The sequence below is a fragment of the Prorops nasuta genome, unplaced genomic scaffold (assembly GCF_024137725.1).
Source record: "Prorops nasuta isolate Cenicafe-Biocafe unplaced genomic scaffold, Cenicafe_Pnas_1.2 PNAS00032, whole genome shotgun sequence".
Classification (NCBI taxonomy): Eukaryota; Metazoa; Arthropoda; class Insecta; order Hymenoptera; family Bethylidae; genus Prorops; species Prorops nasuta.
The window spans coordinates 2,088,601-2,222,794 of record NW_027116829.1 but is presented as its reverse complement, the minus strand read 5'-3'; the positions used below and the strand labels follow the sequence as shown (position 1 = coordinate 2,222,794).

Sequence of the window (134,194 nt, the reverse complement as noted above, 5' to 3'; positions counted from 1 at the left end):
TGGTTAGGAGCTTTGGTAATTTCGTTTTTGAAGTTTAGCTATGGCAAGAAGGTGTCAAGAGCTCATTAGGGGTGCTATTAGGTGCACTGTTTAATCGAGTCTCGACGCATGAGCGGATTTACTACCCCACGTGGTTTGGGTCCTATGGGGATGGATATCCCTTTGCCACGTGCTCCTTCGTACACACGACACTATATGTGTGTACTCTGCTTACGAGTTATACTCATTCTCGCTGCTTAGCCCGATCGATCAAATCATCCCTTCAATTTCTCCCCTATCACTGTTGATGGTTTCACGAAGAAAGAAATTTTACTGACCTCGATAACGAACAACGATGCGCTCGTTTTCAAGCTTCTGTAGAGATTCTTTAATTAAATTTAATTGCACAGCAATTTACAAAATCGATGTTACTTTCACCCTGAGTCAATAGATATATATATATATATTTATTTAATTATGTCTCGCCATTCTCGTGAATTTGGTTATTTGGGAATGTAGGGGTTAAATTGAGTACACGTGGCCACGCGTTACATTACAGGAGTATCCCAACGGGTTCGATCAATCAGCTGTTTCCACATTAGTGTTTCCCGCCACGTAATCCATATATCTCTGCCTCTGGTAACACTAGTCTTACCCGTATTTGACAACACGTGTGCCAAGATTGAAAAGTTAACTGATTACCAGGGATTCCATTTTGAGGATTCTCCCTGTGGCTATTACGAATTTTTCTAATCCATTTTAGATAATGAATCCAGAACGCGCGCCGGAAATTTCTAATACGAAATAAACCTGTTTAACTTTATATAGCCATTGACGGATTGATTAATTATCGCTTAAACCGATGCTTTATTCATCGATCAAGTATATACTACTACTTTAAAAAAAAGAGAAATAAATATAAAGGCGAGAGACACGCAGTGTCTTATTAATGTAAAAGTGTAAAATGACGTAATTTAACAAACACGCATAAATAACGCGTGGCAGCACGACGTAACACGAATATATATGCGAATAATAATAATAATTACAGCGAGTGCCGAAAATAAAAATAAGAGTAACCAGGGTACTAATTATTATGGTTGGAGCGCATTGTCGGTGAAAAATGACGGAATAAGTCAAACTTGCAGTAACTAACGAAAGTATAACGATGAAATATATGTCGGTATCGAGATCAGTTGAATAATAGAAGCGTGTATGGTACTCCATGCTGGCTTTTTCGATTTATCGACTCTATTACAATTTTTTGCTGCTAGACCACCCCCCCTCCCCTCTTCCCATTATACTTAATATCGCTTTATTCACTCATTTCTTCCAGCAATTATTGATATATCCAGGTAACATTATGATCGGTATTAAAGTCTCTTCGTTAATTATAAAATTCCCGATAAGTCTAACTAGCTGTGGATAGAGGAATCGATAAAAATACAAAAAAAGTGCTTTGAAAAAACAGCGATGGCGAATGGGAGAGTACGAACGTCGAATATAACTACACCGTATTTACTGTATATATATATAGATATATATATATACATCTAGGTATGTAAAGGATAGTCTCTCTGGCGCGGTAGCTGGAGAAGGTACATACGTATCCGGTATCGTTTTTCTGACGCTCGAGTGGGGATTTCTCGCGCGGTAATTCTTTTAAATCAAGCAGCGATTTGCTTCGGTACCACCCACGAACTTCAAGTCGATCGATTTTTCCGTATCCGGGAGGAGGTTGGAATAAGAGTGAATGAATGAAGAGGGGAAGAGAGAGAGAGAGAGAGAGAGAGAGAGTGAAAGAGTAGGGGGGAGGGGGTGGGGGTGGATGAAAAAAAAAGATAAAAATGGAGAAAAAGGGGAGAGAGATGGAAAAAAGAATCGGTCTTGCGGAAACGAGATCGCGAGGTAAAAGGGTTTTCAGGGGGTTGGGGAGGGAGTGGAAGGGGGTGGAAGGTGCTTGAAAGGGGTGGTTGAAGTAGAAAAAGGATGGTAGCAAAGAGACGCAGACGCATTGTGGCTGGTTTTCAACTACCTATCTGTGGCGAAAAGCTTACCTCTCGTCGCTACCCTTTGCTACCCCTTACCTCCCTCTCTCCATTTCCTCTCTTCGCCCCTGCACAATCTCCGCCTTCCCTGTCGTCCCCAGTCCCCCTTTCGCAGCACACTTTTTTCCCATTCGGGTTCTTTTGGTCTGCGCACGGCGCGGAATACAAATTTCAGTGCGCCGGCCGCCATCAGCGAGCGCTTTGAATGTAACTAATTAGCAACTACGTTCAGCGTGACGTAATAAGCAGACGTTCTCTGGAATCGAGCTTTGCGCTCTCCTCTCGTTATCGTTTTATTTCGAGCTCTCTCCTAGCTCCCCTGTACCGAAAACGAGCATCCCTCCACCCGACGCAACGCCTACTTCGGCCATGCAAAAAGAATTTGATATCGCGCGCAGCCAGCGCTATAGAAAAGACCCCTATAGAAAAACCGAATGAAAGTCGTCCTTCCGGTTTTTTCCACCAATGGAAATTTTGGCAATTTTCCTACAAATATTTCCCTCTGCACATATACATCTGTTTTCCTAAAAATTTCATCTTTTCATATAGAACTGTACCTCGCCATTTTTTATTCTATATATTATACCATATCTATATATATAAAGTGGAGTGATTATATATCGTTTGATTTATGGCGAAATTTTTACCATTCTTTCGCACTATATTTTACAAATCTCCGCGGAAGATCCGTAGTGGCGTTTATTCGTACTTTAAGACGATGGAGGAGAGACTATATTTGATTACAGTTGTTCTAAGAGGGTTTAAAAAGTGCAGTAGGGCGTTTTACTGAAATTCCAGGAGAAGATGGGAAATCTCGAAAAAGAGATGTAATAGAAAAGGGTCTCCCTATATATATATATATATATATATATATATATATATATATAGGAAAAGAGTGCATAGTAGGGAACGATGAGATAGAGAAGCGAGCGTCCTCCCTCTAATTAAAATCCACTGCGATCCGCTTACCCTGTCTCTCCACGGATGACTATCTACCTTCAGGGATTAACAACAATCTCACGACCATTACGAGGCGCCGGTTTTAAGCCAACGACGCCGACGCCATCTCCAACACACTGACCATGCAACCACCACCCTCCCTTCGCACAGTCCCCAGCGTAGTAATTGCGTTGCATATTTTCCTTAATTCTATGCAAATTTCCATCGGCCTTAAGCGACATGCTTCGACAAATTTAACAACACCGATCAATCCAGATTTAATAGCCGCTTCTTCTTTCTTTCTCCGTAATTTTATTCGACCGTCTATATACGACACGGAATTTCACGCTCATTCGATCGCAATGTCGAGCATTAAAAAGTTAAATTCAAATCTTCGCTGTAACATTAGCAGATATTACAGTGTAGTTGAGTTTCAGTCTCGTTGATTACATGATTGGCCTTTGAGGTTCGGGCAGAAATAATTAATTTCTTGGAATAAAAAATTGCTTCGATAACGTAACGTTGGTTGTACATGTAAAGATGAAGAATATAAAGTACTCGATCGAAAGCATACAAAGAACTAGAGTTTGACGCAGGAACATGAACTTTCCCTGGAAATATCTCTAGTTCGCGATATACGAATGATATTTATGAAGAATTTCCTGCAAGTGATCTAACGAATTACTGTATGCTGAGGAATCAGTATGGTGGATTAAAGGTAAATCGAGTCTTTGTTAATAAAGAGATAGAAACGAGTCTCCCCGATTACCTGCATGTGTTGACGCTTGTAGATGGAGAGGGAGATGCAAGGGGGGGGGGGGGTGTTTACGCAATAAGTAGAAAAGGCGGACAGTGGTCAGCCCGGTATTTTGTTTACCATTCTTCTTCCAAAGTTACCGAGCTTCCTCACCTTATCCGACTGTCGCGAGTCTTGCCAAGTTATAACTCGGCGACTCGCGCTCTGCAAGAAAGCGTTCGAATTATAGTTACGCGATCGCCTTTTACGATCGTCTCGGCGGCGCACTTAAAAGATTCCACACCGGAGCAGTAATCGATGCCATAACTGAGGCTCCGCTGCATTCGAACAGGCTTTCCCAGCCGGAAGAGCATTCGCCAATGTAAAACACGCTTCAAGGACCCAGTTCTTGTGTCAACCAGTCAAGGAATTTCCCTCGCTTAACTAGCTTAATTAACATTAAATATTCCCCCTCATATCATTAAACATTCCTAGAAATTTTAATGTCGAAATATACTGCAATTAGCTTCCTTTAATAAAACAGAGGCATTCTTCTTGGTTAAATAAAGGGGTATTCGCTAATTATACACAGAGCTCCCGTAGACGGCAGAAATTAGTTTGAAAAATGCAATTATTAGTTTGCGAGAATATCAAAAGTGTTTTGTGTGACGCAATATATGTAAATAAAGGCTGAAAACAGATTTTTGCGAATTTTTACTAAAATCTGTGCAAAAAGTTGTTGGAATCTCACATGGGGGAGAAGAGTGAGGAGCCAATATGGTGGATCGATACAACCAAGTTTTTCGAGCCTAAAAAAATAGGTAATCCAACAATCCTCTATTAATTTAATTGCTCGTTTTTCTGATTCTTTAGAGTCGAATACTCATTTGGTCGATAATACTTTTTTTTTTACATATTTCGATATATTTTTCCCTCGAATAAATTTCCATCAAAATTTCTCATTAAACTTGCATGTTTTACTTTTACTATTAAAAAAAAAAAAAAAAAAAAAAAAAAAGAAAATGGAATGGCTCTCCATTTCCCACCGAGAATTTTGCAAATGTATCGACCATATTGGTCCTCTCCCCTCTACCATGTGAGATACCGATAGAGAAAGAGAGAGGTGGCGCGAATGTTCTTGGTGTTGAAAAGATTGGATTTTAAAAAGGCTGTTAAAAAGAAACGAGTCTGTTACTGCCGGACGTTATTACTACTGGGGCTGAGTGGACCAAGTTAAGTATTGGAAACTCGTTACGGAATATGATGATCCGAATGTCCCGGGGCCATGTATTCCGTGGATATAAAACCTTGGGACATTTTCGATTTTATCGTCACGTGTGTGATACCCGAAGCAGTGGGGTGTGTAACGAGGACCACTGTTTTGCGAGCCGCCCTCAAGAAGGACCCGCGAATGCTACTCCAGCTTTAATACTCTTGAATCGTTTATGATGCAGCGGCGGCACTACTACGGAAAATTTTATGGAAAAAAAAGGACAATCGCGTGGCATACTGGGTAATCCGGGTGGAGCGGGAAAAGGCGTGCGAGAGGAGGGACGGGGCGAGAAAGAATTAAGCAGCCAGCGCGCATAGCTCTAATAATTAATCGAGCGTCCTGCCATTTATTAATAATGCGAAATCACAATTTAATCCTGATGCGAAACAGCCTTCTAGAATCAGGAGCTTCGGCTGCTTCAACTTTTTATGCGCTGCTCGTGTAAGATTTATCGGTAAAACTTGCATGCGCGACGTTTTTAATTAGATTTTCATGCGGGGTTTTCGGATGATTAACTTATTTTGTCGCGATATAATTATGACAAACGCAAAAGTGCACAATGGCTTAATTTGGCCAAGTTCGTTTCGTAAACTTTGCGGTGGAGGTCCTCGAACGACGTCATAAATTTCGTACGAAATAAATTTAAAGTGGTGAGTAAAGCGACAAAAGTGTTCTCTCAAGTTAAAATGCTCCTTTCGAGCGAACTTACAAGTTTTCGCGAAACTACTTATAACAGCCGTTTGTATAGTTCTGAATGCTGAAAAGTTGACTTTCGCGATAACTATCAAATAACGCGGGTATTGCAATATTATACAAGCGTTCGTTAAACTTTCATTTTATTAACAACATCAAAGCCGTAATACAGTTCTCTACATTGTTCGTGTTTCGTTTTTCTTCCTTTGAAAGCTAAATTATTTTGCAAGCCAACCATTCTCAACCATCCTATTTAACGATGGTTATAGATAATTGAATTGAATGGAAGATCTCTCGATCGAGTTATATAAGAGCATCAATCCGCAAGTATATATATATATACGCGCGATGCACGGCAAAGGTGGACTCTCCGTGTATTTAACATTCGATCTCGTTGGCTCTGAAAATTGATAAAAATTGCTCGCGAAGAATTCTGGCAAATTGCACACTCTAAACTTATATTTCCCAAGTTTATAAAGAGGTCGTGTAATTAAAGTATAATTAGTTGGGAGAAAATCGAGAGAGCTAAGCGATCGAAAGTTCCTTGTTTAATATTAATAAAATTCTTCCTGGCCTCCATTGCGTTACGTCTCTATATCGAAATATCAAAGTATCGATCAGCGAAAGCTGTTTATAATTAGTTTGCTGAAAATTAAACGAAAATTCCTAGCTCGCGAACAGCTCCATGTTTTTCCGCGAGATAGCGCACAATATCGCTTTAAGATTACGCGCAGCAATAAATATCAATGGCTGCTAATAAACAATAATTATTGGACGTAGTGAAATTAAATTGGGATATTAATTTGAAACGATAAGGTACGCAGTATATACTGTAATAATATGCTGTAATCGATATTTCACTCGCTCGGTGCTAGATAAAATTAATTGACTCTCCCCCGTCGGTACGATCTTGAAGGGAATCGCACATAATGAGCTCTTTAAAAATCAGATCGATTAAAGGTGAAAGGGGGGAAAGATACCGAACGATTCGAGCCACTCCAAGAGGGATCCAAAAAAGAAAGAAGAACAAAAAAATTCCATGTGTTGTGTACCGGAACAAAAGACCTTAAAGACTAAAAGATAAGATTCAAAAGGGAGGAAACGAGGGTGAAACGCAAAGGGAACACGAGGGGGAAGAAGAAATAATTTCCAGAGTGGCAAAACGTAAGGGAAACTTTGGGTGAAAAGAGACACGAATGAAAATCAGGAAGACGAGATGCTTGGTGGCTGGAAAATAGTAGAGAAAGAGTATCAAGAGAGCGAGGGGTGAGTAGTAAGGGGGAGGGGGAAAAGGAGAAGGAAGGGTTGGACAGGAGGAAGGTGTGCAGTAAGGTGAAACTCGTGAAAGAGGAGAGAGGGGAGGGGTTGAAAAAAAAAAAAAAAAAAAAAAAGGAGGAATAGGAGATTTCTGATGGTAGGAAAGAGAGTAAGGGGTTACAAGGGGGTGGAATGAGCTGGAAGGGGGGTTGAAAAGTTGCGTCGGCTTCTTCGGGCTCGTTCCCATTAAGAGCACGAGTAACGCGCTCCTTTATGCGTTAACGAGACCCTCCTTGGCACCGAGCTCGCGCAAGCGCGCGCGAGCTCGGCAAAAAACGGGGATAGCCACCCCATTCGTGTCCCTCTCCATGCCATCCCCTATCGCCATCAGTGAGAAAAAAGAAATATCCACGCGGTCGCTCGCTCGGTGCTTCGGATCGTACCACGCAAATCCCCCTCCCCCTGCTCACCTGCCACCGCATGCACGCACATACACACACCTTTATCTCCACTACAGCTTTTATGCGTGCGTACCAGTACGCAACGTTCCGATATTGTTTCTCCCAAGTATTGTCTCCCGTTCCACCCTTCGAAGTTCACGCGTCCATTCCCCGCGAGCACCACATTCGCACCAAAGCTCCGCACTACCACCAACAGCCACTTTTATCCATTGGCAAGTGCGTACATTTTTGCGCGCGTACAAAGCTGCACCGATCCACATTGTTCGTCGGCTCATCGCAACCCTGACTCCTCCGACCGTGTCCCGACTGATCGGAAGAGGCCTTTCACCTCTCTCTCTCTCTCTCTCACGCGCGGTATATACGCGGATACAACTTTCGCTCTTCGACGACGATTTTCCAAACCAAGATTAAGAGTATCGTAAAGTGGCTTGTTCTATATGCTTCACCATAGTTTTTACCGTATTCAGAAACCATTAATTCCACCTCCTCTCGCACTCTTATTTGTCTCCGTAGCCCTTTCCCCTTTGCCAAACGAGACACAGTTTTTACAGAAATATTTCCTTGGGAAAATTCTGATTCACTCGGGAAATGGAGCAGGAAAATTTTCACCCATGACTTTTAAAACATCCGAGTGGCGAGTGGATGAAATTTAATTTGATGACGGTGTTCGGTGGGAGTTTGAAACAGCAATATGCAATAAGAGAGAGAGAGAGAGAGAGAGAGAGTGAGAGAGGGGGAATGGAGGGACGGGGTGAGTAAGTGGGGCTGTAGAAACTCATCACGGTCAATTTGGTAGATCGATCGGGCGCCCCGACACCGATGTAACCGTCGTTCTCTCCAGTGGAAATACGGCGTGACATCCTCGGCAGTTTTGGTCCGGATCAAAGTCTGTCGTGGCTGAGTTATGGCGATCAATGTCGCAAGCAACTGACAGAGTTGTGGAGCGTTAAATATCGGAGGGCGGTAATCAGTGGGAAATGTCGTTCCGTTTATCGCATCCCCGGAATTACTTTGACCCGTAGCCAGTCGAAAATCGATGTAACCGACAGTAATCGACTCTCCTGACACCTTGACAAACGCGAGAGTTTGCTTCTCCTTGAAAGATTCTTCGGCCCACTCGATAAAACCTATTCAATATACTGCAACGATCGGCACTTAAGGTCTCCACAGCAATATTTGCTCTTTCTCCATTTTACTCCGATATACTTTTGAACCTGCCTGTACGCGCGATAAGCACCACTTTGATTTTCCCTCAAATCTCTGTCTCGTTTACGCAAGCGTTATTTATTTCAGAAATTATTTAACTCTTCGGGGCGATATAAAAAGAGTGATTTGTAAATTATTTTAAAGCGATTTTAGCTATATAGAGCGCAATAAATGTAACGAAACGATCGATGTACTTTTGAGCTCCAGCGCAGAACGATAATCAACGTTCGACTGTTCGCTCCACCACGTTCACTTTGACTTTCGGTCAACCGAAAATTGATTTAAGCTGGACTCGACACTCTCCAATCTCTTGACATAAATTTCTCTCTTATGTTTCTCTGCCTCGCATGTCGAATGTCCAATACCAAACGATTTGTCGCAAACAGAGTCGAATGTCGAAAATTTTTCATGAAAAGGAAAACGGCAACGAGTTTTGAGGATCGATATATATATAGAATTATTCAATTGTGGATGATAATTAATCATGAAATTGCGTGACTCGCATCGCCGTGGGAAGTGAAAAATAATAAATCGTGAAATTAGTTGCTTTGAACTTTCCGCAATCACATCGAGTTTGACGGATTAAAGGTGGGAGAATGGGGTAGGGGGAAATTTTTTGAAAATATTCTTGAAGAAAATTACAAGATAATTTGGCAGGAAATTAATTACGTTGTCAGTTTGCGTATAATACAGGAAGGTTATTTCGCATTAAAGGGGTACGGAAAAAGAGGTGAAATAGCTTTGATCAGGAGTTGGCAGGGCTGAAGATTTAAGAAAAATGAACGACCCTTAAAGAGCCCTGAGATTAAGCTCTTTTATATAGCCAACTCGTTTGCACTTAAAAATTTGGTCGTCTTCCTTAATTCACCGGATGAAATCCACCATGAAATTTGCATGCATTGCTCGTTAATAGCATTAAGTGGAGCATTTAAAAGAAGCTGGGTGAGCTTATGGAAATAAGGCCAGGAGGTGTTAAGCAATGGCGATAAGGCTAAAAAGGATAAATTAGTTGATTCGCGGAGGATGGATATCTGCTTAATAAAGCTAATTGTCGGCAACACACCCCATCGTCTCTTGTTTCGTACAGGGAGCTCGTGCAGTCACCCGGGTTTTGTAATCTGCCAGGAAGGTGGGGTCGGTGGGGACCTAATTTACAAGCTCGCTAAAACCCTACGTGACGGCTCGAAATTTGAGAGCTTGGCTTCCGGGACGAGTCGTCTAACTGACCCACCACCACCCTTCCATACCGTGTACACACACATATATATATATATATATATATATATATATATACGTATATGGGTGGATTGCTCCCCTTCACGCAGCGAAACACTACACTATTAAAATGGGCTATTTGTCGAAAAAGAGCGATACACCAATCGAATGTCTTCTTCCCATTGCCTATATTTAAAAAATTTCAAGATATCTATATAAAGTCTCCATAGATATAATTCAACGTTGATTTTCTCTCGACCAGCTTTTGTCGAGGGAATATTAATTCGTTTGAAAATGGAAAATAATTGGCGGAAAATCTATTAAGCAATTTAAACTTTCCATCGAAGCGTCAATTTTAATCGAAGAAGCTGGGATGATTATTTTCCAAACTGCTGCGACTAAATTAAACGAGCGCAAAAATGGGCGTGGTCCTCGGGAAAATAAGCGTGAACAAGCTTTATTTGACCGAGGAAAATTACGATGAAACGAATTAATTATGCTTGTTTGCAAAAAGCCCTTTCTCATGCAGGTAGACTATCCAAGAATCTCAGATGCTCGAAATCCCCATCAATCATTGCCTCTTTTGTCCGTGGAAGTAATATTTGCCTCGTCATCCAACAAGTACTTTTCGTAGCTCGACTAATGTTAGCTCGGTGCAATAGATACCGTATAATTATAATTTGCACAATATCCAATACCATCATTATTCTCGTTCGTCTCAACAAATATTAATCACTCTCAAGGTGTGCTAGGTTATCTCTCTCTTTCTCTCTCTCTCTCTCTCTCTCTCTCTCTCTTTAATTAATTTATAATAATTAAGGGGAAATTTTTTATTTCTCGCATATATATATATATATAGTTATATAATTCAGGAGACAAGCATATGGCAGACTGCAGTACGGTATACACGACCTGTACGTGCAGGCTCTCTTTGCACAAAACTGAAGCAATTCTATATGTGCAGAGGCGTGTGTGGTACTTGGCCCATCATCTCTGATATTTATCTCCGTGATACAAAGTGTGGGATAAGATTCTCTCGGAGCACACAGCTGAGATCTCCTCTTACACTTCTCCTTGGACTTTAGCGATAATTAGAAACCGCTGAAGCAACTAACCTGTGCCAGGCTTCAGCAACAAACGATAATAAATACATCAAAGTTAACAGCGTTAACAAGCATTAACGTCACTCACTGACTTCATCTTTATTAATTGCCATTCGCGCCAGAACACTTGGAAATAAAGTACGCGCAATGGATTCATAACCCATCGTGGGAAACTCCTAAAAGTATTTAAATCAACATTTCTTCCACATTATTCATATCTATATTAAAACGCTCGTGCGAACGAGAGAAATATTTTTCAAACGTTGTTAACGTAGAATGTATTTAGTTTGTTTCAATAAAAATACTTTTTTTCCACCGTTCCACGAGGAAGAGTGAAATTACAGCACGCGGGCTGTACAAAAATAACTAAATACGACTAAATATATATACCGTACAAGTTGTACCGCGATAATTGCATTAGTATTTATAACTTATAAAATTGCTAAGCTGTAACTCTGCGCGACGTTCTATTTACCGAATAACTATATATATATATATATATATATACATGCCAATAAAAACAGCAATATTTGCGACAACTAATTCAATCATATAGGAGAGAATGCAAATGGCTAAACAAATGGAGTACAAACAATTTTAAAGGGATTAGTACTTTACAAAATGTTTTCAATGGATTTCGGTGAAGCTATTAGCACGGGCAAATTGAAAAAAGTTTCCGTGAACGGCTGGTTCGGTGGGTGGAGAGCTGAAAAAATGGCAACGTTCACGCAGCACATCGTTTTTGCCTGGGGAATTTTATCCGCACGTGATGTTTGAATATCGAACGAGCGCGCGCGCGTTATCCTTTCATTCTTGCAGGCTGGCAACTATTACGCGTGGTTTGCGACATCCTTGCGACACATCCTGTCCTCTCATTGGCTAACTCATCGCGTTCGATGGACGCCACACGCTAAAGGCTAAAAGTTCACTTCGTGCTTGCAATTATTTCTTTATTTCCAATCTGCCATTCTTTCATTCTCGCATGATCCTCTTGCGAGGTCCCGTGACTTATCTCTATCGCGAGAAATGTCCGATCATACAACTTCGTCGTACATTTCCAGCTCGAGTCTACGTACCCATGCTCTGCACTTTCTTTCAGAGGCCTTGCACCCATAATGAATTTTCTCTCCTATAAGAACCTTTTAAGCGCACCGCGGAAAAATCAACCTTGATCCGAACTCTTACATCACGACCGAACAACTTTCTTTGTTACCTTATTATTACCAATCAAGACGAAATATTTCACGCTCGTTTCCTATATCGTTAAAAAGCAATATGTATCTATATTATCAGTGATTTATTAACGAATAACCCTTGCTCGAAACCATAGATCGTTCAATTTGTTTGCTTTTTATAAATAACGATTTGTCAAAAAAAAAAAGCAGCATTTTTGTTTAACTTTTTTACCAAGCAATCAATAAATGTTGGGTATATAAATGATTAATTGAAAGCTTTAAAAGTTTTTAGCGTGTCGTTTCACTCGTAAAAATAAAGTGTTACAAAATAAATCTTTTTTTATGCTTTATAGGTATTAACATTGCACACGTTTTACGTGCTTTTTATGGAAGAGTATCTCAGATGTCGTAGTGATTGAAACTGATTAAATTGGCAATGATCGATAAAAATCTGTCTTAGCCTATTAATGAGATCGTACAAAAGCGGATAATGGGGTACGTATCGATGATGAATCGTGTTTCAGCAATATCTGCACTTGTCCATGACTGTTGTCCTTCAGGCCCGAAGAGCCTTTAACGCACGAGAGCTCGGAGATTTTAATCTCCGAGCCACTCGTCGAGTTCAAGAGCCGCTAATTAAACCGGACTGAGTATAAAAAAGTCTCTCGATAACCAACCGGCAAAAAGCTCGATTCCGGCGTACCACGGGAGAATTCGTGCGAGCTCATGAAAATTTTTACACTATCTGAACTGCGGAGATATCCGAGCTATGGCTCCTACGGCTAGAAACTTCACAGATAGGAAGTAATTACCCCGAGAAAAGTTGTTCCTCTTACACAAGAATGAATAATTCATCGCCAAATTATAATCGAACCACTTGGAAATTTAACGTTCCTGCAACTGGCCTCGGTAGATCATGGATCGACTCACTCTCCCTCTTCTTCTTTCATCCAACGTACGCACGGTGCGATTCAACGTTCTCCCGCGATTTCAATAACGCGATTATATTTCGCTGACGTCTCTAACGAGAGTCGCGAAAACAAATGAAGACACGCGTTCGAGGAAAAAGACAACGAAAAGCTGCGGATTATACTCTAGGGCACTCTCGTCACCTTCGAAATGAATTGGATAAGTCGAGTCTCTGCAGAATCACCCCATTCATTCTCTTCGTCTTGCGGTTGGGACATATTCTACGTGATTCATTTGTTTGCTGCAATGTCGTCGGTCGGACTTGTTAAATGGGCCGACTTTAGGATTTCTTTTTCTCATAAGTGTTTGAAACGCGTCCAAGGAATATGCGAGGAAAATTGGTGCCTTTGGCCCGCGATAGCCTTGACACGATGCACTCGAGATCCTACAGGCTGGAGAATACATTACGGCCCGCCCCACGTGACACACACACACACACACACGCGCGCGCGCTACCAGCTGAATATCTTCTACTTTAAAGACCAGTAACAACTTGTCGCGTTATCTCGTTCATCGTTACACGTATACGAGAACGCGAAAAAAGAAAATAGAGGAAAAGGGATTTTTCATAATTTAGACTCTCTCAGCCTTTAATACTTTAACAATTGAGCGACGTGGTGATTAATGGAGTTTGGAGGTTCGCTCGAGAGTGTGCGTATCCGTACAGTTGATGCGAGGAGAATCACGAGGCAAATAAGGTAGACGCCAAGGGGGGAGAATTGCAGTTGCATCCTCGAGAAGCCAGATATCTTGCGCAATAGCCGAGCTCTCTGGCTTGACCGTTACGAACATCGCACTACGAGAGTTACGAGTACTTTCTCCATGTACCACCAGCCGACCAACGACCACTACTTAACAGCCTGGATGATCTCAACGAGTCAAGGTAGAATTGTTACCTCCGTTGTGTACCGCTCTGCAATTCTCTCCACTGTAACGTTGTACCTTTTCTACCCCCCCCCCCCCCACGCCCCACCCACCCCCTCCCCCAATGCGCGCGAAGGCCCCTTATCTCTCTGCTCCCTCTCTTTCCTCTCTGATTTATATTTTTTGCTCCGACCATAATTCGATACGCTCATCGTCGTCGCGATTACTCGTTTATGCATCGTTATTATCTTATAATAATTATTGGCCCTATTATATCTTTATCACAATAATTAAGCCCAGCTTCGAGTATCATTATTACGCGACAGAGAGCGAATAAACTTTGCCAATTACGCATTATAATTTACCATATACTACTGTACAATTTGACAAATTAACGCGATGAATTATTATCGTCGGTCATTATTGCTAAATCAACGGAATATTACGAGACTGTCAATTTGTACGTATCAAGCGACAAGTGTACATTTGACAATTATTCCGAGCTGGGGAAGGAAGGTTGCAAAAATGTAGAGAAATAACGCAGCGCGCGGTGAGCCGAGATTCGTAGAAATTGTTGAGCATTCGCAGGTAGCTTTGACCTTAATTAGGATGTAAACTCTTGAATATGCACATTATGTTTATTACGTGACATTCAGGTGGACCAATTTTCAGCAACTTTCACGGCTGGCGAAGGAAGGACGCAAAGCGCGCGCGTTTGTGTGATTTTGCTGCAAAGGGGGGATAAAGGAAGTGGAGAAGGTGTACGAGAGTGGAGCAAAGGGAGGTGGAGTGGGGGAGGAAAACGTGGCACCTGTGTCTGTAACACAGTTCATCCGCTTTAATTCCTAATTACCGCTGGTTGCCCCCTGATTCGAACGCGAGTCAATTGCACGCAACTCCGTTGTACGACGAACCACTAATTGCAACCGGGTTTCGCTCTCTCTCTCTCTCTCTCTCTGCGCCCCCAAGTAAGTAACTTCCAAATTCAAAACGATCCCCCCCCCCTACCCCCTCCACCAACCCTTCTCCCGCAATTCATCCGTCGAGAGAAATATTTCCATTTTACACCGGCAAATTAATATATATATATAGATATATAATACCGTTTGTGCTTGTAGGAATTTCATGGAAAAAAGTTGTAGTACCTCGTGCAAGAGCAAAGTTAATTAATAATTATTGTTACCGAATTTTTCAACTCTTGCGAAAAGTTATTAAAATATTTGAGTAACAACACCCCGACGCTTTATAGTCTTCTTTTAATTTACGACAATGCAATTTAAAAGATATTTTTCAAAAGTTAACGCATGGCTTCGATTTAGGGAATATTAACGAGATTGCCGCAAATATTAATATTCAACGTTAGCCGAGTGCTTTCTCCAAATTAAACAGTTGTGTATCGACTTTATGAAAATTTATTGAAAGATAAATGTGTGCAGTGGGTTTTTTGGAACTCGTGTGGAAAGAAATACACGTCCAAGGAAAGTATATCAGTTAACGTTCGGGTATAACAACCAGTTACATAAATTTTTATCATATCGTTAAACCGAAGCGTTGTTTTATACTTTTGTCGGGTTGCTTAATTAAGGCGCATAATATTATTTATAGACGAAAAAACAATTGTTGCGTAACACAATGGGACAAGCGTATACTCGTGCATGCATTACGTATTCGTAAAAAAAGAGAAGAAGAGAAAAGCAGTGTATAAGATAAAAAAGAACATTGAAATCAGTGTGGTGCGAAAGTAAACCGGAAGTTTGCTCACGCGACGATCTTCCGATTCAAGGACAAACCTTTCGATTTTATTTCAGCCTACGATAATGTTGGAGGGCAGCATCCTCGGGGCCGAGAGACCTTCTCCCTTTTCCTTTTAAACTGTTTATACGCGCGCGCGCGCGCGTGTGTGTGTGTTGACGCTCGACACCCGGTTTTATTACCGAGTAATTTTTAGCGAAGATCGTAAAGAATATAATTAGCGAAAGGATGGATGGCAATCGGAAAGATATTAAGAACAGGAAGTACCAAGGACAAAGATCTTTCGCAGTCACGATAATAAATCGATTCTTAATTATAAATAGACGCTAATTGCATTAGCAATGAGCGTATCGATTTATATTCTTTATCGCGAGCGAGTACCCATACCTCTACTACCCTTTATTCCAAGAGCTCTCCTCGCGTTCTTATATATTCCTTTCTTCTTTTTTCTTCGCAGACTTTGGGTTGTTTCCGAAGAAGGATGCTCGCAGGTGCTTAAACTATGCAAGAAAGTAAAGTGCATTTAACGATTAACCGTTTAATGAGCGACGCGCGCCAAGGCACGGATCGTGTATTTACAGAGTGTGTGAGGAATGGGGCCGCTGCAGCTAGTATGCCATCTATATGAACGTGGCACATACATCTGTGGCAACTCCTCCGAACAGTCATTAATTATGAACGGTTGTTCACATTCCCTAGACATATTGGGCAAAACACCCGCCAACAACCCACCAACTTTTCCGCAACTTTTATCCTATATATTTTTCAGCTGAAAAATAACTCATCGTTACCGAAAAACCCCCTTGGAAACTTTAAGAACAGCCAACATACATATTTAACAAAAAATCCCTCGAGTACTCCAAAACGTCGAGTTTTGTTCTTAATTTGAAATCACTCGAGCGTACTAATATCGAAATTGGTAGGAACGAGCATGGCTCGGGAGAAGTTTGAGCAATTTCAGTGTGTACAATTAGTGAAAGATAAAAATGGTTGAAAAAACGTTTGGCTTTTCCAGTAAGTTTTCTCGCGCATTTTCAATTTACGCGCTGTGCTATTGGAAATGGAAAAGTGGGCGGATATACGTGTAGGGTGTGGAAAATTTTGTGGGAAATATTCCGAGGGCTTCCAGGCAAATCGATCTCCCCTCTCTCTCTCTCTCTCTCTCTCTCTCTCTCTCTCTCTTCCCCTCTAGAAATATATACAAATCTATTCGCAGCGTCTCGTACGCGGGTTTCGAGGAATCGCCCGGAGCAGCAGCAGCAGCAACGACGAGGACGAGGACGACGGGACGATATGAAAAACGAGACTACTTGGAAAGATCGATTGAAACGCCAATAACCACTAGAGCTCGCCAGGAAATCGAATTCTCCGCCAAGTTTTGACCAGCGACCTCTCTAATCAGATTTTTCCCTACCGGAAAATATCTCTCTCCGCACACTCGGAACTTTCAGTCTAGTCAGCCTTAATTATCCGGCCTATTAAGAAAAACCCACTACTCCGATATATAATTACCACCCTCGCGAGCTATATATATCGTGTATATATGTATATGGAGCTTGACGCTTGTCAAAGTAGATTTTCGAAAATTGTCACCGCACAACTGTTTGAGGGAATAAAATAAAAGGGAAAGTCAGGAGGATTGGATGAGATGCGAGGAGACAGTTGGTCAAGCGGAATTTCGACACACCTGATTGGCAGGCATGCTGCATGTAGTCGGTTGTTCGACTATGTACAAACCTGTCACGTGTACAATGCGCAACAGCAGCAGCAGGGCAATAACGTCGTTCCGGGGAAAAAAAGGAAAAAGGGAAAAATTGCCCGTTTGCACCGCTTTTTTTCAATTATGAATGCGAGAGAGTGCGAGACAAAGAGCATGCGAGAGGGATAGACATGCAGAGAAATCATAAAAAGCCGCTAAATTGCTTCCTTTTTCCTTCTATTTTACATTAATGAGAGCCACGTACATCCCACGGAAAGAAGAAAAAAGATAAATTGCATTCGAAGCGTACTTTGCCTATAGCAAGGATTCTCATAAATAAAATAGCGCTCTATGACGGAGAGCCTGGGAGAGCAAATAAAAGTGTCGAAATGAATAAAAGGGTAGATAAAAGTAAGCGGGTGCAGACAAGTAAATAAAGTGAGATAAGAGTGAGAGAGCGGTAGTGGTGTGCTGGGGGACCGACCGTACGTACATGGGTCCAGGAGAATAAATGCACTCGCGCGCACCTGCAGTTTCCAATGGAAGGGAACGTAGCCTAGGAGTGCTTGGGCAAGGGAAGGGGGGGGGGCAGACTCCTCGCAGCAATCGAGAAAGACACTGGAGGAGAAGTTTGCCTGTCTCGGGACAGTCTTCTCCGACGAAAAAACTTCGGGGATAACGCGACAAGAGAAATAGTGCCTCTTGGCAAAGTCGATTTTTATGCTATCAGCACCGAGGATATGATTTTCAACCTTTTTATTTGCCATTTTCTCGCTCATAGACGAAAACACATACACTGCTGGATCATTTCTATATTGAAATAATTATGATAAAGAAGTCTTACGAAGGAAAGAAACTACTGTCTATCAAGAGAGACGTTAGTGTCTCGACGGTACAAGTACATAGATCGACTAGTACAATTAATATAGTAAAATAAAATATTTCAATTAAAATAATTAATCAAATCCAAATGTTTGACAAGTGTATATTTTTACTTCGGCAAAAGTTAAAATGTCGAAAAAAACAAAAAAATAAGCAACATAAAAGTTACTTGCCGAAGACTCATTGTATAGAATCATATTAAATAGCTATATTTTTAACTTTACACAATAACAATACGTCACACGCACTACGTACTAACGACAATCACGATTTTTTAAATTATTACATTGTATTTTTGTAGATACTTTAATTATAAATCGAAAAAGTTAAAATTTACAGCACAAGTGCACACTGTACGCACCAAGCACTAACATTTGAATTACTATTTATTTGTTTTTTTTTTCGACATTTTAACTGTTGCCGAAGTAAAAATATATACTCGCCTAACATTTGGTTTTCATTAATTCTTTAATTGAAATATTCTATTTTACTATATTAATTATGTGCGAGACGATCTACGTACTTGTTATTTTAATTTACAAGCGAAGCTTGTTTTTGTGTGATATATACAAATACCAAGAGTCGACGTACCCGATGAAAATTCAGTATAATTTCGCAATGGTTAAATATAAGCTTTGGAAAATTGGGACCTCGTAAAGTCAACTATTTTTAAGATTGAATATATTTGAAACGGTCAAGCGTAAAAAGATTTTTCAAACGCGGACCACGTGTGCTGTATTAAAATTCTTTTGGTAGAACGAAATATCTACGTAAATATACATCACGTAAATGTGACTTGCACGGGGTTGGTTTGATATTCTAACCCCCTACTTTTTGCATAAAAGTGTAGTAAAAATTCAACATGAATTTTCGAGAGCTTAGAAATTATGGCACATCCACATTTTATCGAGAGATTCTACAATTTTTCAGTTTGAACGCAACGAACGAAGGATAAAATAGTTTGCAAGGAGTATTGTGCACTGTGAAAAAAGAATGGAAAATTTGTATGAAAATTGAAAAAAACAAAAACGCTTCGAGCAATAGTATGCATATAACGTATTTACATTGATAGCAAGATATTACATTACGTACAATGATAAATTTAGAAAATGGTAGCAGTATCGTAATTCTCAGTATCGAGTGAATTCAATACGAAGAAAGAGTACGTACGATGGAGAGGAAATGGAAATTTATTGTGGACGAGGGGTGCTGGAAATAAGAAAAAAAGAAAGAAAATGTTGGGCCAAGGTTGAAAATTTTGGGTAGAATTTTTTGAGTTTGGTGGCGAGCAATGGAGCGAAGGAATAGGTTTGGAAAAGGTTACAAGTGGGAGGGGGAAGGGGTGAAAATCAATTGGCGAGAGTCTGAACGATAATTCCCGCGAGCAGCAACGATGCTTACAGCTCGTTTGACAGGAGCGAGGGTCTTCCTTAGACGTCGCTCTCGACGATAGACCGAAGCCTGCCGGGTACTTCCGGTGCAATCGATACAACCCTCTTCCTTCGGCCAACCCCCCCCCCCCCCACCCTTGATCACCACTTACCATCCCCGATACTATATACTACCAACGTTTGCAGTTTCTTGCCCGATGTTAGGCGTGAATGATTATCGAACGTTAATTATTGATGCCGTAACATCTGGCGTCTTCCTGCTAACAGCGCGTTAAATGCACCGTTTAATCTCGTCGCTCGTACACTCTTAATGCAATTATATGCTACATATATATATTCACGCTCGTTATGCCGCTTCGTTAATTTAGCTAATTAAATCCTTTTTCCGAATTATCGTAGACCACTATTTCACGAATCATTATTCGTTATTAATATGGAGATTCACCGGTCGTGCATGTCCGACCACTCGAGAAATTATTGCGACTGCGTCGTGCGTCGCGTTTCGGGACGTTCTATACAAAAAAAATGGCTACATAAAACAATGGATTGTACAATCTCCACCGCTCGACTCGAACGGAGCAAGCAAATTTGTTAAAGTTAAAAACTTTACGACGTTCGCGCTAATTAATTCACGATGGGAAAGTAGCGGCCGACGGCGAGGCGTTGAAAAAAGGGCCAGGATGAGGCGGGGAGGGGGGGGGGGGGTTGGAGAAGAGAGAATTCTAGCGCGAAACTTAGCGGAGGTTACAAGCCGGGCAGAGTCGTGTTCGCGGGGAGTTAAGTCACGGATAAGAGGAGCTTAAAGTTCCTCGATGATGAAAACGTGGTTCACCGAGTGCTCGAAGCCACCCAAGTGGATTCGATCTCCCCGATGGATGTGGGCGAGTACAGGGCGCAACTTATTCTCGCTCCACTCATGGTAATCCTTCCAAACACACCCTTTCTGCGCATCACGCCTGAATTATTTCCTCCGGAAGTGAAATAACTTTTTCTCTCGGGATACAAAGATATACAGGAAATAAACAATGAGATGAACGATTGAAAAAATCCGACGAAAAATATATGGCACATATATATATATATAGAGAGAGAGAGAGAGAGAGAGAAGTCATTTCGGTTGAACTATTTGGATCTTCTGGAGAGTACGGTAGAAATCGTAGCGTGTGGCAGAGCGAAGGCTGGCCAGGCGAGTGGTGCTGTGTGGCTGTCGCCATAAATCGACGGCCAATTTGTCCGGAACCGGTCACGCTCTTCCGTCCCCGGTGCCTCGTAATCGTTCACGGCTGGTCGGCTTTCATTTACCTCTTCTATTCCTATACCTACCTATGGTCCACCCCCCCCCCCCTCCACTCCCACTCTCGTCTCATACAACACCGGCATCCTTTGAAATCGCGCGGCTATAATTCTCGACTGCTAAGGGTCGCTGCTTGCGCGCTCTCCTCCGACCAACCAACCAACCCCTTTCTCCCATATGGCGGCCAGGCTACCGCACGCCTCTCTTACCCTCCAACCACCGACTCTTTTATCCTCCACAATGAATCTCCTATGAGGCTAATTACTCGCGTAAAAGATCAGTCCTTCCACGACGAGACGCGTTTCCTCTCGTTTTTTTTTCCTTCATTCCGCTTTCACGAGACAAGCCATTTCCCAAACTACATTCTTCATAGTGCATAATGTCGATTAAAGCAAAATCTCACTCATCTCGATATTTTATCATCGATTTAGAACGAAATTTGTGTAATATTTTTGATTTAATAGTTAAAAAATGCGAGTCTCGATAATGATCTTTGGCAAGTTAGCTGTTGGTAGCAGATTCGCTAAAAGATCGATAATTAATCATCGAGCTGAAAGTTGAAAGAGCCTTAACGCACACTGTACACTTTATTCCTCGTTTTATGAATCGAGCTAAGATAGGGATGACCCGGAGTTTAAATTGAAAATTTATCGATTGCACGGTGTTTTTCGACTATCATGGATTTCGGTTTATCGTGTTGGTCGATGCAATTTTCTTATAATAGTTATGGGCAAGGCAAGCTGTTGTTTCTGTTTATTTTGATCGGAGCGATGAATTTGCGTGAAAAGTGAGGGGATCGACAGGGTAGCATTAATCAAAGCGTTGCACTACGTTTTCACGCTAGATCGACGTTTGTAAATACGATATTTTTTAAAAATGGCGTACTTTGTCAAAGCGACGTGAAAATCGGAATATGAATAAGAGCCGTCGGTTTTGATTTACGATCGAGATGCAGTTAGAAGCTGGCAGGATTTTTCATGACGCGTCTCTCCTTCGACTATTTCGAGGGCGTCGTCATCGTTGTCGTCGATGCAGCAGCAGCAGCAGCACTGGATGCATGCATGCATGCACACATGCATGCCATGTACGTTTGTCGGCGATACTCCACGCGTCTTTTTACGGAAGCCCGTCTTCCACGTCGATTACTCATCCCCTCCAACACTCCCTCTCCCCTCCCCCCTCCTACACGAGCAGCTTAATGTTCCAGTACTGCATTTTTGCATACGTTCTCTTTATCCCCTCCCCTGCTAACACTCTCCTCATCTCGTTCAATCCGTCTCAAGTTATTACTTTCTTGAGAGCTATATATATATATATATATATATATACACACACGGCAATTATGACGAGGCTTTTATCATAGATATATCGCATAAACGAACACATCCCATGCTGATTCTTCGCAGTCGCTTGCATTAGAAAATTATATGCACTTCTCTAATCACGTTTGGCGCATCCAGCGAACAATCGTATCTCAAGGCCCTCTCTCTCTCTCTCTCTCTCTCTCGCGCTGCACAGAAAAATTTATTTATTCATAACTCACAGTCCAACACAATTTCATATCCCTGCATTATATTCCAAGATTGATCAGACTCTAATTATACAACGCAATGTTTCTCTACAGCCATTACCTTTTTCTATTTGATAAATTTCATTTTATCCATATATATACATGCAATCATAAACGAATATGATTTAAAGACTATTTCTACCATTGCATAAAAGATTGTTGCAGTTCAGACGTTTTCTATTTATATAAATAATAATGCATCAGCTTAGCTGCAGGGTACTTTTCGAATACTCGCAAAGTTTTTCGTATATGGTTTTTATTATCAGCCAAACAAGTTTTATGGGTTTCGGATGGTTTCGCATAAATCGTGGGCGATGAAAGAAATCGATGTAGAATTTCACGAGAGCGAATTTCCGCCTGCTACATGCGCAATTTCGTGGCACAAATATCTACAATCTCAAGAGCAGAGAAGCTGTGCATATAGCGTATTCTCGACTAACGAGTATTACGCACAGCCAAACCTTTTCCGTTCAACTCTGTCATGTTTTTTTGACTCTTACGAATGAATGGGGCGAATGTATAACTCGGTGATGAAAAATCCAACAGTCTCTATACGTTCTTCTCTCTCTTTGTCAAAAGGACCAAACTGTTTAAAACCAGATTACATGTATAGGTATAGGGAACAATGAAATTTATTTGCAGTAAAAGAGCTGCTGTTGGAATGAAAGGAGGGACGAGACGAAGGTGTTGGTGAGTATCGGCTAACCAACAAACAATGCCTCTCATTATCGTTTACGTCCAAGTGCCTCGAGCACATGGTGATTTTCAGGCCGATAACCTAATAACCATACGACGACAATAGCCCATGCACTGCCAAGATTAAATGTTTAATTCAAATTTCAACCATAGCCTTCTCGTGGAATCATCCGGATTCGAGGGAATTATCGTTACGGCCATTGCACGCGAGGTCAATTGTTTCTTATCTCTGTAAACGATGCTAATTAATAATAATACCTCGACCGAGCAATTAATTACGAGACTCGGTAATTAATTGTCGAGATTGTAGAATTGTAGAAAAATAGCGTGATAATGAGTTTTGATCTTGCCAATCTATTTTATCATACTTTACAGGGAGAGAGAGAGAGAGAGAGAGAGAGAGAGAGAGAGAAATAAATTGATTTGCGTGTGGCAAATGAATATTTCTTGGAGGATATTCTTATACCAAAGGGATCGACCGATCGATTAATTTTTCCAATGGTCGAGTGGCAAAGCAGCAGTTTACGCTCGATGCATATGCTGCTAGTTGAAAAACTTTTCGAACATTTTTGAGAGCCGTGGGGGTTTTATACGACTTTTTTAGTCGTGTTTCATAGTTTCGACGGCGTTGTAAGTTAGCTTTATCAGCTGCGTTCGACGTAGCACGTTTGCTGGGAGTCCAAGTTGGGGCAAAAAAGGTAAAACCGATTAATCCCAGTAAACCCGAGGCATCGTTTCAGTTTCCTCGACAAAGAAAAGCCACGAGGCCTCCCGTAAAAGTTTTCGCCTCTTGACCGTGTAGCTCGAATCACGCGTTACGTCAGCTCGGTGAATGCAATCAAGATTTACCCTTGCCCTTTCACAAATTGCTCCCGACATTAATTCACGGGTATAATTTCGCATTTATTTAACTCTCGCCTTTTAACTATATGTATATACATATATACCGTATACAGCTGCCCGAGCAATTTTCTCAAATCTTCGAATTACTCCGGGATACTCGATGAGCTATTATACACCGTATAGAGTCACCGACGGATAGCGAAACATAATAATTTTCTAAATCGACATCGATGAAATTTCCCATCGAGACAATTCACACACCGGCTCTTGGCTGCCGTGCGTTTGTACACTCGATATTGAGAGAACTGCAACGCGGGATTAATAAGCTATATTATGCGGGTTAGGAATTTTTCTTCGCCTCGACTTTAGTTTCGCTAATGACAGGTATAGGGGTTAGGTTGGGTCATTGGAGCAAATGCCAAAATTTACTGGACAATTTGACGATAGATGGGGCAAAGGGTGCATATCGAGAGGAAAATCTGGCTTAATGGGCTGGTATTCGACCCTTGGGCATCCACGCCCGAGCCACAATGATGCTCGCTGCATTTATCCTCTCGCGACACGTACTATACTCCAACTTTCACCATTCACAACTGCACCGATTCAGTCAAGCAGCTATAGCCAGAGATAGCGATCGCTCCAGCCAGCAGCGTTTATGATCAATTTACCTCTGCCACCTGTAACACTCGCATCAGCGACCGGTGACCTTTCACCGTGTGCAGAGGCTCGTGTCAAAGTCTCGCGTAAACCTTAACTCGAACGTTGCGCAACATATGTCCATATCATCCAATGTAATAAATATAGCACGAGCTGCTTCTCGCATACGCGTCGTTTTCTTTATTTTCTATCGATTCGTCATCGACTGTACGACGAGACCTTTGCTGCTTCGACGAATAACACTAGAGACGATCCGTCGATCGCAAGTTTGAAAGAAACTAGCAATTTCCGAGGATAGAAGTGTCTGCCAAGAATCCGAGTTATCCATCCGAGACTGGCATTAGCGTGATCTTATTTGGCCGAAGAACTCGATTGGCATTCGCGAAGCGTGTAAAGACTTTCACCAATCGTCCCGATCATGCGTCTATTTTATTGGCCGCTAATAATAGTGCGCGTTGGGACAGCTGGATTATTCGTCAGAGTTTCGCAGTGCTATTTTTGCAAAGGTGTCCGAGAGTCGATTATGAATTTGGCCGATGGTTGCGCGGGCTCGTATATCTGTCGATCTGCTTGAACCGTGAATGCGGGAAACGTTGCTAAGACAATAAGCGAGCAATTTGCGAAAGTTTTGCACGACCTCCGAATCGATGCTAGTTGTAAATAAATGGAGAGATTCCTATCGGTATTTTGTCCACAATTTAGATTCGCAAGGAATGCTCGTTGGCTGCTCGGTAGCGTGTCAAGGAGATTCTACAGCAAATTTCCAAAGAATTCTCCCTGTGTGCATTGGGTGCAGTATTGTTAAAAGAGTTTTGCGCGATACGCGATCGTGAGATGAGATCCAGATACAAACCTTTTCCGTTTTGTCTTCTTTTCAACGCTTTGGGCTTTCCCACGAAACACGCGCGCAAAGTCAAAGTGGATGGAGGTATATGGAGCTATATCTCTCCTGACATTCCCCCCAACTCGTCCGCGGATCGTAAACTTCCATTCTTATTCGGATATATATCGGCTTTATATCGTAACTTTCACTGACCAAGTGCATCGAGAGTTTGATTCGAGGTTAAAAATTATTAGAGCGGTCCTGTTCCGGGTCATTATTATTATTAACCCTACGGGAGAATGCATGAATTATTTATGACGTCATACTATACTATACTTATTACATTATTCCTGCAGTATACACCGCGAACGCGATACTTCCCGCTCGTTTGCCCCTGGCTCGGATTCTTCAAATTAATAGTGTGAAATCCATTCTGCCTCTACCTTATATATATATATTTCTTCCAAGTGTATGTTTGCAGAATTTATAATAGAAGCGTTGCGTTTCGCAAATCAACGTTTATTAATCAATGATATTTTACTGAGCACAATTTCTCTCTCTCTCTCTCTCTCTCTATCCCTGTAAATATCCCGAGTTCACAAATTCACGAGAAGAATGAAATGAACGACGATACGGAATTATATATCTTAAGACAAACATAGTATCAGTGTATTGGTCGAGATGTCGATATAAATTAAGCTGCTCTATCATGTTATAGGTTTATATGTATAGTGTTATTAATTGTACAATCAGTAAGATAGCATTTTGTATCAATTAGGGGTCCATGCATCTTACTCAATTCTGCCAATCTCCAGCATCGATCTCTGATAAAAAGTAATAAGCTATTGAAAAAATTTCACAAATTCTATAGAGCAACTTTCACTGTTATAAAACCGAGTGAAATACATATTACGGTACATCGTATGAAATTTTGGACGAGATCCTTGATCTATGCGATCGCGGGTTATTGAGCGAGCGTTAATTAAATTGATTGGCTTACGTTTAGCGTGATTGGCACTTTTCAGCTCGTCCATTTACTATACAAACCGGCGAGGTTAGTCGGAGGATCGAAGATCGGACGACGACGACGACGACGACGACGATGAGTCGCCGAGGTAACTCGAGTTACGCCGAAAGCGAAGGCAATCGCGAGAAGACCAGTTTACTCGATCGCACCGGTGAAAGGCCCAGAACAGTCCTATCTCTCCCGATATACAGGATTCTTTTCGTCCAAACGAATTTACCCACGAGCGGAAATTGGTGAAATTCGACTGCTACGGACAAGCGATCATTACCAAGGACATTGACTGCTTTGGGCTACTGTACAATCTTTTTCTTTGTAAAATCGACGCTTAATTCCTCTTCCTATTTCGCCCCATGCATTTTTCTCCTTATCATTGAATTATCATCATTTGGTTGTATCGTTAAGCTGTACCAATGACGTCACTGGAGAACCTCGCGATTCTATATATATATATATATACACATACACCGATCAGCATCCGAAAAAGGGAGGATTCCCAGTTCGAATTTTCACGTAAATTTGAGTTAATCGTCAGGCTCGTTCTTATATCGATTGGATAATACCCAGACTCGCGTACAAACGACGCAGATGGATCTGCGAGCGTAGATTGCAAAAACAACACGCGAACAATTTTTACGATTTCAACAGCGCAGTTGCAAGGCGCGGCTATCTATGTGCAAAAGTAATTAGCGTGACACGAGTTCCTCGCGAATCACTCGGTTGCGCTGCTGTTTAATGCGCGCGATGGAACGATTCCGAGAAAAGGGGTAGCGCCTGATTGTATCGGTCCAATTTCTCTGGCGGAGAGTGTCGAGACACGGAGGGAAAAAATTTCCCTTGAATTTTCAAGTAATTCCAAGCCGTGGCGAATCGTCGTTTCAGTTTCGAGAGAAACACCGCGCGCGCCGTTGTTGTTGGCTCTCGCGATTAATTAAGTCCTGCCTCCGTGGCCTTCTAATTTAAAGCGCCAGCAGTCTCGCTCGAGAGGAACGAATTCCTCCTCGGCAACTTTGGCCCCGGCACCTTCGCGCGCGATATCAGAAACAATGTAGTTGTTTCTCACAGCAGAGCCTTGTGAAATTTGATGCCTTCGCAATTCTCTCGGAGCCAATCAAGATTACCGGAACTCCACGCTCGATTTTCTCAACCGTCTTTTCTTTATTTTTTTCTTTTTGGAAAAACTCTCTCGTTATCCGATCTCCGCCGCGCGGAGGAGCTTTCCAACGCAAAATAAGTAAATTTATATACTTCTTTCGCGTTGCTCGTTTCACCTTGCGAAATATATGGTATAATATAAATTTCTACCAAGGTTTTTGTAAAACATTCGCTCGAATGGAATTGTAAGGGGAAAAGTTTGAAAAATATCGAGTTTGGTTGGGAAGGTCTCGCGAGAAGTTGGGAGAGCTGAGGAGCTGCGGTGTAAAGATATAGAGAAGGGAAGGGGAGAGGGGGAAAAAGTTTGAGAGAGCGTTAGAGTTTTGGTCGTGCGGCGAGCGCGAGCGCGAGACGCGAGTGTCGTTTGTTTATGCGCGGAGAGATGATCTCAAGTTGGTATATGGAGAGTGAGTCACGGTGATCTTGATGAAGCCGCGTGCCGAGTTTCCTCACGTTTGCCCCCCTTTTGGGCCCGGTGGGGTCCCAGAGATTACGTGTATGCTGCAGTAATGGGTTACGTCTTTAGGTTGTACGGTGCGTGGTAGGGGTTTTTCGTCCCCGGCAGCAAACTTTCATGAAGCCGAGAAGACGAAGTTGGACGAAGTTAAAGAGTGTTTCTGAAGGGGGGAGGGAGCTGGGGGGCTGAGGCCTGCAAGGAAAGGGGCCGTTGCTATAAAAGACAGGCCGATCTCCTCGTGGAGCATCAAACACCTCAAACATGAAGGTACGTACACTTTCTTCGCTCGATTTTTATCATTCCCTCATTTTATTTTTCTCCGAGTGCTCTCAAAGTACACCAATCGTCTCTCCACTTTAAACGCTCGACACACTCGTCACTTACCATCGCCCATAAATCCCTTCTGTGAATTTACTCTTTTCCCATAAACTATATATTTACCTGCTGCATCGTGCAGTCCATTCCTCTCTTATCGCAATTTAATCCCACCTTATTTTTTACTCCAAAGTTTCTCAAATCAAACAACGCGTATCTCGAGTCGAAAACAACATATTTCCATGCATTTTAACATTTTGTAAAAAACGCTTTTACGATCCTTAACGACTCGCATTATCCTGGAATCTACCAAGATTCGCTTTTGTTTTTTTGCAAAAAGAATACAGTCGACTAGGATTTCTTCTAATTAGCGTATAATGGTTCCTCGCAGTGATAACAGTTTATATTTTCACACACAGGTGTTCATTGTAGCGGCTGTGCTGGCCCTGGTCGCCAATGCTTATGGTAAGTAGATTTCAATATGCTCGCACGTACACGAATAGTTTCTTTTTAGATAAATCAGTATAGATACGAAGCTAATATCATAAAGATATGGGACAGAGTCAAATTGGTGGATTGGAAAGCGAGAATTTTGGGACCCAATTAACGAAACGGGGGGGGGGGGGGGGGGGGGTAAACTGTACAGAGATTTAAGGGAAGGGGATTCATAAGGAAAGAGTGTTTTTGAGAGTGAGTGCAGTTTTTTGTTGTTGTGAAATTGCAGGAGGTTACATAAGCAGCGGATGGTCGAGTGGCGGTGGTGGGGGAGGTTGGAGCAGTGGGGGTGGATGGCCTAGCAGCGGGTGGTCCAGCGGGGGTGGATGGCCCAGCAGTGGATGGTCCAGCGGGGGTGGTGGCTGGAGCGGTGGCGGAGGAAAAATCATCAAAGTGATCACGGTCAGTGGGGGTGGTGGAGGTGGTTGGCCCAGCAGTGGATGGAAGTCTGGTGGAGGAGGCGGATGGTCCAGCGGAGGATGGCCCAGCAGTGGATGGAAATCCAGCGGAGGAGGATGGAGCGGTGGTGGAGGAGGCGGAGGATGGAAACCTAGCGGTGGATGGTCCAGTGGCGGAGGTATGTATATATCTATATCTGCACGCTCTTCATTTAAATCTTCTTTTCCGTTAAATATATAACTTTATATAAAGCCTTGACTAAGCGAACACTGAAAGCGTTAAACGCTAAACAAACTTAACTTTGCACGACTGAAAAGTGGCAATTACCATGGTAACGTTATAAAACTATAGTTGGCATTGACAGAGAAGTAGCTTTGATCAAGGCTGAAAGATTTTGTTAGTTCGGCAGAACCAATTTGACGCGGGATGTTGGCCCTGTGCAAACCATGTTTTCACCAATTGCAATATCGTTTTCAGGTGGTGGTGGTGGATGGTGGTAGAGCAAGAATGATCGGTAGCTGATCTCGCATGGCGAAATTTTGGCTGTTACGACCAACCGTCGGTAATAATGGTACCTGCCCATCCCCTCCCCCCCGCTCGTCCCCGCATATCATCTCTTCCGGAAAGCCAGGATGCGTCCTATGGGAGAATCGCTAGCAGAAAAAAATCAACCAAACTCATCCAACGCAGTTAAAGTGCTCCAGCCCCGGCAAGACCGGTGTAAAAATTCCCGCCGAAGGAAAATATTTCAGTATTTCTTGTCAAAAGAACATTTCCGTATGCAAAAACAGGATTGTGGTCCATTTGTGTTGTTTAAACGACGATATTGAAATTGTAAGCATCCAATCCGAGCACGGGTAATTTATGTGATAACACGCGCGGAAAACCATACCAACAGAAAACCCGCCCACCCACCCATTCACACACACACACACACTCGCAACAAGTTTCACGGAATTCTTCTACACGTCAATCCCGCTCCACGTTTTTATACAAACGTTTGTACCATTTCTATGAATGTAAAATAACAAAATTCTAATGAGATAACGAAATAAAGAATATATATATAAATACTAAGCACGCATATATGTTTTACCATCAAAATGGAGCATTTCGATTTCATTTCGGAGCATAAAATCAATGGCAAAACTAACAAGATATTAAACGAACGTTTATTCAATCAGCAATTTCCTTTGGATTTATTGTTCCCGCGGTTACGTCGAAGCCAGCGAGAAAATTAAAATCGCAAACGCTGGCTAAGCGGGCGTGGCCCTGCCGATATTGCAATAACAAATGGGATTTTCTATCGATGAGTTCAGCTATAGCAATTGCGCGTTACGGTATTAGCGGAACTCCAATATTACACGAGTATTTAGACCAGACTCTGATACAATAAATCAACCGTATCATATGCCGGCCTAATTATAACATTCTTTAAACGAGCATCGACCAAAATCCTTCTGCTGCAAAACCAACAGTGTCCTTATTGATATAAAAAAAGCCTTTTAACAAATAAATTGCTCTCCTCGTTAAAACGTGAAATTTTATTTATAAAGACACAAAATTCTTATCGCTCTATCTCCCGATTGATCTTACCTCGCGTTGCAACGAACTAGTAAAAATCATGTTTCCATATATACTTGTATGTATATACTGCTAACTGATCAAAGCGATGATTTCCATATCACTGATCGATCGAGCGATCGGCGAAAAGCGAGTCTATATATGATATAACCGGCTAGAAGGTATACGTGGGAAAATTCTTCGATCCGCGATAGTAAAATTTCGAATTGAAAAGGTGGTAGAGGATGGGCAGGAGGAGGAGGGATGATTTATCGAGGCATTGGCAAAGTAAATCGCGCGTAAATAAAAGGGATTAACCAACAACGCATATACTGGCTGCACATAAATGCAAGATATCTCGCGTATCAGTGTCGCAATATAAATTTCTATATTATAAATGCTTGCGAGAGATATAAATCTGCAATCGCCCAGATTCATCCTGGATGCGCGGGGCTTGCCGTTCGATATACGAGAGTGCTTTAAAAAAAAAGGAAGAAAAAACATAGACTCGCCTTCGTTACGACTGCCGTGAAATGCTCCGGTCCCTTTGCAAAAATATTATCAGGAGAGTGTACCTTGGTACTCGTGACGTCATCGTCCGATTCACGCGTTCGTTATTGATTTCTCACGCGAGGGTTCATTATAAATCTGCCGCATTTATTTCGGTGTCACGCACTCGAGTGTTGCGCGAGTGCGCGTTTCACCCAAGCGACGCAACGATTGCGCAATACCAGCCGATCTCTCGCAATGGAGGATAATTAACGAGGAATCCGTTGCACCGGGACGTTCCTTAAACCACAATTTTGCAGATACACCACACACCTGGACAACGTTATGAATGATCCAACGACGACGACGACGACGCTGAAAAAGCACTCGCGCCACGGTCCACTGTATAAATCATCGCTCCGATCAATGAAAATGGCGCGCCATTAATTTTTTCCACCGAGGAACGCTGGACCGGTTTTTCCCTTCGGCTTAGCCATATCCGAGCACGACTTGCCGTAATGTTATCTCCGTACCCGTGCATCATGCATGAGAAACCTCTGCGCGAATTATTGATTAACGCTTCGTTATACAGATTTATTCATTAATACTCTCGGCAAGTTTCTAACTTGGTCCCTCGATCGACGATTGTCTCCGATATTGCTGGCGCGTGTAAACCACATTCGAATAGTCCATCGTTGCACCTTTGTCCTTGCGTACGTGTATCGGGAAAAATCATTGGAAATGCTATTTATATAGCAACGAGCGGTACATCCGTCGAGAGCACTTATATAGTACGAATTATCGCTCTCTCGTCAAGCGTGAATCAGCTCTTACACGAGAGACGCGAATTATAAAAAGATTGTAGAGAAATACGGAATATTCCGTTGTTATAGTTACTGCAATAATGCATTTGGCATTTATTTAATTCGATAGGCAGTTATTTTGACACTCCAAGATTCTCAACTAGAGCATAAATTGTCGCATTAATGTATTGGACAGTAATGGCTTTACACTTGGTCGGACAGCGAATTATAAACCCGATGATGACGATAATTCGTTGCCGTTAAAATCAAACAAATATTCCCCGACACTGGCTCATTTTAATTGATCCGGATTTTCACTCGATCCCACTGTTGGTCTACAGCGATATTAGTTGAATTCGTCAAATAGCTCGGAGAACTCTAGAAATTCTTTCGTTCGAATGTTATAAAGGCGAGCTGGGAGCAAAAATCATTTTAGAGAGAGAGAGAGAGAGAGAGAATTAACGACGTTTGCGCGGTGGAAATGACAGACGGTGGCTACACAATTTCATTGAATGGTTAAATGATATTGATGACGATGCGCAATTAAATTAGCAGGAATTACGAGGTGCGCGCAAGCGTGCGCGAGGAATGGTAGAGATGCGGATGTTGCGGAAGCATTAGGGGATGTCGAGAGACTTTAAGGGTGAAAGGGCTCAGGGTGTACGTAGATTAAGAGGAGAGAGAATGGAGCGATTGACTGAGCTAAAGGCACACGCGTTACCGAGATGTTTCAAAAACATCTGCGTCACGTCCGTTCTGAATCAACCCAGAGCAAACTGTTCGCGATATACCTCTACTACACTTTCCTGAAAATCTTATATATATATATATACCTGCTTGAATAACATTGTTTCAATTTATTCCGCGATGTAACAAAACGCAACTCGCGAGATAAGAGAGTGTACGATTGAACATTTTTCACTGCAACGGATGCTTGAATTGCATTAAATGGGGAATTATTTAGCAGAGGGCTTGTGCTCTACGAGAGAGAGAGAGAGAGTGCAGTTCATTTGGGAAGCATCCCGATGGGGTGAGACTTATCTTATAGTTTACTCCTCGAACGAGCACGCGTATTCTCCACTCCCCCCCCCCCCCCCCGCCCCGCTTTTTTAAAACAGAAAGGAAGGAAATGGACACTCGAGTAACGATTACAAGCACGCGATCGAGAAACGGCGCAACGCGGAATAGAAGAGAGACTATTTCGAATTCAGAACAGGCTGAAAACAAGTATTTTTTTCTCCTGAGAGAATCCGCACCCTGCATTCGAACTCCCGTAAGATTTTTACGATCCTTTTTATTGCTGCATGAATGCGAATTAAACCCCCGCGCTACGTACACGTTCGCTCGTATTACATTACGTATATAAATGTGTATGTGCTAGTGTATGTGCAGACACGTATTTATAAGTCGATAAATTTCTTCCATTATTGAATCCGATGAAAGAGGCAACAATTTCATTACCGAATAACGAGGATTGAAATAGTTTTTCAATCAAATTCAGGCGAGTCTGATTCGCATAAAAATTATTGCGTTTGTGCGAAGATGATGGGTGAGGGAGGGGGAGGGAAGTTTGTGCTCTGCACGCGTACGTGTGGCTGGAGTTTAAAGGGCGGGTAAGAATAAGAATAAAGGGTGAGTGTTTGTGCAAGTTTTGAGAAATTGAGGGAGACGATGATAGATCGTTGCGCGGAGAGGAATTTCGGTGGAGAGTTATGCGAAACGCGTCTAATTCGAGTCTCGAAGGAAGGAACGAAGCAAGTCCAGAGGTGCGGAGAGGAGAGTCAAGTCCGAGAAAAAGTTGCGAGGGAGGCAGGGGGGAAGCAGGCCTGAATCCACGAGCGATTCACGAGACGCGGAGCCACTCGAGATCTTTCTCCTTTTTATTCCCTGCCTTGTGGATTGATGCTATCGCTGCAAGATGGAAATGCTTGTAATTTTTATAACGCCTCGCGATCGTCCCGAAGCGCGGTGAAAAGCTTCGCGTTAATGGAATACGAGTCTCTCGCTCTTTCAATGGAGCTGGCGCGCGCTTCCACTGTTATAACACACTGCCTTCCTCTCTTTCTCTTTATTGTTCGCTCTCGCTTTGTTAATAGCCCCGTTCTCACGAAAACCGTACTTATCACTCTGATATCCCGATCGCGTGATTAAAATACTCCGCGCGCGAGGCTCAATTATCCTTTTCGACAATGGACAGACCGGAATGCACGATTATTATAACGGAAAGTGAAAAAATACAATTTTTTCAAACTCCAGCAAGAAATATATATATATATATATATCTGACCTTTCTTTTTGTCCGCGTGAAAATGCATGGAGAGCGGGAGCTCGTTAAACAAAAAACTGCAGGGAGAAATAGAAATCGGTGAAAATAGATGATTTCTGAAAATAACTGCGCGTGTGAGAGTTTGATTTGGTTAATAAACTAAGACGACCGAAAATTCGGATGAACGGCTAAAAGTTGGATTAAAGTGTTTTAAAGGGAGGATATGGACACACGGGCCGATGGCGAGTGAATTTTTGCAAAATTTCTGCAATATTTTCTTGCCCCTTTCAGGCTCGCCGGTCGATCAAACGGACCAACGCGGTGGCGGCAACGGCGTTCCTATACATCTGTCGGTCAATACGACAAATCCACCGGCAATAAAACACCGACACTCGCACGCTGTTATCTTTTTTTTTGTCACTTTTGTTCGCCTTTGTCCCTATCGTACGGCGCGGTCACTCCAGTTTTTCCCTGCCTCCATCTCGCTCCCTTCCGCACCCGCTGTCTTTCCTGCTTTTGTTTTTTATTTCAAAGGGACACACGATATAGTGCACGGGGGTTCTGCACGGATCGCCCACGGGTCAATGCCGAATAATAAATTATTGCCAGTAGCGTGGACTAAAATTTTCCGGGCGTACCTCCTAGCAGAAAACGTCAGCGAGCGCGGCCGGCTGACCGGTGCATCGCAGTTTCGAAAAAATATTCCCTCTACGCTCGATATCTCATTCTACTCTCCTCTCTTCTTTACCCGCCTTTCTCTCCTCTCTAAATTTCTATCTACAATTTCTCTATCGTTCCACTTTTTTTTTTTTTGCAAAAATTTATATATAGGTATACCTACAACCGTTTATTACCACGAGACATTTTTTATTCGCCAAAAATCCTGGCACAATTTATTTTTTAACGGTCGCCGGATAATTCTTGCTAATTATTTACTCGTTGCTGATATTACTCGGTGATTACAGTCGATGCATATTGCAAAATATGTGCGAACCACGCTATTGTATACTAAATATTATTTTATTCAGAATTTCATAGAGCTAATTCTATTTCGTTGAGCAGACGTGTTTGGATGAATACCGGAAAGCTTAATAAACCTTTGACCTATATAACTCTCATAGTAGGGGCAATCGCGATCAACGAACTATGCTTGATTGACAACCAGCGGGATAAACGAAACTACTTCCCCATCAAATTTTTGTTGTATATTATATATATGCTCTTGTATGTTTATTCATTGCTGCTGGAATTTAAAGGGGAAGCGAGCGAGAGAAATCCAATGCAGGAAACCATCGACCGCAGGACCCTCCGATTAGTCTAATTGGACCGTTTAAAGTCACAAATTTTAATGGATTCCTGAGAAAAAAAAAAAAAAAATACCCCCGATCGCGCATACATTTAGCCGTTTTACGATGAGTGGGACACAAAAGCTACTAGAAAAAATTCGCTATTCGACGAATAATTGAGTAGAGTTTTATCATAATAAAATTGTTGCGCACTTTATCTCGAAAAGAAAATGAGAGCCAAGGCCCTTGATGATTATTCGTCGATCAGGGCCTGAATCGGAAAATATGAAAAGTTGAGAAATTTGTTTGGAATCCGATTTGGGGAATGGTGAAATGGAGTGAGCGTTGAAATTTGACGTTGGTAGAGCCGCTAATTGCAGCTGCGACGAACAATTAATGTCGACGCACGGTCGGCTGGTTAAAATCGAGTTGCGCGCCTGCGGCAGAGCCAGACAAGGAGAAGAAGAGGAGACGGGGTGGGGGGGGGGGGGGTGGATAGGGCTGAGCGAATACGGTGCGAGGGTTGAAGCAGGAATTGAAAGGGTGGAAAGGGGTTGAAGAGGGAGGTGCGATTAGACGGCCAAGGCGGCAGCGTGGGCGCCAATTCGAATTCGCGCAAGCTGCGCCTAATTGGCCAGATTTGTAATCGCCGTTCACCGTTGATTTTGGCCCCGACTGGACTCGACTGCACTTCCAGATATTGCAGCCCTCTATACTCCATCTCCCTCTATCCCCAACCCCCTCCCCAACCACCTCCCACGACTGACAGGGACAGAGTTGTCTCTACGAAGATCAGTTTTCCTCACTATCGTGGCTAATAAAAAAGAAACCTATCTCCTTCCGGAATCCAAATATCAAAAAGTCTTTAATCCTGATGCTGACGTTGATAAATTACTATCGTTAAAACTTATATGTTATCCAGCTATTGCAAGATGCATCTATGAAATTCATTTATCAAAATCTTGATAGTTATCAAAAACGATAAATTACCGTTATTGATATCAATGTTAAACTCGAGTGTTTTCGACAAGAATCGGACAAGTTCGAAGCTTTATTCTCTTTCCGTCGTAATGATCCTTGTATCGGTTTCTCGCAAATTAAAGAATTCCCACGGTCTCGTATTCGCAAGAAAAAGCTCCATTTTGCATTTTCGATGAATAAATACAGGCTCTAATGTATGGCGAGAGCGTATTCGCTTTTATATAAAAAGTAATAGTGCTTTCAATTAACTTAATTTGAACGAATAGCAAAAGTCGAATGATTTTTGGCACTGTTCGATACGAAACTATCCTACTTTATAGGCAAACGGCGCGATAAATGTTTAATTCCTCCCTCCTGGGAGTCGTCATAAATAAAATATCACTTTTGTGTAAAATTGCATCGCCTGCATAACTGGCGAGAAACAAATAACAACTCGAAATCTTTCGTCGTATAATCCAACTACCGATTACTGGACAGATCGGTGTCACCGGTATCTAGAATCTTTCGCAATATTAAACGAGCAATCGACATAGAGTGATATTTCGGTTAGGCGAAAGGGTTTAATAAGAGACGAACATGCGCAAGACCAAAACGAATCGACTTACTACTTCGGAAAATGCTTATACTATCGACTGGCATAATTCCACTAGGCATTCTTCTCAATTTAGTTGACAAAAGACCCTACACAGTCGCAGTGTCTTTGTCGAGCACAAAGTTTTATAACCGCGCGCGTACTAAAATCTACACTTTTACATACACTACCGTTTTATTCCATCACTCGATGAATATAGCGAACAAATAAGCTAATCGACAACCAGGAAAACGATATTCAGTGAAATTACTCGATAAAGTAGGAATTCACCTTATGGCGTGATTTTTAATAGTCGACTGACATTTTAAACTATCGAGAAAAAAAATAAACAAAACCCAATGACAAACGTAGCACGTGGAATAAACGCCGCAAGAATTATCCCATATCCTATCGCGGCGATGTCAATTGTAAACTGAGCGATCCTTTGTTCGCTAGGTCAACGCGTCCTTGCTGAATGACGCAGTTGCGAATAAAACATACTAGTTCGAACCGCGCTCTTGTTTACCAAAACACAAAGTCTCTCTCTCTCTCTCTCTATAGCCCACCGAATGAACTCCAACCTTTAAACGTCGTCAACTGGAGCATCCGATGCTGGAAGAATGTTGTTATTTTTTCAGAGTGCTCGCGGGTCAAAGGAGAACGGAATAGAAACTCGTGAAATCCAAGCATTTTGAGAAACTGAAATTCCTTTAGCCGGAAAATGATTGCATTACGCGTGCATTATACAAGTGTATGGATGACGAGCTTTTAACAATTGGAACTAATTAATCGAGAATTGCCGTTTAATGCGCAGCAAATAATAATTGCCATGTTGCGCGTGATCAAAGTCATCCGGTACATCTATTAGACGAGATTTGGTGTGTGTGTGTGTGTGTGTGTGTGTGTGAATTAAAGCCAATTGGCTATTCAGTATTATTACCGATATTAATCTATCGAAGCGCGGATGGATGGACGGACAGAGCGAGAAGATATCGGAGAAGAAAAAATGGTGGTTGGCGCGATTATTTACGCTCGGCGAGCGGAAATGAAGAAATGGTCGGGCTATCCGGGCCTTCTCTCGCCGCCACTACCGACCAATCGAATCTTGATTCAATTAGCAGACCGGCGACCGAAGACTGTCACTCGTTCGATTCGCCTTTCCTTTTTCTATGCATTTTCAGCCTGAAGGGGTCGGTGGGGTTCTCCGTTCCACGTCTTTTCTTGCTGAAATCTGAATTTAATTATGACCCTTCACGTAACCGTTTTTCCTCTGTCCGTGGCCTATCTCGCTCTCGCATCTTCCTATAGACGCAAAGCAAACTCTCCCTACAGCTCCCATTATCCAAACCCTTCGCCTCCCAAACGTCTTATCTCGTCGCACTTTTAGACAATTTTTTAATACATTTTTATATCGATTTCACACAGTTATAAACGTTAAACATTTTCCCCAGCTTATAATTTTCCGATAATAATAGAGACGAACAATGTTGGACAGTATTTATATAGTTTCGTCCGGGGGAATATTTCCGAATGACCATTTGCAGAGAGTCGGTAGTCGATTTATACATATATATATATATATATATATATATATACTGCAGATATAAGCGTTTTAACAAGCGCGTAGCTTACATTTGGCGTGTGGATTTTCCCGTGCTTATTCAATTCGCTTAACTGCACGTCAGTAGTTAAGAATAACAGGGTCTGCATATTACCGAGGTATATATGGTAGTTGGAGCCTCGTGTATCCGGAAGCGAGCAGTGAGCAGCATCTCGCTCGAAGGCAGCTGCAGCCACGTGCATTGCGCCTGACAACTCCTATTATCGGTTTTATTTTGCACAGGTATGACGCGCCGCTTTTCCACGTGTCCTGCGCGCCTCCCTAGAAATCAGCTGCCATTTCTATCGATCATCCGGATCGAACCAACCGTAAACACGCTGGAAATTGGCCCGCGAGGTCCCGCGAGCCCGTTCCGATCGTCCTCCACCTCCACTCTTTCCTCGACGATGTTTACCTTTATGAAAAGCACAACTTTTGCCCGACGAGCCGAACAACCGGGAAAGTCCTGTCCATTCGGTGTACATATATAGCTTACGCGAAAAGTTGTCGAATGGATACGCGTTGCAGAGGAAAGTAGCTTTCTTTCGGGCACATTGAGCGAGGAACGTCAGTTTTCGAGGTTTTTAGAGTTTATCGATCGCTCGGAACACCTTAAAATAGGTGGAAAATTGCTAATAGCTCTAAATAAGAAAAGCGTTAAACATTCCGGTAGTTTGGTCTTTAGGAATTCCGTGGAGTAAAAACTCTGCTGAAGCTCCCATAATATTTATGTGATTTTTTACAGCTGTAATAAAATTGCTTTACACAAGTCTTTGGATGAGTTTTACTTTTTTACTCGTGTCAGCTTTATTTTAGCGGCTATTTTTGTCGAAGGCTCTCCCTATCCGCAGCCAGGGCTTGTTTACTCGACACTCCGTCTTCCCTTCGCACAACTATCGATTGCGCCATCTCATTTGGGGTAATTAAACTAATACCAATTAAACGAACCGATGACCGTTAATTAATGGCCTCTATCCCATTTCGCGCTCTTCCTATCCCATCCCACGTTCGCCTCATGATCCTCCGCTGAGATTTCCGAGTGTATACGTGTGTGAGCGCTCACCGTTCGATAACCGTCGATGACCGCCGATGGTTCGTCGCTCCCTGTCAACGTTAGATAACGATTTCGCTGCATGCATGCACTTTGAAATTAGTGCATTTTTTACACCTCGATTGACCAAACATTACAGCGTCACACACACACACACACACACACACACAAAAACGCGCGCGCGTCTGTTTTACATAGCGTCAAACTTTGTACACCATCGACGTCGAATTTTAATTTATTACACCAAAGCTCGTTTCTATCCCTCTGCGAACGGTCGAAAAATCACCAAAGCAGGATTTTCCAAGTTTATCTTCCGGTTTGCGTATTTTTCAAGGCTGATCAAGACAATAAATCCCACGCAGGCAGATTCATCGAATCGAAAGGTACATAATGGGTACGCGCGCACTTAAACGTGAGCGATGTCCGATCTGGGGTTGGAATCCCAAGACCGGCATCGATTACCGAAGCAATTTGCGAGGAGCCAGCTCGACCTGCGCGAGATTTCCTGCAGGCATCGCGGAAATTCCTCGAGAGCGTCAAGAACGGTGAGCCGGTCGAGTGTACGGCAGGCGGGACCCGCGTGGTTTTCCTCGTTAGTACAGAGTTTTCCCCGAGTGAGTTTTCGGGCGAGAAAAAATATTGTCTCCGCGTGGGGGCGAGGGACGCGACACGTCTGAATTATTTGGAGAAATCGAGCAAGCAAATATTTGCTTGAAAAATGCATCAAAGTGCTCGCTCTCGGCCATTATACTGAGAGAAAGCACATCGCAGGGATTGCAGTGGACGAGACAAACGAGCGGCGAGACGAGCGCAGGGCAAACGAGAAACCGGCAGCGAACCGCGCGTAAATAACTCTGCAGGATTTACAATCCTTTATTGCCGCACTATATGAACCGTAAACCATTCCGCGCGCTCCTATATCGATCCGAAACCAAACGTCCGGTCTGAAACCGGCCCTCTTAAGCCCCAAACACAGGGGGATTTTTGCCTCGATGAAAAACTTGTCGAGCAAAGGACGACACTGAGCGAAGCGTGAAAAATATTAGGAAATAAGAGAATCGAATCGGAAATCTTTATAGCGATAAAACGCGCGGAGGGTTCTTATCGCGAAGGCTGGTATTAAAACGTAGTTTAAAGGGAGGAGCGTATAAAACAGAGCAGTAAAAAGTGTATATAACAGGACACGGTAGCTCCAGGGTCCAGGAACGTTAATCCCTCCAGGAGAAAGCAGCAGAGCAGGTACTTAAGGGCTAATCCTTAAAACTTACATAAGTTAAACTTTCGGTGAGTTTTGTAGCTTGATAAAGAGGGCATCTCGCGAGAGGAGTAGGTGTATAGCGAAGGGGAGAGAAGGGGAAACATAAATAAGACGAGGGACTAAGGTACACGCACGCACACACACACACGTAATAAAGAAACGATTTACCGAGGACGATCGTCGGAGCGTTGATCGCAAGAGCGTGCGTAAATTGAGATTTTTCTTGGAAGGCTCGGGGTTCGAGAGTTGGAAATGTTTGCGAGCGGGCGAAGAAGGGGGATTTATTATACATATACGTATGTATATATATATATATATATGCAAGGGTAAGAAGAGAGAGAGAGAAGAGGCTTAATAGTTGGCACAATGGAATGGATCTTGCAGTCTTTTACGGCACACTCGGCGAAACAATAGTCGAACGAGTGGTGGCGATAGACCAGAGGGCGTCGAGGGTGTTGTGGAGGGGCTCGTACTACCAGGAGACGACGAGGAATCCGTAGCCCCGGGTTGGATTTTAACGACATACTCGGACACAGTCGTTGCATCTTTCACTGCTTCTGCTTCCACTGCAGTTTCTTCGTCCTCCTCCGCTCCTTCGCAGCTTCTCCGCTATTTCTCGTAACGCACACTGGAGCCTTTATCTCTCTCTCCCCCCCCCCCACCTTTCCTCTCCCTTCCGTTTATTGAAATAACCTTCATTTTCGTAAGCGTTTATACAGCGAGCCAGACGTACGAAGCTCGTCTATTCATGGCTGCTGTACTCTCTGCCGCAGCTTCAGCTAGTTCTTCTCCATCATGTACACGACACGCTGCACTGCAACCTGCCTGTCCTCTCTCGGATCTGTGTTTGCGATGTATCCGTTTACGCGCAGTATACTAAAGCCCCCATACGTATACTCTGCTGTGTATATGGTAGGTAGAGAGAAGCGAGGAGAGGAGAGGAGAGCGCGCCTTCCGTCCTCCGTCGCTTATAACGTCAAAACTTTCGCTCCCCTTTCCGCAGCCTGGTGTGTCCGGCTTTATTGCGTTGGACGCCGACCGCTTGTATGCTTCAAGAGGCAAACGTTCATTTCCCCCCTTCACCTCCTTCACCCTTACACCCCTCTCTATATCTACCATTCCACGTTTTTCAAACTTCGCTTTGATAGACACGAAAACTTTCATGCTCGAGATTGCCGACGTTTATCAACACTCGCTCGCAAACTACTCTCTTTAATTATACGCCTTTCAGCGAGAATTTTTGCAAATTCTCTACCAGGCCTGAATACACCCTGCTAATTTGTCAAAGCATCGAGGATTTTAACCGATCGCGGAGTCCGAAGCTCCGCGCTGGCGAATGAAATAAAAATGAAGAGACTTTTATATTAGCAGGGAGGAGGAAGAAGAGCCGACCGGTGGGAGGGGGGGGGGGATCTTCCATCGGGATAATGAGAGAGAGAGAGAGAGAGAGAGAGGAGCGAAGGAAGCTTTTCCGCTGCTGCGAGCGAGACCGAAGAATCGAACGGGCGATGAAACATCGAGAGGGCTAAGAAAGTTTCGGAACTGAATTAGAATGAAAATCGAGTTTTATAGAGCGCGTAGGAAAAGCGAGTAACGGCATATCCCAATGGAAATCGGATTAAGTTTGAAAAAATTGGTGAAATTGCCGAGGAGATGGTGTAGCGGCCAAGTGGTGCGGGTGTGGGGAGGATCGATCGTAGATTTGGGGTAAAATCGAAACAAACGGTAGAGACGGTGGTCTTGTTAAGGGGAATTTCATTCCTCTAATAAAGCTAGATCATCTCGGCGTTGTGTTGGTGCTGGTGCAACAAAAGAGCCGGAGCGTTTCTCGTTTAGGCAATGGCTGGGGGTGGTGGTAGTGGTACAGGAGAAGGGAGAGGAGGGAGGAGGGAGACGCAAATGGTCGCCGAGCTATCCGGGTAAAAGTAGCTCTCGTGGCGCGCGTCGCGTACAATAACGCGCATTCTCGACATGCACACACACACACACACACACACAAGCGCGCGCACTGAAACATCGTGCGTGCTGCGGCCGCGTTTCTTTCGTTCTCATTAGCCCCCTCCCACTTCTCCTCCTCCTCGTTCCTTTCCCAAGCTACACCATCCCTGTAGATATATATGTATACGTGTATAGTCTTCCCTATTCTCCACTCCTCGAGACACAGAGAGAAGCTTGAACAAAGCGAGGAGAGAAGCCAATGGTCCGACGACTACGACGGTACCGTGAAAAAAATGTACCGAATTGCGAAGTTGGGGTTACCCCCGAGAGAATTCTCTTCTGCATGGGAGTAGCCGAAGGTGAAGGAACTCGAGGGCTGTCTGAAAATGTCAGGATTCGAGGAAGAAGCGATTGGAATATTCGAGATTCGGGAATGAGTGTGATTGGCGGGTGTGGGTGAGCGGGATACGATTGAACGGTAGTGGGGGGAGGGTGGAGGAGGGTGAGGGAGAGGAGAGTGAATAACGTTGGCGAAGGAAAGAAAGAGAGGGAGGGCTGGTAGGTTGTGTGCGGGGTCGAAGGACCGAAGGGACGCTGGAGGAAGCGAGAAAAAGAGTGAGATCGGGGCTGGAGGGGGAGGAAAGTGCAACGGAGGGGTGGAATGGCAATGGAGCAGACGTAGTGGTAACAGTGGTACATGCAAGAGTATTGTCGATGGTGTAGTGGAGGGAGGGTGTGGTGGGGGATGGCGTTGAAGGGAAGGGGTGAAGGAACCGGAAGATAGCTAGGCGCAAGAGCAGGAGAGTTTGTTTCGGTGTGCTACGTAAAAGCGAGGAAGATGGGGTGCACGTGGTCCTTTGGAAGGGGTTGAAGTCTAGTGGGGGGTTTGCTCGGTGGAGGGTGATGCGCATGTGCGCAGGTATTCGCGGGGGGTCGGTCGGTACGATCAGTCGTGGCCGGCGCTGCCGGAGGCCAAAGACTTGGCGCGCCGCGTTTTCTGCCGGACGCGCTCCTCGTTCCCTTCGCTCTTCGCTTTCCCTCTCTCTCTCTCTCTCTCTTTCTTTCCATCTCGCGTTTTCCCCCGCCCACCCCCGTTGGTATCTCCGTCCAATTCACCCCTTATCTCCATTCCGAGCTGGCGCCCCGTACTCGGGGACGCCTCCACCCCCACCCTCAACCCTCCACCCTCTCACCCCTCCCACGACTCTCTCTCTCTCTTTTTCTATCTCTAGTCGTTCCATCGAAGCCGACTGAAAGTTTTAGAGCGCTCGGTGCCGTCGCGCACGTATGACCCCGCTTAGGACCGCGTGCATTCTTGCGGCCATTGGCACCCTCGGACCCCACGCGCCACGCCGAACGTCTACGTGCACGCCGACGCCGACACCGACGCCGCCGCCTCCGCACCTCCGATTCGGCCCAAACTAGCCAAAATCCACGAGCCTCTCCTAGTTCTCCCTTGACCACGATCCCGCGGACCTGGCTCCTTCGTCCTTCGCGTCACACGCCACGCGCCAGGATCTCGCAACTTGTCAGGATGCTGACCCACTGCCTCATTTTTGCCGGTAAGTCTTTCTTCTCAACCCTGAACCATCGAAAACTCAGCTCTCATATCCTCTTTGCTCGTACATGTACCATCGTGCATTCGTAACCTCGCACAAACGCAAATTATCCTAGATATTTTACAACAGCGATTATCACCTCCGAAATCGATAGCTCCGACGGATCGTCAAAGTTTATTTCAGTGTTTATTAGAGTCAGTTTCCGATTTCCGGCAGAACTTTGAAGAGACCAAGGCTGGCTAGACTGATAAAGCTGGTAATTTCAGAACTCTTGTCCATCGCTTGCCGAGGATACCCAAATTACTCGGTTTTATGGGACGAGAAATTGTTTATCGCCTGTGCTCGATCGATAGAGGTAAAAGCACTGGATGAAAAAGTCTTTATTGGTGTTAGTTTCTTCAGTGTTTCAGTTTCCCTGTGCTATCCCAAAGTTCCACGGCGAGATTCCTCGCGGGGGAACTTGCAGAGACTTTTTGACGAATGGCTCGCGAAATATCTCCCGAGGAATATACCGGGCGTTTTGGGATTTTCATGGTGCTGGGATATATATTGGTAACGCGCAAGGACTGTTCTCCAAATGGAAAGTGCAGTGTCGAGCTGCCGGAGTGATTTTCAAAAGTGTCGGGCCAGTGCGAGATGAAATTTGAGGAACCAGCTGCATTTCGAAACGAATATTTCTCGACGAGAAACTTCAAAGATCGCTGCAGTTTCGCGCAGAGTGAAAAGTCTAAAACTCGCGAGAAAACTGCCTATTCATGCTCCGCGAAAGGAAATCGTTGAATCGTAAGCTTTTCACATGGTTGCCTCATCCACGTGTTTATTGGGAAAGAATTTTTTATTCGTCGAACCATTTATGTCTTTCAAAGTTAAAAAAAATTGCGAATGATCTCTCGTATTTTGTCAACTGATGGAGTCAAGATTCAAAGAGAGAGAGAGAGAGAGAGAGAGAGAGAGAGAGAGAGTCTGGCTAGATTAAGCCAGAGTTGCCGTGGAAAAATGTTTACGGAAAAATACTGTATGGACGAAGATTTTGTTTATTCCGGCTGAAAACGGAAATTGTTCATGTGTGATATGCACACAGGAATAGCTGGTACGTTCGTGTGTTTGCGAAAAAAATATTGAGAATCTGTGGGTCATGGGAATAGCTGCAGCGCCGGTGCCCTGGTTTCCACTGCGCTCGACGAACCTTTCGGATATGTTGAAGCCTCGACCACTCCAGCGCGATAAAAATACTGCTTTTCCTGTTTTCTGAAAAATAATCGCGAGACTCCTGTATATATATATATATATATCTCGACGGTGATTCCTCGCTCTCGAGCCGACAGCTACAGCCTCGTTCTTGCTCCGTATAATAATCGTGCGTGCGTCGAGAATTCTATACTGGACGAATTAACCCTACCTATATATAATTCCGTTGCATTGTATCGCGTAACTATATAAAATTTTAACGATGGCAGCATTTACGTCAGTTTATATAATTTATCGCGGAGTACGCTGACCAAAAGTATAATGAAATATTTTTATAGCATTTTAACATTAGAGGATTTTTTTTTTGCAGGCCGTCTCTTTTCCATATAGAGAATTCAGGGGGTGGATGCATGCGTCATAAAACTGGCTGTAACTGTGCTACGTTGAAAAATCCCGTGCTTCGGGATGTCTTTAATTTATACGGTTGGCAGAGGTAGGACGGGCGATGTAAAGGACGGGAGAGAGGGAGGGGGGGGGGGGGGTGAGGGTCAGGCAGACAGCTCGTTTAAAATAACTGGCTGCCCGGGTGAGATTTCGAAAAGGATTTTCCAGCTGCGACAAATTAAAAATGTAGCGCGAAAAAACAGGCCGGTGCCTGACAAGCGGTCCGCGGCACATTTTTCAAAAGACTCCGCCCGGCAAATGTTGGCGACAACCTTACTTTATTACAATCAGTCGAGTGCGCGCTGCTATCATCCTAGAGAAATGGGAGAAAAAAGTCTGGAAATCTTGTCGTTTACGTCACGCGCCTTTCCACCGGGATAAATGACAATGGAACCTTTTTTTCTCCAACCAACCAGCAATATTTCCCTAATAAGATATTCAGCCATCATATCGCGTGAAAAAAAGCCCGTTGCAGGTGCAACGAACCGTGCTAGCTCGCGTCTGCACAAAACAATTTCTCCCATTCAACTCGTCGACTGTTTCTCTCTCTCTCTCTCTCTCTCTCTCTCTCTCTCTCTCTCTCTGTCACGGATTTTGTCTATACATCTGTATATATATGCATAGGTGAAGAAGCGATTCAGCGGGGCGACGTGTGAGAGTGCTTTTGCGTGTGAATCGACGTGGTGTGCGGAGGCACGTGTTCCGAAAAGTTTCGTTTGTTCGCGCGCTGGAAACGAGATAACGCCGTACACGTCACACGACTGGAAATCTAATTTCTGACGCAACGTGATCGCCGCCCTATCAAAAGGAGCGCGAATGAAGGGGGGGGGGGGGGGAACGACCAACTATTCGAATTTCCTTCCTCCTCCATCGCGCCATGTACCTATATACATATATATATATACGAAGCGTCTCTCGAATCTTTGCCTTGGCCATCGACGCACGATTAATCCCTGAAACTCGCGTACGGGAATTTCGCAAAGTTTCACCAGCGGTCCGACTAGTGGCGGATTTATCTACTTGGATTCTCGGGACGGTCTTCGGGAAACGAATCGGGTCGGACGGCGTCTCTTTGTTATAGCGGAACAAATGCTGCAAGATCGTTTCTTGTACGAGCAAATTAAAAGAAGGTGTATATATATATATATATAAAAGTCTGGTGTGGACAAATGATACGAGAGAGGATCTCGCGCGCTTCGAATACAAAACGGACTTTATTTTCTCGATACAAATGGGAGATGAAGGTATTTCTAACGCGTGCGAATTACAAGCCGTATTTTTTCATCAGATGAGATTAAACGGGTATAATTGGATAGACTGGACGGAGATCGAGTGAACCGGAAGTTGAACGTTCGATCGGAGGAAGGGGTCAATGACCCGGCTGGGGCTGGATAATACGTTAAACTCTTCTGGATGAAGATAATCCTTCTTTGCTTACCATGCCTCTCTCTCTCTCTCTCTCTCTCTCTCTCTCTCTCGCTCATTCCCCCATAGCAGACTTGCGCAAGTGCTTCGAGAGAGTTCACTAATTGCGGCTGCCAGGACTGCCGTTACATTCGAATTCTGAATCTCTTTATAATCTCGTCGAGTTAACGAACTTGTTGAAACGTGACTGTCTCCGACCGCTACCACCTTCGACATTTAAGATTCCTGCTGGCCTCGCAAATACTTGCTAGATTGCGAGAAAAGATGGAATCACGTACCTGACCAATCAAACCACGTCTTTATCAGAGGAGGACATCCCGTCTTTCGAGGAGGCACGGAAGAAACTTTAACCTTGCGAGCGCATATACAGCTGCGGATTAGTATAAGTAAAGGGACGTACAATTTTTCGAGGATTTTACGACGCGTTCGAAGAAACGGGCGGAAGATTTTTCTGAGATAGGACTGATTAATATTCGAAACGCGTTTAAAGCCATGTACCATTGTACGGGAGCGGGAGCAAAATGAAAAATGGAATCGGTTAGCACACGCGAGAGCTGCGCTTCTACTCGAAGAGCGGAGCACCTTCAATTACCGAGCTTCCTGCACTTGTGTTGAAATCATAGTAGCAAAACAATTGGCTTTTTCATTTGGATCAACGACTGCTATAAACATGTATATATATATATAAGGAAAAGACGAGCCCGGTGATTCGGCTAGAAATATTTTGCACAGAAATTAGTCAGGTTGGATAAATGCGCGTTATTTTCCGGAGAAATAATTAATTAGCCAGCGGAGGCCATAAATCTGTCCGGACGATGGAAGGACGACGGGAAGACGATGCAAATGATAATCAGGCATCGTTGAGGGTCCTTCGTTAATCTTTGAGGGAGAGTCCTGCGGCAATTCTTACCACGTCCCTTGGCCCATCCCCTGGCTCCAGTCCCTCCCCACTCTCTAAGAGGCATCGCTAATTGCGCGCAATTCCGCAGGAGCAAGTCTCTCGAATCTGAAGAGCCTTTAATCTTGACTGGTGAGCCTTAACGACGTCGGCTGTCTCGCTGGCAAGGACATTCTGAAATTTAAGCGTTTCCCACGAAGCGGAAGGCTTCTTAATAAGGCACCTACCACCTTCGAATTCCGCCATGGAACGGGAATTGGGAGGCAGTGCTGCGGTGTACAAGCCGCTGCCAAGATCCAGAGCACCCTCGCGCACCGCTATCCACGATGCTCGCGTTAATGGAATATTTTAATAGCTGAGTAAACCTTTAATCACGGCTTTCTCGGCCACCAGAACACTCAGAAATTAGGGATAAGTGGATGAGACATTCGCCCATTTGCGCTTGCCAGACGAGATTAACCGGCGAAACCGACCGTTTCGATCGAGAATCAGCCCTTCCACCTCCTCCTCCTCCTCCTGTACATATATATATATATATATATATCTTTAACAATAATAGTCTAGAGTGTATTCTCTGAATTTCGTCGAGACTCGCAACAGCCGAGCATAATCTTGAAGGGAAGGAAGAAAGACGTTAGTTTGCGATATAGTTATATACACGTTGGATGAAACTAAAGTTGAGTCGAGACTCGGTTAAAGATGGGAGAAGGTTGGTGGGGGTTGGGGGAGGGGGGGGGGATGAATCGTAGAAGTTTGAAAGTTGGCGCTGCTGTAATTTGGCGTGTAGGTTCCGCGTGTAAGGAATCCCTGGTCGCTGAGAGTGTTGCGCTGACGGGGGTTGGGGGAGGGGGGGATTAGGCAGCTCCCAACTAACAATGGCTGGCTAATTTAGCTCGCGCGGATCCGATTAAGACGTAATACAGCGAAAAGCACTTTTCCCCGAGCAAATCGCATTACGGGAAGGGGAGTCCTCGTCTACCGTGAGCAGCTTTTTAAAATTCAGACCCGCCGGGCGAAAAGTCGGGAGATATTGAAATCATCCGGTCCAAGTTGGCAGTGCGGCCACGTAAAACGAAAGTTATCGCTGGATCATCCAGATTTATCCTCGCGTCTCGCGCGCGGCCAGCACTCGCGCGTAGAGTGCCGGGAGACGTGTAACAAGCCGAGAAGAACTCGACGAGTGGAGAGACTAAGCAGGCCCTTTTTTTTTTTTTTCGACGGAATTTAACAATTGGGGGAGGAGGAAAACTGCGCGGAGAAATCGATAAATGGCTTGCAACGGGCACGTCCTCCGATTACGCGGATAATGCGAAGGGACGTGACGAGCCTACGTATATTTTCCGATGGTTGCTCGCCAGTCGACTGAATAATTTATTCGTTATGAATATAAACTCGAGGAAACTGATTCGCAGTGGCGCGAGCGCGTTAACCGTGCTGGTTTCAGCAGCTTGATAATGGCGCAGCTTAGAAACAAGTTGCTGCTGCTGGATGAGATGTGGGGAGGGTTAAATCTCCGGTCTCTGTCCGTCCGTCCGTTCGTTCGTTTCCGTCGTGCGAAGCGAAATTCATCCGAACCGCGTCCCTCCACCCCACCCCCCCCCCCTCGAACCCTCCGCAGCCCCTACCCTTCGCTCCACTCCACGTTCCGTTCCGCTCACGACTTCTCGCGAAAAGCGCCATTCCCCCTCCCCCCTTCCCACCTACCTCCTCCATACACCAGCTCGCTCGCCATCATTTTTACTCATCTCTCCCGAACCACTCATCCCGTCCAGTCTTCTCTTTTCTTTTTCCGATACTGATTTACGTCACTCGCTCGTCGTGGGAAGCGAGAGCTTCTTCGAGTTTCATTTTTTCTCCTCGAGGATCAGCCACACACGCCAGTTGGCTGATTTTCATTCATCGGCCAGACTTGGCAGAGGAGGGGGGAGGTTTCGAAGAGGCAACGAGCAACAAAAGACGCTCGTGCACGCTCTCCTTCGCTGGCCCTTCAAGTTTGTTTTATGCACCACCCTCCTCCGAGGGCTATTCTCAAACAATCCCCTTTAAGGACGGTCAAACGATTAAAACGAGCGCGTATTTCGCTCACCATATGCGCCCCTTTTCACATCACACGACCTCGATATATACCCATTTTACCGCCTCGCCTCGCCTCGCCTCGCCTCGCATTGCTCGAGAAACTCTTTCAGCCAACTCCTGCACTCGTACTAATTGTCGCTTGGCAACAGCGGAATATAATACGTACTTCCATTATATATACACTCCTTTCGTTTTACTTATCGAGTATCGTACTTTATTATAATAATTCTGGAACATCGCGTTGTCGTTTGAGAAATAGGGAGGTACTCGGTGATTCATTGGAACGAATTCTTTAACAGCGAGAGCTCATCAATTTCCTCGAGGGACTCTTTAGAAATTAATTTTTCCCACCGAAAATCTGATGGATTCTCTCGAGAGACTCGAGTTTCATTTTGATAGTTGTATCAGTGGTGTGTGTCTTATCGCGCGCAGAAATTTTCATTCGATTTGGTCGAGCTTCGTTCCGGAGCAACGTGAATTCGAATATCGAGAATGAAACGGCGAGTATCGAAAGTTTTGCTTGGCGTGGCTCGACGGCATTATGGGCCAGCGATTATACGTACGGTGCAGGTGCTTTCAATTCTATGTATATATATATATATTTCGCGCTCGTAATATGATGAGTGTACCCCACGCGCTATTCAATTGATTAACTTGGAGCGCATATCGATCCGTATAAATGGAGATGACAAGATTACCGCCACGAACTTTCAATCCAATCACTGACACATTTTCAATTTCAAAGTACCAAAAAGTACTCGATTCTTCATTTAACGATCAATCTTTCGCGAATCTCTCAAATTGACGAAATAAAACTAATCGACGAAGCATATATTTTGTATTAAAAATTCGAACAATGCGATAAATTAATTTCCACGTTGCAAAGATGGTTCGTTGTTGACGTTGGATATTCAGGGTGGTCCGTGCAAGTTATCGCAGCAAAGTCATTTCTATTTGTCCGTGAAATGTGATAACGGGTTAACACTCGTAGGTATAACAATATTTCGCACTTATTTGTTTGTACGGCATGCGCGTTATTTGACGAATCCCTTTAACTGCTGCGTTAGGACAGGTATGGAGAGAGCAAACGTGCCGCTCTCCGGTTACTAAATTATTCCACGATAAACGTGTTTACGCGCGTTTAGTTGTTATACACGAGTGCCGTAGGGGCACTTTAATCTTGCCAACAAATAGATGAATCGCGTATATTCCTCCGGGCCAAGAACGAAACTGCTGCATCAGCTAGTGTATTACTCTTGTATAATTAAGAATTTTCCAAATCTTGCAAGGTTCCTTTTAAAATTCGGTGGCTCCTCGCATAAGCAGACCTATAGTTGCTTCGCATCTTGCTTCGAATCATCGTTCGAGCGGTGAACAATATTACTCGATCGTTCCTCGGTTGCAGGTTTAATTTCAGGGACAGAGCGCATGGAGAAACAAGAATGCTGGAACTTTGCAATCCTCGCGACGCGGCTTTAAAACTCAATGGTCCGCCGAGCAGTCTATAAACGCGGATCGAGTTTCCTCGCATCTCCCTTGGAATGAATTTTCGCGTGATTAATATAATACCGTTCGATTGTTCCCGAGTTATACATTGAAATTTACGGACAGAGCGTATGGAAAAAAGGATCGTCTATTTTTCGTTGCTCGGTACTTTGGAACGCGGGGAGAAGCAAAATGATGGGAGAAAACCTCGTGAAAAATGCTCCCAATGAAGCTCTCACGCTTTATGGGAAAATTCGCCGTGAGAGCGGCGTTTCTGTGGCACTACTTACTCTGCAATATTTCACGAGGAAACTCTGACGGCGGCTGCATTGTTTTTAAATAATTTAAACGTCTTGCCGTTTTAACGGTTGCTGCTCTATACCCCAAAGCGATCGCGTTCCGTTTCAGGTTTTAGCTTAAGAAAGAAGGCATTCTCTCTTAAAAACATTTATAACCCTGGAGAATATGACTCGTGTCAAGGAACATCCTGGCTACATTTATCCATTACGCGCTTTCTTTCATCTATTATTAATAGAAAGCACACGGGATCCTTGAGAGAAGAAGAAGAAGAACAAGTCTCTCCTCTCGAGTGGACTCTTCTTAATCTCTATAATATTTAAAGAAAATACATATATATATATATATATATATATATATATCCTATATAGTACTTTGAGCAGAAGGGATAAAGTACGTCTTTAATTGGCAAGGGAATAAGCATCGGTATCCTCTCATGGCTGAAAAGCAATAATCGATATAACGGTGGAGCAATGTTTCTCCTCTCGGTGTGCGAGTGTTTTTATGCACAATGACGTATTTTCGAGGAGAGAATTTTTTGCGGAGAGAGAAAATCTCTGTAAAGGAAATAAAAAAAGGGTATATATAGTGGAAGAGCGGAGTAGTGGTTGGGGAGATGTCCCATAAAACGAGCGGTTCAATAGCGCATCGTGTCAGGTTAGAATCAATAACAACAGCTGTTTGCTTGATATTTCAGCTCTTTATCACTCGTCGAGTGCTCGCAACGGGGATGGTTCGCGCGGGGTGGCGCACAGTGCGATCCCGATAAAGCCTCCTCCATCGAACAAACTCCGGGACGATCTTGGAGAATCTGGAAAATAGGGGTGTGGGGAAGCTTCTCCCTTCGGAAATCCCCCCCCCCCTCCCCCCTCCCAGCACCTCTTCCTCGACAATATATTTTTACGTCTTTTCCTCGCTCGTTATCCATCAACCTCTTCCGAGTTTTGCCTCGTCCCCGTAACGAGTCCTTAACGTTATTTCCTCCTGGTTCATCGAAAAGACACGAGTTTACGCCCCCCTGGGAATCACTCCTTGTTCGTTAACCCGCTGGAAAGCGGAGCGCTGGAAACATAACCGAGTGCTGCATTTTTTACGAAGGCCGCTTCATCGTTATGTACAAGCCTGTCTTCCTGCCTGGAATATCGTTGCATCTATTAGTGTCCAACATATTTTTTCCCTCGAGGATAGTGATTATTCCACCTGACAGGCTTATCTTTCAAAAGGGAAATCTCAAAACACGCGATAGTGCGCATGATCCGGCGAAAAATGTTCGGCCGATCGATATACACGTTTTTCCAAAGTGGGACTGATATTATTGCCGCGCTTCGATTAAATGGCCGATAAAATTCCACTCGATCGCAGTAATGAACCGACGAGATTCGTGCTGCATAAAGGATCCAGTAAAATACGCACTTGTGTATGAGTTATTTTCATATATATATATATATATATATGTATACGCGTACACGCAGCAGTGCACGTGTATATACGACGTTTTTCTTAAATAGTTTGAAAAGGCGGGTGTACATTGTTGGGTGTTTTCGGATTACGCATAGAGTAGAGACGCCGGGAGCGTAGCGAGGGTTGCAGCGGAGAGAGAGAGAGAGAGAGAGAGACTTTCGGAGCTGCGGGCAAAGGGATGCAGCGGAGCCTCATCCTCCAGCCCCGCGCGAGAGGAGAGTCTATTTCTTCTCCTCCCTCGCTAGCTTTTTGTGTCGCTTCTTGTTCTTGCTTCGGAGAGCGGCTCACTTCACCCTTTAATATTCATAACGGGCTCGGAGAGTGCGCGTCCTCGTGTCTGTTTATCAGTAGTCGAGTCTCGCGTGCTTTTAGAAATCAACGATACACTCTCTCGCCGAGCATGTCCAAGATTTGTCGAGCGGTAATAAACGTAACATCGCCGCTCTCCTCCAATGCTTTGCCATTCGTTTTTTAGCAGTAAAATTCATTTCGCCTCGTATCAAAGACAAAGTGAAACGAGAGACTGTAATCAGGCGATCGTAGATTTTTATTACGGTTATTGCGGGAAAAGATTGAAAAGATGAGTTATGGCAAACAAATGGAACGCTCGTTTTGTTTTGGCGGTAGATGGACGTTCGTTTTCTCATTAAATCTATATGGAGAGAGAGAGAGAGAGAGAGAGAGAGAGGGGAAAAAAGAAATTAAATGTATCGTAAAAGAGAGAGGGCTGGTGAATCCGGCGAGATCGAGCGTTGTTTTATTGCGTAGAGCCATTGCTGCTGCTGCTGCTACCGCGCGAGTGTACTGTCCTTGCATACAAATTCTATAATATGCATATATAGAGATTTCGCATCTGTTTTTCTATCCTCCACTGTACACACGCACGCATGAAATTTCCTCGAAGCGGCTTCGGGAAGCTTTGGAAAAATTTCAAGCTCGATGCTTTATTTTAACGAGTGATTTTTATCGGTGTGCTTGTATATTGTTTTCTCTCTTTTTTGTTTAATAAATCGTAGGAGTGTGTGTGTGTGTGTGGTGAATGTGGCATCTCAGCTATGCCTCTATAAAGGCACGGAGCCCGAGAAGGCTGCGACGTCGTAGATGCACAACCTGCAGGAAGAGAGTATAACGAGCTCGAAGCCTCCGACTCGAGTTTCTGGGGTCGATGCCTCATGGTTTCGCCTGCCTTACCCCTTTCGAGCGGCCCACCCCTTTACTGTCACTCTTCTTCCCATCATCCTCCATCTCGCTCTCTTTCTCTCTCTCCATCCACCACTTCAGACCTCGACTTAAAACTCGACCCTGTACGTGCGTGGAACCACGTCTCACCCTAACTGACTTTCTTACTTGCCAATTTTGCTGGCTCCACATTTTTCATACTTTTCTCTCTCCTTTTTTTTTATAACGATTTAAGCCAAATCTTCCAATTTTCTACCCCCCCCCCCTCTCTCTCTCTCTCTACAACCCTACATCATATGCAAAACAACATCCTCGTTCCGACAACAATGGTATATTCTCGTTAATTACCAACCTTTCCATGTTCGATGCTTTCCACAAGTATCAAATATCTGTGTTGTTTGTAAATTTTTTGCTCGGAGCGTTCGGTTCAAACAGATGATATTGGATTACCAAAAATGAATATTCATGAAACTCTACGACGTACTTAGGTTGCAAATGATTGAACGAAATTATTTCTTAAAAAGGAACAATAATAATTGTACTCTATACACTTGTCAATTTGTAGGCTTTATCGGAGCTTTGAAACGTTGTAAAATCCGTAATGTGAAAATATATGCATATAGTGTAGAGATGCAGAAGTTTGCCTGATATTCGCAACATTGAAATTTGCATTCGTTCCATCGGTTTTACGTGGTAACCGTATACTTTCGAGATATTTTAATTGTCGTATCAAATTTTATCGTGAGAGTTATCTTTCGATTCTTTACGAGGCAAAGCAGAAGAAAATTGCTTAATGTTCGTTCTGAGAGGATTAATTAAAGAGTCTGGAGTATATATATATATATATATAATGTAAAAGCAGCTTATATAGTATGACAAGTTTACAATAACAATCTTCTCCTTAGCAATAACCAGTAATAAGCATGAAATAGCTTTAGGGAAAATAACAAGCTTTGCTGCTTATAATTGTAGGAAACAAATAAGTCGACAAGTAGATGATAACGAAGGAGAGAAAAAAAGGAAAAAGTTGTAGAGCCGAGGAAGAAGAGAACGGAGAGTACTTTCCATTGAAATATTTGATAGCGGTTTAAGAGTGTAAGAAGGCTTCTGGTTATTCGAGGGGAAGTTATGATAGATATATTTTTTGAAATAGTCAATAAACGCGACGACGTCGATGATGTCTGGAGGAGCGGAAAGAGACGTCGCAACGGCTTCCTCGGGTAAACACGATGCAAACTCGATCCGGGGCGGCCCCTTTCCTCTCGGTTTCTTCGACTCGCGAGCGGCGAGATACGAGTCGAACCCATTTTCTTCCTCGGTTCGCTCTGTGCGAGTAAAAATTCTATTTTTAACGTCAAGCTTCTATTTCACAGTATACGATTACCTGGCACTCGACGAGCAAACATTTTTACCCATTTGACGAGAGTAAACAATTATTATTTGCCCTCGTTTCACAAACCTCGCTTTTAACTCTCTTTCTCTCTGCCTCTCTACAATATTCAAATTATTTCTTCTTTTACAATTCCTCTACTGCATATACATATATACTGATGCATACTACGAAGATTATTTGAATAGCGAAGAAATATTTCTGTGTTATACACGAGTGTTTAAAGGGAAGGAATCTCGAGGATTTTTATCGGAATAACTTGTCCGAGGGAGGAATATAAGTAGAATGAAAAATTGTTTTTCTTGAATTGGCTGATGAGAGGATCTAGCGAGGATACGAGAGGACGGTGGTGCGCACGAGGGGGAAGAAAGATTTCTCCGTGGTGGAGCGGTGAAGTCTGGCCGAGGGAAGGCGTTTTTAAGCCGAGGAGGAGTCTGTCAGCTTGTCTGTCCGTCCGCCTCTGCTGCAGTTGCTCGTGTGCCACGACGAATGTCGTCCGCGATATAAACGCCCTCCGGGAAACGGTCCCCCCTCCTCACCTCTAGCTCGCGTCCTCAGCTTCAAAACTGTCTCGGCGACGACACACACACGCGCGGAACTCGGAACTCGGCTACCGGGAGCCATAGACTGCTTTGACCGATCAAAACTTGCGCAACTTCTTCCGACCCTCCGGCCTTATTCCTCCAAATACATTTACATCATGAATTATTTATGTACAATCCCCTTCCCCCGCTAGATTTTCTCCTTTCGACACAGCTTTATTCCACAAAACACCCTCTCATAATTTTAAACGCTTCCACCAAACCTCCCCCTGCCTCGCGACGACTCTTCGTAAATTATTTATTAACATCCACTGTGTCAACGCGCGCAAACTTGTCTTCTCTCCCTCTTCGTTCGAATCTCTTTAAGAACGATCAAACGAGAATGTATATATATATATATATATATATATATATATATATCGTACACCTCTATCGAGTTTATCGCGAATCTTTCGACAAGAAATTTGTCCTCCATACATCACACATTTGGCAGGGACAGTGCATGTGCGAGTGATCGTGTATACGTGTGTCAGGCTGATAAAGGAATGCACAGAGGCAATTTAAATTTCTTGTAACAAGGCCAAAATAATGCGAAGCAAGAGTAAAGAAAACTCCTGTCTACCGTAATGCATCTCTCCAAGTTTAGAAGACCCTCTTGGTCGTGTTTATTACATTTTTCATTATTTCCCATGGCCGTTATTCTCCCGGTATAAAGGGAAGAATATCGTGTCATTCCTGTTTCGTAAGAAGCGAAACGTGGAATATCCAACGAATCCCTCGAGTATTCTTTTACTGATTTAATAGGGATGTCCTTGAAATACAGCCTCAATTTGAAATTTTCTCCGCAAACCAGGAGAACTTTGCGAAGCACGCCAGGTTTTTCCTGTTGGGGAGGTATGTATATATATATATATATATATATATATATGTTAATAGTGTGGACGAGTATATCGCGTTGGGGTTAGGAGCTTGCGAGATGGCTGAAAAGGTAGGCAATAACGGACGGTCGAGTTTAGCGTGACGAGACACATGCAGCTATTTGCCTCGAATCAAGTATGCTCATTCCCACATATACATATACGTTTACGTAGAACAACGGGAAGAAACTCAAGGCTGCAGAGGATGATTGCGACTCGACGTGGAACGTTAACAATTTTTAAGGAAAATTCCATCTCGTCCTCCCAGTCCCTCGAATCATTAAAAATAATCCAGAAGCATTGAGAAATAAAATCTCCATTGTAGAATTTTACAGCTATTTACGTTTATTGGATCGATTGGAGAGAATTTCTCGAGGATTTTGATGGCTGTTCTCCAAGTTATTTATACCCGAAGACGGTTTACAAATTCCAAGGATCCCACGTCTTTGTCAGGACTCTCGGGGCTCGTGTTTTCCTGATCCCGATGGAATATACGATCTCGATGGCTGCGATATAAATTCGCAGGAACGTGGCGTGTCGGTGGATTCACCACGTCGAACTGGAATTCTCGACAGAGAGTGACTTTGAAATTCTGACTCGGATATAGAATGGAGCGATTGTGTAATTCTTTAAGGAGACTCTGCATAAAACATATAATATAGCTTTGGCGAAATAAAGCGGACCGTTGTGTATAATAATGCAAGGACCGAATTAACAATTCCCTTTCAATGGAAAATCACTTAGACGCTCGGCAGGAATGCAATTTGCACGAGGGAAAATTGCCATGATAAAAAATAGATGGTCTTATTTTATGCAACAATGGGAGTAGTTTAACATTTCAGGAGACTCGTGCTAAAGACTGGAAAGCATTTTTGCAACATTGGTACACCCTCGGAATTAGCAATAAGTTTTATCAAGTATAAGAGCTGGTATCTCGTCGTCGTGCAAGGAGGATCGATATTGTTTTTCTTTTTTTATTTTCAGAGTGGAGGGATGGTAAAAGGGTTCATTGCACTTTTCATAGCCGGTGATCTTATCGGAAGGATGTAGAAGGGGTGGAGGGGTCCGGTACCTGGGGAATCGCAACAGATATATTCCGCGACTATTTACCGTCAAAGGGGAGCACAAGATTCTATCTAACCAGTGGTCCGTTCAACTCTGGATTCGCTTCGGGTATTTGCTCTTGTAATCTTTTTATCCGTTTCCGAGCATCCATGCTCTGCTACCCTCGCTCGCATTGCCATTACTGCCAGCAGTCGACTACGAGACCATCCCAAGCGACATTGGCAAACATTCTGAAAGAGCCATATCCCGCCCCCCCCCCTCAGCTCCCTTGCGATTCTTACTCCTCTCACACTCCCATTCGTCGATTTTTCCTCCAAAGACGCTCCACGACTCGAAATTAGTCGAAAACTTCCGCTTAGCTACCGTTTCTCTCCGTAAATATCCAAACTTTTCACGAACAAACACACGTATATATAGAAATACACGAAGGCGTATCAGAGGTATAGGTGTAATCGTTAGCGTTTGCTCAAACACCGCGGCGAGCACAGGCTGATCCCGTGTTTCGCTCCTCTCGTTCATTCCACTCTACTTTTATCGAGGGCGAACAGGCAAAAGCCGTGGAAAGGGCCCTATTGAACGCGGATTCGGCTTATCGCTTAATCTATTTGCTGTTTCGTTTTCATCCGTTCTCGCTCGTAGAGGAATTTTAGCTAATCTTCGACCTCGGCTACAGGCAACGGCCGGCGCATTCAATCGGTCCGCTGCTTTATCGAGTCAATGAAAGTCCATTTCCTGGACGATTTACGTCTGGAATGTCTCGCAGGGAGCGCGGCTGCTCCGTCGCTAGCATTTGCCTTCTTGCTCCGCACTGTCCCCGCAGTTTCTCTCCATTCAATCGGAAGATTAAGATTGTTGGAAGGTGCACGGGAGGGGGATTCCTGTAGCAACAGTTTGCCGATTGGCCCTGTATTTTGTTGACCCACTTCTTTGCGATGTCTTCAATGGACATGTCTTGGCTCACGGTCAATTTCACTTTAACCTTCCCAGCCGAGCGTCGGGATCTCTCCCATCTTGATCTTCATAAAAGAACCTCCGCTTCTCGAGAGCAGTCCTTCAAAATCTCATTGAAAACCGACTCAACCCAAATTAAGCTCCAAAGTATCCCTATTCATTTTACGTAACCCAATAAAATTCCTACGATAAACTCGCGTCTCGTTGGTGTATCGCGGTCAACTCTACCCCCACTCGCTACACTCCCAATACTATATCCATGTAGATATAGATGTGTATAATCATATTTTTCATCTTTGCACGAGAGGAACTGCCCAAAGACGCACATATAGAGGCCTCTCCGAAACCTCGCCAGAGGTGGAATTAAATTAAGATTTAAAGTAAAATACTTGGAAATTGAAATGATTTGGTGAAATCTGATAAAGCTGACGTACCGGAATGAAAGAATTTAAAAGAATCCAACGAATTGAAAGGATCGAGGCTGGTATTACGTCTTATACCCAAAGACCAGAGAATGATTATCGGATTAAAAATTAGCGAGGAGAGTATTAAGGCCGCGATAGAAATGTAATTATTCCTTTTAAAAGACGTAATTCCACTAATTGGTTCCTATCGAATAACGCGGTAGCTCATTTTAGTCGACTGCATTCTTTTGCATAAATAGACGGAACGACTGGAGAGAGGAAGCGATATTTCGCCTATAGTCGAGGTTATGGTTCTCGCTCGAGTGTTCCACGATAAAAAGCTGTTGGGATTTGTCCGTAAGGAAAGACCAAAGGGTAAACACTTGCGATATAGAGGAGAAGGAAATCTATATAGAATGTAGAGGGGGGGGGGGGGGGGAGGATACACGTAGAGGAAGAGTGTTTCATTTCGAAGGATGAATGGCTGACAAATCACTCGTTTTGCAATGCGAGCTGGATGTGCTGCGTGCAAAACTGATTGTTTCGGTCTTTTTTCGAGGGGTGGTTAGAGAGAGAGAGAGCGAGAGAGAGTGGAGTGGGAGTTGTTGGCGAAACGCCTTAACGCCAATTCCTGTGGAACACCTACGATGTCGTCGTCCTCCAGCGTCATTTCCGGCTGACACTGGTATTGTGCAAGCTACATTGTCCCCGCGTGTATTCAATGAGACGGCCTGCGGCGACCTGAGGGGGTGCGCGGGGCTATTACCGGGGGTGCAACCCGTAAAGGCCCGTTGCTGCCTCGTAAACGAACGAGCTTCTATCTTGGGACAATGAATTGTTCTGCAAGATGTCATTGTCCGATTGCTCCGAGCTGCTAAACTCTCTCGCTCTGCCCAGCACTGATAACTCCCACCCCCGCACCAAATCCTTCTCCCAGACCTCCACCCTCTCGCCTTTTGCCTCGTCCATTCCCTTTAACCCCTCCTTCGCAACCAGTCGAATATTCTTTTTACCCAGCTCGCCTTTGGAAAAACAAATTACTTAAACAAATTTCTCCCCCGGACGTTTTGTTTACCCCACTTACCACCTTCGCAACTACGCTGGCTAATTATTCAACTTGAATAAACTCTCGAATTACTTTTCCCTCAAACTTTATTCGCCATTACAAAACCCCTCCCCCCCCCCCTCCTCTTTCGTCCAACTATACTCGTTTGATACTCGCGGCAAGCTTTTGTTATCAATACGCGTAGACGCTCCATGTTGATTTTCCATGGCAGAGAAAATATAGCCAAGTACGATGAGATAACCGAAGATTGTTACATCGAAATAATATTTAAATATTACATTGCATAATGGGTACACGGTATCACGTTGCCTCTCGCGAGAAATTTACATCACGAGAGAGAGAGAGAGAGAGAGAGATATAGGATGGTTCCGCCGAGCTGAAAGTTACAAAGGGTCGTGTACGCCTGTAAAGCGCGAAAAGAAACGAGAGCTAAAAATTGTAACGTTAAGGAAAAAACGGAGGATGCTTCTTTCGCGGGAAATTTAACATGAATAAAAAGGCTTGATCGATTTTGCGTCATTTCGCAAAGGCGAGAACGTTCCGTCGTGTAGAGGCGTTCGGAAGCATCGAACCAGCTCTTATCGTGTCTGAGGTGTCGACGGCGCGAATGGAGACTCCTGATCCTCCGCAGATACGATTGCCAATGCTCCACTCCCTCGCGACGGCACAATAATTTCGAACACGTGCGCAAATTTCCCTCATTTTTACTGCCCACTGCATTCCGCGCTATATTCCACACTCGTACGCGCGACACACGAGCACGTACATACGTATAGATAAGAGCGAACAAAAGACTGGATCATTGTTCCACGCCTCTATATACATACACGTGTGTATACACACACACAAGCCGAATGACTTTGAGTAGGAATTGATGACGAGTGTTTTGTAAGCACGGTTTAACGACGAAGCTAAAGTAGTGAAAATTAATTGCAGTCTCGTTGCAGGGTAGCTTTACAATTTCCCTTTGATATAGGAACACTCTAGCAGAGAGAGAGAGAGAGAGAGAGAGAGAGAGGCGTTCGAACGCGTTAAAGCGTGTCTTCTATCAGGTACTTGCTAAAGCATCAGCGTGCGAGAGTCGAAAGTTTGAGTAAAATTTAGTCACGTTAAGGTCCCATCTCCGGTACACCCTGGCGAGTTTCATCAAAGGCATTATTATTCGCAGTAATCTATGCAAAAGTGCGCAGCGCGCGCGCGCGCGCGCGTGCACGGTTCTTTGAATATCGTATAGCAGACGGTAATATCGGCCGTTTGGGCGAGAGAGGTCGAGGTCTAAGAACGAAAGCGCGACGTTGCGGCCGCATCGCGTCGAGAGACTCGATGAGAGGTAATATTGTCCGACCGGTAGATTTAGCTACTCTCCTTGCGGATTCCCGGTCTACCCTCTCCGCGTGGAAGGAACAGGACTCGGGCGAAAAGCGACTATATTCCAGACCGTTCCCGTTCCTCGCTCCACACGCTTCCCGCAGTTTCCATACCGTCCTATATATACGTACTCTCTGCTTCTTCCATGGGTTTTACCCTCTTACACCATTACTCCCCTCCCAATTCCGCCTGCTGGTACCTCGTACGTGTACCACACCACTGGATATTCCAGTCACGACCCTCGCTTAAAGCAAAGATAGCTGCGCAGCACTCGAAATGAATTTACACGATATCCGCCCTTCCTGATTGGACGATCCAACGATACAAACCTCCGCATTTCCCACTCGTTTTGCCCCGCGCAAAGACTCGCATCGATATTACAATTTTGTCGCTTCGTATAATTGATTCCCGCAGTTGCAGTTTCTTTGACGCATCGATCGGGGGTCGTCGGCGTTATTCGGAATTCGAGAGCATCGTTGATCGCGCGTAGAATATTTCGTATTAGCTGGGTGGTTTTTACCAACAACGGCACACAGAGAGCGTGTTATTCGAGCGACTGCCTGACAAGGCTTGCCCGGGCAATAACTCAGCTGGCCGCATTGCTGCGTCTCGGCTGGTAAAAACTGACGCGATACAAATTGTACCTGCTCGGCCTACATAAATCATCCATGCCGCCTCCCCCCTATTCCCACCTACTCCCATTTGCATCCCCAGCCTCTCTCGCTCTCCAATATTTTACTCGGAGCCTCTTGAAAAGCATCGAAACTTCCACGCGTTTCTCTAATTCGGAAAACTATGCATAAATATTACCCTCCATTGCTTGAAATTTATCGCTCCGACCACTGCACGATTCTTTATTCCTGCTCCGTGTATGTATATATACGTGTACGCGTATATATTATACGACTGTTTATAATATTTTCTGGCGAATCTCCACGGAGAGCGCGGCCGCCGCCCCGCAGTTGCATGCAAGAGAGTTGGATCGTTAATGGGCGGAGATGCGAGATTGCGGGAATTAATGTCGTTTATCGATGGCATACGTGGAACGACCTTGGCTCTTCTTATCTGGGGATGTTTGAAGTAAGCTGGCGGCCATTATGGGAAATTACGAGACGTGACTCCGGGGTCCCTTGCCATCCGAGCGCGTAATACAATCTCACGGTGTCCCGAGCGGGTCGTGCGACGACTATTAGCGTAAATCCGAGCTGGCCTGGCTAGAACACAGCGCTCGGCGAAAGATCGATATCAGTCCAGCGCACCTGTTTTTTCGTACCACGTACCCCTACCCCGTCCCTGCGCTTGCACTCAAATTCCCCCGCTTCCAACCTTTTCCCCAACAATGTTCCTCCTCTGAAATTTGCATGGAAAAATTCAAGCCTCGACGCTCCAGCGAGATCGACGCTTCTACATCCTACGCGCAGGCCTTATTCTTATCGGACATTATAAAAATTATAAAGCTCTTGGAAGATTGTTTGGCTCCAGAACCTATCGTCGATTTGCTTATTCCTCATTTTTTCGTACTTTTGTCATTTGTACAGATATATCTGTATATTTACTATTTTATTCGTGTCTTTCTCGTGTTTTTCCTGCTATTTGCCAGACAATAGAGTTTACGACTGTATCGAGAGTAAAATTTGCATTAGCTGGCCAACTTTAACTTGTTTCGGGAAAAGTTGGTGGAGATAGGTGAGAGGTGGTTGTACGGATGGGCCTAATAGATAATTCTGTTTTCATCGAGCTTTTCGAGGGTTTGCGCTATCCACGCAACGTAGCTGCCACGTCTAATTTCAGAAAATCACGCGGTGTTCTGAATTATTTCGTTAATGTGAGCTAAACTGGCCCCGATTTAATTTCCATGATGCATGTAAACGGCAGCAGACTCGCCGTGTTTAAGCTAGAAACGAGCCACACCTAACGAACCGTGTACGTGCTACCGCGGTCATTTCTTCTTCGTCCCGAGCCTTTTCTTCTTTTGGATGTTCTTTCGCGAATCCTCGCACCAAACCTTAACCCTGAACAGCGATTTTGAAGGCAATTTTTCAAAGCTATATCCACAGTCCGTACAATGGCATTTTCATCAATTTCTACACGGACAAATTTCATACAATATTCAGCCATCTCCGATCAATTGGAAATTACGTCTCGTCGACGTTTGCCTTGTGCCTGCAACAATATCATTTTCTCCACCTTCATTTGCCAAAACTATATAGTATATACTTAATTTCATTATTGATTTTCAAAATAGGAGAACTGATTAAGGTCTCGTTAAATCACAAATCAATAGAACGCGGTGCAGGTTGGACGTTCTAAATTAGGTTCTGCAAGTGCAAACTAAAAAAATTCTACCACGAGCTTTCGCCAAAGCACACACTGTACAATCTACATAGTTTTATAAAAGGAATGAATTCGTTGTGCTTATTATTAAACTTTGCACGTTTCGATTATTGCACAATTTCAGCGCTTTATAAATTCATTATAATTATTTTGGGAAGTAAGTTAGCAGAGACGATTAGCCAAAGCATGTAGTTTAGCTTTTGTGCGATGTGTATGAGATCTTATGTAGATTGTTTCGTCTCTTTTGTATGAATTATTCATGAAACTTGGTCTGTATTTATAAATGTTCAACGAGATTTTGCTAAATATAGCGGAGCTTGATCGATCCGTCTTAAGAGAAGGATGAACTAGTCCAAGTTGTTGCTGGATTATTATCTGTCGAACGAGCAACTGGAAGCGATGAGAAATTGACTCTGTTCGTCTATCCGTGGCAAACTTGCGAAACTTTCGTCGACTCGTCCACCATCCACAAAAAAAGCATCAGGGAGGAAAGTTCGAGTACGACAGGCACAAGAAAGAAGTTTTACCTCGTTAATAGTTGGTCGTCTCAATAATAAAACTAAACAAGTTGAATCTAAAAAATCTCCCTTCAATCTAATAACTCTCTCTCTCTCTCGTCGTTTCATTATAATGTATATTGAGAAAAAAATAAGATTTCAAGTTTCTCCCATAGATCTCGCTCCAGGAATTTAAAATAGAACATTATTTTATTTACTTTTACGCATAGCTGGAGTCTGTCACTCGAATGTTTTGTTACAATATACATCAAAGATTTACTCGTTTGGAATGAATTAAGCAGCTACTAATGTTTCTCATTTAATCTCCCTGGTATATAACAAGCTTACAGATTGACCGTTTTACAATTGCATTTGAAACGCTATATGAATTATTAATAGGCAACTGATGCATCGCTTAGGCGCAAAATACAGGTGCATGATTGTTTGTTTCGTCTATTAAGCAGTTTCGTCTGTGGAAAGTTATTCCTGAAAATACTTTATTGCTCTACGAGAAGCAACGTACCGCAAGAGCCATTTCTCTGGAATAGATTTAGTTGCACAACTATTAATTTCTATGCTTAGAAATTAATTGTTAATTAGTAACCATTTAGTATCACTGATACACCTTCCTCGGGGCATGCTGTAATTACTCTGACATTGACATTGTGGTCATTTCCACGTTTAAGATTAAATTATTATTCATTTTAGAGCACGCAGAGATCATTGAAATTTCTGGTATATTTTAGATTTGATTTTGAGCAATACTCCAACTTTAAGCTCCTAACGCGCGATAATGTACAGCGTTTGCAAAAATAATTGTCAATTTCCTGTATAAATTAATAAAGAAAAGAGATTGTCAGATTCAGCATTAAAGCTGCGTGGACAGAGTTGCTATTTCAGGTTGATATAATTAATAAAAACTGTTTAATCATTTAAAATAATAATAAGGACTAATTGTTCTAGTAATTACGAGTCACTCGAAGTCACTATTGGGCGCAATCCAGCGTTACGACATAATTTCGTGAAAATCGAAATTCGATAGCGGCGCGCGCGCACACAGGGCGTTCGTCCGATAAATTGAGCCCCCTCATCGACCAACGTTGCGAGTTAAATTTCACAAATAACGCGCGAGGGATTCGTTCGGAGACTCGAACATTGTTTCCCAGTCGATGGAAAAGGTAGGAAAAAAGATTACTTGCACGGACGATTCGCGTTGGATCGAATTATTCTCCCAAATATTCCCTAAACTATATATATATAAACTACTTTAGCAATGACACAACAAAAGGATTAATCTTGAAAATTCATGGAGAGAAACTCAACGATATTATTCCAACGCGATAGAAATTAGAATGGAACAGTTTTTCCCTTGTATTTTAATTGAAAATGGTTAGAGAGAAAATGTTTTTGTCGCTGGACTTTCCGTGGAATTCCAATCGATTTGCAGACGGCTGCATAATTGTATCTCTTTAAGAGGAGCCATCTTGAACTACCGGGAAGCTAGTCCGAGAGCGAAAGAGGTCGACAACCCCGTGCTTCGATAATTACCGGGGGTAGCTCAACTCCCCCACCTCTCTCTCTCTCCCCCTCTCTCGCCAGTCATTATTTCTCTTACTCCACTGTCGCGTTTCTTTTCCGGATCTCCTCTCCTCGGTTAATTACTGTAGCATTCAAAGAATCCCTCGGATAACCCGACAGCAAAAAGAATATATACCTACTATTTATCCGATCCAAGTTCAATCAGCAGATCTCTTATCGAACAAACTTATTCTTATATATATATATATATATATAAGAGAAATAACTACGAAATCAATTGAATCGATGCGTTCAAACGCGTCTCTTCGTCAACTTTCATCATTTCTATCCATGTAATTGAGAAGGTTCGTAAAACTAAAGGACTCGGACGCGGATACACATGTATATAATAGTTTATAAAGGGTAGATGAAAGTTGAAAGTGTGAATTTCGCAAAGCGAGAGCCATTCGACGCTAGTTAGAGTGGCACTGAAGCGTTATGGAAGACTTAGTTCTGGTGAACTGGCTTATTTCAGCTTGCTCGACGAGCTTTTCTAACCGAAGCTCCTCGTACGAGCAATTGCTACTAAGTATATTATATATATATATATAAGGACCTTCCTACTTTACGTTCAACATCTTGGATACATTACCAACAAATCAGAGTATTTCATTGAGACGAAACAGGGAATCAAATTTACAATCGAATGATTGAAAAATTGGTCTGATTCGCGAGGTGGGCGAAGATTGATCGGGAACAGACTCAAGGAGAAAATGGAACGAAATTGCGTGTGTATTTAATCGACGCTAGGGGCGAGTATGAAAAAAATGGAAGGCAGAAAGTTGGGAATATGCGAGCAAATGGGCGCAGCGATTTTCCGGTCGGGTTGACACTTTGCGGCTAATCTGCTCGGTCGTACAAAAATGAGGGAATATGTGGGAGAACGGGCCAATTAGAGCAAGAAGATATTGCCAGCCACGGTGCAGCATGCTAAGCCTCGAGTTGTACGTGTGCTCACCGTTGTAAAGGCTTTAAACGACGGCCGGCAGCCAGAAGCGGACCTTTTGTAAGTCGATCCCTCGAACTGGGTCGAAAAGCCCGGATCAAATATTATCCGAACAAACATTAATAATAAATCCACGCGTCATTGTGCGCCGGCCAAGTACTCGAATGAAAATGATCGATAAAAACCCTGACCTCTCGCGTGCACACCCTCGGAGAACTTTGCGAATTCGTTCCCGCTGCATTTTATTTATATTAAACGCGCGCGCGACTGTTCCGAAGGAAAAGTTTGGTCGGAGAGGCTCGTCGCGACGGAGATATCGAGCTTCGATTAATTCCAACATTATTCGATCGTGGAGAGTTTCGCGATCGGTTTCGCAATGAAACATAGCCGAAGCTGGAAAGTAATAAGCGATAAATTTTAGGTGCAACGGGCTTATTTACGTAGGCCAATGCACTCTCAGCCGATTGCTAAACTGCGCTGCGCGTGTTAACGGGAGAGTTACGAGGATTTTTCGATAAGGAAAATCATTTGATTCGTGTGTTAATTTAGTTGAAAATGAATAAATAAATATGGCTATATTTCCGATGGGATAAAACCGATTGTTGCGTGTATGTATATCTTTGAAAATAAACGTGGCTGATAAAATATAGGAATATTGTATAACGAGAAAGAGAAATGTTTCATTTGGATATATATATATATATATATATATATACGAACGAGCGTTTATTCATTTAATTTGCTTGCGCATCTTACGTGGAGAAGCTGCAAGTATAATTTGCAATTACCTCGAATGTATAGCACCTAGAGCCTTTGAAATTTAAATAGCTCGTACCAAGTGTCGTGTATCAATTTTTTATACGAATTAATCACACAGATAGGGGTATATGCACGCGGGGCTCTCTCGTGCGAGTTAAAAATGGAAACTAAAAAATGGGGTAGATTAGGGTGAGAAGGGCAAGAGGGCAGGAAGACAACGAGATATAGGGCGAATGAGAATGGAAAATAAGAGGACGATAAAACGAGAGGAATAATGAGCGCGAGGGAGAGAGAGAGAGAGAGAGAGAGGAACACACACACACACACACACACATTGAGAAAATGGATAGAGAATTCTCCTTTGGGGATGGTACAAAGATACAAAGCCCGGTAATATATTTTGGATTACCTCGACCAACCAATCCTCTCGTTCTAGTTCGTTCCTCGTTAAAAGTATCCAAGCGTGTTTCTAACGAGACTGCGAGTGCGAACAAGTGCAGTGTCTGCGCGTAAACGAAAAAGAAATATGCAGAAAAGCGTCATATGTACCGTTCGCGAAGCGTTAAACACGCTTCGAATATGTGTGTGCTGTGTGGTCGAATTAAGCCATAAGAGCTGAAACTGCGTTATATATATATATATACCTCCCTCTCTCTAATCACTCAAAAGCGCGTGTACCCGATTAACGTATATATTTCGGGTTTTCCTATTCATTATATCTCCTCTCGCACAATTATAATCTCCACGTACAGATATTTATTGTGTATTCGTTTTGCAAAAAGAAACTAAAAATTCCCTTGAATATAAATGTGACAAATGTATATCTCGTGTATTCAGACTTTGCATGAAACGGAACGCGAGCGCGATATCTTTCTCACTGTTTATTTTTCCTTTTACATTTGACATAACAATACCCACAGCGCGGAGAACTTTAAATACTCCGAAACGGAAACTGATATATTAAACAAAAATATGGATTCGAGCTGGAAATAGATTCCTATAATGGATCTATCTATACGTCGATAAGGTTTCGATATAAATAAATATTTTTATCGAAGACACGCCCGCGCTTCCTCGCTCTATTCGTGCTATTCGTCGTGAAAAAACACAAATTTTGATTTCTACAATATTTTCAGAGAAAATAAAAGGTCTAAAATTACAGGCGGTTTGGCGAATAACTCGCGCGACTTGGATAAGAAACGTAACTTAGAGTCAACAGGTGAAAAGTCTAGGCCCAGATAGTTGGAAAGATAAATACTTATTGGACGAGAGATATCAGTTTGAAGAAAGAGGGAAGAGGAAATCATTTTCAAAGCTTTCGAAAAATACTAAAATTTTGCTGATTCTCACTTTTTGGAAAACGCTCGTTATATTTATATAATTACGAATAAGGGAGTGAGATCGATTCAGCTACAAACACGAATCTTTGTGATGCAAATAGAGAGCAATATGATTCTCTATGGATAAAACAAGCTATTACCTCGCGTTTTGATAATTATATCCAATTATGAAAATATCGCGGGGATGAGTAATTTATGTGATTTATATACATGCTATTTCTCCATTTGATTGAAAACTCTTGAAATATTAATATTTGACAAGTGAGAGGGAAGATGATTTTTGAGGATGGATAAAGCCATTTGACGAGGTGGAATCGATAGATTGATAAAACGCCAGTTTTGACCGTCGATAATGCGAATTGGACGAAATGCAGGTGACTGCTAATGACCCTCGGATATGAAACTTTAGCGCATTTCATGGGCAATTACCATAGCAAGCTTCGCCATGTGTCTGTGCTTTCCTATACCAATAATACACACATACACGTGAGGCACCAACGACGCGCGTATCAACACGTGCAAACACCGTGGATCACCCCTACCAGGTCGATTATTAAAGCGAGCCTATGCAAATGCTCTTATATTTTGCACCACTGTCACTTTAATACCGCAAGCCCCCAAATCGTCTCGACCCAAAATGAAAGAGAACAAATATACGTATATACCGTGGCTATATATATACTCTATGTATCGCGTTAAAACTGAAATTTCCATTTCGCATAATACTATATATATATATATATATATTAAAACGACAAGAAATCATTTGGCGATTCAATATTATGCAAAGTGTACACGCTATTGACTGGGATATAAATTTTGTCAGGAGCTGCCATAATTTTTAAGGATGAAATTCCCGAGGGAGCGAATCGACGCTGGTTTGGCAGAGAGTGGGCGAGTCCGATGCAAATGTGTGTGTCTCTACGGGAGCGTCCAGGAATTTCAATTCCGGCTAACAAAGGCGGCCAAAAATTTATTTCTCCACCAGCTTCTCGTTGCTTTTTTTTCTCCTGGCGTCTCTTCGCAAAATTTCCAGACAAGAACTTTCCGCGTGGCGACGCGACGACGAAAAACAGAGGAGAAAGATGAGGCAGGAGATGAAAGGACCGCGCCAGCGTAGCCAGGAGGAGCCGTTCAGGGTGGGTCGCCGGGACAAAGAGGAGGGGAGGGGGAGTGGAGGGCTCGAGAGAATGAGTCAAAGAGGCGCGTGTGGAGCGAGTAATGTCTGCTGCGCGCGATTTGCGAGTTGCGACGACTAGCACCGGTCGGGGATTGCTACGAGCGGGCCAGTTTCGAGATTACTGTTAAATTTTTATTCAACCCCCCCTCCCCCCTCTCTCCCCTCCTCTCCATCTCATCAACCATCTTCCGCCGAGTCTTGTACGTACGCGGTTATCGCGTACCTTTACACGAACCGATACTTTTTAATGTCTGCCGAGTCCCTTGCTATTACTACTTATTTTTCACTCGTTCGTTCTCTTACTCGCCTCCTACTGCATGAAATGAACTTGCAATTATCACTCAGAAAGCTCCAGAATCTTTCTCTCGTAACAAACGAACGCGGAGCTTTTTAGTATATAACCTTCATTACTATAGCGTAAACGTTGATGATGAGACAGACCCACGAGAGACACACTTTTCTCTTTATTTACAATTTCTGAAAGACGAAGCGATGAAATTTGTAGGGTGGAGAAAAATTCCGAGTGAAATGCGATGAAATTATGAGAGAAACGATGGTGATGCGAAGTTTGATAGAGAGGTCGATGATTGGATAATGTGTTTGATTGAAGAAGAACGGAGGAATGTGTGCGTGTGCGTGTGTGTGGAGGGGGGATGAGGTACGTACGTGGGATTGAAGAATAGAATGTGTTGCAGTCGTAGGGAGGGGGATGGGGTGTTTGGGGTCTCTTTATCGGGGTCGGTTTTATTGCGCAGCACACCGGTATGGTAAAAGGTAGGTGGATGGAAGCTGGATGGGTTGGTTGGCGGAAACGCAAGCTTTGCCGGTTCGGCCTCGTAACGTATGCGCGACCGCGTCCCCGGAATGGAGGCAAACTCGCCAAGGCCTGAATTATTCATGCACCACCCTTTCGCGATTTTTTTCCACCATTGCAGGATTTACAATTTAAATCCGCCAAGATATCCCAGGATCTTCGATGAGGGATTAAGCGATTTCCCCGCGCTTATCGTTGGCCAACGTTCCGCAACTTTCCGCTTAATTAATTTTCAATTTCCCCGTCACGAAACACCTTTATAAATCCCCCCTTAAAATTGCAACAAAGGAAATCGAATTAATTCCGTCGGTAAATTTCTTTATCCGTGCGACTGCGCGTTGAAAAAACGAAACAACAAAATAATCCTTAAAACGGGGCGAATTTTTCACGCATGAGTTTCGTTGGCTCTTTCGAGGCATCGGAGGGAGTGCAGTTTTGCGCGCGCGCGTTTGTACACGTATATACTATATATAACCGGCATGTTTTTGGAATTTAGATTGCGTCGTTAGATGCGCGGGGTACATATATATATATATATATAGAATCGACGCGAATGCCGACTTTGATTGGGAATAGCGTCGAACGATTTACATATTGTTTTCTCGCGGCATCCTTGTCCCATTATCGTGGAATCCCCGATCTCTTCTCTCCCCAGACCCCAGGAAGCCCTTTCCGGAAGGTTACGTAAACCTCGACTTTGCGGAGCTTCGAGCGGAATGCACTTCGGTATACGCCATACCGAAACTCGCCGAGAGTTTCCCGGAGAGGCTCGCCGCTATTCATTGAAATTCCCCCGATGAATTTCCGCCTGGTAGTTTACGAGAATTCACCGGCCGGACTCATTAAGCGAAAAAGTAATTGGCCGGCCGAATTTTTAGTCCGACTCGCCTCGTAATTTTCCAAAGCAATTTAGTATATATATATATATATATATATATATATAACGCATCGCGCGGGCGTTTGCTTACGAATCAATTTCGATAATTAAAATGGTAACGCGATACGCTCCGTATAATAAATATAAAAACTGCGCTTCCATTGTTATCACAATTTTCGGAGCACCGACCGATCGTTGCCTCGATTCTGCGCAACGTCACTCCCGTCTTGCTGCCGCGTCGTAATATTATATATCCACGCGGATTTATCATTAATTTAATTACGTTGCATGGCAGTCGCGCCTGGCGACGAATTGAATTAATGACGCATGAATATTCATGGATGTAAGAGGGACGAGAGGATGAGACTCGTAGAAAATAAGCTGTTTGCAGTCGGCCGGATTATTTTGCTCCTTTCCAACTTCTTCGGGATGTAATAATTGAGAGTACACTCTTGGCTAATGGGATGGCGCAGCATTCCACCCAAGTAATAATAGGAACAATATAAAGGGGGGGGGGGGGGAGGATTTTGTGTGGTTATAATGGCGGAGAAGAATCTGTACGAGTCGAGTCGAGTCCAAGATGTTAAGCGCGTGTACGTATATACAGGGGTGTGCCGTAATCAAGATGTAACTTGCAGGGCGCGATCTTGGCGTGGTTCTCACGAGCTTGGACGTTCTATCTGAATTTCATCGGGGGGAGTAGAGGATGGCTCAGGAGTGGAGATAAGTCGAGAAGATAAGAGCGTAAACGGTAGTTGAAGACTCGGTTGGTAGCGCCAGTTGCAGTTACTCGGGCGTCTTATTACTGGAGGTCGCTGTCGTTAAGCGGGACTATATCGTACCGGGCCATCTCGCCAGGCAGCGGTGCGCCCACGTGTTTATACGTCTTGCCAGGGAAAGACGACGTCGCCAATTTTCCTCGAGTGCACCAGATAGCGAAGCACTCACGTACGGTGCCGCCCCTCTTCCACTTCCCTCTTATACGCTTCGCGCCCCTTCCTCTCTCTCTCTCTCACTTGTTCTCCTATCTAACGTCGTTAATCGCTGCTGTCCATTAAGCTCTCTCCTCTCGCTCTTTCTCTCAAATTTCTCCAAATTCCACGCGATAGATAAGCCAATTACCTTAATGCTCCCATTATTGCCCACCGACTCTTCGCAGAAACCTCTAATACTCCATATAATTATCGTGCTCTTGTATAGAAGAGTAGTTTTGTCAATTATAACTCCACTTGACGCGAATAGAATTCTTTTTCTCAATTTACAAGGCTTTGATAGGATTTGAACAAATTAGGAACGTTAGATGTGTATTTATTTATAGAATTGGTCAATGTATATGGAATTAGCTAGGTATAAGCCAACGTATACTGCTATACTCTCTCTCTATCTCTCTCTGATCCATGAAGTATAGCTAAAGGCAAATCTGCTTAAGGAGATAAATCAATTAAGCTAATGCAGTGATTGTTCGCGAGCCTCGTAATCCATGCCGATGGAATAACGTTTATAAAAATCAACAGGAGCATGATATTTCGATAAATTCAAAAGAGGCAAATCCTTTTTCGAGCCAACGAAATTCGGCGCTCGGTATAATTATTTGCATCGGCGCCAGCCCTTTTAACGAGAGAAATATTGAGATTAATTACAAAGATTACTCAGACTGCACCGGTGAGGGAAAATCACCAGTTCCCGTGTTAAAACCAGTGAATCTTCCCCGTAAAATGTTCCTGTCGTTTGCTGCCGGGTTATGATTATTATCCTTTTACGAGCAGCATCATAGGTACATCGAAATTATAGCAGTACCTGAAAACCCAATCTTCTCTTCAAGCACAAGGATTTCCTTTTTGCGGACGCCCATTTAAACGTCGTCGTCGTCATCGTGTAAATCAAAAATCTTCTCCTTTATGCAACTTGCTCTTCCGGATAGATTCCAAGCACCTTAAGTTTTTCTCTCCCGAGCAAAATCAGCACTGTTCGTTCGCATGTATATAAAACGTATTAAAATTTTTTAGTAAAATGGAAGATTACTTATTTAGCAGGATCAAGGGAGAAAGTGTGAGATTCGTAAACATATATATATATATATACAGTATATACCAAAGAGGAGGAATTTCGAGGTGGGAAGAGCATGTACAAGTGGGGAATGCTGCGTCTCAAAGGCAATCGATATATCGTTATGGGTGATCACCTTTCCCCTTGACCTGCCACGGCTTCGAGACAGCTCACTGTATCCGGAGTCCAATATCGTAGACAGGTCTCGGATATCGCAGACGGTAACCGGGACAACGGCGCGTTTCTCGATGCACCTGCGACGCGCATTACGCCGTGAATTATGTGCCAGTTTTGCTAACGTATCGCGATCGAGTGGCGAGTTGAGTTCGTTGCGCTCGCGTGGCAGTCTCCCGATATAACACCCCTCCCTCTACTCTTCAAAGTGAATATGGACAATCGCAGGAGAGAATATTATCGAGATGCGCACTCTGTTTCGCGAAGGAGCACGAGCTATGAAAATTCCACTCGATAAATGAACACTCCTCTGGCAACTATGATATTGTTCCTTATACTGCTTCGAGGAGTACACTTTACTCCAGAGAAGCGAAACGCGAGTAAATAACTCGGTGAAGTGGCAGAAGAAACTGTATATATAGAGAATTGCTATAATAGCCAGAAGCGGAGAATACTTTTACAGTTTATCGAAAAACATCACTCGGGATGAATTTTATATCGGTCAGAATGGAGCAGCTAAATAAGCTGGAATTCGCGGAGAGTTTGCAGCACGAGGGTCTTAATAAAGAGCTTCTTAAAGCGTATACCTATATATAGGTATACGCAAGGTAAATAGAATAAAGGAGGACGATCGGTAACAATTGTAGACATCCGAGATATTCCTTTGAACGCGAGCGTTAATAAGCGAGCTATGCGGAGATACGAATTTCTCAAAGTATTTGATTAAAAGGGGGGAGAAGTTAGCGGGGCGTAAGATGGGGCGAGGATTCGAAGAAGAAGAAGAAGCTGATAAGTGTAGGTAAAGATTGATCGAAGGAATTCAAAGGATCTCTTTATTCGAGATTGACAATAGTAGAGTTGGAGGAGGGGGGAGGAGTGCATTAGGTGCGGCTGGAACCTCGAGATAAGCGCCTATGCAGGTGCAGGTGCACTGGTACCCAGAAACTTAAGGGCTGAGAAGGGATGGGGATGCGAGGGGGCTACCCTGTAGCATTTATATATGGAGAGAGAGAGAGAGGGGAGGGGGAGGAAGCTCCTCGTTCTCGGACGGCGCGCTGACCAACCTCCACACACAGGCCACTCGACGATCGGCGTAAAAATATCCCCCCCCCCCCCCCCCTCCTATATAGCTATTCTACACACCGCTTCTCCGAATATCTTTACACACCTCCTACGCTACACTTTTCACTGTATTTGCGCAGCCGTGTGCACGTGTGTGTGGGAAAGTCTGCAGTTTCCAGATAAACGCGCTGTTTTTTCTTCTTTGCTTCGGACGCGACGGCAACACAGCAACGAAATCATGATGCATGCGTCCCATTTGGCCTCCCAGCAGACTTCTCTCCGCACTTCTTCGGAGACGCTTTGGGGAAAAATCAATTTACGATAATTTGCGGGTTTGCGGTGGGAAATAAAGGTGATTTAGAGGCGTTTGTGCCGCGTGTATTCCCGGAGTTTCATGCTTTTTTCGAGATTGCAGCGTAAGACGGTGATTTGCAAATTTCGAGCAAACGCTCGGCGCGTAATAAAAGGAGACGCGAGATACGTGGTAGCCGTGGGGTGGGAGGCGGGGTGGAGAAAACAATGACGCGGGAAATAAAGTTGGATATGAAAAAGTGTCGCAGGAATTTTATTCAGGACTCGCGATTGGATCGTACACGTGCCCTGGAGGAACGCTTGGTAAGACGAGTAAACTAGGTACGCCTGGGGTCTCGAGATAAGCTTTCCTGCAGGTGAGCGCGCGCAGGGCTGAAGCATAACACACTACCGTATAAGAGGGTTTTCCATCTACCAGGATACAAAGTTACGACTTTCCTGCTTCATCCCAGACCTTCGTGGAAAACTCTAGAGCTAAATTGATAACACGCCACGGAGTATTTGCAATATAAAATATTGGACAAGTGCGAGTGCCTCCTTGAAAAATCCATCTCGCTCTTTTTCCATCTATTCCTATAAACCACCGTGCACCTCCTCGAATTTCCCTCGCAACCTAGTCGCTAACTATGCTCCTACCGTTTAAAATTCTCACCCCTCCCCTCCCCCGCACAATACTCGTAAAATTTCCATTCCACGGAGATGGCACGAAAGTTTCGGCACTTGGATCATCGGATTGATTTTGAAATTTCCACCATTTCCCTAACAACGTGGAATTATTTCCCTTCGCTCCCTCCAGAGACGAGGAAAGAGAGTGATATTGATATTTGAGACTAGTATCCATCACAGTAAAGGGTGATAAGAGGTGTACACGGGCGAGGCTTCCAAAATACTCGGAGGAAATCGAGTGAGGGATCGTTCTCGTACATCTATTGTAAACACGAGCATGGGTGTCTGTAACGATAACAAGTACGTTGGCTAAGATGCTCCAGGGCCTGATGGTGGCAGTGTCGGAGGTATAGCGAGAGAGAGAGTAGACGGGCTGGAGGATGGAGGTTGGTAGTAGTGGTGAGTCGAGGAGGGGGAGGGTTAGATGAGAGGCAGACGACGTCTCCTGGGAAATCATCGATGTCCTCTCTCGCACCCCCCCCCCCTCCCTCTCTCCTCTCCCACCCACCATACCCTTTTTAGTCTGCTCGGTCCATCTCCTCGGGCTGAGTCTCGGCCTCGATCTCACGATCACGACGGGCGGCAGGGCGTTCTCCGTGCACGAGACGCTTCCCGTAATATCCAGCGACGTCCTAGCCTCCCCCTCCCCCTTCCCACCACTACCCTCCTCCTCCAACCGTCAACCTTCTCTCCTCGGTTCGTAAACCTCACGACTCGCCATATCCGCTCGTCCGCGCTAACTCGATATACCCGGGAAACGTGATACCGAACTTCGGAATTATTACGGCGACTCGACGACGTTGACCTCGCCTGACAAATTTCAACTGTTACCACTTGAATGCTATCGCTCTCCATTGTTACCTAAACGCTCGCGTGCACGCTAAAACCCACCGCACCCTATACGTTTTCATCCTTTCCCTACGTCGACTTACGCACTGTACGATCCTCTCTCGGCGCAAACTTGAAATCAATCGAATCGTCCATTTCTCGTTGCAATGTTTGCATTCTTGTACCTCCTCGAGTGCTCCGTTTCTCGATTTCAACATCAATCACTAATCGTAATACGAGCTTTATGCGTGCGCTCGTTAATGATCCGTGCTAACAAGGTCTGGAACAAGACGACGTAAAGCGAGATATTTCTAATTTGATCCAACGCATTATTCACCGAAATAAATTACAGCGACTAACAGAGTTCAGCGTCCAATGGTTAAATCATTCGATAACACAGCCTTGGAAGCTGTGATTCAAAATACTACGACGCCAGAGTATTTTTTATAAATCACGCGTTTTATCATTCATTAACGTAACACGAAAATATAACTTTCTTCTTCCTTCGATCCGACATGAACCTAGCAAAACCGTCATGCGAGGAATAATACACAAATCTCGATTATCGAACATCAAACCAGCGGATCTATATAACTATACACGTATAACGAGATCGAGTTTCTTCGAGTAATTAAAGCACACGCTCCGCGATATCTATTCTCGCGATAATTTATCTTGTAAGAGAGAAAATCTATATACTTTTTACTGGAACGTGTCAGGTTTAATAGACGCGTCTGTCGCAATCAGAGTAGAATTCACGGTTAGCGAATCGAGAGACATTAGCAATGGCTGTGATCAATCTAGTCTATGCACAGAGTGGCGCGTCTTGTAATTACTATTGAGCCACTGTGGACGAGGCAGTGTGTTGGTGCGTGCGCGAGCGAGACGGATATAGGCTGCAAACCGACGGACAACGGCAGCCCTGCGCAAAGCAGGACGAAGAAACAAAAGCAGCGCTCGACGATTTAAGTGGAAAAGGGAGAAAATGGCGCGACCGGTGAAATTGGGTCGGGCTTGACCTAGGACAAACTACTGCTCCAGCTGTGTGGGATCCCGACGATTCGCGTATGTTCGATCGAGCTACTCTCCCTTCCGCCATTCATCCCCTTCGAGCCTGAAGCCTCCCTCCGCTACCACGACCCACCCTTCGATTCCACGAAATCCCTATATATATATACCTTTATCTCTATTTTATACTACTTTGGTCGCAGAGTGAAGATCGTCCATCCTTTTCCCCCTTTCGCATTGACCAGTCTTCTGCAATTGCGCGCCTGTTTCCATCCCTTCGTCCCCCCCCCCTCCCCTCCTCCTCCATTCCCCAACAGGCTGGTCCATTTGAAGCGGACACTACACTGGGAGGCAAAAGGCAATCGGGGCCAATGGGCTAGTAGCGCGCACGAGCCCGTTTGATTGACATCCAAGGGCGCTGTGCTCGTCACTTGATTGATCTCATTGTTCACCCACGCACGGATAGCCCTCCACCTGCGACTATATCTATATACGTATAGGTGTACCCTCTTGCTAAACAAAAATCACTCGCCATCATTCATTTCCCCTTTGATACGACCAAATGCTTCCCACTGCTGTAACACACAAGTTTTTCCAGTGGAAAACTATAATCCGTTAACTGCAACAATCGCGATATCGTGTAGAGACTCTGTCATCTATTTTACATGGAAAAGAAAAAAAGAGTTTTGTATATATATATATATATATGTATTACAGTGGGTATATAGATGGAGGTAATCGTTTATTAATAGCCCGTTCGCTCTTAAATTACCATTGTTCGTTTTGCCGGCTGCATTATAAAATGACGTATGAATTTTCCATTGCACTTGCATCTAATCGAATTTCCGATTGGTGCGCAACCGAAATGCGTATCCGACTGCGATAAAACTACGCTCGGCGTACAATTTTCAATGTTCAATGTTCAATTTTCAGCAGAAAAGTTTCTGCCTCTTTTTTCATTAACCCACTGGATATTGTTGCAGAATTATATAGTTTGTCGACAATGTATATATATATATATATATATATATATATAAATTTTCAGGCAGAAGAATGAGAATTTATTGAATACTTTTGCAGAAATTGCACGAGCTTTGGAAAAATGACTGGTGATGGGAGAATGTTATTTTTAGGGCGGAAAAAGGGAAGCTCGCGAAAAATGTGGAGAGTGGTATCGACAAGCCGAATAGTTGTTTTTTCCAAGAGCGCAGTGCTGGCCGCCGGGTATACGCGGGCCGAGGAAAGGACCAAAGTGGGAGTTGGATGCAGCAGCGCGCCAGCAGCTAGCCCCAAAGAAAAGCACCATTCTTTCTCAAAAACTCGCTTCCGGCTTTTCAGTAAGCTCTAAAATAGCAAGAAAATCTTGTTGTGGTACTTGCGATGTGTTTCGAGGGTTTTACGGATAGTAAAAGGGGAGTCTAGTTGGTGCAGTTGTTATACAGGAGAGGCGCCGAGCTGAAAGGATAGGGCTAAAGAAAAAGCTGCGGCTGATTCGATGCTATGGGAAAAAAGGCCGTGGCGAGAGGTGTTCAAACTTTCTCTCATATTTCCAACAATCACCTCGACGCTCCGTACACTGGAAATTGAAACGACGGGATCGCTAGACGTACCTTCCAACCATGGACTTTCCTCCCACATTTGTAAGAAAAGTACATCTACCGTGAAAGCCCTTCTCTCATCCCCACTCGAGCAAAAAATAAGACCTGCGAAACTATACTTTAAAGGAGATGCCACACTTTTTACATCGAGCCACCGCTGCTTTCCGATTAACGCAACATTGTGGCGATTCAATTTAATCAGACGAGTGCCGAGGTAATCCTCTTATTATACGTTTCCAAAGAGCTTGCTCAAGGCTGAAGGACGTAAGCTCCGACGATGATTTTTATGTTAGCAAAGATATTGGCTTGATTGCCTTGTAAGAATAAAGACGTCGAGATCGGGAGGGGAGGAGCTTGCAAGATTCGTTTATCCACGCGACATTCGCTTAATTTGCATCGAAGCAACATTATCCGCACCTCGAGCGCTCCACAATATTTCTGCGATCCCAGTCAAGTTCCGTGCCAACTTCGCGACTGCGTAAACTTCTTTTATTTAGCGTGGAAAAGTTTCTCGCGCGACTCGACGAAACGAAGCGGCGTCTTTTCGAAGGAGTTTTCCGGGTTTCCTCGGAGGACTCGATTCGTGCTCGGATTCATCGAGGAAAGGTGTATCCGACGTGGCAGCTAGCTCGAATCTCGTGGACCGTATAGAAGGAGGCGACTCAGCGCGCAGTTTTTCGGTCCTCTCGAACGGGAAGCAACTTTGAAAACAAGTCGGTGCCAATGTTCGTTGTTCCCTGTAATTAAATAGCCCGAATAACTCATCCCTTTTTCGCGCAACGAAAATCCAGAAAAAGGATCCTCCATAGCCCCTCTATATATATTTACAGTAACGTCGTTAAAAGGATTATAGTTGAAAGGCGACGAGAGCACTCTGGGAAAGTTGGTTAAGCTATATAGTTGTACACTTTTCTTACACACAGTATACCTAACCCTTGCAAATTACCACTTTCAAATGGGATTTTGGTATCGCGTGTTCGGAATTTACGCACAAGAACTTTTCAGCTATTTTGCAATCGATGTAATAAGACTGCTTCGTAAAACAATTCGAGTAAATTGCGAAGGAAAAAGTCGATTGCTAGAGAGAAGCGAGAGTATATAATTTAAGAAGTAGGATTTTCGTCTGGCAGCGTTACACAGTGGAAAAGTGAAGAAACAAATACGACTTGATTTCAGGACTCGAAGGGACAGTTACAATTGCGATTGTGGTGCTTCGGGCAACAAGTCGGAAAACTTGTTTAGACATAGCCGACAGCCGAGGGAAAGTTGTAGGTTGAGAAGTTAGAGGGAGGAGGAATGGAGAGACGGACTTGTAAAAAAGAATGCGAGAGTGCGATTTCATGGCGAGCTGAAGCTTGGACGAAAACTTTCCGCTACGGGCAACAAGTTGAAAAAGTATGAGCGTGCTCGTGGCAACGAATATAACCTCCCCCCCCCCCCCCCCTCCTCAACCCTGACCGTTTCAAAAATTTTCCAACGACTAATCTCAATGTTCTCGCGATACAAACTTTTCTTAAACACTCGTTCCTGGCTGGCAGCCGGCTATAAACTTCCAAATCCGCAAGCACCGCGAGAACTCGCTTTTCCTAAAATTACTTTCATCGGGTTATTCATTATCCTTTATATTTCCACACTTTTCCAATTATCGATATTCCAATTTATCAATGGCTCCAAAGTTTCTCGCGAATATTCGTGAAAGCAATTCCGTTATCGCAAGGGTAAATAAGTTTCCGCTATTCGGACAGTGTGAAGCAACGATTCTTTAACGATGCCTCGGATGGTTTCGCGAAATTTTTACTCGGAAAATTCGAGAGTCTAGCATGGGAAAAAGTTATCGCGAGACGCGAGGATAATAATTCATGGAATGAACATAATTAATAGTCGGAAGAGAGAGTCGAGGGTCATCTGGATGGAAGTTCCTAAGGCAGGAGAGGCTGTATCGACCAGGTGGAAGCGAGTCTCGACGGGAAGAAGGACAATGACATCGCAGAAGCAGCTAGTGTCCTTAAACTTTAAGCTCGAGCTCCCCGGGGAGCCAAAGACCTTTCAAGATCGGTATATAGAAGCTAGGCTACCCCTCCCACAGCCTTCTATACGACTCGCCTGAATATTTCAGCTAGGCTCCAGCATCTCTCCCAAAACCAAAAGAATCCTCCCCTAGATAGCTCCTCCTGCACTGCATCTCCCCACCCCCCACCCTTAATAACTTTACTTACATTTCCAATCGAATGTTCCCTATACGCGAAATACTTTCGAACCTCTCACTGACCTTAAAATACCTCGCGCTATTATATACCATCGAGCTCGATATATCGATCTTTTCTAAACTCGGAGGATAGAAGAGTATTTCGACTTTATATAAAACCACACCAGCGTCCCGGGGCCCCTTCAAACTTAATCACAACTCTGTTTCGCTTGATTTACCGCAAAAAAAGCAAGGATATTTCTTGGATTTTCTCGATGCCTCGGAATCCTCGTTTTCGAACCTTTCCCGCACTTTGGAATATTCTCGCAGCGGTGAAAAGTGTATAAAAAACTTAGCAGCGTCTCGAGCTTTTAAGCGTGCGAGTTGTACGAAATACCACCGAGAAATTAATCACCTTTTTCGGGAAGATTGCAAGCTCTCCACTTCACTTTCGATGTACGTTTTATTCTTAAACAGGTTGAAATTATAAAATTTCACCTATACCTTTGAAGAATTGTCAAGCTCGTTATGAGCTTATCACGGTCCGCCGATGATAAGAAAAGGCTATAAATGCGTGTGAAAGTTGGGATAAAGCGTTTTACAGGGGGAGTTTGAAAAAAATTCAGTAATCGTTGTAAGATAATCGATGGATTATTGGAGGATCTGGGAAGAACTGGTGTAAGATCGCGCGAGGACGTCGAGAGAGAGAGAGAGAGAGAGAGAGAGAGAGATTTGGAGATGAGGGCAGAAGCGAGAAGAGAGTGGATAGGTTTCGCGCGGGCCGGATCAAATAATTGCCGTCTTGATCGAGCGAGCAAACACGGGAATCTGTGCGAAGGTGGTTTAGCAAGGAATTCACAGAGAGTTTCCCGGGTCGCTCATCAACTTCCTTTACCACCATCCCATCGAGCTTTTTCTTTGGACCTACCTCTACGAGGGCAGACTCTGTAAATTCAATCTTACCAGCGACCTCTATCCACCTACATAGTTTGTTCCGCCTATTGATTCCGGCTTTCCGCTACTGAATCTTCTCCCTCTCTCTCACCCACTCTCTCACCCTATCTCTCTCTCTCTCACCCCCCTCCATAATCCACTAAAACTGCCGATCATCCAAAACTGCGCGAGCTGAATCCTGCTAAATTTTACGGCAAGAAACTTTCGCCCTCATGTGTGCCGAGCATAAACAACTTTACTCCACTTTGCGCGAGGAAAATTTCCAATCTCAAAAAGGACAAAGTTTCTTTTCTAATCTTCCAAAGGGACGTTGCATATCAATGAAACGGGGCAAACGAGCGGCTAGTCCTCCTTCGTTTGCCTCGCGTTTTCGACGTACAATTTTCAAATGTAATAACGGAAAGTGGTCGAGGTATAAAACCAGGCCAACGGTGGGAATTGAATCGGCTCGGAATACTGCAGAGCGTGACGTAGTGATTAATAATAATTTGTCGGTTGGCATAAACGGAGCCGATTAGTCGGCTTGGCTGGACGTTATGGTAATTGCGAGCTATTACTATAGCTGCGAGCGTTCCCCGTCCCTCTAAACACTTGGATATTCTCTACTCGAGCATTTTAACAGCTACGATTAATCAGAAAGCTCTCTGAAAAGAGCTTTGCAAATTTTCCTTCGTAAGATCGATCTTCAATGGAGAGACAACGATATTTTTCCTTTCGATTAATCTCGCTACGTGCAACCGACAAATTATGCAATACACTGCATCTGTGCACCATTAACATTCCTGCCGTTTATCGCAAACGAATAATTATTAACGATCACTCGCCGCAGTAGTGCCGGAGATGACCGCTTCTCGGCTGCCGAGCGAGGAACCACCGACCACGAACCACTGAAGGACAGAAAGAAATTATTTAATACGTTTTATTACTCAAACTACGTGTTACATCGATTGTTTTCAATTATTATCACTCTTTTCTTGCCGCAATATTAAAAATTTAAATAATGCACATGCATGTGACAAGTGCGAATAAAGCTCTGTTCAATAGAGCATCGAGTATTATTGCGTTTTGTCACAAGACTACATTGGTCCATAGCGCATATATGTACGTGCCAGGGACGTTTCATTTTGCTCTTTGTAATCAGACTTGGTATGCGAGAGCCCGGGGCAAAGTTCCGAAATTACTTTTAACGTCCGAGCTGCAGGTTATCGGATAAATCGATTATCAGATAATCCCTACCATCGGTCACTACCACATAGCTATATAGCATTCGGAGGAGTGTCTTGAGAAACGACTACTCGTCCAACTGAATCGAAGACGAAAGGGCTGGATCCTTGGATTTCTTCGAGTGCGAAAGCTGAGGCGTAGAAAATCGGAGGCTGAAGAGCCGAGAGAAAGAGAGAGAGAGAGAGAGAGAGAGAGAGAGTCCTTTCGTCTTCTGTCTCTGCATGTGTACATCCAACAGCTCTATACCATTTTCCCTATATTTATATATACTCTCTCCTGCTTTATTCCAAGTATGCCTGCAAGAATCGTCAAGCTCGAATCTACCAAGATGAGATTCAGGAAGCGGACCTAATCCTCAAATCCCCATTGCCCATTCATCGCAGGACCAAGGAGATTTTCCCCCGAGTTACGATCTTCCCTACCTTTTCCTAAATCGAACTAGGAATTCTGCCGGAAAACTTCTTACGACTGCTTGACAATCTTTTTACGCGTGTTACGCGCTCATTTTCCACTCCAGCCTCGCTGCACCGTATACACCCCAGAGGCAAATTAAATATCGTAAAACTCCAGCGAGTAAGAATAAACTATTCTTCTTTTTTTTTTCAGTCATAATTTCTAGCGCACTTTTTCATACCCCCATAAGCTTTTAATTGATAGTTCCATTTTATCCATTCCTTCATTAGCCAATCCAGCAGCATTTAAGTTTTAACCTCACTTTTCTAATTTCACCTTGGTCCACTCCATAAAAGAATAATTCTGTATTCTTTATTAAAACGTTCGTAATAGTCGCTCGTGCAGCTTTTACAGTTATTAATGCCTAAGAGTAATATAAATTGGCCGATATAAGGTTTAACGCAGGCGTACGTTTTATTATAGCTATATATATATATATATATATATATATATAGTGGAAGCAAGTATCGTGCGCGAGTCTCGAATGGTCGTACGCACTCCAAGTTAAAACAAACAGGTATTCTATATAGAGGTACACATATACAGGGACATGGCCATTCTAGATGTTTTAACGAAGCGTCGCCGGCGGAGAGACTAGGATCGTTTTACATTTAATTATTTATTGGCCTCTCCGGAGCGAGAGACACTTTCCGGACGAATTGCAAACTGCCGGTGTCTTGGTCATGATTTATGGGGGATTTCGCTTAAACGAGCGCTCGTCTAAGCATTCGTTACGCCGTTTATCTCGCAGTTCTTAATTAAATAGCGTAATTGATGAAAATGAGTTTCTTGCCGGACGAGAGGGCCTCGAAATTCGAGGAAGAAGCGCAGGCAAATGGGAGTAGCGGCCCGCGGAATTAGTAATTAAGTGCTCGAGACAATTCCAAGCTGCGTGACGGTCTCTGCTCTGTAATTGCCGGACAGCGTCACGCCGCGTTCTACTGGGATTCAATTCTCTCCACCCTCCTCCCCCCCCCCCCTCTCTCTTATTCCTACAACTATATACTCGGATTTGCATACTTTGCCTTTTGTATATGCGACGCGCCACACTGCGATCCGACATATTACGAAATTCGGACGTGGCGCCACGCGAATGTTTCGTCCGCTGAACAATAAGTTGCACAGCTCCCACGAATACCCTTAACATGCATTTATGCCCTTCCACGAAATTGCTCCCAGGAGGAATGGCACGAGAGGACGACCCATCGTTCATTGGAACGTTCGTTAAAAACCGATGATATTATTCTCGAGGATTTTCGATGCTCCGAAGGCGCGTAATAAAAATACACTTCGATCCTCATCCCCCTCTGCAGAAAATTCTTTCGAGACTCCTTTAGGGGTCCAGCTCCGCTCCGCAAACTCGTTATTTACTATTCATACTCGACTCTTTCAACAATTACCCTTGTAACAGTATAGTTCATCTCGATCCCTTCAACTTGAATTTTTCTCCAAAAATTCACTCGCAACGCCGGAGAGCACGCCTCCCCCACAATTTTATGCTAATTACTCGCAGGATTAGCTTTTCTATTTCGACAGGTGCTTCTTCTTTATGCAGTTTGCTCGCTATGCTAATTAATTACACGGGAGCTAATAGGCAAAGAGGAGGGAGCTCGCTTATGCTGGAATCTCACAAAAATAACCACGGCCCCAAAACTGGGTGGAGTATAATTTTTAATTAAAGGTAAACAAAGGGATGAACAGGGGAGAAAATCTTTTTACGCAGAGTGATAAAGAAAAGGCGATATTTATACATTGTAATGAAAATGTCGAGAGGAAAATGTTGAAATACGAGATATATCCTGCTCCCTGTCGTTATGATTATACACCGTGCAGAAGCAGGCTTAGCTTTGCAATTAGGCTCGGAGGGTGCTAATTATCGACAGATTTAATGAAATTCTCCATATTGATTTCCGTTTGGCGATGCAGTTTCCAATTACGAAACTGAGAGGTCGGAACATGCGGGCTATCGTTTTTCTGCCGGTCGTCGCTCGGAGAATTTAACTGCACCCTCGCGACTAAGTGTGTGTGTGTGTGTGCGAGGATCGAAGTTATTAACCTCAAGTGCCATACCGAGCGATATAGGCTCGCGTTGGAGTATCTTCTTCTCTGCTTACCTGCTTGCACGTTTCTCTCTCTCTATATATATATATATATATACACATTTCATATATATCACCTCTCTACACACTCGCATGCGCCGACTGGTGCTCTCTAGCGTCCGATCAAAGCGTTACATTCTAGTGTCTATATATATATATAACCTTCGTTCCGCGACAATTTTCCTCCGTTGAAAACCATTTTCATACCCCAACCCCCCCCCCCCTCATCCCTCTTTACTCTCAACGCTTTTAACAAGCGATCCACCGACGTTACGTAGGATGCAGGATTTTTCCAGAGAATTCTCTCGAAGCAAAGTGATCCGTTTGCGTTTCAGGCGCCGTGGCTGTGACGTCAGCGGGTAGCCATGGATTCGACGCGCACCTGCGAGGACCCAGCTTCATCATCGAGCCACCGTCAAGGGTGGAGTTTTCAAATTCGAGCGGAGCCTGGCTGGACTGCACGGCTGCCGGAAGTCCAGCGGCCAGCATCGACTGGTCGACGGTCGACGGACATCCGGTGAACGATATACCGGGTGTACGGAGCGTGCTCAGGAACGGAACGTTGGTCCTCTTGCCGTTTCCAGCGGCAGCCTACAGACAGGACGTGCACAGCTCCGCTTACAGGTGCATCGCCAGCAACTCCGTTGGCAGGGTCCTCAGCAGGGACGTTCAAGTCAGAGCAGGTTAGTCCCCTCACCCCATTTATATATATATATATATATATGAATAATAATAACAAGTACCATAGCACACATTTAAAGCTTGCGCGTCGATGCACGTGGAGCTTACCCGCGTACTCGCCCTATTGATTCCACCGGGATTACGTCTGCAGGTATTTTGCATATGAGTACCGCGAACCATGCAGATACGCGCGTATGTTTCCTAATAAACCTCGCGTTCACGCATCCAAAGCCGAATAGCCGCTAAATTCAACTCTGACCTTTGTCATTTTCAATAAGACACGCTCTCTCTCGACTCTCTTTACAAAAGTGTGCTGACCGAACATTTTTGCTAATTGGAAAATCGATCGTTCGTTTCGTTACCAACTAAAAGGGAATATATTAATGCACTGTTCTTTATCGACACGGTTGCAACGGTCAGGATAAATTCGACGCTCGTTCAATTATTCTCCTTCGTATATTTATATATATATGGGATTTGAATAATTCATAAGAACAATCAGGTGTGTACAGTTGCAAGTATATATACAGCAGGTCGATGACAATGTAACACATATATAGTACATCAGTCGGCTTAGGATAGCCGGGGCTATAACAGTACTAATAAGCTTTCGTATATATATATAATTCCACGTTATTCGTAAAAAAGCGTCGCTTTATAGGTTAGGATCTGTATATATATATACATGCGTGTGTGTGTGTGGTGATGGGGAAGGTGAAAATCAGAGGCTGAGGGAAAGCCTTGGCACGAGGTTGGTTCCAAGCCAACGCGGAATCTCCGGGTTTCTCTCGCATCGCAGTGACGAGCTTACAGAGAGACCGCTGTAATTACCCCTTTAAAAGAAAGGGGAAAAAAAGAAACGCAATCTGAATGCAAATCCATGGCAGGTTCGAGCCGACGCCGACGCTTTCAGGATTGCCATGCAACTAGCCTGGCGCGCGCGCGAGTGCGGCTATAAACTTCTGCCTTGGACGTGTGACCGTTAATTAAAACTTTGCTTTTCAGTTTCGCTTGGACGAAAGAAATTTCCATTCGTCCCTTATTGCCGATTCCAATGCTCCCTTATAATAGAGTAATTTTTCTTCTCAGTGAAACTCTCGACTAGGAGGAATGGCCATTTTATTGAAAATCTTATTTCCCTCGTAGAAGAATACCGCTTATCTCTCGTATTATTTTTATGATGCGAACCGAAGGACGATGGAACGCTAGGTATTCGCCTCGTGCAGTATACATATATATATACATAGTATATATAGTCGCGAGGCAAATGAACAATTTCGTAATTTTAATCGCTTATGACTCGGACTTTTCCGAGCAGGCGAAAGAACAATAAGCAAGCAGGAAAATTGCTTTTAAAGGGAAGTCTGAAGCTTGTAAAAGCATTTGGCGCGGAGTGACTTGGCAAATGAGTTCCGTGACAATCTTCTGGTCTACGATAGTGTCTGGTGGGCATAATAATTTCGTTTTGTTGCTCGCCGAGCGAGGAATAGGAAAAGGTTGAGTCCGTGGGAATATACAGGAGGGAGGAGGAAGCTTCCCAACGTCGTCGACGGCAGCTGGCCATCGTCCTTGGAATTTCGACGTAAATAAAATCTCTGAAACAACTTCGTGTGAGAGGATGGTGTGTGTGTGTGTAAGGTGCTGTCGGCTGGGATCGAGGATGGTGGAGGAAAAAAGGTAAGTATAGGGGGGGGGGGGGATGAAACGATGAAGAGAAGGACGTAGATATATATACATGTATAGAGAGAGAGAGAGAGAGAGAGAGAGCGAGTTAAGTGGAAAGAGAGATGGAGAGGGAAGGTGGCGAAGGAAAACAAAAAGGACGCCAAGAAAAACGAGCGTGGCAGACGTCGAGGACGAGAAGCGTTCGTTACGGACGCGTCTAGTCTCACGCCTCGGCGCGTCCCGCAACGCCAACATCAAAGTCGAGATTCACTCGCTCGACGAATAACGACGTGACATCCGAGCACATTCAACCCTCCATATTCGAATTCCCCTTAAACTACCACCAACGCACGTACACACCCGTCTCCACAACGCTCGGCGCGTTGACCGAAAAGAAAATGTTCTTCGTTATAACTTTTGGCTATTATCCCCCCTCCCAACCCCAAAAAACAAATCCCTATACGAGACTGGTTCATTGTTATTTCGCTGCTCCGTTCATATGGCGGAAACGCGCACGAATAACACAATAATATTGTATCGGGTGAAAAATGATTTTCCTGCCAGCGTTTGGCGATATTTAATGTTTAATTACGAGTTCCGATTGAAAAGTAAATATTGAATATCGATTAAAATTGTCTGTTTTACCAGCTGGGCTTTCGCGTTCCATCGTAGAATATTTATATGCGTGCATGAATGGGAGAACATTTCTCTCTTCTCTTTTTGTCCTTGATTTTAAAGGAAGGAACGAATGTTTCAGTGGTGGCGCAAGCTTACAACGTCGACGTGGAGGTAATCGGAGGTGCCAGCAGAGGTTGTACCGCAGTGCTGAGATGCGTCGTTCCTAGTTTCGTGAAGGATCTGGTGCGAGTGGTCTCCTGGCTGCAGGAGCCATCATTCTACATTTATCCCTCGTTGCAAGGAGGTAATAAGAAGCCCCGACACTTGCTCGCTCGCTCGCTGCTTATGAAATTCTTCGGGCACCTTCCTCAGGAACCTATATATATATATATATATATATATATATATATATAATCCCAGCGGCTTTCTCCTCGGCCTTTTGAAAAATTCCTCGCTGGCAAATTCCTCCCGCTGCCTCTCCACTTAAAATACTAATTCAACCAAATTTCCCCCTCTCCACTCTTTTTCCATCCCGCGTATACCCTCTTGAAAGATTTAGCTTTTCATCCCCCAGTGGGCAATACCAATTGTATCTTTCGTTTTTCTCTTTCAAATAAGGATTTGGGTAACAGGCGCAATAGGAAAAGCAAGAATTATTTGCCGGCGATGTTGGCACAGACTGTTGGGCTGGGTGTACAGTGTGGGAGGGGTAGAGGGGAGGGGGTGGGGGGAGTAGGGAGTGGCACGAAGTATTATGGCAGTTGCCCATTGCTTACCGGGACTAAAATTTAATATCCGGCAGCGATGTAGCCAGCCTCCCAGACTGAAATTTAATATCCACAATAATCCTACATCACCTTCCACTGGTGGTGGAAGCCCAGATTAGCGAGGACATTGACCTTATGACACGCTGACTCGTTAGCAGCCTCGGAAATTAATCCTATTAAACTTTGACGTTATTTTCATCGAAAGAACCACCTCGAGGATCGTCCTGACACAATTTCCCTTATTAGCTCAATACCGTTTGCTTTAAAGCCCCTGGATAATCGTTTACATCACCCATACACATATATATACACATAGCTGACGGTGTATATAATTGATCGGTCGGTTCCTCGCGCAGCGCGCGTTCGCGTTGCATGTTTAAAAATTGCAAATCTATAGAGCGCAACGTTACAGGGGATATTGGTCGATTCGAGGCTGACGATGATTTAAATATAAAGAGGAACGGGACAATTAGCAAGTGCCGTTGGTTATCGCGAGGGAGAAACCGCAAAAATAAATAATTAGTTTTGCCGGTTGCATGCGCCAAAAAGCGAAATGCGAGCGAGGCAGGGGAGAAGCTCGGGTTCAATCGTACATACGCGCTGAACTTGCGCAATTGCAGGGAAATGGAGGAAAAACAAAGGAAAGTTATTCATCTCGCGGCGGAGTTGGAAGGAAATGTGTATGCCAGTTGGAGGCTGTCCAAGACACTATTGTCGCTAGCTCACTAGCGGCGCGCTGCACCACCAGTGATATTCCCCCGAAAGCCAAGCAGCGGCAGCTGTCGTAACTTTTATATCGCCCCGATAAAAAACAAGAGAAGAAAAAAGCGTAACGAAGCTAACGCCCACTCCTCCATTATACCTTACAATCGAAGACGTCAATCGCTTTTATCATTTAATGCGCCTCGTAACCGTAAAATCGAATAAAACTTCCCATAGGTATACAGGCCCTTTAAAATTCGCCATTCGAGGAGCACCGGGACGCCTATATAGATATACCTTTGTTTCTCATGCGAAATTCATAAAAACCTCGAGAAACAATTGCTTGCACGGAAAAAACGCCAATGCATCCGCGAGTTTCCCTCTCGCGGTGCAATTCGCTGCAGCTTGATGAAAAACTCGAATCGAAAAGCTTATTCTCCATAGAATTTTATATTATTTTCCTTTTTGGATATATTTTACGGAAACGCCGATCGCTTGACGGGGGAGACAAATATTTCTCCCTTTTCCTTCAACACTATTTCTTTATATATTTATATATATATATATATATATATACACATATACACCGTATAATATACAGGGTAGGTTGTAATAAAAGATAGGTCAGCCGTTGATTAGATATTTTGCATGCAGGAAATACCAGAGTGCGAATAATTCGATGCAGGTATCCTTGGTGAGAATGTAGGGGTACGGCATCTGCGTTGAATGGAGGTGAGCGTGCTACTATATAGGCCTTGTCGAGTGTAATACTCGACGTGTATGGCCTATTCGACGTACATGACCCGATACGACAATCGCCATTTAGAGCCATCGCTTACTCGGGACACCCTCATCTAACCAACGATGTCTAGAACGCCTATATATAATCCACTCATCACCAACCAGCCTGCACAGACCCTGTCCCCGATAAATTCAACTTCTTCTCTGTATATATATATATATATGTATATGTATGTATAAACACGCTCGAAACTGCAACAATCTAAAACTATTCCTATATATATATATACACACAGCTGCACGTCGCATCGTGCAAATAATTTTATACAGCACGAAAGCGATGTATAGTGAAAAGTATAAAAGCATCGATAGAATTGTTAATGTTGCTGCTATGCCAATTAAAAAACTACACATTCGTATGAAACTTGGATTCATACACACATACATATATATATATATATATATATATATATATTTGTGGTATAGGATATATACCACTGGTTCATATCCCGATCCATGTCCGATTATTTTTAACTATTATATGGATATTATTCGATGAACAACGCGCGATTCCCAATTTGGTTATTCCTCGTAGAATATAAAAGAATACTTGTATTATATCTAAAATTGTTTTCGATTGTGCTCAAACAGATGGAAAATTCCACTTGCTGCCTACCGGAGAGCTTCTGGTGCACAGTTTAGAATTCAGCGACCAAATTCACGGATACAGGTGTAGAACGATGCATAGACTAACGCGACAAGTAGTAGTAAGCTCAATGGCAAATATTAGGATATCAGGTAAATTGACTGGCAGAATAGATTAAATTATTTTGCACGATTCTGTCTCGCGCTTCGTTTCGGGCAAAATTTCATAGTTTCATTCACCGTTTGAAATAAATTTCTAATGCTAGATCACAGAGGGGTGATGCCACCTGTAATCCTGGAGCATTCGGGAGTTATTTACGTGGGTCAGGACGAGTCGACGTCGTTGGTGTGCGTGGCGCAAGCTTGTCCAGCTCCCGAGTATCGGTAAGTAGTACGAGTCAATGTTGTGTCAGACAAGTGCGTTTCGTTCGATATTGAATAATCGGACAGCGTCGAGTGGGTGGAGCGAAGAAAACTTAAAGTCTCGCGCTCTTCAGGGTTTGATTATTCGGGTCGTGAGAGTGTCAATTAGAAGTCTGGTTTGCGCGCGTACGACGATTAATCCCGTACAAAGTTATGACACTGCTGATGGGAGAGGAAATTGACTGCTCGGGATAAAAGTTGAATCGAAGCGTAATTGCGGCTGCAGGAGCTGAGGATAATTAAAAAGGAAGCTTGAGGAGATTGGAAAGAGTGGTGGATATGATGATTGATAAGCGAGTGGAATGGGATAAAAAGAAATTGCAGTGCACACTATGTATATATATAGGAAGAAAGCGGAACGATCGCTCTAAAAGCATTTGGGGGGAAAAACTCTATGAGCTATTTGGGGAAGATTGATGCGACGAAGCGCGGGCAAGTAGAAGCAACAGGAATTAGTCAGACATGCCAAGAATCAAGAAACCGCGTTGATTAAAAGCGAGAAAGGGATGAGATAGCGCGGAGCCAAGGCGTTGATTTCTCGTGGAAATTGCGTGTTTAAGAAAATCAGGGAAGAAGGACGAAATTATAAACGTCCTGTATATCCGCGTGGAGAGAATCGTCGAGATGGATAAAGAGTGTCGCGCGAGGGGTGTATACAGCAGGTGTATATAAAAATGCTTGGGAAACATCTGGCGAGGGATGTAAGGAGAGAGAGAGAGAGAGAGAGAAAATGCAGATGGTGAGATTGAAAAAGGTTATAAGTGGATGGGGGAGGGTGAAGTGAGACGTGGGTGCTGGGAAGATGAAGAAAACTAGAAGGACGCAATTGGAAGCTTGGCTTGTCACGAAGGTCTAGGAGAAAGAGAGTAGCACTTTGCTCGCTGTTCCGGCATTCTCTCGCAAAGAATTACTATTGGTCCCTGGACGCAAAGCGGATAGAAGTGGGACAAAAAGAAATGGAAGAAAGAGGATTGGTGGGAGGGGGTAAAAAGAGGATAGATAGAGACGCGACTTTGATCGAGCAAAAGTGGGAGCACTCGATCGTGAAACCTCGAGCGTATAGGTACAATCGGAAGCGAGCAATCCTGCAAGATCCCTCTCTCGCTGCACCCGCAATACCCCCCCCCCCCTTCCCAAGTCGAACAACCTTCGTCTAGCTCTCCTACGTCCAACCATTTCCCACCGACCTACGCATTCCTTCACTCGTTCCCCTGCGCGCGTATGCTCGTGCCCACCGCCGCCATCGGAAATCTCTACCGCAATGAAAATTTATTGGCAATATCGAATCGTGCACCACACGCGATATCGTTCGGATATCAAACTGACAAATTTATTCGGATTACCTGCAGAAATCTGCTAGGAATCAACTCTAAATTCTGCTGGTTCATGGACGTTACGGTACCGAGGTCCGTGTACATGTACTTGTATATATAGAGAGTTGCAACTGTATCACGAGAAAATCGTAACAGCAATAATACAGCGAATGGACAAGAGGAGTAATAGCGTGTAGGTTATTATTCGATCGAGGAAAGTTTGAATTTAGACGTATTTTGGATATATAAAGGAAGCTGCAGCGTTAACTTTCGACTGGATCTCTCGACTGAATGGCGAGTTAACTTTTCGTGGAAACTTTGGCGCGGAGTGAAATTCCCCACGGATCGAGGTCCATTACGTACTTTACAGACTGGATGGCGGAGAGGGGAGCTGCAGGGTAGCGCGGGCGGGATAAATGGGACTGACGAGGGGAACGAGATGGAGGAAATGAGGAGAGGAGGGGGGGGGGGTGGTGGTTAGGGTCGAAGGTAGGTGGGACGATCGAAAACTGTCAGTGTCAACTCGCAGGAAGAAGGAAAGCAATGGAGGATCCTGAGGGATAAAAGTGGCAGTATATGCGACTCGGCAACGTTTCTAGGTCGACGTAGTCGAAAAGCCTGCGAAATTGAACCACCGCCACCTCCCCCTGCACGATCCCCTTGGTATCCTCCGCAGGCTACCCAGAGATTGCTCGCCTTTCCCCTTTTCGATGAAAAATTATTCACGACTCGACCATCGAGAGGACTTTGACTCGTCGCTCCGCACCTACCTTCACTAATTTCGCGCGACAGCTTATTTCAGCCGACACGAGGCTCCCGCACCGAAAGACTCCATCTCTGGCAAGGCGGAAATTGCCAAAAGCGCTCGCTTTAACCAACTCTGTAGATACTATGTATATACATATAAAAGTGTAAAGTGTCCGTTTTCTCGTTGAAGATGGTACGCGCAAACCGGTGCGGAGCCGATGTTGGTGCTTTCCGGGCCCAGGACCAGATTGCTCGGCTCCGTCCTGTCCGTAGAGGCAGTTACCTTGGAGGATAGTGGGATATATCGTTGCTCGGCTTCTAATCCTGGCGGAGAAGCTAGCGCTGAGATTAGGTAAGTTTCTTGTCACGAGGAAGAAGGGAGGGGGAGAAACTTGTTTTATATAGATATTTTGGCAATTGCGCGCATTGTGTATAAGACACGAGAGTTTGAATGTTTCAGATTGGTCGTAACTGCACCATTGCACGTGGAAGTAACTCCGACGCTTTTGAGCGTGCATTTGGGAGGAAACGCGGAATTCCGTTGCGAAGTTGGGACGCATCCCCAAGCCGGTTCCCACTTCATAACGTGGTACAAGGACGGTCGGCAACTTCCGGGCACGGGACGGCAATCGGAAATGTTGCGGCTCAACGGAATCGGTAGGGAGGACCGCGGAATGTATCAGTGCATCGTCAGAAGATCGGAAGGCGACACGGCGCAAGCCTCGGCGGAGCTGCAGCTGGGAGGTCAGTCTCTCCGACTATTCGCTCTGCAAACTCGCAATTATTCATCGACCGTCTCTCCCCCCTCCCCCCTCCTCCACCCTTCTCATCCTCTATTATATATACTTGCACTAGTCGCTGCACGATTGTTACACACCGATAGAGGAACGAAGATGCGAGTTTTACCTAAACCGGAAATACCACTCCTTTTTTTCCTCTCCCTTTTTCCACCGAGCGAATGAAGCAGTTTCTTCGAGTGTAATTTATTAGAGGATAGCAGACGTCGCTCGTAAAGGTTAAAGTGCATCGAAGGTAAATGCATTAGAGTCCAGGCGATAGAGTTAAATGCAACTCGATTACCTATCAAGGCCTCCGACTATCCGAAGAGCTTTGAAGTTGGCAGAGCTTCTTTCCCTCCATATCATCCGTCTTGTCATTGGCCGCTGCTTCTTGCGCCAGCCTGCACCAAAGTACTTTATTACATTTTATTTCTCAGACTACGTTTGCCTTCAACGTTTCGCATTTCTCATTTTTCCCATAAAGCAAACGAATCTTTCAAATTGATCGTAGAACAATTTGCTGTTTCAATTATCGTTCCTCCGCATATTTTCTTCCTATTGCACAGCAATACTTTCATCCGTATTGTCTTGATTTTAAAATTTCACTCCGACTTTTCTTGCATTATTTCTTTTTCTTCTTTCAATTTGCGTCTCGTTTGAGAGTGGCAGTGGCCTATATATATCTAGTCCAGCCATCTGTAGGTTTTGCATGAAAGAGAGAGGCGCGTAGGGGGTGGGGATGGTAGCGATGGTAGTGGTAGGAGAGGAGCGCGGACAGAAGAGGAGGAGGATGAGATACCCTTTGAAACAACAATGAAGTTAGCGTCTCTCACTCGTCAGCGTCGGTAATGCACGGAATTCACGTCAAAGGGAATTCGAGCGAGTAGCTCGATAGGACAGCGGGAGATAGAGAGGCAGATGGAGCTATCGGTTCCCAGCAATTTCAGTCGCTGGAGTGACAAGGATCCCTAAAGGAGTGGACGTGGAAAGAGGATAGTTGGAAACGGCGGCGAAGCGCGAAAGGGACGGAGAGAAAGGAATACGTCGGGTGCCCGAGCTACGAGCGGGCTAAAACCGACCAAAAACGGCATCTCTTGCGCTCCCCGCCACCCCCTCCACCCCCTCCCTCTCCTCCAACACTGGTATACACTGCAGGAAACGCCGACCAAACTGTGGCCCAAATTCGCTCAAGACCTCTCCCCCCACTCTCCGCATCTCCCCACGGTATTTCTCAACCATTTTCCCCGAAACTCCAAATTAAACGCGAACGGCTCGAAAATCCTTTTCTCCACTTGTTCCTTCGTGGAGGGAAGCTCGCGCGATATATTTCATCGATTCCAATTCGATCCAGCCTGTGCACGCGTCTCTCGAATACACATATATTTTCAATAATTCACACTCACCTTGCTGCAAATAGAGCGAGACAAATTAACGGGACGCAGAGTGAAATCTGACTGGCCAACCTTGGTAATTGCGATAGCAGCTTATATGATTAAGAAGTTTCAAAAGCTTAGTTTGCTTGAAATCCAAACTAGGAAGCAAGATTAAGACCAAGTATAATAGCGAGTACTGCCACAAAGGTAGATACGCTAAAGGGACTTTTAGTTGCTACTTGAAATCCACTTTGCTAAATCTGCTTTCGACGACGTTTTAAAAGTTTGATTTTTAAGAAAGTGCTACGAGCGTTTAATGGCACAAATGCGGTGTTATCGTGTGTCCGTGATACGGAATCAAGACGTTAATGGCTCTTTTTCGCCAAATAATTCGATATACACGCACTATCGTCGTGATAACGCGTGTGTATGAAAAGCTTCATAAATTGCAGTACGAACACCCAGCAATTACAAGCATATATATATATATATATATATATATATCTCTAGAGCATATAGCAGCGAGATAGTTATAGGCGAGCACGCGTTAAAAGTAAAGAGTATTGATAGGGAGGCAGCGATAATTTGTAATAGAAAGCGAAAAAGGACTAGCAAGGCGATGCCGTAGAAACTCTTTTATCGGAAACCGCTCAGACGTTATCTAGACGAGGTTCATCAATTTTTGCACGGTTGCCCGAGCTCGATCTACGACAGACTTCTCCCATTCAACAGCGCTCTTCCCTCCCTCATCCTCTCCCTTCTCATCAACCTTCTCAGCTTCTACTATTTCACCACCAACCCTCCTCTTACTCCTTCCTAGTCAACCCTCGTACTCTATAGGCTTGCTGCTTTGACGAGGCTCGTTGAAACTCCCCCCCCCCTCCCCCCCCCCCCGCCTCGATCCACTCTTTTAACGACGACGACGACGACGACGACGACGACGAAATCGACACTTTTAATTACAAGCGAAGAATCCGTCCAACGTCATCCTCGCAATAACTCTTCGATTTAGAGACTCTCGATACGACAGATATCCCCTTTATAGCCCTGCCACGCCTCGTCATTACGTCCGGAGGTTTTCCATCCAGTCTCTCCGTTCTCCCTACGGCCCTTTTCCCCTCCCCTCAACGCGCGCCAGCTCTCACAGCCATTTCAAAAAATCTATCCGAATATAACGCGCGCGAGAGAGAGAGAGAGAGCTGGAAATATCGCGCGCTTATACATGCATGTGCCATTAAACCACATTCCAATTCTTTTACGGGGTGGATTTGAATAGAGTCTCTTGTTTCAGATGCGCCACCGATTCTCCTCTACTCGTTCATCGAGCAGACTCTCCAACCTGGGCCTGCGGTGTCTTTAAAATGCTCCGCCGCTGGAAATCCCACGCCTCAAGTTACCTGGGCTTTGGACGGATTTCCTCTTCCCACCAACGGAAGGTACTCAACTTCTTCTCGCTATGTTCCGGACAGTTTACGTCGGAAGGAATCAGTATTTTCCTCGCGTGGAAAAAGAAAGCATACTCCGCCCCCCCCCCCCCCCCCCATTCCCTACTTGAAACGAGCCAATTAAAAGTAGAATCTTACGCGACGGAGATAAATTCCACCGCTCATTCCCGTCGTTTGGTTTTTTAATTTCGAGAGCGAGCACGCACAGGAGCCCTTCTATCTTTTTCATTACAGTCTCTATTTTGTTCTCCTCCGGTATAATTCTCGCTTAATTCGAGGCGCTCCGCGCGCGGCGACTGAAACGAAACGCGCGTTCGGCAGTGGAAGCAGCGATATCGACGAGGCAATTTCAATTTGAGTCGGACAAGAGGGAGGGGGTAGTAGGGACATTTATTACGTCAGCTGACACGAGGACCGCCGCGGGTGACGCGACGTTATGCGAGACGCGACGCAGTTTAACGACTGATCGACATAAAAGACAAGCGAGCGACGATTCTTCCGGCAAGCGCTTTATCGACGCGTTTCCTCCAGCTTCAGCCCCAGTTACCGTTTCAACTTTCCTTCCCACCCCAACGCGATCGACGATCAGCCAAGACAAATTCTTTACGAGCGCGTAAAACCCTCGCAATTTTTCCTACCACGCTTCACTTGCGAAATCTACCTTGATCTTGAAAGGATAGTTGCTCCACTTATATATATATATATATATATATATATATATACGCTCTCTCATGATAAATTTCATCGTTTCCCTTATCATCGCTTTTATCGTCAAAGTGATTTATTTATCCTCTCCACCATTCATCCTTTCAACTCGAACAGTGTCCAGTGCCACTGTTAACGATTTTTCCTCTACCAGCTTTCTCCTCCCTCGCTTTTCTTCTTTTTCACAAAACAAGCGTCTCTCCTTCCAGGTTCGTCATAGGCCAGTACGTGACGGTTCACGGTGACGTAATCTCGCACGTGAACATCAGTCATGTAATGGTCGAGGATGGAGGGGAATATTCGTGCAACGCGGAGAATCGTGCCGGGAAGGTTACGCACTCTGCCAGGCTCAATGTTTATGGTAAAATTAATCGTTTCTTCAGGGTTTTTCTTTGCATAAATTATTGTATATCGGAGGAGAGATTACTAATGGCGGATTGTGACGCTTCGACAACAGGTTTACCGTTCATTCGATTAATTCCGAAAGTCACCGCAGTGGCAGGGGAAACGCTCCGGTTGAAATGTCCAGTGGCCGGATATCCGATCGAGGAGATCAAGTGGGAGAGGGCGAATCGCGAACTACCGGACGATCTGCGACAAAAGGTGCTCTCGGACGGAACGCTGGTGATCAGCAGCGTGCAGAAGACCGGGGACGCGGGTGTGTACACCTGCTGGGCTCGCAACAAGCAAGGTCACAGCGCCAGGAGATCCGGGGACGTAGCAGTCATCGGTAAGAACTCCAATTTTCCTCATGCAAGGGTACCTTGAAAATTGTCGCAGGAATCGCGAAGAAGAGATCTTCGGGATGGCGAGAAACCAAGAAGCGTATATATTTATAAACTCGAGGGAAGATTGTGTTGCGTAAAAGAGGAGGAGGAGGAGGAGGAGGACGAAGAAGAAGACGATGAAGAGAACGGAAGGAAGAAGGATGAAGAGTCCCGGTGTTGGATCATCCCGAGGGCCTCGATGCCCCGCTGATCCCCTATAGCCTTGCTCACGTGCTCTCTCTTGTATTGTATATTTCAGTTCCTCCCAAAATTAGCCCGTTCACGGCAGATCGCGACCTGCATCTTGGCGAACGAACGACCTTGACTTGTTCCGTGACGAGGGGTGATTTACCCCTGTCCATCTCATGGTTGAAGGACGGCCGGTCGATGGGCCCGAGCGAGCGCGTCACAGTCACCAATGTGGACCAGTTCAATAGCATACTGATGATTGAAAGTTTATCTCCAGATCACAACGGCAACTACTCGTGTGTGGCCCGTAATCTGGCCGCTGAGGTATCACACACGCAGCGGCTTGTGGTCCATGGTAATCCTCCTCTAGGCCCCAACAATCTTTGCCCAACGACCACCTGCCCGCCCGACTCGTGTGTGCAATTCTGCGTGAATGTGCCTGCAGCCAATCCCGCTCTCGGGTCACGACCTCCGGAGTACCGTCTCGGGAACGATCGCTCAAACTTGGGATCGAGGGTCGATGAACCCAAAGTATATACGTTATCGACGTATGAAAATATAAGTAGTACGAACGACGAGATCTCCGACGCGTGGCCCGGGGGACCAGGAACGCCTTCACCTGGGCACGTAGAGACCCCTGGTGACTTGTACGCAATGACGGGCCACGCTTAGCGCGGACCCTCCTCTTGCACGATGCCCATTCACCTCTATCAATCTCCGAATCTCTCCTGTCAAACGTCATCCGGCTCGATTTTTTCTCGCCTTCCCCCTTCTCTCTCTCTCTCTCTCTCTCTATGGACTTGCATCTCACCAAATTTTCCATCGAAGAAAGCACGCTATACAAAGCTCCACCAAGCACGTTATACGATACTTCAATCATTTCTAAATACTCTTCGATGGAAAGCACTGCGCACGTCGATCCTCGAGTCGCTCGACACGATGCAGGTGCCGAATGTCCGGACCGAAAGGTTAAACGATCCAACGACCAAAGGGAGAGGGGGGGGGGGGGGAAGGAGAAGGCAATTTCGCTATTGGAAAAATTCGTGCTGGAGCAGAATGCTCGCTCTTGCGTTAAAAAGTGTGACAGTGTGAGTGTGCGATGCTAAATAAGTGTACAAGGTGTAAAATATATAAGGGCGGCGCGGGTACAGGTCCGTGGCGGGGCCACCCTCTCTCTCCTCTACATTGCTACTATACTGCCTCTATTGTACATACTCTACATATATATATAAATCTATACATATATATAAATTGACGTACTACTGTCTATAAAAAAAAATATATATATATAAACTATCTTTAAGGATCGAAAGATTATACGTGTAAAAGTTTCGATGTACGCGTGCCGGTCGAGCGATCGATCGTTCAAACGCATGCACAGATTTCCTAATTATATATATACACGTAAAGAATTAATTATCCAAGCGTCGTGGAAGATTTTGGTCGTTTGGATCCGTCGAAAGGAAACGTTTGCACGTATACATGGAATTATCTACAAGGTTCTTGCGTTTTTGGTGCCATCTTTTTCTTGCTCTCACGTATGGTTCTTTCTTCTCTCTTGACCTTTTCCAGTACCCCCTATTATTGAGCCATTTACCTTCCAAGAGGGACTTTCCGAGGGGATGCGGACGCGGACGGTGTGCGGGGTCGCGGCGGGCGACCCACCCTTGACAATCTCCTGGCTGAAAGACGGCCAAAATCCCTTTCCCCTGCCGCCCCACCTCGCCTCCGTCACCAACGTCTCCCTCCTCGATTCCTATTCCAGCATCCTACGCTTCACCAACCTCACCGCCGAGCACTCCGGCGATTATACCTGCGTCGCCGCGAACCCCGCAGCCGAGGTCAGGTACACGGCCAAGCTACAGGTAAAAGGTAACTAGATGATCGACAACCCTTCTCCGAAATTCCACACATTCGCACCCTCGCCTCCGCTCGATCTCGACGATACTCGCTCCACTCTCCTTTCGTATTCCGTTTCTCGTCTCGCGCCACGCGCACTCCTTGTCCTTTTCTCAATTTATTCCGACGATTAACACTCGGATCGCGTTAACTTTTACGCGAAAGAAACTATGTGTGTACAAGATAATTGCTCGTGGTGATAATCCCGTCAACTCGATCGTCGTTGTAAAGAAAAATGGGCGAAACTTTGAATAATTTTGTCGATGGAAAAATTCCTAAGATTTGAAATAATTGAATGGATGATCACCGACACGGATATTAATTCAGAGGGAATAGCGGAAAGATTGATGATTCGTCGAGATCGATTCCTCTCATGGTTCTCACCGTCTTCTCCCCCCGATCGATCCATAAAATCAGTATATCCCGTAAAATATTGATTATCCCGACCAATTGACACGCCACGCTTAAGATCAGCTCCTGCGTCATCATTGCAATATCATCAGCGTTGTTCTCGCTCTCCCGCTAGAATCCAAAAACGGTGATTCGAGGAAAAAGTTGAGAGATTTAATGGAAGAGGAGTCGATGAGTTATCGAAAAATCACACCGAGGAAGGATCGTGCGGGACCGCGAGTCACCGTCATCATCATCGTCATCGTTTGGTTTCCCTGACCTAGAATAGATCCTCGTCTAAAAATCCGGATGAATTTCCTATACCCCCCAGACACAGTGTGTATTACATTTGCGTTGCTTTGGCTCTCTGGGAATGCGTCGGTATCTCGTGGACCCCCGAGGTTTGCTTGACTTGACCGAATCATAAGGTAACAGTTTGCACCTTTTCCTTATTTTACTCGTTACTCTCTATCGCTCTCTCGCTCTGTCTCTCTCTCTCTCTCTCTCTCTCTCTATCTACTTTTCCAACTCTGTATTATTGTTCACCTGGCCTGTGTGAACCTATATATATATGTATAAATAAATCACTCGATCGAGCAGCCAAATTTTATTTCGCATGCACTAAAGTATCTCTCTCTCTCTCTTCAACTTTTCGCTATCAGTATACTTCGTACTCGTCTCCTTCTTTTTTTCACACCGCCTATAAGTACATTTTCAACTTATTACAAATCTCTGTGTGTATCTGTGTGTACAAATATTATGTGTGTGTCTACAATTAACTGTATCTAGTCGTTTTTTTATGCCTACTTGTATTTACGCTCGATTTTCTGTATTTATACAGATTTCACACGATTATTATTATTATTATTATTAATATTATTATTAATATTATTCTTGTATCATATACGTATCACCCGAGTGCAAGCACACACGCCACCCCCGTTGACGAATCTTCGTAGACACCCTCCCCCTCCCCCATTGCTCTAGCTTGCATATATGCCCTGGTTCGTTCAAAAGAAACATTTTAAATTCTGCATGTTTATTCAACACTCTCTCTATCTCTCTTTTTCGCTATATTTCTCGATCACTGAAAACACCTCTCTTTCTCTATTTATCGCTCACTGTTTTTCTCTCTAACTCACACCCCTTTTTATATTTTCTTCCAAATAGCCAACCGAGTTGTGTGCAGTCGCTTGAATTTTTTAGTTAAAACTGGGATAACGACGAGGATGAGAAGGTTTATAAGATGATGAAAAAACGTTAAAAATTGAAGATTAGTGTGTATACTCGGTTGGATATTATTTCTTGTTACTAAAGTAGGCAAGTAGTACGTATATATTATTATTAATTAATTAATTGTATTTATCGAAACTAGTCGTTAGATTTGGGTATTTATATATTATCTATATGTATATATGCGTTATAGATTATTCGCCTCTCTCCATCGTTATATACATCCTTCGGCACTTGGCCGAGTAGCTTTCCCTCCCTCCCCCTCCCACATTTATTACTCGCTGTATCACAGTCAAAATACCATCGCTCGCCTTTCTTACAAGAGTTCTACTTGTTCACGCTACCTTCTACTACAAGTATACTCACTCATTATTCACCTTTCTCACCTATACTTCTCCTCGAACCCTTCTGTATTTCTCTCTCTCTCTCTCTTTCTCTATATATCTTTTACAGTATTATATACGTATAGTATACAAGCACATAAACATACGCCGCATATATATATATATATATATACAGAATGACACGTTGTCGCGCACGCGAGAGCGCAGATATTTTGCCGTCTTGTATAAGGTTGAAACTCCCACTCACAGTATCTCGCTTGTGCAGCGTTTTTTCACCACCGTAAGAGTAGAACCTGCCAACAGAACGACCTACGACTATCCAAAAAGAAAACGAGACCATTGAAATCTTTGGACCCACCGAGAAACACATTTCCTTCCCTCGCATCTTCTTTTTCTTCCTTCCACGATCCTTGGCAAGCTCTCCGAACTTTCGTTAACTTTCAGTTTAAAACTTTCGATGATTACGAAATGCCGCGTGGCGCCACGAAAACAACGAGCTCGGGGATGCTTAAATTAAGTACGTTTCGCCCGGAGATTCCTCTCCTGCTATAAGGGAAGCATCTTATAAAATTCCCCATGATTCTCGATATATGTGTATATAGCTATGAAGAAACGTGTTTCCAAGTTTCGCTTTGCCGTCGAGTCGAAAGTACGCAACTTCTGGAAATTCTTAGCCAAGCTTCTCATAAGTTCGAGGAAAAAGGAAATCTTTCAAAGTGGGCTCCATCGATTTACAAACCAAATGTCCACTTCACCCCATCAACGAACCTTCATTCACTTTCTCTTCGAATCTTTCTCTCTCTCTCTCTCTCTCTCTCTCTCTCTCTATCTCTATCTCAATCTCTTTGCCACTACTATATTTCTCTTTTGCTATCTCATTAAGTGATTCCTAACTTTGCTGTTATTATACAAAAAAAAGAAGAAAGAAAAAAGATAAAAGTATACAATTAGCGAAAATATAATTTGCAGGATGTACATAGCTCGAGCTTCGAATGTAAATATAATACATATTTGAGAGCGGCCTCGTCGACGGGATTTTATTCTATCATTCTTTCTATCTATACCTGTATATCCCCCACCCCCCCTCTCTTTCTCTCTTAATATTTTTTCACGTTTTTACGAAGCACCGCCGACGAGGACGAGCTTTCTATAATTTACCGCGTGCTTTCACAATTCGCGACGTACCTCTTTTTAAATCGCTAACAACCAGCAAAAGCTTATTCGCTATTGGCGAGGTCACCAGGCTAGTTTTAAAGCTAAACATTCTGTTCGCAGTACCACCTAGATGGATCGTTGAACCCACTGACGTCAGTGTCGAGAGAAACAGACACGTTTCCTTGCACTGTCAAGCCCAGGGTGTACCAACACCGACCATCGTTTGGAAAAAAGCTACCGGTGAGAAACTCAAATTCCAACTTTCCAAAGGAACAACATTAACTATTATAATAATATCATCATTTTATGAATATACTAGCCTCCTCGTTATTACTCCTTAATTAAAACCTTTATAAATGATGGAGTTTAATTGTTCGAATAGATAAGTTTTCATTTCTATAATATTGCTACAACGTTTATTGTTCGAACACCCGTATATTCGATGAATCTCCAAGAAACAATCGTATATATAAGTCATTGCAACTGTTCGACCAGTTAAATTAACAGTATCTCTTAACGAGTCTCGAAGAATACGTGTAATATTCCGTATGTAGGGGAGGGAGGCCAACTTGAGAGAAATTATGCAAATGGATTAAAAGTTGGAAAATTTCTTACCACGTTTCGTGGTTATTTTGAACGCAGGAAGCAAATCCGGAGAGTACGAGGAGTTGCGTGAAAGGACCTATACAAAAATTCTTAGCAATGGAACTTTGCTGCTGCAGCACGTGAAAGAAGACAGAGAAGGCTTTTACCTCTGTCAAGCTAGCAATGGAATCGGGACTGGTATAGGAAAAGTTGTACAGCTCAAAGTCAACTGTGAGTAATCATACATATAGATTCATAGAATACTTAGAAATTTTTAAAAACATGGAATCCTCGGTACCACCGATCGATGCTACATTTTTCTAATTACATTCTAATTGAAATTACAACCGTGGCTCTCATGGAATTTCCTGCACGCAGCTTCGCCATATTTCGCGGCCCCGTCTCGACTAGTCACCGTTAAAAAGGGAGACACGGCGACTCTCCATTGCGAGGTGCACGGGGACAAACCCGTAACAGTGACGTGGCTCAAAGGTGGAAAAATCGAGCTGAATCCATCTACGAATTACCGGTAAACGTTCGCGGTGGATGCACCAGAGAGGTGACAATCTAAAGGTGGATAAGAAAAATTAAAAGATTTCTCTCGTTCAGGGTGACGGTTAAGCAAGAAGTTACACCGGACGGTGTAGTAGCGCAGTTGCAAATTTCTTCGGCAGAGGCTTCCGACAGTGGTGCATATTTCTGTCAAGCGAGCAATCTTTACGGACGAGATCAACAATTGGTTCAACTCCTCGTGCAAGGTGATAGACTGCGGGCGAATTAACCGTCCTATCGATTCGATCTTGCAATTATTACCCTGTTACGCACCTCGGGATAATTCGGAAAATCACCGGAACTCTATGATTACGATTTCAGAGCCTCCTCAACCACCGAGTGGTCTCGAAACTGCAATGGTGGCTAGTCGCAGTATCAACGTGAAATGGCAGCACAAGTCTCAGGACACTAGCGAAGTTACCAAGTATATTCTTCAGTACAAAGAGGGCGAAGGTAAAATATGATGAAGATGTAACGCAGCTGATCCTCCACCTCTGCAATATATACAATTCCAGGTGGAATGTGGCAGCAGCAAGAATTTACGGGACCACCGCTTCCATACGCAGCGTTGATAGACGAGTTAAAGCCCGCGACGAGGTATGCCATTCGCGTGATAGCCGAAGGTCCAGCTGGCAGATCGAGTCCATCGGCCGAGTTGATAGTGAGGACCGAGCCACAGAGACCCGCGGGTCCACCGGTGAATTTAGCAGCGAGGCCCCTTTCCTCCTCGGAAATTCTGGTCACGTGGTCTCCACCTTTGCCAGAGCTTCGTCACGGTGACATTCAAGGCTTCAACGTCGGTTACAGAGAAACCAGGTGAGAAATCTACAAACGTTACGTTCCGTGTTAAAACTCTCATGAAAATTATACGAAAGCTTACCTCGATTGTGTTCCCGTAATTGGATTTTAGCTCTGGAAATCCGTCGTACAATTTCACCTCGGTCTCCGGCGATGGAGAGGAGGGCGGGGGCGAGTTGAGATTGAGCGGCCTCCGACCTTACACGAGATACACCATGGTGGTGCAAGCTTACAATCAAGTCGGTTCCGGACCCCTGTCTGAGCCACTGCTCACGCAGACCTTGGAAGACGGTAAGAGCGATGTGCGAGAATCGAAAATGCCGCGGGCTACGCGATTTCCTCCAGAAAGGAATATTGCATGTATCATCGAACGAAGGAATAATGGAAATGAATTTGGCAGTTCCCAGTATGCCGCCGGAGGACGTAAGATGCGCGGCGTTAACGTCGCAATCCTTGCAAGTTTCTTGGCAGCCTCCGGCGAATACCCATAGCAACGGCATCATTCAGGGATACAAATTGAATTACGAGCCAATCTTGGCGGACGTGTGGCGCAGCGTGGACGAAATGGAAATACGCAAGACAAGCGCCTTAACAACGGTCTTAACAGGATTGCGAAAATATACCAATTACACCATTCAAGTTTTGGCATTCACCAGGGTTGGCGATGGCGTTCCTACCACGGTCACTTACTGCCAAACCGAGGAAGATGGTAATCCAGCGATCAATTTAACTTCTAATTGCTGATGCGATTCGCGACTGTATATATAGAAAAAATCAACGAGTACACACAAATATACATACACTAAATTATTCGCGCAATGGATAAAAGAAACGCAAGCACAATGACGCTCTGAACAATTTCTAGGCAAACTTTCCACTCTGTGCAAGCTAAAGTTTAATTGCTATTATAATTTCAAGTGCCTGGTAGCCCAGCAGACATCAAAGTAGTCGTGAGTTCGCCGCAAGCCCTATTTATATCCTGGTTACCGCCCTTGGAGCCTAACGGCATTATCACAAAATATAATCTTTACACCAGGTAAGATTTATTACAGTATACTGTACAACGATACACGATCGATTGAAATTGAAATTCGTGCAATTCCATAATCCTTGTAAAATATCATTTACGATTATATGGTACACACAGAGTGGTCGACGGTCAAGAGGAATTAAACCACGGGAAGAAGACGCTACCAGCGACCAGTACTTATTACGAAGCTACGAGTTTGCAGCAGCACGTGGAGTATCAATTCTGGGTGACCGGAAGTACCCGGGTGGGAGAAGGACAGAGCTCCCGGGTGGCCGCACAAGTGCCGACCAATAGAGTTCCCGCGAGGATAACGTCCTTCGGAGGTCACGTGGTTCGACCTTGGAGAGGATCAGCCACCTTGGCCTGCAATGCCGTGGGGGATCCGGCGAGAAGCTGGTTCAAAGGGACGGCCGAGCAAATAAGGACGGATTCCTCGAGAAACATTCAAATCTTGTCCACGGGGGAGCTGGTGCTCTCCAGTCTGCAGTCGCAGGACGGTGGCAATTACACTTGTCAGGTGGAGAACTCTCAAGGTAGCGACAGGCTACATTTCACCTTGACCGTCCAAGTGCCGCCGAATTCGCCGGTCCTCTACGTCACCAGCACAACCTCCAGCAGTATTTTGTTACATTGGAAATCCGGACACAATGGCGGGGCACCGCTCACTGGTTACACTCTCCATTACAACACCAAGGATGGAAATTTACATGAACTGGAGTTATCTCGTCATGCTACGAGTCATGAATTGAAGGTACCTGTGAACGAGAGTATATATTACTAATGATGCGTTAGCGAGAGCTTTCTTCTTCCACTTATTCGAGTTTGACTTTTATTTTAGGGATTGCTGTGTGGTAACACTTACCAATTGTATTTGACGTCGCACAATAAAATTGGCAGCAGTCCTTCGTCTTCCCTATTATCCGTTAGAACCCAGGGCCAGCCTCCAGGGATACCGGCAGCTGCTGCTTTCCTAAATCCTAATTCCACAACCCTGGTGCTGCGTTTGCACGTCTGGCCGGACAACGGTTGTCCGATTACGTATTTCGTCATCCAGTATAGGCCTATCAACGACTTCCACTGGACTCTGGTATCGAATAGCGTAAAGATGCAAAGGAGATTCATCGTGACCAACCTAACACCAAGCTCCGTTTATCAATTAAAAGTCGAAGCGTACAATGTTGCTGGTAAAAATCAAGCGGAATTCACTTTCGTCACGTTGACCAAAGAAGGAGGTAAATTTAATAAAAAGCTGACGAGTTTCTTATACAGTATGTGAACTTTCTACGAGTTATCATCAAATAATGAAAAAATGTATATTTCTAGAACCACCACCCCCGGAACTGTCGAAACGAGGGATAATCTCAGCTATTCCATTTTACACCGATGTCAAAGTGGTGTTACCTTTGATCGTAGCCACGATCGCTCTGTTGGCTGCCATAATAATCGTTGCTTTGCGTTGGCGAAACCGTGAGTATCTCTCAGGTGCGTGCTCGCTCGACTATCGTTCAATCCAAATTGAATGTATTTAACGCAGGATATTTGGGGGACCGAGTACAACGGCCGATGAAGGAATCACAGGAGAATCAACAGAATGCAGAGACACAGCGGGAGCGTTATTACGCAACGATTCACAAAGTGGCACTTCAGCAAGCGACGAACACGGGCGGAGGGCCCGACAAAATTCCAGGTGAACCTTTGTTTCGATAAGGAAGTGATTTTTCTAGATCGCAGGTTGTAAGCTCTCCTTGAGCGATGAGAGTAAGAGGATTGTGTGGTGTTTGTCGGGAGGATTATTGGTAAGTGGTTAGTTTGGTAAGGTAGGAGGCGATCGATAGGAACGGAGGATAGAAAAATAATGATCGGATGACCGGAGTAACTGGACAAGTTTTGCCGACGCGATTTGAAAGGTAGGCAATGCCTCTGGTGGGTTACAGAGACAGCGGAGGACATCTCGCCGTACGCTACGTTCCAGCTTTCGGAGGGTGGCGGGGCAAGCCTGGCAGGGCTGGGAGGTTTGGGCGGTTTGGGCGGGGCGGAAGCTTCTGCAGCCGGTCTGCATCACAACAACACTCTTCTGCACAGCTTCATGTACCACGAGCACGCTATGACCGAGGGCTGTGCGAGTCCTCCGCCAGCCGCGACGGTTCGTTCCACTCTTTATCTTCTCTTCGTTGAGAAAACTTTGATTCTCTTTCTCTCCCTCCTCGTATATACATATGCGCAAAAACGCAAAGTCGCGGGAATCTCTTGGAAGTTTGGACAAACTCAAAGTTTTCTCAAAGATACAAGGAGAAACTGTAGCGATATAAAGGCTTGAGCTTTTTTTGTCTATTTTTTTACGACGCCTCTCTCTCGTATTCTGGTCCATCAGGTGCGCCTCAAAAGTAAGATAGACTGTAAGTATAACGTTCTAATGCAGAGCATGAAGAACGTGTCGTCGCGGAGACGACAAGCGAGGAAGCAGCAGACGCCGGGCGACGTCGAGAGCGACGAGAGCGAGTCTGATCCGGATCAACTGACGAGCTCGCGCACAGAGTCCTCCAATCAGCTGGACGCTGGTAAACTCAAGCACAGTGAGTCCATTATTGCTTAATTTCCTTCTCGTGCCTCGATATTACATTCCTTCCATGTCACTTGCAAATTTGCTTTCTTTTTCAGTTCGTGCAGTCTCAGACTTTATTTACCACGGTACGTCGAGCACGTCTTCGGACATATCTCCAATGTCCGAGCAAAAGTCACTGCCAAGAAGAGGACGATCCAGGCAAGCTATGACTTACCTTGATAATTGCTCCCTGTTATCGCAGAATATCCATACTGATGATTTGCATTGATCCTCGAACGGAGTATAGGTGGCACGTTCCCAGCAGGAACTCTCTGCGAACGCTCCTGCCGCCGATCTCGGTGGCGGAAACCGCATTCGTGGCAGGAAACCAGAACGTGCAGGTGACCGGAAACGACAGGTCCGAACGTCCGGAGCTCAGCGAGGCCGAGTGTGACATCGATTCGCTCAAGAAATTAAAACTTGGCCTCAGGAGTTCGCTCTGGTCCAGACCCAGCACGCAAAACAATCCCTCGTCGGATTACTCCATCGCTGTATAAGCCAGTCTCGCACTTCCGGTACAAGCGCACTCAGCCTCTGTGGATCGGCTGATGAAAACCCACTTTGAAATGTCCATGTAAATGCAACTTGGCTGCAATTTGAAAAATCAGTCATTCCTCCGTCTCAACGGAGCAACCGAGCGGTTGCGCAAATCTCTCCATTATACTTTATTTTTCTATCGGTTCAATAACTTCTAGTACATAGCTATACATACCACAATTTTGATCCGAAGACGAGTCTGCGAGATATTTATCCGATAGAACCTCTGTGCGCTTGTGCGGGAAAATCGTGTGTCGTGTTCTCTCTCCTTTTCTCTCCCTCGTGGTCCAAACAACCGATAGTTAATTCATCCTCACTTCTTCGGACATGGTCGAGGAGCCTCGTGCATCTATAAGCACGCAGCCTCTGTCCGCTAAAAATAGATTAGAAAATTAATCGAGTGGTACATATAATAATCGTGGCGGGGCCGTCTTGATGAAAAGGGACGCTCGCGCCATCTCGTGGATAAAGCGGAGGACGCGCGAATTTCTCGAGTCTCCTCTCGTGGCCTACACTTTCCGCACTTTTCACGCGAACCAAAAATGTTGATCGATGAGTGTTGGCAGCGAAAACGAAGCACAGCCTTTTCTGCTCGATCCACGAGACGCAAACACGCAACATAATATAAAGAACGCTGATGCTGATGGGCCGCGCGTGTTTACGAGTGATTCGCGGAACGAGTAAGTGTGTGAAAGCGTAAGTGTGAGTGCCAAACACAACAATTTTGCTCAGGCCACTGCTGCGCGTTTGCGTTTACTCTTACCAACTCGAGAGTGAATCCCATCGGTGACCAAGGACTGAAAATCGTATTACCGGTCGACAGAGCAGTTGAACATTCGCACTACTCCTCTGTTATATATATATATAATAGCGAGCGACTAATCAGCATAATATTCTATGGGAATGGCTGTTCCCGATGCAGCTAGCTCCCTCTACATTCACCGGATCGAGAATGGGATTTACTTGATCGTGTGCAGCCAGCTCGAATTATTCCGAGCTCGTATAGTTGGTTTAGATAATAAACGATAAGAGAGTTAACGGTTGAAAAGGTCGATCGCGTCCTAAAAACGGATCGCGAGATAAAGTTGAGCTCTATTGCATTGTATAGTTTATATATACACAAGTACGAGATAATACTACGCGTTGTTTACGTTAAGTTGTGCTCCTGAGACTTCTATGTAGGGCGTTTTTCGTGCGAAGGGACACGATTCGTCGAGATGCCAATGATGCCAACCTCAAGTTGTACATTTTTGCGAGAAACTCGCTCTTCCAGAGCTAATCGATATTCAGACATCTCTTCGGTTATGTCGCGCACTCTCTCTCTCTCTCTCTCTCTCTCTTACTCATGGCAACATTTTAACTTGATTTTTCGGTTAAATCAAGGAGCAATTCCCGATACACGTAAAATCCTATGCTAATGTTCGTTGTAATAAACTTTTCTAGGATAAAACTATACGTACAATGCTCCAGCACTGCGATATGTAATAAAAGATATCGTAGTAGGCTAAACTTTCGCACAAAAATCTAATTGCTATGTAACAATCAACAAAAACTGTTTTCACTTTAATATTTCATTGTTATAACGTGTAACAACGCGTTTGACCAATTGTTTATGCTCGAATGACGCTGACTCGTCCGTTTAGCAGGAACGAAGCGACGACGAAATGGAATGCAGTGTCCTTCCGAGTAATCGAGTAAATTCGTACAAATTCTTTCGTTGGGTCAAAGTGACATTCGAACCTGCAAACGTTGAAAACAGTAAAAGGTCGAGTAAAATAATACATATTTTTATCCTATTTATACTTTTTATATTATATCGTGCGAAGCACACATTTCTCATATTCGTTTCTAAATGCATTGGTCCTTCTTCCATATCATAGTATTTTACGTGTAAAATAAATTCTTTATTGTTGTGGAAAGAATGAGTTAAAGAATTAGCTAAGCAAACACCATTCAGGCTAGAAAAAGCCACAACCAAAGACTGACGGTTTGAGAAAAGAATCTTTTGTACAAATGTTTAATGAAAATTTGTCCTTCTTTCAACTTGTTGAGTCTCCAAGAATTAGAAACGAGGCGATTATACTATACCATTTAAGCTAAGCTGATCTATTGTTCAGACTGAATGGAAAGTAATAATGTTACTAGATTTTTAGGTCTACTTACTATAGCAAATTTTAAAGCTTTGAAGACACTGCCAAACCGCAGAAGGTGCAGACTGGGGATCGGCCAGTGTGATTCCCCTTTCCATTAATAATTTCTTCTGAAATAATGATTAAAGTGTTCGTTAAGAAGCTACAGCTGCTGTTCGTGCAGAGATTTTTTCAAGTCCGCGGTAAAGACTTTCTTAAAGAGACGCGACCAATTTAAGAGAAATTCTTCAACATTGACTGTTTAGATCTAACGAGACGTGAAAAATTACGTGCGCGACACTACGAAGATATAGATATACGTATAAATACACATATTACAATACGTACGAAGTACATGAATTAATTAATGTATATATATATAAAACGAGAAAGAAGCACGTCAATCAAACTCGTAGAGTTCGATTAAGTTGTTAGATTTTTCTCGGGAAGCGGGTAATTCGAGCTCATCGAGACGCTAAAGAGAACGGGCATTTCTGACTCGGGCGATTTTTGTATATTTTTGTCATTGAATCGACTGATTCCACAGAATCTTCCACCCGAAACTATCCACAAGCGTTACAATAATTCAACTTACAGTTTATTCAAGACGTACTACGAATCCCTCAGCTTCTCGTTTATACCGAATAAATCTATTTTCGTTATTAATAAATTAAATTAAATTATTTATGCTTAAGTTATTATATTTGCGTGCCAAATAATATTTATATTTATTTACACCGATGTACATACTTTAGCACATTTTCATTAAATTTTTTATAGCTCGTAAGGAACATTCTTTACTTTCAAATAATTTCTTTTAGATTGCCTCAATTTTTCCAGACTAAATTTATGTTGAATGGTCAAAGAATACGCCAATGTAACAACTATGAAAATCCTTATGTGGCGTAAATATATTCATACACATACAAAAAGATGTAACGGAACGAGCAAATCAAACGAATATAATTATTACTTTAATTCTAATTAATCTCATTGTAAAAAGAGAAGTGTAAGAATAGAAAGCGTCTATGGTAATGAATGAATGGACTTGCCCTGAAATAATTCCATAATTGTCGACTTCTCGAGTGACACCACGAGTCATTACGTGAATTTAATAATGCAATTCAGGTTGTATGTGTGTGTACAAATATAAACTGAAAATCTTCTCCACTTTCGTGCGAACTTTTAATTGTAATGAAAAATGCCGGTTATTTCGAAAAGTGTCGATCGTAGAATCGATTAAATAAATTGATATCGTGTAAAATAACTGTTGCCTACCTTATTCTTAATTTCATTTTAATACTACTTGGTTTTTCCTTTGTCGTTCATCCTCCAAAACTGCAAATTGTCCAAATATGCCCGCACAGAATGGAAATCAAATGCGCAGAACCTTTGCCGCCGTTTCTTGGAGTAACCGTGGCATGGACGCCAAGTACGCCAAGTTCTACCGACGCGGTGAGTTACCCGCCTTTTTCTCGATGGTGAAACTGCGCATGCGCATGCATAGTTGCCCGACTCCACTATTGGCTGTTAGCCGTTAGCATGTGCTGTCATCTATCCTCATTTTATTATCGAAAGAACTAACTCTCGATCTTTCTCTTATCCTGTTTTATCGATTATCGATTTGCAGAACAACAGAGAGAGAGAGAGAGAGAGAGAGAGGAGAAGAGAGCCAAAATAAAATGTTACTGGCAGAGCTCAAAATAATAAAAAATTGACAAAACTTTCTCCGACTTTCATTCTAGTAGTGGTAGAGAGAGGATAATGGTCTATAAAAAAGCGTAGAAATTATACCCATGATGAAATGAAAATAAATATATTAATTATCATGAGAGAGTACAAAGATAGAATTGTTGCAGAGAGTGGCGCTAGTTTCATTTGCGTTTAGGTAGCATGGCATGGGTCCCATTGATGTCCAAACTCCAATCTTGTGTCTCTTCAACAACTGCGGGCCAAAGTTAAAGTCTGGTTGAAGCAGGTTGAAGTTAAAGGATACAGTTTGGTCAATGTGCACAAGTTTCTGGTGACTCTGGTTCAGGTTGAGAATTTGGTCCAATTTGGTCGGTGAAAATGTTTATCAGAGAGTTCTGAGCCTCGCCGTACGATGCAGTCCATATATTGGACCGGGAGGCTGCTGTCTAGGGCGTTATGGAATGGTTTATCAAATTATACAACATGTGCGGAGTCAAATGTGAATAAACGATATGAAGCATCGTTTGTTTCGGCAGTATGTGGTTTCCCCAAAGATTTTGCTCGTGGCCGAATACGCAAAGGACAATTTGGAGATGATGCCTGGTTTAGTGCCAAATTCAAGGCTGTCGAAGTTATTGGTACGATAATTAAATGCAACTTGACATTACTCTCGTCCAGTAAAAATCTGTTTTCTCTCTTTCCATCTCTCTCTCACTCTTCCCTCTTATATTTTCTTTTCTCTATTGGAAAGCCTAATTGCCTAATCGTCCTCAATTTCAGCGCATATAAAAGAGATGTACTTCCTTGTTGTCAAAGAAAAACTTACCAATCAAGTGTCCATTTAATAGGTTCAAAAGTTCACAAGTTTTTCATTAACTATAGGCAACACAAATTCAGATATCTGTATTTGATTTCATCAACTTTCATTTATGTTTATCAAAGCAACAGGGCTAGTGGCTAATAACAAAATTCCAATAAATTTAATTATATTAACCCTATTACATTAGTTTTCCTCATATTTAATAAACCTTTTAAAGAAGAAAGGATAAAAACTCAGATACGTATATCATTAATAGCTAAAGTTCAAATATATTGATTAAGTATAGACCAAACTTTTCTTTAAGGAAAAAGTATGGCTGATAAACTTTGGCTTATTGTAATAGTAATAAGTAAACATTACATATGGGTACATAAATGTTTTTATGTTTCAAGGTTTTAATAAGATCTTTTAAATATACGAGTATTTCATAATGATCAAAAATAAAAACAATAAATGCTTTAATGGTTCTTGCCAAACATTATGTAAATACAGGCCAGATGATTTCTCCCCAAAGTTCATTCTATGTATATTGTTTTATATATTAACATATTTCCCTTCAATATTTAATATCTGTCATTGCTTGTAGGAGTGGCTGACGGTGTTGGTGGATGGAGACATTATGGAATTGACCCAGGGGAATTTTCAAATTTTCTTATGAGAACTTGTGAAAGACTAGTCTCTATGGGCAGGTTTACACCTAATGAACCAGCAGGCTTATTAGCACGTAGTTACTATGAATTATTAGAAAATAAACAACCCATATTAGGTAAAATCTTACTGTTTTGACAATGATAACAATTACACTTTAAAATATGTATATATTTTAGGTAGTAGCACAGCATGTGTCATAGTTTTCAATAAAGAAACGAGCAGCATATATGCAGCTAATATAGGAGACAGTGGATTTGTTGTGGTACGAAAAGGAGAAGTTGTTCATCGCTCATCAGAACAACAGCATTACTTTAATACGCCATTTCAATTATCACTCCCACCACCAGGACATTCTGGACAAGTGCTCAGTGATAGGTAAGCTTTTAATGTTTAAATAGAATTTACAAAATAGCAGATGCTATAATGTGTTATTTATATAGTCCTGAGTCTGCTGATACCTCAAGCTTTGATGTTGAGGATGGTGATGTGATACTTTTGGCAACTGATGGTGTCTTTGATAATGTACCTGACCAGTTGCTAGTCACTGAAATGTGTAAAATTGAAGGAGAAAAAGATCCTACTAAGATACAAGGGGTTGCTAATTCCATAGCATGGATGGCCCGTAGTTTAGCATTTGATGGTGCATTCATGTCACCTTTTGCACAGAATGCTAGAGAAAATGGTATTGATGCTATAGGTGAGTCTGATTGTTCATCAGTTAGAAATTAATTATGATTAACAAATCTTCAATAAATCGAATTTATTAATATACTTTTGTAGGTGGTAAACCGGATGACATTACGGTGCTCCTAGCAACTGTGGCAATATAAAAATTATGTTTAAGAAAATATGTATAATAGAGCCTTGATCATTGTATTATAGTTCATGTCATCGCGTATATGTATCTAGCTATGCATCATTATATTCTAGTATGATAATCATTTATTATTTCAAAGTAAATAAATGATTTTCAAACCTTTATTTTGGAAATTTTTTTTCCATGTAAGCTTGAAACAAATACACTTGTTTAAACAAGTTTTGTGTTTCTACTGAATTATTGTTTATGATAAAAGATCAAATTATATGTGAAATAAGATAAAAATGGATAAAAATAATAATTTTCACATTTAGCTATTGCAATAATTAACAAAAAATTAAGAAAAGTTGTTGTAATCGTTTAAACTTGAAATAGACTTATGAGAAGAAATTATAATTGTTTTTTATATCCTGAATATTTGGCCTAAGCACCTGATTGAAATTTTTATGAAATGATTTCTTAGGACCTTTGCAGTAATTCTGTAATATCTTTGCTGTAACAAACAGTTCCATGTGTATAGTCAAACTTTTATATCTAATTTTTAACATAAATATATATTAGCATCTTAAAATAAAATTGATAGTAACAAGGGAAGAATTAAATAAAAATGATTCTTTGTGCATTTAAATTATACACGCATACAATAATTGCTCTTATGCATTAGAGAATTTAGATCAACAATTGTACCATACATGGAAACACAGTTTAATGTTTGTTAAGAATATATCACATTACAAAAGGAATACTTGATTAATAGTATCGCTCTGGTATTATTAATGTTTTTGTACTATACATACGTTGTTAATATATAAATAGTTTTGTTTAATATACAAATAAAATCTAGATTTTTTTGTGATAGAATATTTGGAAATAAAATATCCTATTTTTTATATACTATCAATGCTATATTATAATGGTGAAAAGAGCCAAAACAATGTCACAGTCTATCCAAATAATTTTTTTAAATATTAAAAGTATGTTTCTGTTATTATTTTATGTCATTCTATCTCTACAGCAGTCTATTATGCAATCATATGGAAAATACATAAACTATAAACTCTTTCTATAAATATTGCAATATAATTAATGAACTAGAAAACATCTCATAGCTCGATCCGCAATGAAGCTTATTATGCTTGAAAAATTCTACAAAAAAATTACTTCCTCGTGAATCTTGACAAAATATTTCCATTTATCAAAATTATTTAACATTATCAAATATTTTACCTATAAAATATTTGAAATCTAGGAAGATCTTCCTTCTGTTGTGTGAGATATTCTGTAATTCACAAATGTCATGCGTTCTAATGAAAAATGAAGTAATTATAATTGTTTTCATCAATATTTCCTTACACTAATGTAACACCCACAAGAAATAGTAGAAATTTATTAATATTAGTGACACAGAATATTATAGTAGTGACCTGTACTGGCAATTTATAATTATGCAAGAATATTATGCATTAGAAACTGTCCATAGTGATTAAAACGTTGGAAGTATTTTTTTAACAATGACTTTATCATACCATTGGTGTAACAATGCAAAACTTTTAGTATCTTTTATAAAAGTTTGAAAAACAGAACATTGAAAATGGACAAAAAAGAGAAACAATTTCTAATAAGTTTACTTGCTACACCAATCAATAACAGTTGGCCAGGAAGTAAGGTAATAGGTCAATGCACGTTAGCACCCTGTCCCCAGTTAAAACCTCCTGGACGATCTTCTGGTAGAGGAGTATAGTCAGGGTCTTCTGGATGTGCGTCAAAAAGCGTTTTACTATAAAAATAAAATTGTCATTAAAAAATATTCTAACGGTTTTATTAATTATACAAAAATAATAAAGAATCAACTCACAGTATTTGAGGGGTCTTTAAAATACGAAAACCACCCCTTAATCTTGGAAAAACGTCTTCTGCAAAATAATATGTATGTCCTACTGCTATACCAAATAAGTCTACCCATATTGCATTACCAAGAAGAACGGAGAAACCAAGCAATACCCAAGGTAAATATGGAGCCTGTTGTATAATTAAAAATTATTCGTTGATCTTATGAAATCCTATGAAATATATAAAACAAAGAATTGCTGTTACTTACTTGACAATTGATTAGTCCAAAGAAATTCATTCTAACATGAGGATTTCTTCTAGACCAAACATAAACCAGCATAATTGTAAATGCATGTCCCAAAAACAAAAGATTAACAAAAAATGCTGAAATCTACAAAGAGAGCTCAGGGAAATTTTTTTCTGACATCATATCAATAATTTAATAGACTACATACACAATGGCAATATGATGAATATTAAAATTACAAAGGATACAATCATACAAACACCTCCAAAAATGAACATCATTACAAAATCAGCTGTTCTCCCTCGAAATGATCCTTCTTCTAACATTCTGCAATATCGATATGTAAAGATCATATTGAAAAAGAAATTGAACCCAACATTTCCAAAAAATAGGAATGTGGTTATTAATCTCCATAACTAGAACAATAAGTTAAAAGTATTAGATTAAAAAAAAATTCATAAGAAACACTGTAACATTTCGCATAGATTTGTTAAGAGCAATGTATGATGTGGCTCTCAAAAGAAAAAAATATTTACCTGATATTGTTTGATTATCAAAATAGGATTAAAATATAATTGAAATGGTGACACTAAATCCAATTGCTGGAAAATAAATTGTATTTATTTAATTGAAGTGCAATGCAGCTACCTATGAACTAGTCTGAAAATTTGTAAAATTTTGCTGATACTGACCACAGCAAGAGTTGTAATGACACAAGCTGTTGTATAAGCTCGTGTCACCACAGGCATTTGCAGATATTCCTGCCGAAACGTTTGATAGGCCATCGGTGTATGTTTCTGATGATAATTACACCTTAAGACCAATATATTCCCCGTATCCTCGACTTTATGATTTTATAAACATCTGTCACTCATCACTGTGCGTTATCTATACATAATCATTTTCCACATTGTCACGAATTTATTGTTATGTTCAGTTCGATTCCATTCCGTCCACGTAATATATGAAATTTGTTACAATTTATTCTCGACTTTGAGCTATCGATAAGAAGCAATAAAGCGTCAATTTACATTTAACTTTACACTCGGACAAGTTCACTGATCAACTCAGATATATTGAGGTTAATCATTCCAAGATTGAAAAAGCAAAATAATTCCTTAGTCTTTATCCTCCTCGATAAATTAAATTAATGACTGATCTAAAACCACTCCTTTACCTTTTATAAGCACAATTTCAGCAAAATTTATATGTATGTAAACAAAATGATATCTCTACGCCAGTAGTTCTATTCCATTCCATGCTAGCAGTAGTCAGCAGTACCTTAATAGTTAATAGAACGATACATCTATAATAATAATAGTATTGTAGCCAACCTTTCTTATTCAAAATGTATTGTATGTTTGATAAAAAGAAAATTATTAGCTCTATATATTTCCGCCGGACATTCATTACAATCCAATTAAAATGAACAAATTTTTCGAATCTTTAGAGTGTAAAGAATCACTGTTACGTGGTTCAAAAGTTTGAGAAATATCATTTTGAGTATAGGTATTTTAACAATTAGAAAAAGGTTGGTATACGTAGTTATCGATTAGAAAACAGCGGAGCTATTTCAGATTTCAGCTTGCTTATTGCTTGGTTTGTTTGTCATTTTTCGCCTGTGAATTTTTTTATGCATTTGGTGCAACCGGTTTATTATTCTTGTACTGAAGAAACTTAAATAAAAAACTAATTTAACTCTGAAGCATTTTATAAGCGTGCTAAATTGTTAATTCTAATTAAGAAGCGTTATTGATATAAATAAAAAGAAAAAATGGTTTTAACAAAGGAATATCGAATTTGCATGCCGATCACAACAGAAGAGGTATTACAAAACAATTGATAATTCTTTTAGTATTATTTGATTTTCTAGTTTATTACATGGATAAATTGTGTGTACATTAGATGAAACATAATACAATTTTTAAATTACATATTCTGACCTTCTTGCATTCATACAATTTTACTAAGATAATACCGCGCTGTCGATAAAGAAATAGAGTAGTAATAGTTGTTAAGGTTTGAATCAGCAACAATTACATTAAACTGAACATAACTACTCATAAGAAATTCTATCAGCTAGTGGGTAATACCTAATCAAATTTATTTAATACATAAAAGTCTCTGAATTTTTATGCAATAATTGTAAAATAGTTACACCAACTTCAGTAATCTTTTTTTTTATGCAGTATCGTATTGGTCAACTTTATATGATTGCTAGACATAGTCATGAGCAATCTGATAACGATGAAGGAGTAGAAGTTGTAGAAAATACTGAGTGCGAAGATCCTGTACATGGAAAGGGTCAATTTACTGAAAAACGAATCTATCTGTCTAGGTAAATTATTGTTGTATATTAATTCTTAATGTATAACTTGTATTGACAAAACTTTGTTTAACATTTTACAGTAAACTTCCCTATTGGATACAATCAATTATACCAAGAATATTTTATGTCACTGAAAAAGCTTGGAATTATTTTCCCTTTACCATTACAGAATACACTGTAAGTATAATTATTAAATAAGAATTTTGAATAGATTCTTGGAATGCTGGTTTTTAAATTAATTGGTTATTATTTCTAGTGTTCATTTTTACCTAAATTTCATATATCTATAAAAACCAGATATGAAAATAATAATGGTTCCAGTGACAATGTGAGTTTTATACTATTGTACTTATTGTAAAGGGAAATATTTGAAAATGGTGAATAATAACATTTTAATTGAAGTGTCTAGGATTGACTCCTGTAGAGCTAATACACCGGGAGGTTGACTTTATAGATATTGCATATGATGAAATTTCTGCAAAACATTATAAAGAAGAGGAGGTAAACTTAGCTTTCTTACAATGTTTATGGATGATGGGTGATTGAAATAATTTTAAATATTCTCATATTTACAATACAAATGGCAGGATCCAAAATATTTCCAATCAGAAAAAACTGGTAGAGGTCCTCTAGTTGAAGAATGGAGAGAAACAACACAGCCTATAATGTGCTCTTACAAATTGGTTCATGCATCGTTTGAAGTTTGGGGAATACAGACAAGAGTGGAGGATTTTCTTCACAGGGTAAGTAAACTATCATAAATCATTATAAGATAAAATACTAAATAATCAATCATTTTTTATCACAGTGTATTAGAGAGATATTATTGGTTGGTCACCGGCAAGCATTTGCTTGGATCGATGAGTGGTATGACATGACTTTAGAAGATGTCAGAAAGTACGAGCAAAAGATGCAAGCTGAGACTAATGAAAAAGTGAGACTGAAAACTCAAGTTCCTGAAGAAACAGTACCTTCTAGTCCCCGGTTAGGAACACCAACTTCGTCCGTACCATCTTCTCCTATAGTTAAAACTCCAACTCAGTCTCGATCATGGTTCTCCTGGTCGTAGCTGCTGCTTTTCAGAAAATATATTTTCAAAGTGCATTAGGGCGCATAATAGATATGGTAATCGTTGTATAAATAAGATTCACTCTTGACTCGTGTATATATGTATAGCTTCACATTATAAAGTCGCAAAATTCACGTGCGGATGAATATGACGGATACGGCATACGTTTATCTTTAAATGTAATTTATATTTCATTCTGATTGTCCAACTGTTAAGCAAATTTACGCTTTCATCTCGCATTATGTTCTAATGATACGTCTCAACGAAATCTGTAAGCAATGTCAATGCATTCAATGTTTTTGTTTAATATAAGCTACTTGATTGCTCCAAAGCAAAAGCTGACTATTAGACGGTAATGTATTTTCAAGTCGAAAGACAAACTGAGTGTAAACTACCGTCACTATTGAAGCATTAATAATGCAAAGAAACTCAATTTTATTCCTTTGTAGTATTTTTATCAGCAAGCGTTAAAACGAAGCGAACCAATATTGTTCTATTTTGAGGTATATTTTTAAAATTTCTAAAACAAACTCTTTTTAAATATTGCACAAACCTACGTAGCGATGTACCGTTAATAACCTTGTGTTTAAAAAACAATATGCAATCTCTGTAGAGTTTCTGTACTGTACTGCGAATAAGGATAGAATTTTTAAAAAAAGCACACCACACATATATATTCACATTATTTTTCATATCACTTAAGAATAATTTATAAAATGAAAAATTGATTGCTACAAAAGTCAGATCTGTGTGTTACCAAACTATGATAAGTTTAATAAAATGTTATAAAGTTCTTTACGCGTTTTTATTTAAATTTCTATAAAACATGAGTTTAGAAGTATATTTATGCATAGAAAACTCGTGAGGTTAGGGCTTGAAAATAATGTTCAGGTGCTTGAGTGGGAAATAACATAACGTAGACTGTCAGGAGGGACGCGACGGACAGGGACAGCGAGAGCTTGTGTCAATTCATCCAATTCATCTTTATGGAAATGAAAATCTTGCAATATATCTGTTTATCCTTGGCATGTAAATTTATTGGTATACCCGATACTTACAAGCGTTGTGGTCATTAGTAAGTCTGATCAATGGATAAAGTAAAGGGAGTCGGCTCAGTCTTGCTAGCTGCTCTAAGCTATTTATAATTGGCTAAATCGTAAAGGTGTCATGTACAATTAAGATGATGTCTTTGCCTCGATCGTGGCAAATTACCATAATTTGTCAAAATTGCCTTACAGCGACAATATTGCGATGCTCCGCATTACCGAAGCGTTCATTATTCGCTTGCAGATTTTCCGAAGCCACTGTAATTAATTCGTTAAATCGCGCTGCTACCTGCTTCCATTTGATCAAATCTGCCGGCTGAAAGAACGTTTAAATCTGCAATGAATTACTCCATTTTTTCCCTTGGGTCGATTAAAACGTTTTTCTATAGTACTGTCAGCGAGAAGAAAACAGGGAGGAGAGCTATTGGCAAAGGCGAGCCTTGCAGCTCGGATCTTTCCGCGGGTGGTCCGGAGAGCGTCAAGTGTCTCAAGAGATCCAGAAGATCGGCCAAAAGTTCTCCGTGACGACCCCGAACATCCTGACGAATCAATCCCAAAGCATCCATGGCTACCACGTGCACTGCCACTCCAGGATTGTCAGCTGTACATATACGTACAATTTAATTAATAAAATAATCACGCGAATCCTCGATATTCCCTAAAACATACATATATAGATACGAATTTAACAAGCTGGTTAGATTGGGGTTGAGAAATTTTGCTATGCTGTAAAAAAAAATGCGTAAATGCAGCTTTATAAAAAAATATGCAGGCAATGGGACGTGTTGCAAAGCTTAACATTGATTTCGCTGACAATAGCGTAATTCTGTGTAGAATACCAGGTTGCTACGCAATGTATTACGTCAGAGGAGCGACGAAGAAGCTTCGTTTTTAGAACGCAAAATATTTCGCAAGGAAAGTATCGCGCGCGAAACGACCACGAGAAATACTTTAATTTGCTGAATGGTATAAAAAAAAAAGTTAACAAAATAGGCTCCTGCCATAATAATATAACGAATGAAATATTTAACGAGATTAAATATTTCGCATCGCGCGCACTCTTATGGAAATTGTATGATGATGAAATTTCGTTAAAATGAACGCGAGACGTTGAAAATAATTTGCATCTAGCATTCGTATGGTAATTGCAAAATTTCGCCTTATATTGATCATAAAGTTACATCTACCCATGAAACTATATCTATGCTAGATGCATATGGCAGTTGTCTCGTGCAAGACATACTTTGCACATTACACAGATCGATAGTTTCACGTTAAGACTTTATTAATTTAAAAGTACGCGGTGCTCTAGCTGAATGAAACTCGTGTGCCTGCATATGATCGATATAAGACTTTGCACAGCATTTCAACACTGTCGCAAGTTTGTAAAATATTCACATTTACCTAGTATTAATTGTTGAACATCGCGAGGAATAAGTGGCCTTTTCAAGCGAATGAGAAACAATTGTAAAGCTGCCGCGCACTCCAAGGCAGAATCCTCGATATTTTCCAAATCGAGAATTTCTCCGCGTTTCAATGAATTGAAAATTTGTCTTCTGAGACGGCGACGACCAGCACGCCGGAATAAGCCTTCCTCCGTTGCATCTTTTAAACAAAATAAATCTTCCCTGAAAGAAGACTGTAAATATATCGAGCATTTTCTCAAAAGCTTCGAGATTCTTGCTCCAATAACTTTTCACAGATTTCATTGAATTTTATAAATGACTCGGAGAAAAGGAAGAGACGATATAGGAAAAAAGAAGCGTTTGATATGTGCTCCGTTACAACATGTGTTACTTTGCATCGTCGACACACTCGTACTTTATTAGGATGCTTCGAAAATTGTCGATAGGTGAGAATCGATTGATAACGGTCGTCGATCGAGTTATCAAGAGCAATGTATGGATCGTCGTTTGTTGCTTTTTTCATTTTTCATTGATAATAATTATGCAGCAGCGTTATACTCACGTCGCTTCAACAAGCTTATGACTTCTTTCACTGCTCGAAGGGATCTCTTCGATATTATGTCATCGCCAACATCCTGTCTGATGAGATATACGGACGGTATTAGTGCATCGAAGCAGCAAAATATTTAACATATATATATATATATATATATATATATATATAGAGAGAGAGAGAGAGATGACTACAAAGAGAAATTAGCATCAGATATTCGTTAATAATTTTACAAATAGTAATGAATCGCTCGCAGGTCGTAATTTAATTAGCTGCATTACCGTGACAACTTTAGTTATCACGCAAGAATGATTCAGGCTGAATAACGATACGGGTTTGATTTGTTGAGCCAGTGAAACCAGCCAGCATCATCCTACAGTTGTAACAATACTAATTCAATTGAGAACGCTCGGAATGTAGTTGTGATGCAGCTAACTGCATATGGGTTGCAGATGCTGAGAATCGATTATCCAAACGACTGATAATAATTAACAAATAGGAGCGCATTAACCGTCATCCAACTAAACGAAACTAAACTAAATCCAATCATCCAAACCCCAAATACGAGGTTGACGTTAATATTTGCCGCCATTAACGACGATTCATCGAAATCGCGTATTGTATATACTACGTACATATATATATATATATATATATATATGTGAATAGGATATTATAGTGCAAATGCGAAATTGCAGATGAATCAGAGAGCAAAGAAATTTATTAGAGAGAATATACAAGCCGATGGCACTAAAGGATTACAAAGCATGTGGCGAGATTTGAAGGGAAAGAGAGAGAGAGAGAGAGAGGGGGGGGGGGGGGGAGGAACACACAGTGAAATAGGATTAAACTTATATCAGCGAAGGAGATTCCCACAGAGCACATTAATCTTCATTGAGTATAACGTGGGGAAAGAGTTCGGGGCTTAATTATATCTCATATAGCGAACGGGGTAGTAGGGGGTTGCGGGATTAGGATCAGGGTTGGCGAGTTGGACAGCAGGGGTGTCGAGGGATGCGACAGAGGGAGTTGAAGGAGGAGGGGGGAGAGGGTGTGGGTGAGGCATCGGTGGTACCGGAAGCTTTTCGAGTGATCTGAACCGATCGTAAAGCTGAAGAAATCCTTTCCTGGCGGTCTTGTTAAATTTCGATGGTAGATTGGGTTTTGGTCCAGCGTAGGAGTAGCCGTTCTTCATGCCTCTCATGTACAAAATGTTGGGCGAGAGACGCGAATTGATGCAGTGGTACATCGCACTGGCCTGCATGCACTTGTCTTGATTTCTAGGGCTCTGGATCTCGTAGATGCAGAGCATGATCGAACGTGCCAGCATCATGAAGTTATCGCCTTTGGGATAAGTCGTGAGGCCGTATGTCGGGTCCATCTTGAGCAGAGCCAGGTCAAAATCCACCACGCCGTTCCTCATGATTCCCATTTTTTCCATCTGGCATGCTCGTACGCAGGGATCCCTCGGATCCAATTCGGCTCTGCACTCCAATTCGAACAACGCGATGCGATTCTCCGACTCGAGCTTGCCTGTCGCAGCTGCGATCAATGCTGCTGCCAGGAGGAACGCGATTGCCATTTTTGACGTCATTCTAAAATATCACGTCGACTCTCCGCACACCAACCAACCGGATCAGATACTTTTTCTCACTGTGCTCTGTCAACCGTCCTCGTTTATAGCTTATATCCCGGCGAAATAGTCCCGGGTAGGAGAGTCGAGTCCTTTTTTTTTCCATTATCAAAAGCATCTAGCAGCTCATTGTTCGAGACAACAATGCGCGTCTGGGATCGAACGCTATATACTACGTCAGGGATGTATCGCGCCACGCGCGTGTATTTTTGCCTCGGAAAATTCACCGCGTCTCTCTCTCTCTCTCTCGCGATCCTTCGATGGATCCACGTGCACCTATATATATACAGCCTTTCGCTATTTTGTTAGTTTCAGGGGCGAGAGTTGGTCGAGACGCCCCCTCCTCCCGCGCGCAATGGATTCAGGCGATAATGCAAAATGTGGCAAAATTATTGTCTAATTGCGATGCTGGCCTTTGTCGACGGACGCTCGCACGGAAGCTGAGGACAACGGAGTTTGAAGATGGCAATTACGGCGCATCATTGTGAGGCCTGTATCTGATTGGTTTCATGGGTCTGCAGCGTTAAATCCGTGTATTGCGCAACGACGACGAGATAATCGCTGTCGTTGTTATATAGAAAAGGGAAAAAAACATATTACAGCTGCAGAGGTTCTACAAAAAGCATTTTAAGCACGAGAGAGGTCGAGGAGCGTGAAAATGTGTAATTAGCGAAAAGAGTGAATACGATACAACGTTTCAGCGCGTTTATCATTGAAAATAAGAGTGTAATTGCACGGTTCGCGCGGGACGTGTATAAGAGTGCGCGAGGACGCGCGAGGAGGAAGTTTTGGGGAAAGAAAGTTGGGGCAGGTGCGGAAGTGAAAAACAAATAAACGCGCGGTCGGTGAATGATGGTTCTGGGAAATGAAGATGTAGCAAGGCTATTTAAGTGAAAATATTATTCCTCGGGGGGGAAAGATACGCGACGATTCGTGTGGAGACGCGCGAGTTTATAAAAAGGGGGCCATCTGTCTCTTTGGCGGATACATAAGTAATATGGGGGGACGCGCTCTGCTTTGGATGACTTTGCTCAGCTGCGCGGCGATCTTGGTTGATGGATCGACGCGAGCCAACTCGACGCTTCGGAGGGACCGTAGGCACGCCAATTGTCCCTCCTGCATCAGCAGAGACTGTCCGAGCAGGCTGACCTCTCCCTGGTAAGCGAGGAGCGCGCGATACAAGGATCGATCTCTCCGGAGATCCATCGAGTCGTCCCTGCTGTGGTCCGGATTAAAATTAATCTAGAAACACTCCCTTGTATATATATATTTATATAGGTACGAAGGAGGAGCTTCGGAGGACAATTATGGGACTGCCTATGGAGGAGGAGGTTCGCGATGGGATCGTCAAGGGCCACGGCGGTCCGATTCATGGTACGACGGCCCGTACTCGAGCTGGCAGCCTCAGCATCGGCAGCAGCAACCGCGGAGGACTCGATGGAGAGGCGGCAATGCCAATCCCAGAAGCCAGTCGACAGCCTTTCTCGAGGACACGACGTACGATCGTGCGGCACCCAGCTTCGGGGGAGAAGTACGAGGGCTCCCTCCTAACGTGGCTGCTTCGTTTGCCACCTCTTCACTGACCGGAGAGAGTCCTTACGGACGTGGTCGTCGGCCCAACCCGCCGTCCCGCGGGAGGAGCAATCCCTTCGCCATCAGAGATCCTCGTCAAACTGTCCTCACCGAGGAGGATGACGCGGCGGAAGAGGACTACGACGAGGTGGAGGATCGCAAGGCTCTGCTGAGGAGGAACGGCGACAGACTGGCGTCCCTCGGCAATGACGGATCGTCGCGGAGGATGGATCGACAGCACCTGCACCTCGATGGAAGCGCCCTCGATCCTCGAGATCCACGAAGGAACGTCGTGCAAAATCCTCGAAACTCGTTGAATAATGGTCCTACTAGGGCATCGAGTGGGCGCGATAAGATTGCGTCTTTTAAAACGACCTCGGACGATTCTTCGGAAGCTTCGTACGGGAGTGGTAAAGCGTTCCTTCCAGTGGTACAGGATCCTAGGAGCAGGAATTACTTCCTCAGACAGGAGGATGAAGAATCGAAGAGCGACGAAGATCAATTTGTCTATAGGGCTGACGGATCCTCCGACTCCCGTGAGAATCCCTCGACGGACGATGATTCCTATTCTGCCAGAGGTCTCCCGAGTAACGGGCTGATCCCTGAGCAACGGAAGTACGCCAGTGGCCCGGAAATTGAATATAATCCCTACGGAATTTCGTCGGATCTAAATGTCTTCGAGATGCTGGAGAAAATCAGCGAGCAGCTGCCGGAGTCCGCGGTGCAGCCGGGGACCCCGAGGAAACAGGACAGGGGATCATCTGTGTCCTTCGATATCGAATCGCAGGACTCCGAGGAGGAGACGATGGAAAACGAGAGTGACGAATCTCCCGATCGACCTGGCCAGGAGATTGTTTCGCTCGAATCGAATTCTCGAAAAAGCGTGCGAGCCCCTAATAGCTACACTCCTGCAGCAGCCGAGCTAGATAAGATCGTTGCTGAAAGTTTCACCGAAGAAGAAGCTGCTGCTGCTGCTACTACAGCGGTAACGAAAATTCCTGAAGAATCCATGGCGATGGCTGAAATATCGATTTACGAAGGAACCGCGCTAAATCCTGATTTATTGGAGGACATTGAAAGACCTATTGATACGACTGAACCAACAATTTCCATTATGCCAATAGAAACCACTAGTAGGGTATAAGCAAAATCTCATTAAAACTTCATCGATTGTTAAATTTTGTAGGTCACGCTATTGCACGACTCCCAAGCTGTTTGCTTGGAATATCAGATGTACATTATTGTAAGCTTAAGAATAAAGAGAAGCAGTATTTTCACAAGATTTCGTCCAAACAGAATTAATTCCTTGAACCTCCTCCTCCTCGTGTACCACAAATTCCGACTTACCAATCTCAATAAAGATTTTCCCTCTTGATTCGACAATATTCCACACGCAAAATTATACGCGTTATCCGGTAAGCGCAAAAGTGCAACGATGCAAAGCGTGTCCCGTAAACGCGACCCACTGTCCCCTTTAATCTTATTTGGAAACAAATTTATCGTAACCTTGCGCACCTTGTTATTAAATAAGCAGAGTTTTGATCAGCGGATTATAAAAGCTTTGCCAATTAACTATATTTGCTAGCTACCGCCGCTGCAAATGCTAATGTCGTAGCTTTTATGGGGCGAATATTCAATGCACGAGCACCGATGGAAAATGGTTTAAACTATTCTTGCGATGCGCGAGAGATGAATCGGTATAACGCGAAGAATGCAATGAACCTTATAGTTACCATTATAAGTGTATTCAGGGCAAAAATGGGACAAAGGCGAGTAGTATAGTATGCTACACACACAGACACACACGCACAAGCGTGTACAGTGTAAGGTTGGGAAAAGAGGGATTGACTATCGGTTCAAATGGATTTTATTCCCTGTAGTTCCTGTCTATCTTGCTCTAATGAATAAATCATAGGGAATTTAATATCTAGCCTTGTAACGTCATGCGGAATAAGCTAAAGTTGCAATAACTGAATTCGTAAGCAGGAAGCTTCAAGAATCCTTGGAGAAAAATTCAATTTAAGATTGCAAATGATATTAGCTTTTCACTTCCCCCTGAAATTTCATTATCCCTATACAAAAAAGAAATTATTTCGACAAACTTATCTCGCAATCGTTGCTCGTGTCGTCGCAATTTGGGGTTATGATCTATTTGCTTATGCGTCGTATCGACATTTCAATTGTTTCTAAATATCTGACGCGTGGCATACTTTGCGTATACGCAACGACAAATGTTTATGATTTTTTCCACGTCACATAACAATGCGTTCCGAGTGAGCCAACGATGACATAATCTCGACGTACACGCGTCTTGCCAAATCAAAACTCACGGTGCTCGAGTTTACTTTAAAACTCGGCCGAAATCCGGGAATCGTCACTTCGCTCTCGCAGCTCATCGAGTAGCAATCGAATCGAAGAATGCGCTTCTCTACTTTGGCTGTGATCGCCCTGGTCGGTCTTGCCGCGGTGCAGGCCAGTCCAGCAAGGACCAACGACAAGAAATCCATCAAGGATGACTCGAAGATCGACGCAGCAGCCGAGCAGAAGGACAGATTCAAGAAGTCGCTGGGTGAGCAAGCGAAGAGCGAGGACAGCAACCTGAAGCTCGAGGAGGCTGGAGATGACAAGGAACGTGCCAAGAAATCGACGACGACCTTCTGCGTGGAGATTCGTCCAGGCTCCAACGAGCCAGTCAGGACGGAATGTGGTTGCAACAAGGAGAAAATAATCGAGAAGACCGAATATCAACCAGCACCAGCACCAGTCCCAGCACCAGCTCCTCTGCCAGTTCACGCTTCAGCTTCGGCTTCGGCAGCCACCTTGGCGCCAGCACCAGCACCGGTACCGGTCCCAGCACCGAAACCCGAACCAATGAAGGAGGAGCCAAAACCTGAGCCACCAGCGCCACAAATCGTTCACGTAGTGAGACCACCTCCCCAACCCCAGTTCATCCACGTCGTCAGACCCGAGTTGGAGCCAGTTGCACCGACCACTCATCACGTCGTTCACGTTGTACCCAAACCTCAGCCACAGCCACAACCCTGTGCCATTCAAGTCATCAGACCAGAACCAGTTCACCCGATCCACCCGATCCACGTAGTGAACCCCAAACCAGAACCATGCAACGTCCACATTGTCCATGCACCCCGTCCAAGACCAACTCCCCACGTAGTTAACATCGTAGAATCAGCCCCAGAACCTGCACCACAGCCCCAAAAGATTGTCAACGTGGTCCACGCCCTTCCCCAGCCTATCCCAGCTCCAGTGGAGACCACCTATCACGTGATCAAGCCTCAACCAGCACCACAGCCAGCTCCTCAACCCGAACCATGCGAGATTCACCACTACGTGCAGCCAGCAGCCCCGAAACCAGCCAAGATCGTCAACGTCGTGCATCCAGCAAAGATCGAGAAGCCAATAGAGCCAGCTCCGATCCCAAAACCACAACCCAGCTTCAACGTGCTGCCCACGAACAGTGGATGCTCCGATAAACAACCCGTGGTTCTTCTGCCATCGAACCCAATGGTCTTCTACCCTCAACACTCCGGATGCCAGCACCACCCGTTCGTGCAGTGCGACTGTCATACCAAAGGCTCCTACAGGGACTCTGAAAGAAGCGCGATGATGATGATGGATGGATCCGAGGGTGCGATGAACGCTGCCTTCAGACATCACCACAAGAAGAACCAGGAACAACAGGTCCAACAGCCCATCGTTCTGCTCAGTCAACCCGAGAAACAAGGCGTAGCCCCTGTCACCGTCCAGTGCAACCCGAGCATTGTTCCTTTGAGCGACACCGCCTCCGAGTACTACGTCACATCCTCCGCCAGGTCCAATCAAAACCTCATGGTAAGTGCTCTCTGTCCTTGGGACGAATATCCAAAGCGAAG

The 134,194-nt window shown here is 43.4% G+C and overlaps 6 protein-coding genes across 11 annotated transcripts; 4 read left to right on the top strand and 2 right to left on the bottom strand.

Annotated features, from left to right (window-relative positions):
• The first annotated feature begins 28,853 nt into the window (after positions 1-28,853).
• LOC136783126 (ctenidin-1-like) lies at positions 28,854-29,771 on the top strand. Its single transcript, XM_066742986.1, has 3 exons — positions 28,854-28,941; positions 29,201-29,548; positions 29,722-29,771. The coding sequence occupies exons 1-3, from the start codon at positions 28,854-28,856 to the stop codon at positions 29,769-29,771; spliced, it is 486 nt and encodes a 161-aa protein (XP_066599083.1).
• A 14,545-nt stretch (positions 29,772-44,316) lies between these two features.
• On the top strand, positions 44,317-115,906 carry Dscam2 (Down syndrome cell adhesion molecule 2). 6 transcript variants are annotated; one of them, XM_066742935.1, is made up of 29 exons: positions 44,320-44,738; positions 88,161-88,508; positions 90,929-91,093; positions 93,651-93,797; positions 93,911-94,028; positions 96,318-96,479; positions 96,588-96,871; positions 99,571-99,715; positions 100,639-100,790; positions 100,887-101,159; positions 101,456-101,740; positions 102,958-103,257; positions 106,527-106,646; positions 107,049-107,222; positions 107,370-107,520; positions 107,601-107,749; positions 107,865-107,996; positions 108,059-108,359; positions 108,454-108,632; positions 108,742-109,050; positions 109,260-109,377; positions 109,489-110,122; positions 110,210-110,603; positions 110,695-110,838; positions 110,906-111,058; positions 111,306-111,514; positions 111,743-111,944; positions 112,030-112,132; positions 112,221-115,906. In XM_066742935.1, exons 1-29 carry the CDS (start codon positions 44,711-44,713, stop codon positions 112,468-112,470), a joined length of 6,129 nt encoding a protein of 2,042 aa, XP_066599032.1. In that variant the 5' UTR covers positions 44,320-44,710; the 3' UTR covers positions 112,471-115,906. The 6 variants fall into 6 exon arrangements, 5 of the variants coding, with proteins under 5 accessions (XP_066599036.1, XP_066599032.1, XP_066599034.1 ...); XM_066742936.1 differs by having other exon boundaries at positions 44,321-44,738; positions 111,791-111,944; XR_010824220.1 differs by lacking the exon at positions 112,221-115,906 and having other exon boundaries at positions 44,319-44,738; positions 111,308-111,514; positions 111,791-111,944.
• A 569-nt stretch (positions 115,907-116,475) lies between these two features.
• On the top strand, positions 116,476-119,173 carry LOC136783107 (protein phosphatase PTC7 homolog). The gene is made up of 5 exons (XM_066742966.1): positions 116,476-116,969; positions 117,738-117,917; positions 117,979-118,177; positions 118,243-118,499; positions 118,583-119,173. The coding sequence occupies exons 1-5, from the start codon at positions 116,744-116,746 to the stop codon at positions 118,630-118,632; spliced, it is 912 nt and encodes a 303-aa protein (XP_066599063.1). The 5' UTR covers positions 116,476-116,743; the 3' UTR covers positions 118,633-119,173.
• Positions 119,174-120,030: 857 nt separating this feature from the next.
• Der-2 (Derlin-2) lies at positions 120,031-121,938 on the bottom strand. The gene is made up of 6 exons (XM_066742968.1): positions 121,389-121,938; positions 121,233-121,298; positions 120,945-121,112; positions 120,718-120,840; positions 120,475-120,638; positions 120,031-120,396 (listed from the first exon to the last, which is right to left on the bottom strand). Exons 1-6 carry the CDS (start codon positions 121,479-121,481, stop codon positions 120,294-120,296), a joined length of 717 nt encoding a protein of 238 aa, XP_066599065.1. The 5' UTR covers positions 121,482-121,938; the 3' UTR covers positions 120,031-120,293.
• A 355-nt stretch (positions 121,939-122,293) lies between these two features.
• Positions 122,294-124,879, top strand: rdgBbeta (cytoplasmic phosphatidylinositol transfer protein 1). Its single transcript, XM_066742967.1, has 7 exons — positions 122,294-122,521; positions 122,886-123,034; positions 123,106-123,202; positions 123,282-123,353; positions 123,428-123,526; positions 123,613-123,768; positions 123,834-124,879. Exons 1-7 carry the CDS (start codon positions 122,471-122,473, stop codon positions 124,092-124,094), a joined length of 885 nt encoding a protein of 294 aa, XP_066599064.1. The 5' UTR covers positions 122,294-122,470; the 3' UTR covers positions 124,095-124,879.
• A 102-nt stretch (positions 124,880-124,981) lies between these two features.
• Positions 124,982-127,196, bottom strand: LOC136783125 (uncharacterized; the record flags this gene model as incomplete). Its single annotated transcript, XM_066742985.1, has 6 exons — positions 124,982-125,106; positions 125,153-125,243; positions 125,331-125,456; positions 125,533-125,741; positions 126,545-126,745; positions 127,109-127,196. Coding segments are annotated over 6 exons (840 nt in total), but the record flags the coding sequence as incomplete, so codon positions are not given.
• Between the last annotated feature and the right edge of the window lie 6,998 nt (positions 127,197-134,194).

Excerpts from the sequence above, each read along its gene's own strand:
- Dscam2 (XM_066742935.1), top strand. The coding sequence starts at position 44,711 with ATGCTGACCCACTGCCTCATTTTTGCCG. Across the intron at positions 109,051-109,259 it reads CTGCCAAACCGAGGAAGATG|TGCCTGGTAGCCCAGCAGAC; the intron begins GTAATCCAGCGA and ends TATAATTTCAAG. Across the intron at positions 110,604-110,694 it reads CACGTTGACCAAAGAAGGAG|AACCACCACCCCCGGAACTG; the intron begins GTAAATTTAATA and ends GTATATTTCTAG.
- LOC136783126 (XM_066742986.1), top strand. The coding sequence starts at position 28,854 with ATGGTTCCTCGCAGTGATAACAGTTTATATTTTCACACACAGGTGTTC. Across the intron at positions 28,942-29,200 it reads CCTGGTCGCCAATGCTTATG|GAGGTTACATAAGCAGCGGA; the intron begins GTAAGTAGATTT and ends GTGAAATTGCAG. Across the intron at positions 29,549-29,721 it reads TGGATGGTCCAGTGGCGGAG|TTGGCATTGACAGAGAAGTA; the intron begins GTATGTATATAT and ends ATAAAACTATAG.
- rdgBbeta (XM_066742967.1), top strand. The coding sequence starts at position 122,471 with ATGGTTTTAACAAAGGAATATCGAATTTGCATGCCGATCACAACAGAA. Across the intron at positions 123,354-123,427 it reads ATAATGGTTCCAGTGACAAT|TGTCTAGGATTGACTCCTGT; the intron begins GTGAGTTTTATA and ends TTTTAATTGAAG. Across the intron at positions 123,527-123,612 it reads AACATTATAAAGAAGAGGAG|GATCCAAAATATTTCCAATC; the intron begins GTAAACTTAGCT and ends TACAAATGGCAG.
- LOC136783107 (XM_066742966.1), top strand. The coding sequence starts at position 116,744 with ATGCAGTCCATATATTGGACCGGGAGGCTGCTGTCTAGGGCGTTATGG. Across the intron at positions 116,970-117,737 it reads CAAGGCTGTCGAAGTTATTG|GAGTGGCTGACGGTGTTGGT; the intron begins GTACGATAATTA and ends CATTGCTTGTAG. Across the intron at positions 117,918-117,978 it reads AAATAAACAACCCATATTAG|GTAGTAGCACAGCATGTGTC; the intron begins GTAAAATCTTAC and ends TATATATTTTAG.
- Der-2 (XM_066742968.1), bottom strand. The coding sequence starts at position 121,481 with ATGGCCTATCAAACGTTTCGGCAGGAATATCTGCAAATGCCTGTGGTG. Across the intron at positions 120,841-120,944 it reads TTGGAGGTGTTTGTATGATT|ATTTCAGCATTTTTTGTTAA; the intron begins GTATCCTTTGTA and ends CTCTCTTTGTAG. Across the intron at positions 120,639-120,717 it reads TTGGACTAATCAATTGTCAA|GCTCCATATTTACCTTGGGT; the intron begins GTAAGTAACAGC and ends ATTATACAACAG.